We start from the raw sequence: 139,384 nt of genomic DNA, 5'->3' as shown, positions 1-139,384 counted from the left end.
GTTAAGTGCTCCCCTTTTTAATCGTAAAGTTTGGTCCTTCATCCCGCCGGATAGCCTGAATCCATTTCCGTCTAACTTCACTATCAACAGGGAGGGAATGAAACGACAGATATGGCTGCTTTTGTGAATAACTACAACCATAGATATCCATAGTTAGCCTTTATTGTGGAGGATATCTATGACTACAACAGTCCGGTACGCTACAATGACTCTTGCTGGTTGCTTGCGCCATTTGTTTACCTATTGCCCTGACCGGGGAGGAAGAGGATTTCCACGACGTGTGTGTGTGTGTGTGTGTGTGTGGTGGAGCTTCAGCAAGCCCATGATCTGCGACCCCTGCTGTCTAAGACACACACCAATGTAGCGTCAGTTACACAATAATACAACATATGCAGGGCTTGACTGGCCATCGGGCTTACCGGGCATTTGCCCGGTGGGCCGACGTGCTTTTTGGGCCGATACAGATCATTCTTTAAAAAAAATAAAAAAAATAAAATGTTTTTGTCTGAACGGCCCATAATACTCTTACATCGGCGGCCCATTTATTTAGTTTTGCTTAATTGGCGGTGCTGGAATCTTTGAGCCGGTGTAATGCATTGGACAAAAAAAGTCAGCGTAGGTGTTTTTTTTTTTTCAACAGACCGGCCCATGAAACACGTAGATCAGCGGCCCATTGGTTCTTTTCTTGATTGGCACTGGGCTGGTCCAATCACATATTTAAACTCCTCCCCCTGTGGGCTCTGAGCGCGCGTGCAGTGTCAGTGTATGGTATCTGTCAAAATAGTCAGAGATGGAGAAGAAACGCAAGGAATGTGCAGAGAAATAGCATGAAACAAAGAAACGGGCCCTTCAAGTGTCTGATGAGGATATTGAGGAGGATCAGGAGAATGAGTGAGTGTAGAGAACTGTGGTAAGCAGAACTAGGCAACTTTCAGAAGAACACTGAGGCGATGAGTGTAGGAACCCATTACCCAGTTACGCATTATTTACACATCTGCATAGTTGACGATTACGCATTTTACTAGAATTGTAATTTTCTTTTGTTTTACAATATATGGCTATTACTGTCATGGAAATAATATTACAACTATTATTATGTAGTAGTGTAATGCAGACAGACACTATATCACCGCTAAAAGAGTTTTGAGTTTTTCTTTGCACACTGATTGGGTTGGAGCTCTTAATTTTTAACTCTCAAAGTGCACCAGATTGATGAATTTAACATTAAAAAGCACACATTTTTCTTACAGGGGGCTTCCCCGAACCCCCCTAAAGGGACAGAGGTCCACCCACCACAGATTTACCAAACATCCTGTCAAACACTAGTATTGCTATGCCAATGCAGCTTATAGCTTGTTTTAGGATTCATCATTGTGGAGTAGTTAGATTGTATTTTACAATTAGTAGTTATTTCATCTATTAACTCTTACTCATTCCTACTCACTCATTAGGCTACATGGCATTAGTGGTTTTAATAGGAGTTAGTATACATATTCAGGGGCGTGAAAAGATTGGTTGTGTTTATGATTATATGTAGTGGGCCAGTCTGGGCTAAAATGCCCGGGCCGATTTTTAGTCCCAGTCCAGCCCTGAACATATGGAAATAGTTCAACCTGCTATATTTTACAGTTTTACCATGGGCTGTCTGAATACTCGATTCTGATTGGCTGGAAGGTGTGCAATAAAACCCTTTAATGCATAGGAAAATCCAAGTCAACTGAATAAACGTTCTATAGTATGGACAGACTGCGATGACTCGTTTTAACGTTTTAATCTCTCTCTATTTTTTTAACTCTTTTTGAAAGTTGTGAAAACACTATTGTGTAGTTTTCTTTTGCTAATTCAGCAAATGGGAACACAAAAAATATATTTAATGTATGTAGTCTCTCATTCACAGAAGTTTACCCAACTATGACGACATCTGCTAAGAAACCCGTAAATGTGAAAAGGGTCAATTAATGCACAGAAACTTATCAGCGCTGCCGTGACTTATTTATAAAGCAGATTAGTTACTGAATCGCTACATTATATTTATCAGCAACAGGGGAAACATCGCTGTTTTTAATTAAACTCATAGTATCGTTGTATACGCTGAACAGACGCAGGTACGAATCTCTTTCTCTCTCTTGATAATGAATTCAAATGAATGCTATATAATTCATTCATATGAATGTAATTTATCTGCACTACTTTATCTCTGTGTCTGATATAAAGCAGGCAGAATGCTGGATCTAACTGATGAAAATAACCCTCAAATATAGTGCTGTAAACATCAGTAACAGCTTAAAGTTGCCAATGCTGGTAAAAGACCGTGGTATAAGCAGGAGAATCCACGGCTAGCTGTGCAGTGAATTATCTGAATGAACGCCGCTTGCCATTCGTGCTGTATGCTTCGTCATGCATTAAAGGGCTCATCGGATGCTAAATTCACTTTTATATTCTGTTTGCATATAAATGTGTGTTTGCAGTGTGTGACCACAACTACCATACAATGAAAAATAATCCATTCACTCCTTTTTTTTATCCTCAATAAGCCTAAACACACTCAATAATCAGGTTGTTTGGATTTTGGATACAATGTCATATTGCTCATGCTCCGCCCACGACCGCTGACGGACTGTCCCGTATTAGCATATTTCCCATATTAGCATATTTCCTGTGTTAGCATATTTCCGGCCTCAGCCGTTGGTATACTGTCCGCGAAGGCATCACTTTACGTGTCTTGTGTCGACACACACCACAGAAGAGAGAGAGGGGGGTGGCAGTTGCTCATTATCATTTAAAGAGACATGCATCAAAACGGGTCGCTGTGAACAGAGCTGTTTTTGAGGAGGTAAAGAGAGTGTTGTTTTACACAACCATTGAGGAATTTTAACCAAAGTATGTTACAAACTTTACATGATACAACCGATGACCCCTTTAAACGTGTTTAATGCACAGCTAGCCATGGATTAACTCTTACTCTATTTCATAGCTGTCAACCCTCCCGTTTTTTCCCGGATTTCTCACGTATTTTAGCTCTTTTCCCGCTGTCTTCCCGTTTTAGTATTTTCCCGTAAAATATCCTGTATTTTTACGCTCTGATTGTGTTAAGAACACGCAACTATGTGTGTCTGTGAAGTGGCTTGCCCTTGGGTTGCTAGACCTCCAGTAAAGCAGGTGGCAGCATAGACATCATATAGATAGACGCCCTATCGACCGCTACTGCCTATTGGCACGGACGAGAATTGGAGCCGCCATCTTAAACCGGTCATCCGCTCCGCTCAGTGTAATCTGAATGGCAGGTGAAATGAGCTGTCAGCGCATTAAATTAATCATATCTCACAGAATACTGAACTGATTTTCACACGTTTTTTTTTGCTGCAAAGGTCATTCATGTAGCTATGATACAGGACACATGGTTCGGCGTATTTTAATATCCATAGTAGGCTTAACAGTAATATAATATTCTGATATAAGATATAAAGTGACCAGACACATTATGTGTGATGAAGGATATAAAGTATTTTATAAATCACACACTATAAATATAATAAAGAAGCAGAAACAGGTAGTTGCAGTAAAGTAAGATATTTTAATAAGTTGAAGAAACAATTTATGATTTGTGACACGCACATACACACGAACAGAAACAAACACGAACAGACACACACACTCTCACTCTCTCTCTCTTTCTCTCTCTCTCTCTCACACACACACACACACACACACACTTTCACACACAGAACGCAGCCACCGAATCCACCGAACGCAGGCACCTGTAATAAAAATTGAGAAGAAGCTTTTTAACGTGTTTGCATCAGTAATTTTTAAAAATTAAATTCGGACAACATTAAGCCTATACCTTTTTTATTGTATGTGGATGTGGGAGGGGAAAATGTCGAGACTAAAGCCCTATTCGGATTAACTTTACAAGGGTAGATGGAGTAAGTTAATAATGTAATTTTACCACAGGACTTCTGTAATATCAATAGCCAAATCACGTGTGATAAGATATACGTTAACGTAACACTAGAAGTTGGAGGGGTAACTCAATTTGCGCATCGCTGTCATGCGTGTATTACATTGCTTCCTGATATCATGTGCGCCAACACAAATAATCTATACAACAGGGCAGTTGAATGCTTATCTGATAACCTAGAAGCTCTTGTAATTATTACTTTAACAGTTAACGTTACCCCACCTCTCCATGCCGGGTGAACACCGGCTGATGCAGTAAGTTAAACAGCATTTCACAACGATTTCAGTACAGTAATAGCAAATATCCTTGCTCCTTCTCGATTATCTGGTAATATTCTATTCACAAAATACAACCAATAGTACAGTAATGTTAAGACTTACTTGTGAAAAGCCCTATTTTCGATGGTCCGGCGATTAGAACAGGAAAATGCTCCACAATGCTCTGGCATCTTATCTGCTGACACGCAAGGAAACTAGGAGTATGACCGGTTCAAGATGGCGGCCGTATTTCTCGGTGCTCAGCGGCCAATAGGGCATCTAGTCTCTATATGATATCTATGGGTGGCAGTATACAGACAGACAGTAGCTTAGGCTACTATCGAAGAAGAAGACAGTTGCAGCGGCGGGCGGGAGGAAGAGGGAAAAGAAGCGGGAAGTCTGAACTTCAAGGAGAGTAACGTTAGAGTAGATGAGTGTGATGTGCGATGATGGATCAGGAGGACGCCGACGGCCAAAAACACTGCAATAACCACCAACCAAAACCGAGGACATTATGTCGATATTTGATTGATTGGGAGACCACCTTCCACTACCTGACAAGCAGCCATGTAGGTCTAAATTATGCCTAATGCAAAATTTGTCGTTGTAATTTCAGTGTTGGTCATGGAGGGAAAAACGACGTTTCGCAGCGCGACAAATCACTGAAACACAAGGGCGCGAGTCAGTCAGATAGGCACACAACATCTTTATCATCATTCGTGGTGAACCGTGCCTCTTCTGAAGCTGACCAAATATTGAAAGCTGAGGTGAAAATGTTGATGCTAATTGCTAAAAATAACATCACGTTCAGTTGTAGCAAATGAAAATGTGTAAGTAATGTTTAGTTTGTTCATAAATATAGAACTTTAAACATATCCTTTGTCTGTCATTCTTTAATATATATTGTGTAGTTATAAACTCTTTAGACTGTTAATGATTAGTGCTTTTTTAAAAGTTTGTGGGTAAGAATCGTGTAAAAAAAAATCCCTTATTTTGGGGATGGATTCCGGGAAATCTCCCTTATTTTCAAGGTTCAATGTTGACAGCTATGCTCTATTTAATGCTATTGTTATAATATAGCGATGTCTATCCCTCACAGACCCCCCTGTCCCGGAGTTTGAGTTTAATATTCAACTATTATTCACCATTGAGACTGCTGGACTGGTGCTGGGAATCATCATAGCAGCAACTGGATTCATTTACTACAAGATCAAATCAGCTGGTCTGTAGAGGTGAGAGCGCGCCAGTGATTGAATTCAGTCCAGTTATCGAACAATAAACTACAAACATGGGATTTTATTTTTCAATTAATTACTCTTTTTATTTCGATAGAGAAGATCACAGCACCGCGTTAATGATGGTAAGTTTGACATTTCACTCAGTTAATTGAATAACAACTTATAGCATTTCTGTGTGATCAAACATTATCTCTACCAATCAAATTTAATGAAATACTGAATATTCAACCTCAGTAACATGAATATTAATCACACAAACTGCAGGTCCTCACTCTGACTGAAAGGAGCCTCATCATCTTCAACTATCACACAGTCGAACTCTTTCATAATAAACATGATGATGAAAACAGATAAGAGCATCATACCTGAGTCATTTTTCTGGCTAATATTTCAGCAATATTTCAGTAATGATGTCACTTCTGATTCCTCCTGTTGCTTCTTCCACTCGACCCATCTCTTCTCCTTCTACATCTTTCACTCCTTCTCTTTCTCCACCTCTTGTTCTTTCTGCACTCCCACTAAAGTTTGTTTGCTCTGGGAATTCACATCCCCTTTTATAGCAAATTTGTATAGCCATGTAAAATGCAATTTAGTACATTGCCTTTCCTGTTCTGTGTGCACTTCTGATCTAACTACCAGTTTAGTGGTAATTGAGAAGATTTCATGTGCAACTGAGAATGTGAAAAATTAAAGAGTATTGTTTTCTGTGTTTGGAGAAATGGTACATTTTTGTGTAAAACCAATAAAAAGCTGTAATTGTTTTTAGGAAGTGGGGTCACACTTTATATTAGGTGACAATAACTACCATGTACTTACATCAAAAAATGAGTGCAATGCAGTTATTGTGTCCATTTAGTGTTGCGACGCGTTTGTGACCTAATGGCCACCAATTAAGCGCTTTACATATTTGCCTCTCATTCACCCATACACTCACTCAATCATACACCGACAGCGGTGTCAGCCATGCAAGGCGCTGGGGTTAGATGTCTTGCTCATGGACACCTCGACACTGGTCAGGTGGAACCGGGGATCAAACCACCAACCTTTCGGTTTGTAGACAACCTACATGAACCACTGAGCCACTGCCGCCCCATAGTTAAGCCCCTAGTGGAGGGTCATAGGTACGGTTAGGGCAGGTTTGGTGGTTTAAGAGAGGGTTAAGAGGCATGGGAAGGTCAACAATAAATTTCTGTACTTACATCTATAATCACACAATGATATTAAAGTATATGCATGTATTTTATAAATATAAGTAGAATGTTAAAACATCTATGTACACAATAAGTGCATTGTAACAATTATTAATTTAAATGTTAGTATATAGGAGTTATAGACACAGCAGGAAGAGATCATGAAGGCCAGTTTATAGTTGTGGCCAAAACCAGATGACAATAAAACACCAGTGTTCTGTGTACTGGGAGAAAACCACTGGGACATTCTCAAATTACTGCAGATTCAGTCATACGTAACATTTTAGGTTATATATTCTGTTTTAAATCGTTGGATTAGCAATGAGTTAGCCAGTAAATAATCTAAAAAGGGGCGCCACAGTTTATCAAAGGTCCTTAACCCGCTGGGGTCTGAGGGGTTTTCTGGGTCCTGGAGGTGTTCTGACATGCTCTGACATTTGTGCTTTTTTCAGTTATTTATAAACATGTTAATGGCAAAGGTGTAAATTCACTCTATATAGCACAAATGGGGCTACCGTAATATGTGAGCAACATGTATGTACATGTTTGAATTTTTGAGAGAATATTGTTTATGCATGGTTATTGAAAAAACTAAAAACTTAAAGTGTCTGAAATAAGTCCACAAAACACATACTAAATATGTGTCCACAAGACTTTTGACTAATGGGCGTTGTTGCCTAGAATTTTTGCTTCAAAATGATCTGAAAATCATCCTGCCTAATCATTTACACAAATCAATACATTGATTTAAATTTTATAAGACACCTTTTGTTTGGAAACAATCAAAACCTTTTTGTTAGTTTTTTATGTTAAGTGCTCATGGAAGAGATGAGTTTTCAGTTGTCTTTCGCTGTCAGGGATTCTGCATTACGGACGAGGGTGGGGAGATCATTCCACCAGCATGGAACCGTGAATGAGAATGTTCTGGAGAGTGATTTAGTGCCTCGCTGTGATGGTACAAAGAGCCATTCATTGACCGATCGTAGGCTTCTGGTAGGGACGTAGACTTGTAGTAGGGATTAAAAGTAGGACGGAGCTGAGTCTGTGGTCGATCTTAAAGCAAGCGTCAAAGTCTTGAATTTGATGCGAGCAGCGAGTGATAGCCAATGCAGTGAGATGAACAGAGGAGTGACGTGGGCCCTTTTGGGCTCGTTGAAGACAAGGCGGGCTGCAGCATTCTGGATCATTTGTAGAGGTTTAGTCACACATGACGGAAGTCCAGCTAGAAGAGCATTGCAGTAATCAAGCCTAGAAATAACCAGGGCCTGGACGAGAAGTTGTGTTGCATGGTCAGTTAGGAAAGGCCTGATCTTCCTGATGTTATGCATAGCAAACCTGAATGTCCGAGCTGTCTTTGTAATGTGGTCTGTGAAGGACAGCCGGTAATCAAATATTACTCCAAGATTTCTGACCGACCTTGATGGGGTGATTGAGGATGACTCTAGCTGGCTAGTGAGGTCGTGCTGCAGAGACGGATTGGCAGGGAGAACGAGAAGCTCAGTCTTTGCCAGGTTGAGCTGCAGGTGATGTTCCTTCATCCATGCCGAGATGTCCGCCAGACAGCTTGAGATACGTGCCGCTACTGTGGGATCGTCTGGTTGAAATGAGAGGTAGAGCTGGGTGTCATCAGCATAGCAATGGTAAGAGAAACCATGTGTCTGTATGATGGGTCCCAGTGATGTGGTGTAAATGGAGAAGAGGAGTGGTCCAAGAACTGATCCCTGAGGAACCCCTGTGGTCAGTTGATGTGCTTTGGATACCTCGCCTCTCCATGCGACCCTGAAGGACCTACCTGTGAGATAGGACTCAAACCAGTGGAGGGAAGTTCCTTTGATGCCCAGTGATGAGAGGGTGGATAGAAGGATCTGATGATTAACAGTGTCGAAGGTGATGTCGCTTCCGCGACAGCACGCACACTAAGTAATTGGACAAAAAACTTCCACACGCAATAACCTAGAATACTGTTTAACACTTGATGGCTGCTCTGTCAAGTCTTCGTCGTCAGTTAGGAACCTGGGTGTGCTCTTTGATACCAATCTCTCATTTGAAAGTCACGTGTCTAGTATCTGTAAAAGCGCATTTTTCCATCTTAAAAATATATCTAAATTACGTCATATGCTCTCATTGACAAATGCGGAACAACTAGTTCATGCGTTCATGACCTCAAGGCTAGATTATTGTAATGCTCTACTGGGTGGTTGCCCTGTACGCTTAATAAACAAACTACAGCTAGTTCAAAATGCAGCCGCTTGAGTTCTTACCAGAACCAGGAAGTATGACCATATTAGCCCGGTTCTGTCAACACTGCATTGGCTCCCTATTAAACATCGTATACATTTTAAAATATTGCTGATTACTTACAAAGCACTAAATGGTTTAGCTCCCCAGTACTTGAGCGAGCTCTTAACGCATTATAGTCCTTCACGTCTATTGCGATCTCAAAATTCTGGCCAGTTGATAATACCTAGAATATCAAAATCAACTGCTGGCGGTAGATCCTTTTCCTATTTAGCACCAAAACTTTGGAACAATCTTCCTAACATTGTCCGGGAAGCAGACACAGTCTGTCAGTTCAAATCTAGACTAAAAACACATCCTTTCGGCTTAGCATTCACATAACACATTATACATTGCTATAATTCAATGTTAGGCTGCATAGTTTAGATCAGCCGGAACCGGGAACACTTCCCATAAATCCTGATGTACTTTGTAAATCATAAGAAGGATGGCGTCTACGCTAATATTAGTCTCTCTGTTTATCCCGAGGTTTACCGCAAACTGCCGGATCCAGGCCATATCTAGATCTGAGGAAGGACAATCACATGGACACGACGACAACGCATCCCTGAAGTGCCAGCCTCATCAACACTGTGAAGGCCTCATGGACACCTCAACAAACTCATCTCAATACCGGCGTGATGACTCCGACCCTTAACCAGATGAACTGGATAAATATTGTGAAAGTTCTGATCCAATTAGACTTCTGACCTATTATGCCGCCTAAATCATAATCATACACTGTTGGTTTGTTGGCCAAAGGAGGACTGGCCCCCGACTGAGCCTGGGTTCTCCCAAGGTTTTTTTCTCCATTCTGTCACCTGATGGAGTTTTGGTTCCTTGCCACTGTAGCCTTTTTTTTCGCCTTCATTCGCCATTGGCTTTTGGCTTGCTTAGTTGGGGACATTTAACATTTAATTTTGAATTTAACAATACTATTACAACTTTAGTTTCCTGTTATCTCTGTAAAGCTGCTTTGAAACAATTTGTATTGTAAAAGCCATATATAAATAAAGGTGACTTGACTTGACTACATAGAAATAGTGCGTTCTAATGCCTGAGTGAGGACAGCTGTTTCGGCCCAGCAATTAACACAGCAAACGCAAATTACCCGAATAATGGGAGAAATCGAAACTAGCTGTTGGCCAGCACTCACTTAAGTGCTACAAAATTTAAACTGGAATACTATTCAGAGCGGCTGTTATGTAAAGTGGGAATGCGTCTAATTAAAATACAGATTTGTGAGAAGGTAAAAAATGAAAATAACCAGAGAATCGAAAACAACCTTACCTTGTGGTAGATTCTAAACTGAAACAACAGGAGAACTGGATATTCTCTTGTCTTGCGCTCTTGTCTTGTCCACGGACTGACCGCTTGTCCTTGTTGTTACTGTAAAAGTTGTTACTGTAGCTATGGTAACAAGTCAGTAAGGCTATAAAGATTCACATTTGAAAGATGCTTGAAAGATGTGCTTGAAAGATGTGTATATTTGTTGTACTATGGCTGTTACTTGAAAGCGGAAATGAACAAAAGAATTTTGAACATTGGAATTTGTGTCCTGATATGTTACATGAGGTTAGCATAACATCCAGATTAATCTTATTATTATCTCCTCCAGTCAACATAGAAAACCTTTCTGGTCAGCAAGTAACACAATGTGTTACTTCAGCACAACTGTAGTGAAAAAGAAAACTGTTAACTTGAAACAGCTATCAGACATGGGCACAAAACGCTTATATGGGGCTTTGGGCCTCCCTCCATAAAGTCACCTCAGTGAGCCGTCATGTTGCCTCAAGTCGTTTTATACAGAAGCTAGCCTGGTCCCATGTCAGCGATACACTTAAAAATGCCAATCATCCTGCTATGTAGATTTGAATAGGTGATATATTTTTGCTCCATTTAAGTTCTATAAGTTCTTATGAAACAATCTTAATATAGTTTGTCTTTTAATGTAATTTGTATTTTGAGACGTAGACAAGGGAAATTAGGGACTTTGCTGTCTCTTAAGAAGAAGACTGCCAGAGGTGTGAGAAAGGTTCCAAGTCATCCTCCAACAGTACAGGACTGCTTTAGGTCCTGAGGCCTCTGTCCTTCTACACGTTGAAGAGGAAGATCAAAGTGGGCTCAGTAGTCCATACAGCAGTGAGGATGAAGAGGAAAACACAATTTAGGTCATTCATTTATTAATATGTATGTTTGTTTGTTTTTGGAATAACCCCGTTACTGTTATTCTTAATAATTTATTTGTGTATTTTATTAATGCTTTACACATCTTATTCATTCTAAAACAGCTGAAATTCACCCTCTTATCCTAATTCTTGCTTTTTTGTTTTTCTGTATTTCCCCAGATGGAAGCTGCACGAAGGACTGTGTTGAAGGAAATGGACTTGCCCTATATCTGTGTATTATTAGTATGCCGATTGATTAACCACATCAAAATCTGTGTGCATTCCATCTTGTTGAAAATTTAGTAAGCACATTGCACAGTTCATTGAAGAAGCACAAACCTCTCAGTATAGGTGCATCAATTTTAGCCAAAAATGTCAACTTTGCATGTATGATATTACCAGATGTAATTACTGGGCTCACATGATATTTGGGTAGTGTATTGATACTACTTTAAGAGAGACTCCCCTTGATTGTGGTGACCCTGTGACCTTTCCCCTTGCACCAACCTCAGGCCAAACTTTTGACTTGCATACAACAAATGTTATGAACCGATTTCTGTAATTTGCTGAGCAATGAATCATGTCATTTTTGTTGACATCATGACGTTCCCTGTAGCGCAATCATTAGACTAAAATGTAAAATTCGATATTGTCTAATTGGTCAGATTGCCATGAAATCTTGTAAGCACATGATGACTTTGGTGACCTCATGACCATTCCTCTATCATCACATTTAGGCCATAATGTAAAAACTCATTCTTGATTACTTGCATTTCTCCACATTCACTTATTCTGCGTGCAGCAGCAATGTCTAGGTCAGTCTATGTCATTTTGTTTTTCCCCAGAGTAGGCTGCCTATGGACCACTACTTGATTGAGTGTATTGTTGCATAGGTCTTCAACCCTGCTCCTGGAGGCCCACTGTATTGCAGAGTTTTACTCCAACCCTAATCAAACACACCTGAACCAGCTAATCAAGCTCTTCAGGATCGCTTGAAATCACAGACTGAAGCAGGTTTGATATAAACTCTGCAGGGCAGTGGGCCTCCAGGAGCAGGGTTGAAGACCTCTGTATTATAGGATATAACTGTTGTGTAACTTTATATTACTGCACAGATGCATTATAGTATGTAACAGAAAAATACACAGTTTTTTATGTGATGATTATACTTTATATTGTATATTATTACAGTTGACATATGACTTGATTCTCTGTTCTGCTGGAGCTTTTCAAGTGAACCCAAGTATAGTACATATTCTAACATTATTGTCTAACACTGAATAGAAATCAATGTTCCTTAAAATACAGGAGGAATAATTCAGTTCACCCCTATGTTAAATTCCCATAGAGGCAGGCAGGTTTTTATTTTTAAAGGCCAGTTATTTCATGGATCCAGGATACTATGCATCCTGATAAAGTTCCCTTGGCCTTTGGAATTAAAATAACCCCACATCATCACACACCCTCCACCATACCTAGAGATTGGTATCAATCTCAATGCAAATCAAACCAGCTATTAGGCTAAGTGAAATGTAGCTTTGCGTAAGTTCTGTCGGGAAGACTCAATCATTACGTTACTGTTTACCTTCCCTTTATCCAATCGTGCTCTAAATACTCATAGTATAAAAGATCGAAACTGTTGGAAACTTTTTCCTTCAGAGACCAGAAGACATTGGGATATCTTTCAAGCAGGTTCCTTTATTGAGAACACGAGCTGTTGGTAGCTGCAGTCATCAAGACTCACACCGCTGTAGTCTAATTCAGCCAAGTCTAACTAAGGCAGTATACATTGTAGTTTATATACCTTTCAAGAGGGAGGGATTTACATAGAGGTGAACAAAGCATGTAAATGTGAAGTACAGGAATCAGCACGTTACTGGAAATTCCACAGCCCTGATCCTCGTCAACATAAAAGTGTGATTCAGATGCAAATATTCTAATCCAAACAGCCGGACTATTCAACGACTGGGACAGGGGCTCCGAGAGCCATAAGAACAAAGGGTGAGAGTCTCAGTAATCTGACTCATTTAACTTGCAATAGAGAGAACAGGACTTGCAATGAATCTCTTGCTGATAACTCTGATATCTAAATTCAGTCTACTAAACTTTCTCAGTTTATATACTATTGTATTGGAACCTAAATTAAACATTTAATACATTTGTAATACAACAAAACTTACACATGTTTCAGTTCGCAGATGCTGATGCTTCCATTCAGTTCGCAGAAACCAAGGCCGGCGTTCATTCACTCGCGTTTCAATTGCAATCGTAACAACCCAAGTCATATCGTTGATTTTATCTCACCAACTCTAGTGGTGCGCGAGTGCGAGACTCGCATGTAGGAAACCAGCGCGTGGCGGCTTTTAATCTCATGAGAGACAATCTCTGCACACGGTTTTTCAAGTTCAACTTTCAAGGCTTTTACGTTGGTTTCCAAGTTTCGGTAGGCACTTGCACCAGCCATTGTTAACATGTCCCCTTTACTATATCAAACTTCATTCAGCTAAGTATATTAACTTGGCTACTCAGCTGCTCACTTCATCAGCAGTAGAGTTCAAATTGGTGACGTGGCAGTTTTTCTAAAACTGCTGACTCAGAGACTGCAACGCAATACCGTAACGCTTAAACAGTAGGACCGGATAGCTCGCTGAATGGTTGTAGCAAGTGTAAGCAGATTCATGTAACTGATATTCCACAGTGCAGTGGTAATTTATTTTCAGCGTTGTTGTTTCCATGCACATATGGGCGTTTTCAAATACTAACAACTGCGTTGCTGTACAGAATTAAAACAAGAGAGCAGATTAAATATTAAATTGGCTTGATATGCATCTTTACAGCTCGCGCTCCTCATCTGCTCACTTAACATTGTGAGAGTGCCTTCCATCTTAAGGACCAGTACATATCAGCTTAGTACCTATCCAAAAAAAAAAAAGGATTGTAAAATGTGAAAACCATACATGAAAATATATGACCATATCTTAAAAGAAAGCAGCTGAGCTTAAAGAGAGCAAGTTGGTCATTGGACGTTATGCATATCCTTTATTCTTTATGGATATGGTTATGAAGTGTATATATGTAGGGCTTAATGGGTATGTAGTAGGAGTATATAATTCAAAGGAAATAAATTATATATTTTCAAGTGCTGATAATTCTATATAACTGTTTTACATTTTATATATATGTGGCGAGGGGGGCGTGGTTCAGCGAAGTCTGTAGTGCGAGAGCAACGACGGAGCCGAGCGGTGAGTAAGTAGGTCAAGTGCAAAATGACGAACACCTGTCTCTGATTGCAGTAATTGGCGTGGGGAGACCGCATAAAAGCCGGCTGGCGCAAGAGAGCAGAGAGAGAAGGACTGGGTACTCGTGCACGAGACGTGAGCTGGACGCTGAAAGTGGAAAGAGTGTTACCTGATATAGTGGAAAGAGTGATATTTTAAATAGTGGAAAGAGTGTTCTCTGAACGGGAACGTGGTTTATGTTAGAGCGCGCACAGCGCATTTCTTCTGTTTCTCAACCAAATAAAAGTGTACGAGTCCCAGTCACGCCGACCCCTGTCTTCTTCCATCACACCAACACTGAACCTTCACTACTATATATTAAATCATATCATCAATATCTTTTAATGCTTAAGTTTAAGTTCTTCAATAACAGAAATACGGTATAATCGACGTAATACACATTTTCCTGGCGACTAATTTAACCCACTGATATGTATTATAGAAATATTTATTTACCAATATGTATTTGGTATTAAATGTACAGAGAAGGCAGACTAAGGATGCTCAGGTCAAAGGTCATATACTTAGCCAAAATTTTGCTTAACACAGTTGAACTAACAGGAGTTATATGTTATATTAGAACATCCAAACCAATCACCAGTACAAATCACAGTCAAGGAGACTCGAGTGACATATTTACTCATCTGTACGATTTAAATGTTATTTTTTTTTCTATTCAAGGGACTCACTCGGTTGTCATGGCCAGCGATTTCTTGGCCGTGAATAAAACTTTCTTCCAAAAAATATCAACTCGAGAGTACGTCAGGTATATGCTGCGCAGCTGAGAAATGGATTCTACGCTTAAAAGTCAACAACAGAATATCAAGTGTGATTGAGGTAGTATCTTATCGGTATGCCATCACCGTACTTCTATTGTACTAAGATTAAGATTTAGTGGTTTTACCAAGCCTGCTCAGGCTTCGTTCATCCGCGCCTCACAGAAATGACCCTATAGCGGTTGTTAACGTTATTTTGGTTTCGAAGAGATTGCAAAACGTATATGTTGTATGTGCTAACAAAGCTCGGTCTAACAAAGTCTTTAATTGCATGATTAAGGTCATGCACATTCCTGGTCACTGCAATACAACAGCTACATGCTTTCGTACTTTAGTCTTTAGTTTTCAGACGGCTTTACCCTTCAGCAACCCGTATCCATCACCCTGCCCTCTAACAGAGTTCATGTAAATTAATCACTCTGCTCAATCCAGCTAGACCGTATATCACCGAAGGCTTAGCTCCCTACTCCTAAAAAACGTATTTCTGCCTTATTTGTTTATAATGTTCGCTTTTCTTTTCAGATCCTCTATTCCCATTCTGATCACGGCCGGTTGTTCCTCTTCATCAACAATTACGAAACCGATGCGTGATGGGTCTCCGGTGCACCTAGGGCGTGTGAAAGGTTTGGCTTGGAATACCCCACGGATATTTTCATATAGTATGCTGGAATTGTCATTCGAGGGTGAGTAAAGCGCATAGTTGTTTGTCTGTCCCTTTGGATGTAGTCGGGCTGCTGCTCCCGGCACAGGGGGCGGAATTTCAACAGCTTGTTTGCAGTTTCGATTACCTCTCACAGACAAATTTCAAAACTTTTAGCTTTACGTTCAAACCGAAGTCAGATAAAGATGGAGAGACTCAAGAGGTGTCAACATGTAGACAACATTCCGGATGGTTAGTTGATGAATTATGTAGCTTATGCATAGCTATCTTCTAGTCACTGATTAGCTATTATGTCATGATATTCTATAAATAATTCTACATGAGCAGGATTCATGTAAAATTAGGGTTTGTGATGCACTAACCCAGCAGGAATGTTTTGTAGTTCCTCTCAGCGCTGTTGTGGTCCTTAAAAGCAAATACTAAATGGAAATTCTCCCATTGCTTGAACTTTGAGTGTTGTAACTTTGCATATGTTGGTTATGCTTAAACAGCAACATTACAAACCAAGTAAGTTAGAAAAGAAAAATCCATTCAACCACCTTTTTATTACCTCCCGTCCGCAATAGTCTCTTTTCCTATTGTTATATTCAGATTGTAACCGGGTTTTGTTACAGCGTTCATGGCTTATGCATCCAGGGGATGACTGGATGAGTGAAAAAATCACTTTTTCTGATTTACGTTTCTTACCTAATTTCTTTACTCTTTCTTAAGAACTCTAAGTATGACTCTCAAGGCTCTGGTATCACATTAACATTTTCTAAAATTGGTAATAAAATCTGTCCCTTCTCATCTATGATAAAATTCTAAAAACTCCCCTCTATTTATTCTAACTAATGGAACACCTCTATCTAAAGCCTGGTCCAGGACTCATCTAGTCTCTGTCCTCAAAAGCTGCAGCTATCTTCCTCCCAGTATACTGGTCATTCTTTCAGGATCGGGGCAGCCACTACAGCAGCTGAACGTGGCATTTCTACTCCAGCTGTCAAGATCCTGGGCAGATGGTCTTCTTCTGCATTTGAGTCATATATAAGACCCGATTCAAAAATAATTCTCGAAGCTCAGCAAGCTCTCCAGTAACGGTTCAGGTAAATACCTGTGCAACTACTGGTGGAGGTGTTTAGGCCAAGGTGGCCTTGCAAGAAAGATAAGACAGCCAATGGCCCTGCATGTAAGAAAACAAAAGATGGCTGTGGTCCATGTGTAACAATTCAAAAGATGGCCTGTGATCCATGTGTAACAATTCAAAAGATGGCCTGTGGCCCATGTGAATAAATTCAAAAGATGGCCTGTGGTCCATGTGAAAGAATTCAAAAGATGCCCTGTGGTCCATGTGTAAAAAAAAATGTATTTCCGATATCGTTCTAATATATTTTTCTCTCTATGTTTAGGAACTCCAGGATTCACGACTTGTGAGTATCGTCCTCTACCGGTCTTTGGGGGTGGGCCACGTCCCGGTGGATTTATTCCTCCACCTAATTTTGGGGGTCGGCTGCGCCCCTGCCTTCGTCTTCAGGCAGGATATGCAGATTCCTTACCCTCGGAATGCGAACATCAGACGGGGCCTACGCCAAAGAACTTTATATCATATTGTGCTTGCTGAGCTGTTAATAAATGTAAGGGAACCTAGGCTGTTCGTGGGAATTTTCCCATTCATTTAAGTTGCCACTCTCATCGCAGGCACTCCGAGGTCCGCGTGCACGAAATGGACGACACAAGCTGCTCATTCTGATGGTGAGTGGGACGTTTTCCAAAATTGCATAAGTGGGCAAAATGGCCACAGGCTGTCTATGGACGCCTCTAGGGGTGCCAGTGCACTGCGGGATAGTCCACCAAGTGCTTATGGAGCCCCCTAACCACCTATTCTTCACCATAGTCCTCTTCAGTTCCACAAAGTGCCTATTAGTCTAACCACCTAAAGTTAGACAATGTGCCACAAAGTGCCTATTGTGGCCCCTAACCACCTAAACTTCACCATAGTCTTCCTCAGTTCCACGAAGTGCCTATTAGTACCCCTAACCACCTAAAGTTTACAAATGTGCCACGAAGTGCCTATTACTACCCCTTACCACCTAAAGTTCACCAATGTGCCATGAAGTGCCTATTGTGCCCCCTAACCACCTAAACTTCACCATAGTCTCCCTCAGTTCCACGAAGTGCCTATTAGTACCCCTAACCACCTAATATTCACCAATGTGCCACGAAATGCCTATTGTGCCACCTAACCACCTATTATACACCATAGTCCTCCTCAGTCCCACTAAGTGCCTATTGTGCCCCCTAACCACCTAAACTTCACCACAGTCTTCCTCATTGTCAACGAAGTGCCTGTTCTGACCCCTAACCACCTGTCAGCTCCAAATTCGACATGCTGCTAAACCAGGGGCCCTCGGTTCTAGATCCTGTGTTTCGTGGTTCTAGATCGGTTCTAAGTTTGCGTTTCATCAAAACGGCCGGAAAGAAAGGCCCGATCGTCCCGAAACTGACACACGCATCTCGTCACGGGCCCCTGGGACGGCCCCCAGAGTTCTGTGTCCCTTTGACCTTTTTTCACGCTAATTGGCCAACAACAGCCTAGTAGAATAAGTTGCACGAGGGACGTCTAGAAAACAGGGGCTAAAAGGGGTCAAAAGGTCGCAGCGACTCCAAATTTGACACGCTACTAGTCCAGGGGCCCTCGGTTCTAGATCCAGTGTTTCGTGGTTCTAGATTGGTTCTAAGTATGCATTTCAGCAAAACGACTGGAAAGAAAGGCCCGATTGTCCGCCTGCAACTTTTTGTCAGGTTTGGGGCCCCTCGGGCCCCCGGGGGCCAAACGGGGGCCCTGACACATGCAACTTATACCATTCATTTTCACAGGTGCTTCGTGGACGGTGGACAGAAAGGTCCGTTCGGGCCGAAATTGACACGTGTCCGTCACGGGCCCCTGGTACGGCACGGCCACCGGCCCCGTGTCCACGTCTGGACAAAAAAGGCCCCCTTGACCTGGAAGCGCCTGTGAAGTTTGAATTGAATAAGTTGCACGTGGGTGGTCGGAAATACAGGGGACGAAAGGTCGCAGCGACTCCAAATTCGTTATCGTGGTAGTCCGGGGGCCCCCGGTTCTAGATCCTGGATCGCAGGGTTCTAGATCGGTTCCGAGTATGTCTCTTTGCAGTGCAAAATGAGAGTATGTCTGTCTATGAGTGCGAGAGGGGCCACCATTAATTTGACCATGTGCTTCACAAAGCTAATTGGATGCTAATTGGCCACCAACAGCCTAGTAGAATAAGTTGCAGGTGGGGTTCTTAGTATGCGTTTCAGAAAAACGGCTGGAAGGAAAGGCCCGATCGTTCCGAAACTGACACGCGCATCTCGTGACGGGCCCCCGGGACGGCTCCCAGAGTTCCGTGTCCCTTTGACCTTTTTTCACGCTAATTGGCCACGAACAGCCTAGTAGAATAAGTTGCAAGTGGGACATCTAGAAAACAGGGGTCAAAAGGTCGCAGGACCCCAAATTTCCGCACAGGCGACCGCCACGGGCCCCCGAATCGGGCCCCCGAGTTTCGGGGCCCTAGACGCTTCCTGAGCCTATAAGGCCCCCCTAACTCTAACTGCTGCATTAACCCTAGCGGACACATGTTCCCATAGAGATCAATGTAAGACAAAAAGATACATAAAAAATAACAAAAAATAAACTTGGCATCTCTCGACCTAGCCCGCTCGCTATGTTGCAGAGGGCCACGTGACGCAACTTTTTGTCAGGTTTGGGGCCCCTCGGGCCCCCGGGGGCCGAACGTGGGGCCCCTGACACGTGCAACTTACACCATTCATTTTAACAGGTGCTTCGTGGACAGTGGACAGAAAGGTCCGATCAGCCCGAAATTGACACACGTGTCCCGTCACGGGCCCCTGGGACGGGCCCCAGAGTTCCGCGTAAAGTACAGTAGTCTTTACCTAATAAAACCACTGTAAATATGAATTATGAACTATTAACCTATGGGGGCGATCTAGAACCACCTATGACCTATGGGGGCTCAGTGGTTCACGTAGGTTGTCTACCCGAAAGGTTGGTGGTTCGATCCCCGGTTCCACCTGACCAAGTGTCGAGGTGTCCATGAGCAAGACACCTAAACCCGGATGCTCCCGACGAGCTGGATGGCGCCTTGCATGGCTGACACCGCTGTCGGTGTATGAATGAGTGAGTGAATGGTTGAGTGAATGGGTGAATGTGTACATGTAAAGCGCTTTGGTGGCCATTGGGTCTGTGAAAGCGCTATATAAATGCAATCCATTTATTAATGCATTGACCACGGACAGCCTATTTGGACCCTGTCGAATAAGTTGCAGATGGGCCTTCACCACATTGTGTGAAATCCCCAAATCTTTACAGGATTTGACCCGCTGAAAATGTCTAAGTCAAAAACAGCATCCCACCTGTAACTTATTCAACAGGGATCAAGTAGGCTGTCCGTGGACAGTCCATTTTTAGGCTAATTATGTATAATTAATAGCTTTAATGTACATCAGTGTGTTGGATTGTGGCCCCTGTGTGGTGTACAGTAGTTTTTACCTTATAAAACCAATGTAAATATGAATTATGATCTATTAATGCATTGACCACGAACAACCTATTTGGACCCCGTCAAATAAGTTACAGGTGGGCCCTTACTTTGCCCACCTGTAACTTGTTCAACAGGGTCCAGGGCTATACTTTCACTTTCAGAATCACCGTCATCTTCTGAAGGCAAATATTCCCCTCCAAAATCAGGGTCCGCGAATAGAAAACCCAACACTTCATTGCGGGTAAGCTTTATTGATGCCATTAGATAATAATAAAAATAATAGTAATAATAATAATCTAATGCAAATACTTGCTGACGTTGACAATATTGCTCTGATAAAATGGCTCACTCGCACACTAGCTCCGCTTTTGTTCACACTGATTCAATGCGCTCTAGCTCAAAGATTTTGTATAGAAGCATGACGTTTTTTTGAGTCGGAGATGAAGTATGACATATCTGTCATCTAGTAGAGGGGAGGTCGAATGAAATTTGACACCCTATTTGACAAAATCAGCCGTTTTATTCAGTGCTGCATCTTGTCGAGTAAACTCGACCGTGGCGCCATAAGGGTTAAACATGTTTGAGTTTGCAGATGCTGACGCTTCCACTCACCCTCCACCTCCCTTATTCTCCCGAGTCTTTCTGGTAGAAATAAAACCATGCCAATCTCTAGGTATGGGAATTTAACATAGGGGTGACTTATGCCCCCTGTATTTTAAGGAAGAACATTTATTTAAGATACATGTACAATTTTCTTTTTCATTCACAAAGAAAATTGGTGTCCTTAAAGGTTGGATTTTTCCTATTTTTTTCAATTAAGGCATTAAGATATCCATCCATCCATCAATTTCCAAAAGATAATTTTTATTCCTCATTTTAGTCAACTTTAGCATGGGTGTATTCACTTATGCTAAGCACTGTATTTTGTGTACCTAGAGCAAAATAAATGTATTAAATGTATTAATGTATTCTTTAGATTTGGACCATGATTGGAAAATGTTTTACTTTCGTGATGATTTTTATGGTGTATTTCTATTCTCCAGAGCAAACAAAATAAAAATTACATGACGTAATGGTTAAATGATTATTGAACTTATATTCATTTTACGATTTTATAGTCTAGTCATGTTCAGAATTATGTAATCTTTTGAAATGATCTGACATGAGATGACATACAGAACAGAATGAAATGTTATAATTTCAAATTAATTAAATGAGCGAACTGCATTTAATAAATGTGAATGAAAACAATATCATTGATCATAAATACAATAGGAGATTAAATAAGGATGCATAATATAGTTCTGTAAAGTTCATACATAAATGGTTAACCTTTTAGATGCAGGTAATACATTAATGTTGTATGTTTTAGTGTATATGCAAACGTGGTTGAACATTTTACCTAAAATACACTCAAATACCTGACACCACATTGATTTGGCTTTTTGTTATTGAATAACTTATACTACAACTATAAAATAAATATATGATGTAAAAATTTCAGGGTTGATTGTTAACCTGTTAATAACCAACGCCCCTGGTACCGGGGGCAACGGGGCCACCTAGCTTCGATAAAAAATAATAATAATATTTTTCAAAAATATTACCTTGATCAACTTAAAATAGGTGTCATTTGAAAGCTTAGAGTCTGAAATTTACAATGAATGTAGCCAATTTTATAACTTCCTAAGTAGTGATGAGTTATTTGCTGATAAATAGAAAAAAAATGTTTTCATAATTTATGAAGTAGTATATACTACAATATGTCAAATACATCATACAGCTCAGATAGTCATGTGCCATATGTCATTTGAAAGGTCTCAATGAGTAGAATAGAACAAGCATAATTGTTTCGGGCTTTTTACTAAACTTGAGTGAGGTTTTGTACAAGAAGCCCCTCAAGAGACCATATGTAAATCATATAAGGATGCATAATTTAAGGCACATTTCCGTTCGTAACTTCATTAAACATACTCCGATTGTGGGAAATGACACATCATTATTTACAGCAGATTCTTACGATTAAAATGAGTCCAAATTTAACATAATCCATCACTCAGAACTAAAGATATTCCTCATGGATTTCTACCACAAAGAAAATCCACAGACGCACGTAGCCAAGCAAGGTAGCTTAGACTTGGCCTTTTCACTCGTATCTTCATGAAAGATACATCGATCATGAAAAATGACATATCGTTATTTACAGCAGGGGCTCACGATTAAAAAGAGCCCAAACTCAATATATTCCATAAATCAGATCTAAAAATATTCCTCATGGCGTTCCAACACAAAAAATACCACAGACGTACCTAGGCAAGTATATACTGGTGAAGCACTCGCGTTCGTTTTTCGCTTCAAACTTCATGAAACATGCACAGATCGTAGGATATTGCACAACATTATTTTCAGCAGACTCTCACGATTAAAAAGAGCCCAAACACAGCATAATCCATCACTCAGATCTTAAGATATTCCTAATGGAGTTGTAACACACGCACCCCCACAGGCGCACATAGAGCCTTGTATATAGATGGAGCACTAATGCCGCGATTTCACTCATAACTCAATGAAGCATGCATAAATCGTGTAAAATGGCACATCATTATTTACAGCAGATTGTTAAGATTAAAAAGAGCCCAAACTCACCATAATCCATCACTCAGATCTAAAGATATTCCTTATGGACTTCTAACACATGACGTTGCACTATGCGCACCAATGAAGTAGCAGTAGCAGTGATGCTATGTTGTTTTGATGTGACGTTTCAGCTCATAACTCCATGAAACATGCATGGATTGTGAAAGATCGAACATCTTTATTGACAGCAGATTCTCACGATTATAAAGAGCCCAAACACAACATGATCCATTTCGTTGATCACGAGATATACCTCACGAAGTGATGCATGCTTGGCTAAAAAACATGTCTCTCATCTTTCCGGGATGCAATGTGTTTTCCAATGTTTCCGGAGCCATCCGTGCTTTTTTCAAACGTGGGATAACACAAAATATGTATCATCTTAAAGCTTAGAATCTCAGCTTTTTAAAGCATCTAACAACTTCGATCAACTCTGAACGAGTGCTGAGTAGTCCCTCTAAATCTGAGGGCACCGCCCGCGGAGGCCACCTGGCTGCGAAAATATTAATTATCATATTTTTCAAAAATATTGCCTTGATTAACACAAAATGGGTGTCATTTGAAAGCTTAGAGTCTGAACTTAATAGTGAATGTAGCCAATTTGAACATCTCCTAAGTATTGCTTAGTTATTTGCTAATAAATAGAATTTATTTTTTTCATAATCTATAAAATAATTTTTTTTACTATGTACTGCAATGTGCCAAAAACATAATACAGCTCATGAAACATTCACAGATCGTTGAAAATGGCACATCATTTTTTACAGCATACTATTACAATTAAAATGAGCCCAAAATGAACATAATCTATTGCGTTTATGACAAGATATTCTCCATGGAGGAACAATTTTAAAAATGCCCATTAGGGGGCGTCAATGACTGAACAAAAAGCCTGTCTTGGTTCCAAATGCTGTAACTTTTGATTCCTTTATCCAATCACCACACAATTTTATCCAGATGCAGCTCACATGTAGAGGGAATTCACCAGAAAAGAATTTTCCACCTACCTTATTTCCTTCCTGAGTTATTATATGTCAAATAAGAAAGATATGCAAAATCATAATAAAAATTATATTTATTTTTTGTCTTTTCTCGGCAGGAAAATGTCCAAATGTAATGTAATTTATATTTTCAAAAAATTTGAAAAGTGTTCTATCAAACGATACCTACCTTTTGACTCTCCTTGCTATAGTTTTGGAGTTATGAGTCTTTAGTTTTGTGTGTCACTCAGAAAACAACAATTTGTTATTGCCTTTCAAATGTGTGAGGACCAGTGTTGGGAACGTTACTTTGAAAAAGTAATTAGTTATAGTTACTAGTTACTTCTCCCAAAAAGTAACTGAGTTACTAACTGAGTTACTCCACTATAAAAGTAACTAGTTACCAGTAAAAGTAACTATTGCGTTACTTTTTCGTTTCGTTTGTTAAATCCAACTCTAAACATGTATGCATTCCTCTCCCATCCACCCACCCAGCCCAGTCATGTCAACATTTTAGCTCTGAAACCAGTGGTTGTATCGCAAGAGAAGCAGCTTCTCAAACTTGTGGTCAGAGAGTCTGTTCCTTTTTGGTGTGAAAACCAGCTTCCCCAGGCTAAATAGTCTCTCCACCGGAGCACTGGAAGGAGTGGCAGCATTATACTTCAGGGAAATTCTCTTTATAAGGGGAAATCCATGAAGTGAGTCAATCCCTTGGGCTCCTGATTTCAAATAATCTGCCACTTGACTTTCCGCAGTAGCAGAAGTGTCGTCCTCTTCATCAAAGGAGAAGAATGCATCCTCAACAGTTGAGCTGGTACATGTGGGTGTGGTGGTGCTTGTACCTTTATGCTGGTCTTCACTTCTTACACTTGCACGACATACCGCCAGCAGCTCTGCTTTGGCCTTGTCCTTTCTTTCTTGGGTTCGCAACGTAACTTAAACCTGGGCAGAGTCACAGCAGCCAGGAGAGCGCTGTCACTGTCCAGCACCTCTGCAAATCTTGTTTTTATTGCCATATATGACATAAAGCAAAGAACACATTACTGACTGCCTCTATACCAGCGTTTCTCAAAGTGTGGGGCGCGCCCCACTGGTGGGGAATGGAAACATGACAAGTGGGGTTCGACAAACGGGAGAAAATGTGGTAATTTTTGTGCCCATCTCTATTAATTCCTTTATTTATTGAGCATAAACTCAAAACAAAACAACGACACATTTAAATGTAAGCCTTAACCTTTTCACACGTAAGTTTAAAAGTTTTTAGAGGCGCCCGTTATTTAGATCGTATCCCTTTATGGTTTCCATGGTGACGCGTCATTGCAGTCACACGGCAGCCACAAGCGCTGAAGGACTGATTATCTGCTTTTATTTCACAAATTTGTTGGCTATAGCAGGAAATATCTGATATTCCGATTGTCAAATATGAGCAAGTGGATGCGTTTTGTTGTTTAAACACCTTAGTTGAGCTATACGCGATGGGCGTTAGTTTATGCCGGATTTTAGAGAATCGGATCTGTTGGATTTAACAAATGTCAATTTATCCACTTCTCCCGAAATACATTAAAGTAAGTGGCCGGTGAACTGAGAGAAGCATAGAGTAAACTTGAAAGTTACTTACACGATGTGTATTTGATATGAATAATACGTGTCGTCTAATTACAATGGAAATAATTATTATTGCCGCTTCCATAGACATAAGTGTGTATTTGACAAACTCTAAATGTATTGCTTTTTTAGTACTTAATTTAAATGTCTGAAACCTAAAATAAACATTATGTGGTTGAAAACACTGAATAGTTGTGATGTCAAGCGGTGAGCGCTCTCCGTCTCTGGCTCAGAAAATATGTGTAGCCAACTACAAAACAGGCTCATTGCAGACACTAAATTAGTTAATCACTTAATGTTGAACTTTCAAAGTGCACCAGATTTATGAATTTATCTTTAAAACGTACAAACCTTTCCTCCGGGGGAGCATGCTCCCGGACCCCCCTAGGGGTGCAGAGGTCCACACCACACACAAAATACTGTGGGAAAAACAGTAGCTTATATGATAGTCTTCGAAAAATACAAAATACAATTATTATTATAAAAATACCTAAAATACGTACATTAGGATTTTACCACCTCCGCCTCGTTTTGAGCCAGGAAAAACCCTGAGATTATTATTATTCTTTTTCAATTTTGTTTGTTCTTTTTGCATGCAGTTTGCGAAGTGACAAAATAGTAAAGCAAAGCACAACTAGTCCACACTTTTATTTTCTCCGTTTCTGAATTTGATGTTATCAGAGGCAAAATACAAACACAAATGCATTATTATTTTTATCTACTGTCATGTTCATGTTTTTAAAATGTCATGGTAATAAAATACATTTTAACTTAAAGCCTAGTTTATTAACATTTTGTTGGGGCGATTGCATGAGGACAGGTGGGGCACGAACCCTTCCCTACCTTCAAAGTGGGGAATGAAAGAAAAAGTTTGAGAAACACTGCTCTATACAAATACAAACTCTCTCTCTCTCACTCACTCTCTCTCTCTCTCTCTCTCACACACACACACACACACACACACGCACACACACAATTTTAAATGGTTAATCGGTTAACCGGTTAACCATGGACACCCCTAAATTATACACATCTATACAATTATACACATTATACACAATTTAAAAAAATGAAAAACTACAGATATGTAGTTCTTACCTCCACAATTGCCTCTGGAAGGTCCACAAGTATTTGAAGCCCACTCTTCAGCTCAAGGGTTTTCATCATCAAGGTCTCCAGGGTAGGTAGCAGTGTGCCGAGGTAGCAGTTGTCCTCTCCCTGGAGGATATCTAGGGCGACTGTCAGTGGCTTCATTGCAATGCAATATTCCTTCAGGAGCTGATGCTCTTTTTCTGTGATTGCTTTCCAGCCAAACTTGGATGAGATGGTAATGAGGTCCACTATGGGAATCTTGCAAATCCTAGCTAGAGCATCATAGAAAGAATTCCATCTGGTACTGCAAGGCACTATCAGCTTCTTTGCAACCACATCCTCTACTGTCTCTGCGGCCACTGTGGAACGACTGGCCTTATTCCACAAGGCTGTGCATTTTGCAGTTGCACTTCTGTAAAGTGCCTTCTCTGGTCTGGAGAGAATCCACTTTTCAATGTCAGAACATGACACAAGGTTCAGTGTGTGTGATGCACACCTGTAGTGTGGTGGTAAATTAATCACATCATCATCCTCATCAACACGGGCTTGCAAGACATCATTTATGTCAACAAAAGTAACCTCGTCATCTTCCTCAGAGTCGTCCTCTTCAACTGACTGATATTTCTTAAACGCCTTAACGAAATTCGAGCCATTGTCAGTGACAGTTGCCGTTATTTTGTGCGAAATGCCTAAGACGAGTGGATGTTGTCAAGTTCTGTGGCAATACTATCGTGGGTATGACGGCCCTTGAACCGTCGGCATGCCAGGGAAGCTTTTTTTCGTTGCATGTTTACTGGATGCATCCAGTGTGCAGTTACGCCTAGGTAGCTTTTGTTATGTGCTGTCCATATATCTGCAGTTGTAGCCAAGTATTCCAGTTGCTCGAATTCTTTTTTTAGCTCAGCATTCATGTTAGCATATTCGGTATCAATGTAATTCGAAAACGTCTTTCTACAGGGCGGACCGACGCCTCCTTTTCTTGGGATTTTGCCTATCAACGCCCTGAAAGAGTCTGACTCCACTGTTGATATAGGAAGCATGTTTTCCACAACGTATCTCCCTATCAAGCCATAGAGCTCTGTCTGAGATAGTTTCTGGGGAGCAGAGGCACTAAAGTCAAGTTTTTGTTGCTTGCATGGGGAGGGTCCTTCCTTGTTAGCGGATCCTTTGTCAACACAAGCCCCCCTACTACCTGTGTATTCTTGGGCCACTAATTTGGTTGAAGCGTGAGCCAAAGACAGGTGCTTCGTTAAGTTGGAGTTGCTAACACAAGACGTGGACAAATGTTTCGTTCTGGAACATAATGTGCACTCGACGTGCACATTTTTACCTTTAACCTCAGTGAGTTTGAAATAGTGCCGATATTTCCATCTGGAAAAGGCTGTTTTGCTGCTGGAGTCCTCCTCACTCTCCATCTCTCTGTGTGTCCTCCTTTTGCACTAAACAGTAAACACCCGCCACTGTGAATGCGGAAACACCCACCTACCCAATTTCTCTGATTGGCTGAAGACGTAATCTTACTATACATCAGCCAATGAGTTATCTCATCCTCCCTTCTCTCATGACAACACGCGCACGAGTCCTATCATGAAGTTTAAAAAAAAAGTTCATTGTGCGACTAGAGTAACGTGCAGTAACGGGGTGTCGGCAATGATAATGGCGTTATAGTGACAGTCAAAGTAATTAGTTAGATTACTCGTTACTGAAAAAAGTAATGGCGTTAGTAACGCCGTTTATTTCAACGCCGTTATTCCCATCAGTGGTGAGGACTAAACAAAAAGGCTACGTTTGTTCAGAATGCTGTAACTTTTGAGTACTTTATGCAATCACCACAAAATTTTATCCAGATGCAGGTCACCTGTAGAGGGACTTCACCAAAAAAGAATTTTTGAGTTACCATATTTCCTTCCAGAGTTATTCTATGTCAAACAAGAAATATGCAAAATCATAATAAAAATTATATATATTTTTTTGTCTTTTATCAGCAGTTTCTCAGCAGGAGAATGTCCAAATGTAATGTAATTTATATTTTCAAAAAATTTGAAAAGTGTTCAATCAAACAATGCCTCCCTTTTGACTCTCCTTGTTACAGTTTTGGAGTTATGAGTCTGTACTTTTATGCGTGTCTCTCAGACAAAACAACTCAAAAATGGCTTCAGTGCTTAACAGGTTAATCTGTTTGTTTGTACATGCTTTAACATTATTTATGTCACAGAATAAACACAAAAACATGCAATGTTAATATGTCAGTTTATTTTTTAATACAATCTATATGGAAACTTTTCCCATCAGATGTTGCTTTGTATTTTGTTCAGGCTTCCACAAAATTATATAACATTTAGGTCCAAATATGCAGAACAGTAAACCAAAGCTTGAAGCTAAAATGGCAAATATCTCTACAGCTACAGTGAATTTCCCAGGAGGACTGACATAAGATGGGATAAATGTGATCCATACAGCACAGAATATGAGTATGCTGAATGTGATGAATTTAGCTTCATTAAATTTATCAGGCAGTTTGCGAGCCAGAAAAGCCAGAATGAAGCACAAGAAAGCCAGCAGGCCAATATAACCTAGAACAGCCCAAAAACCTATATTAGAACCCAGTCTGCACTCAAGAACGATCTTTTCATTATAATATTTCAAATTTTTGTAGGGAAATGGAGGAGATAATGTTAGCCAAAGCACACAGATTAGAACTTGTATAAGTGTAAAAGCAAGAACACTGAGTCTTTGTTGAGGAGGCCCAAACCATTTCATGATATTACTTCCTGGAAGTGAAGCCTTGAAGGCCATTAACACCACTATTGTTTTCCCCAGAACACAGGATATACAGAGGACAAAAGTGATACCAAATGCTGTGTGACGCAGCATACAGGACCACTCAGTGGGCCGACCAATGAAAGTAAGAGAACAGAGGAAACACAGAATCAATGAGAAGAGCAGCAGGAAGCTCAGCTCCGAGTTGTTGGCCTTTACTATGGGGGTGTCCTTCTTACTGTAAAAAAGAATTGCCATAAGCACAGTTAATCCTACTCCAAAGACTGAGAAAAAGACTAGAACTATACCCATAACTTCTGTGAATGACAGAAACTCTACTGCTTTTAACACACATTTATTTTTCTGAGCATTAGACCAGTATTCCCCTGGACACTGCTTGCAGTCATTTGAATCTGAAAAGAAAGTAATGATACTTATAGTTAGAAACAACTCCTTTGCTAAGAAACTGTATCCAGAAACTGCAATCCAAGAGTGGAAACACAAAAAGGAACGGTTTACTTTAAAATTGTGAAATGTGCTAAAGATGACCTGTCTCATTACTGATTTCTCCTTCTGCAAATGGAATACAGTCATAACAGCAGACAGGTCTTCCTTTCTGTGCAGCCTTCCTAGTGCCTGGAGGACATCTCTCACTGCACACAGACCTTGGCTTCTACATAGAAAAATACATTACTCTTAGTAATGTATACCGAATGATGAATGAAAGTAGATTTGCTATAATTTCTCTACTGTTGCATATTTCAATCTTAAATGATGCAAAGATATCGGAACAAAATCATTGAAAGCAGGCACGTGCAGAGGGGGGGGGGGGGGGGGGGGGGGTCTTTGGGTGCTCGAGCACCTGCCCTTTTGCCCCTTGGTGCCCAAAGTGCCCTTTTGTCAAGGCAAAATTTCCTCTCCTTTTTTTGTAATTAAAGGCCCTTTTGTGGATGCCTGCCCAATCCAACTATTAGTAAAATTAATGAATAATAATTTAGCCGTAAATAAAATGACCCACATGATGACCTTTCACCTGACGAACTCATCCGGAACGATTCCTCACGCTGCACGCGCATTTTTTAATTTCGCGCGGCTACGCGCACTGCCAGAGGATTTCTTCAACTCTGCGGCTGCTGGTAAGTGGTGTTTTATTCTCAGCGAAGTGATTTTGATGTTTGTTTACTTATTATTATTATTTTACAAGAACGACGTGAAGAGCATGCTGAGATGTTGATTATATTGCTGTGTGTAGGCTGTAGAAGTAACGTTAGCTTGCTGTTTGAGGGAGAAAAGTTTCACGGGCGTCGAGGGGTCTGGTCTTTTTATGTTATTTGACTAAAAACTATTATTTGACTTTAAACTATTATTATTATTATTATTACAGTATTTATTTAAAAAACGTATAGTGCCATAAAAATTATCATCACAAATCTGGTAAGAGTTTAGGCTTATTATCGCTTACCAATATCTTATGTTTTGTGTGCAGAAGCCTCTGTGAACATCTCCCCTAGTACTATTATATAGGCTACTATTATTATATTATTATATTATAGCAGCCTGGGCAGAATCTGCAGCTTTACAGCAGGTCAGTGAGCTAGTGAAGGTTCCAAACACTGTCAGCAGTCTTTACATCTTGTCATGGTCACATAAAAATGATTTAATCAGCTAATATATCTCTATATGTTTGTTTTAATGTCTCAGATCAGCTCCAGCAGTATCAGCAGCAGCAGCAGCAGTAACAACAACAGCAAAGGCAGCAAACTCACTTAAGGACTTTAGTAAGAATGTACCAGAACAGGTATCACATTAATGTTAAAAATCTTGTAAAGTATTAATTGCTGTTTCTGTTTGCTTTGTTTTTATTTTCATTGTATAAATGTAACTCTTGTATTTGTGTAAATCAGTTTATGCCGTGAAAATAGCCATAGATGCTGATATGGCATTAAATAAAACTATACTGTACTGTACGAAACATGGGCCACGTTGATTTTGTCCTACACAGTTTACTATAACAGCTGTTCTTTATTATTCTGTATAACAGAGAAGAAAAAGCCATCAGGTTGGGACAACTTAAGATACTTCAGTTTCTAATCCCAGAGTTATTAATAGTTGCACACTGCACATTAATTATTTTTTTTATCTTTTAAACGTAAAATTTGTCTTTTCTGTTCTGTTTCTTTTTCAAAACTGCATCAATGCATTTGCTACTGTATCGATACAGAATCATCCGTATTGATATATTACTGTATTGATATTTTGAGCACAGCCCTATTTAAAGCCTTGTTCCGCATGTGCTCCCTTTTATACTTTGAGCACCTGCCCCTCCAGAGGTCTCTGCACGGCCCTGCTTGAGACTTCTGTCTAATGTTTGCTTTATGCTACTTGAGGATTGCTACTGTAGGTATTTTAATATAATTTCATAAGTCTTAATGTAACGTCTTTAAATTACGTATGTTATTATTGTTATTATTTGTCTACCAGTACTTTGTTAGTACCTACTTAAAATGTCAGACAGAACGAGAATTTTAAGAGTTTAACTTTTTATAATGTGAACCATAAAATTGGATTATTGGATATATCCAAACCTGGCCATACTCTGGTCCACTGAATTTCCTGACGCAACAACACTAAGGGTCCGCTGTGGTCTCATTGCAGACTGCACCTTGTTTCCAGGGTTTGCCTGACCCTGTATCATCCTGCCTGCTGTGACCTGCTCTCTCTGAACCTGCCCTTCATCTGTTGAAACTTTATTCAAACTTTATTTACTTTATTTAAAACTGAATTCAAAAGCCTTTGTGTCTATACTACTCAAAGCAATATTATTATGGCCAATGGTAATCATTACATTCCAATGTAAGACAAGTGTACAATATTTAATTCAATGAAATGCCACACAACACAATTAACTTACCCATCCGTGAAGGTGAGCTTGACTCACTAGTTAGGGCACTGCGTAAAAGGGACACAACATGCCTGGCAGCATTCTGCAACTCGGCCTAATGTAAATGAATAGAGAAAGCGTTATTAGCCCCAACTTGAACAAAGTAGCAAGAAAACCACATGTATATTATATAGTCTAAAATAGTATTGTAATTATTCCACTGTTACACTGTTAATCTATTAAAAAAGTACTGGCAAAAATAAATTTCATGTTACTAGTCTATTTATTTGCTTTATGATAAAGAATCAATGCACTAAATTTGCAAATATTTCAGATACATTTTTTTTTTTACAACTACTACATTCATAAAGCATGGTAATATGTTTATGATTGTTGTGGTTAGCTGCAAGCTAGTTAACGTTAGTTAACTGGCTTCATAGAATACTGAAGAGAAATCGTGTCTTACATTTACTAATGTAAGACACGATTCAGCTAATCTGCACATTTGCAATGTTTTCAAATAGGTAAGTATACAAAACATAACGTGTCAAAATAAAATTTTAATTTGGCATTCACTACCTCTCTTTGATTATCCATCTTGCCGAATCTTGATCATTATTAACAGCTCTGGGTCGTGCCTTTGCCGCTCTTGATAGAAAATGACAGGCGTCCAATCACAATTGACTTCCGGGAAAAGGGATGTAACCAATGACATTTGAGGTTATTAAAACATTAAGCCCCGCCCCTCGACTGCCAAAAATGAAATTGTTCGAGCGAGCAAAAGCAGCAGGCGAGAGCAGATCGAGCGCGACAGCGTGGGGAATGATCATGCGCGCGCGCGAGGGCTTGTATTGCGCGCAGAGGAGATGTCTGCGCGCGCGCAGGGCTTGAATGAGCTCGCGAGTTCCCGTTTCCTCGCGTGTAGATATGTTATTCGCTCGCGAAAGTCATTTACCGCGCGCGCCAGCATCAGCTGTGCGCTCGTTTATTATTGGCATTGATTTGCCGCCATACATAATAGACACTACAAACTGGTCGTAAAGCAAGGTCCTTGTGACAGTACTCATTCAATGCATTTTAAAAGACGCATAGTATTGTATGGTAACCGTTATCCTACTGACAAAGCAGCCTATTGTTGGACTGTCAATTTTTAATATTTCTCAACCAATCCAATAATAATAATAACAGAGACGTCTGCAAAAAACTGCTAAAAAAAACCTTAGAGATGGAGGTCTCACATGTTGGGGATCTCAAATTTTTTGTTTTTATGGCAAGTTTGTTATGTTGTTAGGATATTCCTACAGAGTCTGTGACAGTTTCTCAGCGGAAGAACCGGGATCCAGGGTAAGAGATGTCTGCAAAAAACTGCGTTAAAATCCTTCGAGATGGAGGCCTCACATGTTGGGGATCTCGGTTGCTTTGTTTTCATGGCAAGTTGTGGTGTTGTTAGGATATTCCTACAGAGTCTGTGACAGTTTGTCAGTTTGCCAGGGTCAGTGACGTCTCCTCTCCTGGAGGAAAATACAAGTATTAGTGGTCTTGCTGCAAAATCTGGTAGAGGCCACACCCAGGCTTGAGGGCAAGTCGTTAGCAGACCATCCCTGGTGGTCTAGTGGTTAGGATTCGGCGCTCTCACCGCCGCGGCCCGGGTTCGATTCCCGGTCAAAGAATGAGCTTTTGCCCACCACCGGCGGTCGTGATTGTAAAATGGCGAACTACGAACTCAAGCGCTGACGCCCTCGTCGAGAAGCAGGGCCAAGGAAATGTTTATGTGTGAAAAAGAACTCCTTCGTGCCGGAGTTGAACCAGCGACCTAAGCTTTTGCCCACAACCGGCGGTGGTGATTGTAAAATGGCGAACTACGAACTCAAGCGCTGACGCCCTCGTCGAGAAGCAGGGCCAAGGAAATGTTTATGTGTGAAAAAGAACTCCTTCGAGCCGGAGTTGAACCAGCGACCTAAGCTTTTGCCCACCACCGGCGGTCGTGATTGTAAAATGGCGAACTACGAACTGAAGCGCTGATGCCCTCGTCGAGAAGCAGGGCCAAGGAAATGTTTGTGTGTGAAAAAGAAATCCTTCGAGCCGGAGTTGAACCAGCGACCTAAGGAATGGCAACTTGCCACCTACAGTCCTCCGCTCTTCCAGCTGAGCTATCGAAGGCACACTGATTGGGGACAGAACCTCAACATATCAGGTTGCTGAATCTCCGCCACTGGCTAAAACTGCTACAGACATACATGCTGGTTGTTTCGATTAAGTGATGCAAAGACAACCCGATCTTCCCATACCGGGAGTCAAACCCGGGCCGCCTGGGTGAAAACCAGGAATCCTGACCGCTAGACCATATGGGATCTTCCTTCTGCCTGGAGCAGACCCTTTTACTTTTAGTATGTGACCGTCCCCTTTAAGAACATGGGAATGATCCGAAGGGATTGTTTACTGAATTCAATTTCATCAGGCTCAACAGAGGGAGCTCTCATTTGCCTCACGAGGGGGTTCAGTTTCCTCCCATTCTTGCGATGGCATAATAGACACTACAAACTGGTCGTAAAGCAAGGTCCTTGTGACAGTACTCAAGCAATGCATTTTAAAAGACGCATAGTATTGTATGGTAACCGTTATCCTACTGACAAAGCAGCCTATTGTTGGACTGTCAATTTTTAATATTTCTCAACCAATCCAATAATAATAATAACAGAGAGTTCTGCAAAAAACTGCTAAAAAAAACCTTAGAGATGGAGGCCTCACATGTTGGGGATCTCACATTTTTTGTTTTTATGGCAAGTTTGTGGTGTTGTTAGGATATTCCTACAGAGTCTGTGACAGTTTCTCAGCGGAAGAACCGGGATCCAGGGTAAGAGACGTCTGCAAAAAACTGCTATAAAAACCTTCGAGATGGAGGCCTCACATGTTGGGGATCTCGGTTGATTTGTTTTCATGGCAAGTTGTGGTGTTGTTAGGATATTCCTACAGAGTCTGTGAAAGTTTGTCAGTTTGCCAGGGTCAGTGACGTCTCCTCTCCTGGAGGAAAATACAAGTATTAGTGGTCTTGCTGCAAAATCTGGTAAAGGCCACAGGCAGGCTTGAGGGCAAGTCGTCAGCAGATCTTCCCTGGTGGCCTAGTGGTTAGGATTCGGCGCTGTCACCGCTGCGGCCCGGGTTCGATTACCGGTCAGGGAATGAGTTTTTGCCCACCACCGGCGGCCGTGATTGTAAAATGGCGAACTACGAACTCAAGCGCTGACGCCCTCGTCGAGAAGCAGGGCCAAGGAAATGTTTATGTGTGAAAAAGAACTCCTTCGAGCCGGAGTTGAACCAGCGACCTAAGGATTGCCAAATTGCCACCTACAGTCCTCCGCTCTTCCAGCTGAGCTATCGAAGGCACACTGATTGGGGACAGAACCTCAACATATCAGGTTGCTGAATCTCCGCCACTGGCTAAAACTGCTACAGACACACATGCTGGTTGTTTCGATTGAGTGATGCAAAGACAACCCGATCTTCCCATACTGGGAGTTGAACCCGAGCCGCCTGGGTGAAAACCAGGAATCCTGACCGCTAGACCATATGGGATCTTCCTTCTGCCTGGAGCAGACCCTTTTACTTTTAGTGTGTGACCGTCCCCTTTAAGAACATGGGAATGATCCGAAGGGATTGTTTACTGAATTCAATTTCATCAGGCTCAACAGAGGGAGCTCTCATTTGCCTCACGAGGGGTTCAGTTTCCTCCCATTCTTGCGATGGTATAATAGACACTACAAACTGGTCGTAAAGCAAGGTCCTTGTGACAGTACTCATGCAATGCCTTTTAAAAGACGCATAGTATTGTATGGTAACCGTTATCCTACTGACAAAGCAGCCTATTGTTGGACTGTCAATTTTTAATATTTCTCAACCAATCCAATAATAACAAAAACTATGGGATAATAAAATGGCTAAGGGCTGAAAGCATAGCAAAAGAGGCAGAGCGAGCCAGCCAGGAGTCGAACCTAGAATCTTCTGATCCGTAGTCAGACGCGTTATCCATTGCGCCACTGGCCCACTGATCAGGTGTCCTTGAGCTTACACGGCAGCTGTTGGTGTTCGACTGGCCAGAGGCCTGTGATGACATCTACTTTTTCTCCTGCTATTAACAGACCTGGAGCCAACATCAGGAAGGGGTCAGATGAGGGGCCTGCTACAAAAACCTTCAAGATGGAGGCCTCACATGTTGGGGATCTCAATTCTCAATTCAAATCTTAAACGTCAATTTAAAAATCTTAATGTACAGGCTTTTTTGCATGATGTTTATAATAGTGATTTACAGTTGGTTTCAATTATACCTGATGTGGTTGATGCTTGGGATTATTTCAAATCTATCTTTCTAGAAATTTGTGATAAACATGCTCCTTTACGTAGATTTCTGGTGACAGGTAGAAATAATCCTTGGTTCAATGAATCCGTCTCTAATCTTATTAAGCAAAGAAACGTGGCTTGGTCTAAAGCAAAGAAAACAAATGGTGAGGAGGACTGGTCTCAATATAGATTATTACGAAATAAGTGTGCAAAATTAATAGAAAGTTCGAAGAGTTAGTATTATTTAAACCTGATTAATGATAACATGAATTGTCCTTCTAAATTTTTGAAATTAACGAAATCTTTTATAGGATCAAATACATCCACTAATCTTCCAAAAGTTTTAAAATTGAATCAAAGATTGATTACAGACAAGGCTGATATTGTTAATACGTTTAATAGTCATTTTATTTCAGCTGGTTTGATAACAGACAATTCGTTGGTCCTTGATGAACAGAGAAACTGATGAGTTGACTAATAGTGAATCAGATTTATTTTCTTTTGCCCTTTTATTGCCGTCCCAAGTTCATAAACTACTCCGAAATTTAGACTGTAAGAAATCAGGTGGGTCTGACCAAATTGAACCAATTTTTTAAAAATTGTCAGCAGATATTATTGCCGAACCTATTGCATCGATTTTTAATTTGAGTCTATCCACCAATGTAATTCCGCCATCTTGGAAATCGGCTATGGATATGCCTTTATTAAAAGGAGGCGATCCTTCCGATTTGAATAATTATCGTCCGATTTCTAAATTACCGGTTTTAGCAAAAGTTTTTGAATCTATTATAAATGATCAAATGAAAGAATATCTACTTAGTCATAATATTTTGAACGCATTTCAGTCAGGATTAAGAGCGGGCCATAGTACGATAACAGCTACTACATTAGTCACTAATGATTTAATTACTGCTCTCGATAATAGACAACATTGTGCGGCCTTATTTTTGGATTTGACAAAAGCGTTTGACTTAGTGGATCATGTTTTACTGTTACGGAGGCTTAAACGTGTTGGCCTCGATAATTCGGCTGTGAGTTGGTTTAAAAATAATTTATCGGATAGAACTCAATGTGTTGCTGTAGATAATTACACCTCATCCATGGTAATAGTCAGGAAGGGTGTCCCGCAAGGTTCTTTATTGGCACCACTTCTTTTTTCTATTTTTATTAATGAATTGGGGCAGGGAATACAATCGGCAAAGCTAAATTTTTATGCTGACGATACAATTATTTACTGCACTGCATCCTCTGTGTCTCAGGCTATTGAAATTCTTAAGGATTCTTTTTATACTTTTCAGCTTACCTTGTTGAAACAAAAATTAGTTTTAAATGTAAATAAAACGAAGTATATTCTTTTTACACGTAGCCGTTCTATGTCTACTGTGTTACTATTCTGACTATTGAGGGTTTACATATAGAAAGAGTACCAACTTATAAATATTTAGGAATATGGCTCGATGAGAAGTTAGCCTTTGATGTTCACATTAATTACTTGGTGAAAAAGCTTAAACGAAGACTGGGTTTTCTTTTTCGGGAAAAAAATGTTTTTCCTTTATAGCTAGAAAGAGAATAATACAGAGTACTATTTTACCTATTTTAGACTATGGTGATGTTGTTTACATGCATGCGTCTACATATTTATTGAAAAGGCTGGATGGCGTTTATCATGCTGCACTGCGTTTTATAACAAATTCTTGTTCACGTACTCATCATTGTTTGCTGCACAACTATTTGGGTTGGTCCTCTTTATATCAAAGAAGGAAATCCCATATGTTAAAATTTATTGTAAAGACATTGATGGGTAGACTTCCAAATTACATTACTAGTCTTCTATGTTTATGTAGAAAGAACTATAGCACTAGATCATCTAATGGGATTAAATTAGTAGTACCTAGGGTACATTCAGAGCATGGTAAATCATCTTTCTCCTACTATGCTCCATGGCTGTGGAATGAATTTCAAGCTACTGTCCCTCCTGAAACAATTCCTCCTTTGAATGTATTTAAAAGTTTACTGCAGTATACAATGATTGAATCATGCTGTTGTTTTACTTGATTTATGATGAATGTTGTGCTCTGACTTTCTGGAATGTTTTATATGTGTTGTGTGTTTGTGTGTGATTTGTAGTGTGGCCATCTTGGCCAGGACTCCCTGGAGGAAGAGATTTCCTATTAATCTCAATGGGACCTTCCTGGAAAAATAAAGGAAATAAAATAAAATAAATTTTAAGTTGTGGTGTTGTTAGGATATTACTACAGAGCCTGTGACAGTTTCTCAGTGGAAGAACTGGGATCCAGGCCCACAGACGTCTGCAAAAAACTGCTTTAAAAACCCTTTGAGATGCAGGCCTCACATGTTGGGGATCTTATTGTTTTTGTTTTCATGGCAAGCTGTGGTGTTGTTAGGATATTCCTCCAGAGCCTGTGACAGTTTCTCAGCGGAAGAACTGGGAACTGGGATCCAGGGCCAGAGACGTCTGCAAAAAACTGCTAAAAAAACCTTAGAGATGGTGGTCTCACATGTTGGGGATCTCAATTTTTTTGTTTTTATGGCAAGTTTATGGTGTTGTTAGGATATTCCTACAGAGTCTGTGACAGTTTGTCAGTTTGCCAGGGTCAGTGACGTCTCCTCTCCTGGAGGAAAATACAAGTATTAGTGGTCTTGCTGCAAAATCTGGTAGAGGCCACAGCCAGGCTTGAGGGCAAGTGGTCAGCAGACCTTCCTTGGTGGTCTAGTGGTTAGGATTCGGCGTTCTCACCGCCGCGGCCCGGGTTCGATTCCCGGTCAGGGAATGAGCTTTTGCCCACCACCGGCGGTCGTGATTGTAAAATGGCGAACTACGAACTCAAGCGCTGACGCCCTCGTCGAGAACCGGGGCCAAGGAAATGTTTATGTGTGAAAAAGAACTCCTTCGAGCCGGAGTTGAACCAGCGACCTAAGCTTTTGCCCACCACCGGCGGTCGTGATTGTAAAATGGCGAACTACGAACTCAAGCGCTGACGCCCTCGTCGAGAAGCAGGGCCAAGGAAATGTTTATGTGTGAAAAAGAACTCCTTCGAGCCGGAGTTGAACCAGCGACCTAAGCTTTTGCCCACCACCGGCGGTCGTGATTGTAAGATGGCGAACTACGAACTGAAGCGCTGATGCCCTCGTCGAGAAGCAGGGCCAAGGAAATGTTTGTGTGTGAAAAAGAACTCCTTCGAGCCGGAGTTGAACCAGCGACCTAAGGAATGGCAACTTGCCACCTACAGTCCTCCGCTCTTCCAGCTGAGCTATCGAAGGCACACTGATTGGGGACAGAACCTCAACATATCAGGTTGCTGAATCTCCGCCACTGGCTAAAACTGCTACAGACATACATGCTGGTTGTTTCGATTAAGTGATGCAAAGACAACCCGATCTTCCCACACCGGGAGTCAAACCCGGGCCGCCTGGGTGAAAACCAGGAATCCTGACCGCTAGACCATATGGGATCTTCCTTCTGCCTGGAGCAGACCCTTTTACTTTTAGTATGTGACCGTCCCCTTTAAGAACATGGGAATGATCCGAAGGGATTGTTTACTGAATTCAATTTTATCAGGCTCAACAGAGGGAGCTCTCATTTGCCTCACGAGGGGGTTCAGTTTCCTCCCATTCTTGCGATGGCATAATAGACACTACAAACTGGTCGTAAAGCAAGGTCCTTGTGACAGTACTCAAGCAATGCATTTTAAAAGACGCATAGTATTGTATGGTAACCGTTATCCTACTGACAAAGCAGCCTATTGTTGGACTGTCAATTTTTAATATTTCTCAACCAATCCAATAATAATAATAACAGAGAGTTCTGCAAAAAACTGCTAAAAAAAACCTTAGAGATGGAGGCCTCACATGTTGGGGATCTCACATTTTTTGTTTTTATGGCAAGTTTGTGGTGTTGTTAGGATATTCCTACAGAGTCTGTGACAGTTTCTCAGCGGAAGAACCGGGATCCAGGGTAAGAGACGTCTGCAAAAAACTGCTATAAAAACCTTCGAGATGGAGGCCTCACATGTTGGGGATCTCGGTTGATTTGTTTTCATGGCAAGTTGTGGTGTTGTTAGGATATTCCTACAGAGTCTGTGAAAGTTTGTCAGTTTGCCAGGGTCAGTGACGTCTCCTCTCCTGGAGGAAAATACAAGTATTAGTGGTCTTGCTGCAAAATCTGGTAAAGGCCACAGGCAGGCTTGAGGGCAAGTCGTCAGCAGATCTTCCCTGGTGGCCTAGTGGTTAGGATTCGGCGCTGTCACCGCTGCGGCCCGGGTTCGATTACCGGTCAGGGAATGAGTTTTTGCCCACCACCGGCGGCCGTGATTGTAAAATGGCGAACTACGAACTCAAGCGCTGACGCCCTCGTCGAGAAGCAGGGCCAAGGAAATGTTTATGTGTGAAAAAGAACTCCTTCGAGCCGGAGTTGAACCAGCGACCTAAGGATTGCCAAATTGCCACCTACAGTCCTCCGCTCTTCCAGCTGAGCTATCGAAGGCACACTGATTGGGGACAGAACCTCAACATATCAGGTTGCTGAATCTCCGCCACTGGCTAAAACTGCTACAGACACACATGCTGGTTGTTTCGATTAAGTGATGCAAAGACAACCCGATCTTCCCATACTGGGAGTTGAACCCGAGCCGCCTGGGTGAAAACCAGGAATCCTGACCGCTAGACCATATGGGATCTTCCTTCTGCCTGGAGCAGACCCTTTTACTTTTAGTGTGTGACCGTCCCCTTTAAGAACATGGGAATGATCCGAAGGGATTGTTTACTGAATTCAATTTCATCAGGCTCAACAGAGGGAGCTCTCATTTGCCTCACGAGGGGTTCAGTTTCCTCCCATTCTTGCGATGGTATAATAGACACTACAAACTGGTCGTAAAGCAAGGTCCTTGTGACAGTACTCATGCAATGCCTTTTAAAAGACGCATAGTATTGTATGGTAACCGTTATCCTACTGACAAAGCAGCCTATTGTTGGACTGTCAATTTTTAATATTTCTCAACCAATCCAATAATAACAAAAACTATGGGATAATAAAATGGCTAAGGGCTGAAAGCATAGCAAAAGAGGCAGAGCGAGCCAGCCAGGAGTCGAACCTAGAATCTTCTGATCCGTAGTCAGACGCGTTATCCATTGCGCCACTGGCCCACTGATCAGGTGTCCTTGAGCTTACACGGCAGCTGTTGGTGTTCGACTGGCCAGAGGCCTGTGATGACATCTACTTTTTCTCCTGCTATTAACAGACCTGGAGCCAACATCAGGAAGGGGTCAGATGAGGGGCCTGCTACAAAAACCTTCAAGATGGAGGCCTCACATGTTGGGGATCTCAATTCTCAATTCAAATCTTAAACGTCAATTTAAAAATCTTAATGTACAGGCTTTTTTGCATGATGTTTATAATAGTGATTTACAGTTGGTTTCAATTATACCTGATGTGGTTGATGCTTGGGATTATTTCAAATCTATCTTTCTAGAAATTTGTGATAAACATGCTCCTTTACGTAGATTTCTAGTGACAGATAGAAATAATCCTTGGTTCAATGAATCCGTCTCTAATCTTATTAAGCAAAGAAACGTGGCTTGGTCTAAAGCAAAGAAAACAAATGGTGAGGAGGACTGGTCTCAATATAGATTATTACGAAATAAGTGTGCAAAATTAATAGAAAGTTCGAAGAGTTAGTATTATTTAAACCTGATTAATGATAACATGAATTGTCCTTCTAAATTTTTGAAATTAACGAAATCTTTTATAGGATCAAATACATCCACTAATCTTCCAAAAGTTTTAAAATTGAATCAAAGATTGATTACAGACAAGGCTGATATTGTTAATACGTTTAATAGTCATTTTATTTCAGCTGGTTTGATAACAGACAATTCGTTGGTCCTTGATGAACAGAGAAACTGATGAGTTGACTAATAGTGAATCAGATTTATTTTCTTTTGCCCTTTTATTGCCGTCCCAAGTTCATAAACTACTCCGAAATTTAGACTGTAAGAAATCAGGTGGGTCTGACCAAATTGAACCAATTTTTTAAAAATTGTCAGCAGATATTATTGCCGAACCTATTGCATCGATTTTTAATTTGAGTCTATCCACCAATGTAATTCCGCCATCTTGGAAATCGGCTATGGTTATGCCTTTATTAAAAGGAGGCGATCCTTCCGATTTGAATAATTATCGTCCGATTTCTAAATTACCGGTTTTAGCAAAAGTTTTTGAATCTATTATAAATGATCAAATGAAAGAATATCTACTTAGTCATAATATTTTGAACGCATTTCAGTCAGGATTAAGAGCGGGCCATAGTACGATAACAGCTACTACATTAGTCACTAATGATTTAATTACTGCTCTCGATAATAGACAACATTGTGCGGCCTTATTTTTGGATTTGACAAAAGCGTTTGACTTAGTGGATCATGTTTTACTGTTACGGAGGCTTAAACGTGTTGGCCTCGATAATTCGGCTGTGAGTTGGTTTAAAAATAATTTATCGGATAGAACTCAATGTGTTGCTGTAGATAATTACACCTCATCCATGGTAATAGTCAGGAAGGGTGTCCCGCAAGGTTCTTTATTGGCACCACTTCTTTTTTCTATTTTTATTAATGAATTGGGGCAGGGAATACAATCGGCAAAGCTAAATTTTTATGCTGACGATACAATTATTTACTGCACTGCATCCTCTGTGTCTCAGGCTATTGAAATTCTTAAGGATTCTTTTTATACTTTTCAGCTTACCTTGTTGAAACAAAAATTAGTTTTAAATGTAAATAAAACGAAGTATATTCTTTTTACACGTAGCCGTTCTATGTCTACTGTGTTACTATTCTGACTATTGAGGGTTTACATATAGAAAGAGTACCAACTTATAAATATTTAGGAATATGGCTCGATGAGAAGTTAGCCTTTGATGTTCACATTAATTACTTGGTGAAAAAGCTTAAACGAAGACTGGGTTTTCTTTTTCGGGAAAAAAATGTTTTTCCTTTATAGCTAGAAAGAGAATAATACAGAGTACTATTTTACCTATTTTAGACTATGGTGATGTTGTTTACATGCATGCGTCTACATATTTATTGAAAAGGCTGGATGGCGTTTATCATGCTGCACTGCGTTTTATAACAAATTCTTGTTCACGTACTCATCATTGTTTGCTGCACAACTATTTGGGTTGGTCCTCTTTATATCAAAGAAGGAAATCCCATATGTTAAAATTTATTGTAAAGACATTGATGGGTAGACTTCCAAATTACATTACTAGTCTTCTATGTTTATGTAGAAAGAACTATAGCACTAGATCATCTAATGGGATTAAATTAGTAGTACCTAGGGTACATTCAGAGCATGGTAAATCATCTTTCTCCTACTATGCTCCATGGCTGTGGAATGAATTTCAAGCTACTGTCCCTCCTGAAACAATTCCTCCTTTGAATGTATTTAAAAGTTTACTGCAGTATACAATGATTGAATCATGCTGTTGTTTTACTTGATTTATGATGAATGTTGTGCTCTGACTTTCTGGAATGTTTTATATGTGTTGTGTGTTTGTGTGTGATTTGTAGTGTGGCCATCTTGGCCAGGACTCCCTGGAGGAAGAGATTTCTTTTAATCTCAATGGGACCTTCCTGGAAAAATAAAGGAAATAAAATAAAATAAATTTTAAGTTGTGGTGTTGTTAGGATATTACTACAGAGCCTGTGACAGTTTCTCAGTGGAAGAACTGGGATCCAGGCCCACAGACGTCTGCAAAAAACTGCTTTAAAAACCCTTTGAGATGCAGGCCTCACATGTTGGGGATCTTATTGTTTTTGTTTTCATGGCAAGCTGTGGTGTTGTTAGGATATTCCTCCAGAGCCTGTGACAGTTTCTCAGCGGAAGAACTGGGAACTGGGATCCAGGGCCAGAGACGTCTGCAAAAAACTGCTAAAAAAACCTTAGAGATGGTGGTCTCACATGTTGGGGATCTCAATTTTTTTGTTTTTATGGCAAGTTTATGGTGTTGTTAGGATATTCCTACAGAGTCTGTGACAGTTTGTCAGTTTGCCAGGCTCAGTGACGTCTCCTCTCCTGGAGGAAAATACAAGTATTAGTGCTCTTGCTGCAAAATCTGGTAGAGGCCACAGCCAGGCTTGAGGGCAAGTTGTCAGCAGACCTTCCTTGGTGGTCTAGTGGTTAGGATTCGGCGCTCTCACCGCCGCGGCCCGGGTTCGATTCCCGGTCAGGGAATGAGCTTTTGCCCACCACCGGCGGTCGTGATTGTAAAATGGCGAACTACGAACTCAAGCGCTGACGCCCTCGTCGAGAACCGGGGCCAAGGAAATGTTTATGTGTGAAAAAGAACTCCTTCGAGCCGGAGTTGAACCAGCGACCTAAGCTTTTGCCCACCACCGGCGGTCGTGATTGTAAAATGGCGAACTACGAACTCAAGCGCTGACGCCCTCGTCGAGAAGCAGGGCCAAGGAAATGTTTATGTGTGAAAAAGAACTCCTTCGAGCCGGAGTTGAACCAGCGACCTAAGCTTTTCCCCATCACCGGCGGTCGTGATTGTAAGATGGCGAACTACGAACTGAAGCGCTGATGCCCTCGTCGAGAAGCAGGGCCAAGGAAATGTTTGTGTGTGAAAAAGAATTCCTTCGAGCCGGAGTTGAACCAGCGACCTAAGGAATGGCAACTTGCCACCTACAGTCCTCCGCTCTTCCAGCTGAGCTATCGAAGGCACACTGATTGGGGACAGAACCTCAACATATCAGGTTGCTGAATCTCCGCCACTGGCTAAAACTGCTACAGACATACATGCTGGTTGTTTCGATTAAGTGATGCAAAGACAACCCGATCTTCCCACACCGGGAGTCAAACCCGGGCCGCCTGGGTGAAAACCAGGAATCCTGACCGCTAGACCATATGGGATCTTCCTTCTGCCTGGAGCAGACCCTTTTACTTTTAGTATGTGACCGTCCCCTTTAAGAACATGGGAATGATCCGAAGGGATTGTTTACTGAATTCAATTTTATCAGGCTCAACAGAGGGAGCTCTCATTTGCCTCACGAGGGGGTTCAGTTTCCTCCCATTCTTGCGATGGCATAATAGACACTACAAACTGGTCGTAAAGCAAGGTCCTTGTGACAGTACTCAAGCAATGCATTTTAAAAGACGCATAGTATTGTATGGTAACCGTTATCCTACTGACAAAGCAGCCTATTGTTGGACTGTCAATTTTTAATATTTCTCAACCAATCCAATAATAATAATAACAGAGAGTTCTGCAAAAAACTGCTAAAAAAAACCTTAGAGATGGAGGCCTCACATGTTGGGGATCTCAATTTTTTTGTTTTTATGGCAAGTTTGTGGTGTTGTTAGGATATTCCTACAGAGTCTGTGACAGTTTCTCAGCGGAAGAACCGGGATCCAGGGTAAGAGACGTCTGCAAAAAACTGCTATAAAAACCTTCGAGATGGAGGCCTCACATGTTGGGGATCTCGGTTGATTTGTTTTCATGGCAAGTTGTGGTGTTGTTAGGATATTCCTACAGAGTCTGTGAAAGTTTGTCAGTTTGCCAGGGTCAGTGACGTCTCCTCTCCTGGAGGAAAATACAAGTATTAGTGGTCTTGCTGCAAAATCTGGTAAAGGCCACAGGCAGGCTTGAGGGCAAGTCGTCAGCAGATCTTCCCTGGTGGCCTAGTGGTTAGGATTCGGCGCTGTCACCGCTGCGGCCCGGGTTCGATTACCGGTCAGGGAATGAGTTTTTGCCCACCACCGGCGGCCGTGATTGTAAAATGGCGAACTACGAACTCAAGCGCTGACGCCCTCGTCGAGAAGCAGGGCCAAGGAAATGTTTATGTGTGAAAAAGAACTCCTTCGAGCCGGAGTTGAACCAGCGACCTAAGGATTGCCAAATTGCCACCTACAGTCCTCCGCTCTTCCAGCTGAGCTATCGAAGGCACACTGATTGGGGACAGAACCTCAACATATCAGGTTGCTGAATCTCCGCCACTGGCTAAAACTGCTACAGACACACATGCTGGTTGTTTCGATTGAGTGATGCAAAGACAACCCGATCTTCCCATACTGGGAGTTGAACCCGAGCCGCCTGGGTGAAAACCAGGAATCCTGACCGCTAGACCATATGGGATCTTCCTTCTGCCTGGAGCAGACCCTTTTACTTTTAGTGTGTGACCGTCCCCTTTAAGAACATGGGAATGATCCGAAGGGATTGTTTACTGAATTCAATTTCATCAGGCTCAACAGAGGGAGCTCTCATTTGCCTCACGAGGGGTTCAGTTTCCTCCCATTCTTGCGATGGTATAATAGACACTACAAACTGGTCGTAAAGCAAGGTCCTTGTGACAGTACTCATGCAATGCCTTTTAAAAGACGCATAGTATTGTATGGTAACCGTTATCCTACTGACAAAGCAGCCTATTGTTGGACTGTCAATTTTTAATATTTCTCAACCAATCCAATAATAACAAAAACTATGGGATAATAAAATGGCTAAGGGCTGAAAGCATAGCAAAAGAGGCAGAGCGAGCCAGCCAGGAGTCGAACCTAGAATCTTCTGATCCGTAGTCAGACGCGTTATCCATTGCGCCACTGGCCCACTGATCAGGTGTCCTTGAGCTTACACGGCAGCTGTTGGTGTTCGACTGGCCAGAGGCCTGTGATGACATCTACTTTTTCTCCTGCTATTAACAGACCTGGAGCCAACATCAGGAAGGGGTCAGATGAGGGGCCTGCTACAAAAACCTTCAAGATGGAGGCCTCACATGTTGGGGATCTCAATTCTCAATTCAAATCTTAAACGTCAATTTAAAAATCTTAATGTACAGGCTTTTTTGCATGATGTTTATAATAGTGATTTACAGTTGGTTTCAATTATACCTGATGTGGTTGATGCTTGGGATTATTTCAAATCTATCTTTCTAGAAATTTGTGATAAACATGCTCCTTTACGTAGATTTCTGGTGACAGGTAGAAATAATCCTTGGTTCAATGAATCCGTCTCTAATCTTATTAAGCAAAGAAACGTGGCTTGGTCTAAAGCAAAGAAAACAAATGGTGAGGAGGACTGGTCTCAATATAGATTATTACGAAATAAGTGTGCAAAATTAATAGAAAGTTCGAAGAGTTAGTATTATTTAAACCTGATTAATGATAACATGAATTGTCCTTCTAAATTTTTGAAATTAACGAAATCTTTTATAGGATCAAATACATCCACTAATCTTCCAAAAGTTTTAAAATTGAATCAAAGATTGATTACAGACAAGGCTGATATTGTTAATACGTTTAATAGTCATTTTATTTCAGCTGGTTTGATAACAGACAATTCGTTGGTTCTTGATGAACAGAGAACTGATGAGTTGACTAATAGTGAATCAGATTTATTTTCTTTTGCCCTTTTATTGCCGTCCCAAGTTCATAAACTACTCCGAAATTTAGACTGTAAGAAATCAGGTGGGTCTGACCAAATTGAACCAATTTTTTAAAAATTGTCAGCAGATATTATTGCCGAACCTATTGCATCGATTTTTAATTTGAGTCTATCCACCAATGTAATTCCGCCATCTTGGAAATCGGCTATGGTTATGCCTTTATTAAAAGGAGGCGATCCTTCCGATTTGAATAATTATCGTCCGATTTCTAAATTACCGGTTTTAGCAAAAGTTTTTGAATCTATTATAAATGATCAAATGAAAGAATATCTACTTAGTCATAATATTTTGAACGCATTTCAGTCAGGATTAAGAGCGGGCCATAGTACGATAACAGCTACTACATTAGTCACTAATGATTTAATTACTGCTCTCGATAATAGACAACATTGTGCGGCCTTATTTTTGGATTTGACAAAAGCGTTTGACTTAGTGGATCATGTTTTACTGTTACGGAGGCTTAAACGTGTTGGCCTCGATAATTCGGCTGTGAGTTGGTTTAAAAATAATTTATCGGATAGAACTCAATGTGTTGCTGTAGATAATTACACCTCATCCATGGTAATAGTCAGGAAGGGTGTCCCGCAAGGTTCTTTATTGGCACCACTTCTTTTTTCTATTTTTATTAATGAATTGGGGCAGGGAATACAATCGGCAAAGCTAAATTTTTATGCTGACGATACAATTATTTACTGCACTGCATCCTCTGTGTCTCAGGCTATTGAAATTCTTAAGGATTCTTTTTATACTTTTCAGCTTACCTTGTTGAAACAAAAATTAGTTTTAAATGTAAATAAAACGAAGTATATTCTTTTTACACGTAGCCGTTCTATGTCTACTGTGTTACTATTCTGACTATTGAGGGTTTACATATAGAAAGAGTACCAACTTATAAATATTTAGGAATATGGCTCGATGAGAAGTTAGCCTTTGATGTTCACATTAATTACTTGGTGAAAAAGCTTAAACGAAGACTGGGTTTTCTTTTTCGGGAAAAAAATGTTTTTCCTTTATAGCTAGAAAGAGAATAATACAGAGTACTATTTTACCTATTTTAGACTATGGTGATGTTGTTTACATGCATGCGTCTACATATTTATTGAAAAGGCTGGATGGCGTTTATCATGCTGCACTGCGTTTTATAACAAATTCTTCTTCACGTACTCATCATTGTTTGCTGCACAACTATTTGGGTTGGTCCTCTTTATATCAAAGAAGGAAATCCCATATGTTAAAATTTATTGTAAAGACATTGATGGGTAGACTTCCAAATTACATTACTAGTCTTCTATGTTTATGTAGAAAGAACTATAGCACTAGATCATCTAATGGGATTAAATTAGTAGTACCTAGGGTACATTCAGAGCATGGTAAATCATCTTTCTCCTACTATGCTTCATGGCTGTGGAATGAATTTCAAGCTACTGTCCCTCCTGAAACAATTCCTCCTTTGAATGTATTTAAAAGTTTACTGCAGTATACAATGATTGAATCATGCTGTTGTTTTACTTGATTTATGATGAATGTTGTGCTCTGACTTTCTGGAATGTTTTATATGTGTTGTGTGTTTGTGTGTGATTTGTAGTGTGGCCATCTTGGCCAGGACTCCCTGGAGGAAGAGATTTCCTATTAATCTCAATGGGACCTTCCTGGAAAAATAAAGGAAATAAAATAAAATAAATTTTAAGTTGTGGTGTTGTTAGGATATTACTACAGAGCCTGTGACAGTTTCTCAGTGGAAGAACTGGGATCCAGGCCCACAGACGTCTGCAAAAAACTGCTTTAAAAACCCTTTGAGATGCAGGCCTCACATGTTGGGGATCTTATTGTTTTTGTTTTCATGGCAAGCTGTGGTGTTGTTAGGATATTCCTCCAGAGCCTGTGACAGTTTCTCAGCGGAAGAACTGGGAAGTGGGATCCAGGGCCAGAGACGTCTGCAAAAAACTGCTAAAAAAACCTTAGAGATGGTGGTCTCACATGTTGGGGATCTCAATTTTTTTGTTTTTATGGCAAGTTTATGGTGTTGTTAGGATATTCCTACAGAGTCTGTGACAGTTTGTCAGTTTGCCAGGGTCAGTGACGTCTCCTCTCCTGGAGGAAAATACAAGTATTAGTGGTCTTGCTGCAAAATCTGGTAAAGGCCACAGGCAGGCTTGAGGGCAAGTCGTCAGCAGATCTTCCCTGGTGGCCTAGTGGTTAGGATTCGGCGCTGTCACCGCTGCGGCCCGGGTTCCATTACCGGTCAGGGAATGAGTTTTTGCCCACCACCGGCGGCCGTGATTGTAAAATGGCGAACTACGAACTCAAGCGCTGACGCCCTCGTCGAGAAGCGGGGCCAAGGAAATGTTTATGTGTGAAAAAGAACTCCTTCGAGCCGGAGTTGAACCAGCGACCTAAGCTTTTGCCCACCACCGGCGGTCGTGATTGTAAAATGGCGAACTACGAACTCAAGCGCTGACGCCCTCGTCGAGAAGCGGTGCCAAGGAAATGTTTATGTGTGAAAAAGAACTCCTTCGAGCCGGAGTTGAACCAGCGACCTAAGCTTTTGCCCACCACCGGCGGTCGTGATTGTAAAATGGCGAACTACGAACTCAAGCGCTGACGCCCTCGTCGAGAAGCAGGGCCAAGGAAATGTTTATGTGTGAAAAAGAACTCCTTCGAGCCGGAGTTGAACCAGCGACCTAAGCTTTTGCCCACCACCGGCGGTCGTGATTGTAAAATGGCGAACTACGAACTGAAGCGCTGATGACCTCGTCGAGAAGCAGGGCCAAGGAAATGTTTGTGTGTGAAAAAGAAATCCTTCGAGCCGGAGTTGAACCAGCGACCTAAGGAATGGCAACTTGCCACCTACAGTCCTCCGCTCTTCCAGCTGAGCTATCGAAGGCACACTGATTGGGGACAGAACCTCAACATATCAGGTTGCTGAATCTCCGCCACTGGCTAAAACTGCTACAGACATACATGCTGGTTGTTTCTATTAAGTGATGCAAAGACAACCCGATCTTCCCACACCGGGAGTCAAACCCGGGCCGCCTGGGTGAAAACCAGGAATCCTGACCGCTAGACCATATGGGATCTTCCTTCTGCCTGGAGCAGACCCTTTTACTTTTAGTATGTGACCGTCCCCTTTAAGAACATGGGAATGATCCGAAGGGATTGTTTACTGAATTCAATTTCATCAGGCTCAACAGAGGGAGCTCTCATTTGCCTCACGAGGGGGTTCAGTTTCCTCCCATGCTTGCGATGGCATAATAGACACTACAAACTGGTCGTAAAGCAAGGTCCTTGTGACAGTACTCAAGCAATGCATTTTAAAAGACGCATAGTATTGTATGGTAACCGTTATCCTACTGACAAAGCAGCCTATTGTTGGACTGTCAATTTTTAATATTTCTCAACCAATCCAATAATAATAATAACAGAGAGTTCTGCAAAAAACTGCTAAAAAAAACCTTAGAGATGGAGGCCTCACATGTTGGGGATCTCACATTTTTTGTTTTTATGGCAAGTTTGTGGTGTTGTTAGGATATTCCTACAGAGTCTGTGACAGTTTCTCAGCGGAAGAACCGGGATCCAGGGTAAGAGACGTCTGCAAAAAACTGCTATAAAAACCTTCGAGATGGAGGCCTCACATGTTGGGGATCTCGGTTGATTTGTTTTCATGGCAAGTTGTGGTGTTGTTAGGATATTCCTACAGAGTCTGTGAAAGTTTGTCAGTTTGCCAGGGTCAGTGACGTCTCCTCTCCTGGAGGAAAATACAAGTATTAGTGGTCTTGCTGCAAAATCTGGTAAAGGCCACAGGCAGGCTTGAGGGCAAGTCGTCAGCAGATCTTCCCTGGTGGCCTAGCTGTAGGATTCGGCGCTGTCACAGCTGCGGCCCGGGTTCGATTACCGGTCAGGGAATGAGTTTTTGCCCACCACCGGCGGCCGTGATTGTAAAATGGCGAACTACGAACTCAAGCGCTGACGCCCTCGTCGAGAAGCAGGGCCAAGGAAATGTTTATGTGTGAAAAAGAACTCCTTCGAGCCGGAGTTGAACCAGCGACCTAAGGATTGCCAAATTGCCACCTACAGTCCTCCGCTCTTCCAGCTGAGCTATCGAAGGCACACTGATTGGGGCAGAACCTCAACATATCAGGTTGCTGAATCTCCGCCACTGGCTAAAACTGCTACAGACACACATGCTGGTTGTTTCGATTAAGTGATGCAAAGACAACCCCATCTTCCCATACCGGGAGTTGAACCCGAGCCGCCTGGGTGAAAACCAGGAATCCTGACCGCTAGACCATATGGGGTCTTCCTTCTGCCTGGAGCAGACCCTTTTACTTTTAGTGTGTGACCGTCCCCTTTAAGAACATGGGAAGGATCCGAAGGGATTGTTTACTGAATTCAATTTCATCAGGCTCAACAGAGGGAGCTCTCATTTGCCTCACGAGGGGTTCAGTTTCCTCCCATTCTTGCGATGGTATAATAGACACTACAAACTGGTCGTAAAGCAAGGTCCTTGTGACAGTACTCATGCAATGCCTTTTAAAAGACGCATAGTATTGTATGGTAACCGTTATCCTACTGACAAAGCAGCCTATTGTTGGACTGTCAATTTTTAATATTTCTCAACCAATCCAATAATAACAAAAACTATGGGATAATAAAATGGCTAAGGGCTGAAAGCATAGCGAGCCAGCCAGGAGTCGAACCTAGAATCTTCTGATCCGTAGTCAGTCGCGTTATCCATTGCGCCACTGGCCCACTGATCAGGGGTCCTTGAGCTTACACGGCAGCTGTTGGTGTTCGACTGGCCAGAGGCCTGTGATGACATCTACTTTTTCTCCTGCTATTAACAGACCTGGAGCCAACATCAGGAAGGGGTCAGATGAGGGGCCTGATACAAAAACCTTCAAGATGGAGGCCTCACATGTTGGGGATCTCAATTCTCAATTCAAATCTTAAACGTCAATTTAAAAATCTTAATGTACAGGCTTTTTTGCATGATGTTTATAATAGTGATTTACAGTTGGTTTCAATTATACCTGATGTGGTTGATGCTTGGGATTATTTCAAAACGTGGCTTGGTCTAAAGCAAAGAAAACAAATGGTGAGGAGGACTGGTCTCAATATAGATTATTACGAAATAAGTGTGCAAAATTAATAGAAAGTTCGAAGAGTTAGTATTATTTAAACCTGATTAATGATAACATGAATTGTCCTTCTAAATTTTTGAAATTAACGAAATCTTTTATAGGATCAAATACATCCACTAATCTTCCAAAAGTTTTAAAATTGAATCAAAGATTGATTACAGACAAGGCTGATATTGTTAATACGTTTAATAGTCATTTTATTTCAGCTGGTTTGATAACAGACAATTCGTTGGTCCTTGATGAACAGAGAAACTGATGAGTTGACTAATAGTGAATCAGATTTATTTTCTTTTGCCCTTTTATTGCCGTCCCAAGTTCATAAACTACTCCGAAATTTAGACTGTAAGAAATCAGGTGGGTCTGACCAAATTGAACCAATTTTTTAAAAATTGTCAGCAGATATTATTGCCGAACCTATTGCATCGATTTTTAATTTGAGTCTATCCACCAATGTAATTCCGCCATCTTGGAAATCGTCTATGGTTATGCCTTTATTAAAAGGAGGCGATCCTTCCGATTTGAATAATTATCGTCCGATTTCTAAATTACCGGTTTTAGCAAAAGTTTTTGAATCTATTATAAATGATCAAATGAAAGAATATCTACTTAGTCATAATATTTTGAACGCATTTCAGTCAGGATTAAGAGCGGGCCATAGTACGATAACAGCTACTACATTAGTCACTAATGATTTAATTACTGCTCTCGATAATAGACAACATTGTGCGGCCTTATTTTTGGATTTGACAAAAGCGTTTGACTTAGTGGATCATGTTTTACTGTTACGGAGGCTTAAACGTGTTGGCCTCGATAATTCGGCTGTGAGTTGGTTTAAAAATAATTTATCGGATAGAACTCAATGTGTTGCTGTAGATAATTACACCTCATCCATGGTAATAGTCAGGAAGGGTGTCCCGCAAGGTTCTTTATTGGCACCACTTCTTTTTTCTATTTTTATTAATGAATTGGGGCAGGGAATACAATCGGCAAAGCTAAATTTTTATGCTGACGATACAATTATTTACTGCACTGCATCCTCTGTGTCTCAGGCTATTGAAATTCTTAAGGATTATTTTTATACTTTTCAGCTTACCTTGTTGAAACAAAAATTAGTTTTAAATGTAAATAAAACGAAGTATATTCTTTTTACACGTAACCGTTCTATGTCTACTGTGTTACTATTCTGACTATTGAGGGTTTACATATAGAAAGAGTACCAACTTATAAATATTTAGGAATATGGCTCGATGAGAAGTTAGCCTTTGATGTTCACATTAATTACTTGGTGAAAAAGCTTAAACGAAGACTGGGTTTTCTTTTTCGGGAAAAAAATGTTTTTCCTTTATAGCTAGAAAGAGAATAATACAGAGTACTATTTTACCTATTTTAGACTATGGTGATGTTGTTTACATGCATGCGTCTACATATTTATTGAAAAGGCTGGATGGCGTTTATCATGCTGCACTGCGTTTTATAACAAATTCTTGTTCACGTACTCATCATTGTTTGCTGCACAACTATTTGGGTTGGTCCTCTTTATATCAAAGAAGGAAATCCCATATGTTAAAATTTATTGTAAAGACATTGATGGGTAGACTTCCAAATTACATTACTAGTCTTCTATGTTTATGTAGAAAGAACTATAGCACTAGATCATCTAATGGGATTAAATTAGTAGTACCTAGGGTACATTCAGAGCATGGTAAATCATCTTTCTCCTACTATGCTCCATGGCTGTGGAATGAATTTCAAGCTACTGTCCCTCCTGAAACAATTCCTCCTTTGAATGTATTTAAAAGTTTACTGCAGTATACAATGATTGAATCATGCTGTTGTTTTACTTGATTTATGATGAATGTTGTGCTCTGACTTTCTGGAATGTTTTATATGTGTTGTGTGTTTGTGTGTGATTTGTAGTGTGGCCATCTTGGCCAGGACTCCCTGGAGGAAGAGATTTCCTATTAATCTCAATGGGACCTTCCTGGAAAAATAAAGGAAATAAAATAAAATAAATTTTAAGTTGTGGTGTTGTTAGGATATTACTACAGAGCCTGTGACAGTTTCTCAGTGGAAGAACTGGGATCCAGGCCCACAGACGTCTGCAAAAAACTGCTTTAAAAACCCTTTGAGATGCAGGCCTCACATGTTGGGGATCTTATTGTTTTTGTTTTCATGGCAAGCTGTGGTGTTGTTAGGATATTCCTCCAGAGCCTGTGACAGTTTCTCAGCGGAAGAACTGGGAAGTGGGATCCAGGGCCAGAGACGTCTGCAAAAAACTGCTAAAAAAACCTTAGAGATGGTGGTCTCACATGTTGGGGATCTCAATTTTTTTGTTTTTATGGCAAGTTTATGGTGTTGTTAGGATATTCCTACAGAGTCTGTGACAGTTTGTCAGTTTGCCAGGGTCAGTGACGTCTCCTCTCCTGGAGGAAAATACAAGTATTAGTGCTCTTGCTGCAAAATCTGGTAGAGGCCACAGCCAGGCTTGAGGGCAAGTGGTCAGCAGACCTTCCTTGGTGGTCTAGTGGTTAGGATTCGGCGTTCTCACCGCCGCGGCCCGGGTTCGATTCCCGGTCAGGGAATGAGCTTTTGCCCACCACCGGCGGTCGTGATTGTAATATGGCGAACTACGAACTCAAGCGCTGACGCCCTCGTCGAGAAGCGGGGCCAAGGAAATGTTTATGTGTGAAAAAGAACTCCTTCGAGCCGGAGTTGAACCAGCGACCTAAGCTTTTGCCCACCACCGGCGGTCGTGATTGTAAAATGGCGAACTACGAACTCAAGCGCTGACGCCCTCGTCGAGAAGCAGGGCCAAGGAAATGTTTATGTGTGAAAAAGAACTCCTTCGAGCCGGAGTTGAACCAGCGACCTAAGCTTTTGCCCACCACCGGCGGTCGTGATTGTAAAATGGCGAACTACGAACTGAAGCGCTGATGCCCTCGTCGAGAAGCAGGGCCAAGGAAATGTTTGTGTGTGAAAAAGAAATCCTTCGAGCTGGAGTTGAACCAGCGACCTAAGGAATATTCCTACAGAGTCTGTGAAAGTTTGTCAGTTTGCCAGGGTCAGTGACGTCTCCTCTCCTGGAGGAAAATACAAGTATTAGTGGTCTTGCTGCAAAATCTGGTAAAGGCCACAGGCAGGCTTGAGGGCAAGTCGTCAGCAGATCTTCCCTGGTGGCCTAGTGGTTAGGATTCGGCGCTGTCACCGCTGCGGCCCGGGTTCGATTACCGGTCAGGGAATGAGTTTTTGCCCACCACCGGCGGCCGTGATTGTAAAATGGTGAACTACGAACTCAAGCGCTGACGCCCTCGTCGAGAAGCAGGGCCAAGGAAATGTTTATGTGTGAAAAAGAACTCCTTCGAGCCGGAGTTGAACCAGCGACCTAAGGATTGCCAAATTGCCACCTACAGTCCTCCGCTCTTCCAGCTGAGCTATCGAAGGCACACTGATTGGGGACAGAACCTCAACATATCAGGTTGCTGAATCTCCGCCACTGGCTAAAACTGCTACAGACACACATGCTGGTTGTTTCGATTAAGTGATGCAAATACCCCTTTTCCACCAAAAAAGAACGGGTTCGGAACTGGTGCTGGTTCAAAGTTGGTTCGGAGTTGGTTCAACTTGCGAACCTCCTCAGAACCTGTTTGTTTTTCCACTTCTAGAGCGCCCAGCGAACGACGTCGTTACGTCACTGTGTACGTCGCTTTACGTCTCAGCTAGAAACGCTTGCAAGTACAACATTACTTTGGGATTATCTCTAACTCGTGAACCAAGAAGGCTTTAAAAACAATTGAAATATGTAAGTCTTTTAATCTTTTCCTTTGATATGTAATCTTTTCTGATTAGTTATGTACACCTGTCTTGTCTTTTTTTTCTCTCCGTTTATTTGTTCTATTTTGTGACTGTTTTCTTCTTTGCTTACATAATGTTTTCAATAAAATTTTTTTAAAAAAAGCTAGAAACGCTTGCGCCAACTTCAAGCATAACAATTACAATGGCGGACTACATCATGTTTCTGCAAATGTTTCTCCTGGCTTTGCGGTCAGAAAAGATGTTTAGGACACATATAAACCCGCCCCCAGCCCCCGACGTAAGCCTGACGTGGTAAAAGAACGGTTCTCTGGTTCTAGTCCAGCAAAGAGTTGGTGCCGCTTTGGAACCAGTTTTCCTGGCCGAGAACCGGTTCTTTGGCTGTCGAAACACAAAGAACTGGTTCGCGCGCAGGCACCGGCTCCGAACCGGCTCTCAAAACGCTTTGGTGGAAAAGGGGTAAAAGACAACCCGATCTTCCCATACCGGGAATTGAACCCGAGCCGCCTGGGTGAAAACCAGGAATCCTGACCGCTAGACCATATGGGATCTTCCTTCTGCCTGGAGCAGACCCTTTTACTTTTAGTGTGTGACCGTCCCCTTTAAGAACATGGGAATGATCCGAAGGGATTGTTTACTGAATTCAATTTCATCAGGCTCAACAGAGGGAGCTCTCATTTGCCTCACGAGGGGGTTCAGTTTCCTCCCATTCTTGCGATGGTATAATAGACACTACAAACTGGTCGTAAAGCAAGGTCCTTGTGACAGTACTCATGCAATGCCTTTTAAAAGACGCATAGTATTGTATGGTAACCGTTATCCTACTGACAAAGCAGCCTATTGTTGGACTGTCAATTTTTTAATATTTCTCAACCAATCCAATAATAACAAAAACTATGGGATAATAAAATGGCTAAGGGCTGAAAGCATAGCAAAAGAGGCAGAGCGAGCCAGCCAGGAGTCGAACCTAGAATCTTCTGATCCGTAGTCAGACGCGTTATCCATTGCGCCACTGGCCCACTGATCAGGTGTCCTTGAGCTTACACGGCAGCTGTTGGTGTTCGACTGGCCAGAGGCCTGTGATGACATCTACTTTTTCTCCTGCTATTAACAGACCTGGAGCCAACATCAGGAAGGGGTCAGATGAGGGGCCTGCTACAAAAACCTTCAAGATGGAGGCCTCACATGTTGGGGATCTCAATTCTCAATTCAAACCTTAAACGTCAATTTAAAATCTTAATGTACAGGCTTTTTTGCATGATGTTTATAATAGTGATTTACAGTTGGTTTCAATTATACCTGATGTGGTTGATGCTTGGGATTATTTCAAATCTATCTTTCTAGAAATTTGTGATAAACATGCTCCTTTACGTAGATTTCTGGTGACAGGTAGAAATAATCCTTGGTTCAATGAATCCGTCTCTAATCTTATTAAGCAAAGAAACGTGGCTTGGTCTAAAGCAAAGAAAACAAATGGTGAGGAGGACTGGTCTCAATATAGATTATTACGAAATAAGTGTGCAAAATTAATAGAAAGTTCGAAGAGTTAGTATTATTTAAACCTGATTAATGATAACATGAATTGTCCTTCTAAATTTTTGAAATTAACGAAATCTTTTATAGGATCAAATACATCCACTAATCTTCCAAAAGTTTTAAAATTGAATCAAAGATTGATTACAGACAAGGCTGATATTGTTAATACGTTTAATAGTCATTTTATTTCAGCTGGTTTGATAACAGACAATTCGTTGGTCCTTGATGAACAGAGAAACTGATGAGTTGACTAATAGTGAATCAGATTTATTTTCTTTTGCCCTTTTATTGCCGTCCCAAGTTCATAAACTACTCCGAAATTTAGACTGTAAGAAATCAGGTGGGTCTGACCAAATTGAACCAATTTTTTAAAAATTGTCAGCAGATATTATTGCCGAACCTATTGCATCGATTTTTAATTTGAGTCTATCCACCAATGTAATTCCGCCATCTTGGAAATCGGCTATGGTTATGCCTTTATTAAAAGGAGGCGATCCTTCCGATTTGAATAATTATCGTCCGATTTCTAAATTACCGGTTTTAGCAAAAGTTTTTGAATCTATTATAAATGATCAAATGAAAGAATATCTACTTAGTCATAATATTTTGAACGCATTTCAGTCAGGATTAAGAGCGGGCCATAGTACGATAACAGCTACTACATTAGTCACTAATGATTTAATTACTGCTCTCGATAATAGACAACATTGTGCGGCCTTATTTTTTGATTTGACAAAAGCGTTTGACTTAGTGGATCATGTTTTAGCGTTAGGGAGGCTTAAAAAGGTTTAAAAATTATTTATCGGATAGAACTCAATGTGTTGCTGTAGATAATTACACCTCATCCATGGTAATAGTCAGGAAGGGTGTCCCGCAAGGTTCTTTATTGGCACCACTTCTTTTTTCTATTTTTATTAATGAATTGGGGCAGGGAATACAATCGGCAAAGCTACATTTTTATGCTGACGATACAATTATTTACTGCACTGCATCCTCTGTGTCTCAGGCTATTGAAATTCTTAAGGATTCTTTATACTTTTCAGCTTACTTTGTTGAAACTAAAATTAGTTTTAAATGTAAATAAAACGAAGTATATTCTTTTTACACGTAGCCGTTCTATGTCTACTGTTATGCCTATTCTGACTATTGAGGGTTTACATATAGAAAGAGTACCAACTTATAAATATTTAGGAATATGGCTCGATGAGAAGTTAGCCTTTGATGTTCACATTAATTACTTGGTGGAAAGGCTTAAACCAAGACTGGGTTTTCTTTTTCGGGAAAAAAAATGTTTTTCCTTTATAGCTACAAAGAGAATAATACAGAGTACTATTTTACCTATTTAAGACTATGGTGATGTTGTTTACATGCATGCGTATACATATTTATTGAAAAGGCTGGATGGCGTTTATCATGCTGCACTGCGTTTTATAACAAATTCTTGTTCACGTACTCATCATTGTTTGCTGCACAACTATTTGGGTTGGTCCTCTTTATATCAAAGAAGGAAATCCCATATGTTAAAATTTATTGTAAAGACATTGATGGGTAGACTTCCAAATTACATTACTAGTCTTCTATGTTTATGTAGAAAGAACTATAGCACTAGATCATCTAATGGGATTAAATTAGTAGTACCTAGGGTACATTCAGAGCATGGTAAATCATCTTTCTCCTACTATGCTCCATGGCTGTGGAATGAATTTCAAGCTACTGTCCCTCCTGAAACAATTCCTCCTTTGAATGTATTTAAAAGTTTACTGCAGTATACAATGATTGAATCATGCTGTTGTTTTACTTGATTTATGATGAATGTTGTGCTCTGACTTTCTGGAATGTTTTATATGTGTTGTGTGTTTGTGTGTGATTTGTAGTGTGGCCATCTTGGCCAGGACTCCCTGGAGGAAGAGATTTCTTTTAATCTCAATGGGACCTTCCTGGAAAAAAAAAGGAAATAAAATAAAATAAATGTTAAGTTGTGGTGTTGTTAGGATATTACTACAGAGCCTGTGACAGTTTCTCAGTGGAAGAACTGGGATCCAGGCCCACAGACGTCTGCAAAAAACTGCTTTAAAAACCTTTGAGATGCAGGCCTCGCATGTTGGGGATCTTATTGTTTTTGTTTCATGGCAAGTTGTGGTGTTGGTAGGATATTCCTCCAGAGCCTGTGACAGTTTCTCAGCGGAAGAAATGGGAACTAGGATCCAGGGCCAGAGACGTCTGCAAAAAAACTGCTAAAAAAAACCTTAGAGATGGAGGTCTCACATGTTGGGGATCTCACATTTTTTGTTTTTATGGCAAGTTTGTGGTGTTGTTAGGATATTCCTACAGAGTCTGTGACAGTTTCTCAGGGGAAGAACCGGGATCCAGGGTAAGAGACGTCTGTAAAAAACTGCGTTAAAATCCTTCGAGATGGAGGCCTCCCATGTTGGGGATCTCGGTTGCTTTGTTTTCATGGCAAGTTGTGGTGTTGTTAGGATATTCCTACAGAGTCTGTGACAGTTTGTCAGTTTGTCAGGGTCAGTGACGTCTCCTCTCCTGGAGGAAAATACAAGTATTAGTGGTCTTGCTGCAAAATCTGGTACAGGCCACAGACAGGCTTGAGGGCAAGTCATCAGCAAACCTTCCCTGGTGGTCTAGTGGTTAGGATTCGGTGCTCTCACCGCCGCGGCCCGGGTTCGATTCCCGGTCAGGGAATGAACTTTTACCCACCACCGGCGGTCGTGATTGTAAAATGGCGAACTACGAACTCAAGCGCTGACGCCCTCGTCGAGAAGCAGGGCCAAGGAAATGTTTATGTGTGAAAAAGAACTCCTTCGAGCCGGAGTTGAACCAGCGACCTAAGCTTTTGCCCACCACCGGCGGTCGTGATTGTAAAATGGCGAACTACGAACTGAAGCGCTGATGCCATCGTCGAGAAGCAGGGCCAAGGAAATGTTTATGTGTGAAAAAGAACTCCTTCGAGCCAGAGTTGACCCAGCGACCTAAGGATTGCCAACTTGCCACCTACAGTCCTCCGCTCTTCCAGCTGAGCTATCGAAGGCACACTGATTGGGGACAGAACCTCAACATATCAGGTTGCTGAATCTCCTCCACTGGCTAAAACTGCTACAGACATACATGCTGGATGTTTCGATTAAGTGATGCAAAGACAACCCGATCTTCCCATACCGGGAGTTGAACCCGGGCCACCTGGGTGAAAACCAGGAATCCTGACCGCTAGACCATATGGGATCTTCCTTCTGCCTGGAGCAGACCGTTTTACTTTTAGTGTGTGACCGTCCCCTTTAAGAACATGGGAATGATCCGAAGGGATTGTTTACTGAATTCAATTTCATCAGGCTCAACAGAGGGAGCTCTCATTTGCCTCACGAGGGGGTTCAGTTTCCTCCCATTCTTGCGATGGTATAATAGACACTACAAACTGGTCGTAAAGCAAGGTCCTTGTGACAGTACTCATGCAATGCATTTTAAAAGACACATAGTATTGTATAGTAACCGTTATCCTACTGACAAAGCAGCCTATTGTTGGACTGTCAATTTTTAATATTTCTCAACCAATCCAATAATAACAAAAACTATGGGATAATAAAATGGCTAAGGGCTGAAAGCATAGCAAAAGAGGCAGAGCGAGCCAGCCAGGAGTCGAACCTAGAATCTTCTGATCCGTAGTCAGACGCGTTATCCATTGCGCCACTGGCCCACTGATCAGGTGTCCTTGAGCTTACACGGCATCTGTTGGTGTTCGACTGGCCAGAGGCCTGTGATGACATCTACTTTTTCTCCTGCTATTAACAGACCTGGAGCCAACATCAGGAAGGGGTCAGATGAGGGGCCTGCTACAAAAACCTTCAAGATGGAGGCCTCACATGTTGGGGATCTCAATTCTCAATTCAAACCTTAAACGTCAATTTAAAATCTTAATGTACAGGCTTTTTTGCATGATGTTTATAATAGTGATTTACAGTTGGTTTCAATTATACCTGATGTGGTTGATGCTTGGGATTATTTCAAATCTATCTTTCTAGAAATTTGTGATAAACATGCTCCTTTACGTAGATTTCTGGTGACAGGTAGAAATAATCCTTGGTTCAATGAATCCGTCTCTAATCTTATTAAGCAAAGAAACGTGGCTTGGTCTAAAGCAAAGAAAACAAATGGTGAGGAGGACTGGTCTCAATATAGATTATTACGAAATAAGTGTGCAAAATTAATAGAAAGTTCGAAGAGTTAGTATTATTTAAACCTGATTAATGATAACATGAATTGTCCTTCTAAATTTTTGAAATTAACGAAATCTTTTATAGGATCAAATACATCCACTAATCTTCCAAAAGTTTTAAAATTGAATCAAAGATTGATTACAGACAAGGCTGATATTGTTAATACGTTTAATAGTCATTTTTTTTCAGCTGGTTTGATAACAGACAATTCGTTGGTCCTTGATGAACAGAGAACTGATGAGTTGACTAATAGTGAATCAGATTTATTTTCTTTTGCCCTTTTATTGCCGTCCCAAGTTCATAAACTACTCCGAAATTTAGACTGTAAGAAATCAGGTGGGTCTGACCAAATTGAACCAATTTTTTAAAAATTGTCAGCAGATATTATTGCCGAACCTATTGCATCGATTTTTAATTTGAGTCTATCCACCAATGTAATTCCGCCATCTTGGAAATCGGCTATGGTTATGCCTTTATTAAAAGGAGGCGATCCTTCCGATTTGAATAATTATCGTCCGATTTCTAAATTACCGGTTTTAGCAAAAGTTTTTGAATCTATTATAAATGATCAAATGAAAGAATATCTACTTAGTCATAATATTTTGAACGCATTTCAGTCAGGATTAAGAGCGGGCCATAGTACGATAACAGCTACTACATTAGTCACTAATGATTTAATTACTGCTCTCGATAATAGACAACATTGTGCGGCCTTATTTTTGGATTTGACAAAAGCGTTTGACTTAGTGGATCATGTTTTACTGTTACGGAGGCTTAAACGTGTTGGCCTCGATAATTCGGCTGTGAGTTGGTTTAAAAATAATTTATCGGATAGAACTCAATGTGTTGCTGTAGATAATTACACCTCATCCATGGTAATAGTCAGGAAGGGTGTCCCGCAAGGTTCTTTATTGGCACCACTTCTTTTTTCTATTTTTATTAATGAATTGGGGCAGGGAATACAATCGGCAAAGCTAAATTTTTATGCTGACGATACAATTATTTACTGCACTGCATCCTCTGTGTCTCAGGCTATTGAAATTCTTAAGGATTCTTTATACTTTTCAGCTTACTTTGTTGAAACTAAAATTAGTTTTAAATGTAAATAAAACGAAGTATATTCTTTTTACACGTAGCCGTTCTATGTCTACTGTTATGCCTATTCTGACTATTGAGGGTTTACATATAGAAAGAGTACCAACTTATAAATATTTAGGAATATGGCTCGATGAGAAGTTAGCCTTTGATGTTCACATTAATTACTTGGTGGAAAGGCTTAAACCAAGACTGGGTTTTCTTTTTCGGGAAAAAAAATGTTTTTCCTTTATAGCTACAAAGAGAATAATACAGAGTACTATTTTACCTATTTAAGACTATGGTGATGTTGTTTACATGCATGCGTATACATATTTATTGAAAAGGCTGGATGGCGTTTATCATGCTGCACTGCGTTTTATAACAAATTCTTGTTCACGTACTCATCATTGTTTGCTGCACAACTATTTGGGTTGGTCCTCTTTATATCAAAGAAGGAAATCCCATATGTTAAAATTTATTGTAAAGACATTGATGGGTAGACTTCCAAATTACATTACTAGTCTTCTATGTTTATGTAGAAAGAACTATAGCACTAGATCATCTAATGGGATTAAATTAGTAGTACCTAGGGTACATTCAGAGCATGGTAAATCATCTTTCTCCTACTATGCTCCATGGCTGTGGAATGAATTTCAAGCTACTGTCCCTCCTGAAACAATTCCTCCTTTGAATGTATTTAAAAGTTTACTGCAGTATACAATGATTGAATCATGCTGTTGTTTTACTTGATTTATGATGAATGTTGTGCTCTGACTTTCTGGAATGTTTTATATGTGTTGTGTGTTTGTGTGTGATTTGTAGTGTGGCCATCTTGGCCAGGACTCCCTGGAGGAAGAGATTTCTTTTAATCTCAATGGGACCTTCCTGGAAAAAAAAAGGAAATAAAATAAAATAAATGTTAAGTTGTGGTGTTGTTAGGATATTACTACAGAGCCTGTGACAGTTTCTCAGTGGAAGAACTGGGATCCAGGCCCACAGACGTCTGCAAAAAACTGCTTTAAAAACCTTTGAGATGCAGGCCTCGCATGTTGGGGATCTTATTGTTTTTGTTTCATGGCAAGTTGTGGTGTTGGTAGGATATTCCTCCAGAGCCTGTGACAGTTTCTCAGCGGAAGAAATGGGAACTAGGATCCAGGGCCAGAGACGTCTGCAAAAAAACTGCTAAAAAAAACCTTAGAGATGGAGGTCTCACATGTTGGGGATCTCACATTTTTTGTTTTTATGGCAAGTTTGTGGTGTTGTTAGGATATTCCTACAGAGTCTGTGACAGTTTCTCAGGGGAAGAACCGGGATCCAGGGTAAGAGACGTCTGTAAAAAACTGCGTTAAAATCCTTCGAGATGGAGGCCTCCCATGTTGGGGATCTCGGTTGCTTTGTTTTCATGGCAAGTTGTGGTGTTGTTAGGATATTCCTACAGAGTCTGTGACAGTTTGTCAGTTTGTCAGGGTCAGTGACGTCTCCTCTCCTGGAGGAAAATACAAGTATTAGTGGTCTTGCTGCAAAATCTGGTACAGGCCACAGACAGGCTTGAGGGCAAGTCATCAGCAAACCTTCCCTGGTGGTCTAGTGGTTAGGATTCGGTGCTCTCACCGCCGCGGCCCGGGTTCGATTCCCGGTCAGGGAATGAACTTTTACCCACCACCGGCGGTCGTGATTGTAAAATGGCGAACTACGAACTCAAGCGCTGACGCCCTCGTCGAGAAGCAGGGCCAAGGAAATGTTTATGTGTGAAAAAGAACTCCTTCGAGCCGGAGTTGAACCAGCGACCTAAGCTTTTGCCCACCACCGGCGGTCGTGATTGTAAAATGGCGAACTACGAACTGAAGCGCTGATGCCATCGTCGAGAAGCAGGGCCAAGGAAATGTTTATGTGTGAAAAAGAACTCCTTCGAGCCAGAGTTGACCCAGCGACCTAAGGATTGCCAACTTGCCACCTACAGTCCTCCGCTCTTCCAGCTGAGCTATCGAAGGCACACTGATTGGGGACAGAACCTCAACATATCAGGTTGCTGAATCTCCTCCACTGGCTAAAACTGCTACAGACATACATGCTGGATGTTTCGATTAAGTGATGCAAAGACAACCCGATCTTCCCATACCGGGAGTTGAACCCGGGCCACCTGGGTGAAAACCAGGAATCCTGACCGCTAGACCATATGGGATCTTCCTTCTGCCTGGAGCAGACCGTTTTACTTTTAGTGTGTGACCGTCCCCTTTAAGAACATGGGAATGATCCGAAGGGATTGTTTACTGAATTCAATTTCATCAGGCTCAACAGAGGGAGCTCTCATTTGCCTCACGAGGGGGTTCAGTTTCCTCCCATTCTTGCGATGGTATAATAGACACTACAAACTGGTCGTAAAGCAAGGTCCTTGTGACAGTACTCATGCAATGCATTTTAAAAGACGCATAGTATTGTATAGTAACCGTTATCCTACTGACAAAGCAGCCTATTGTTGGACTGTCAATTTTTAATATTTCTCAACCAATCCAATAATAACAAAAACTATGGGATAATAAAATGGCTAAGGGCTGAAAGCATAGCAAAAGAGGCAGAGCGAGCCAGCCAGGAGTCGAACCTAGAATCTTCTGATCCGTAGTCAGACGCGTTATCCATTGCGCCACTGGCCCACTGATCAGGTGTCCTTGAGCTTACACGGAATCTGTTGGTGTTCGACTGGCCAGAGGCCTGTGATGACATCTACTTTTTCTCCTGCTATTAACAGACCTGGAGCCAACATCAGGAAGGGGTCAGATGAGGGGCCTGCTACAAAAACCTTCAAGATGGAGGCCTCACATGTTGGGGATCTCAATTCTCAATTCAAACCTTAAACGTCAATTTAAAATCTTAATGTACAGGCTTTTTTGCATGATGTTTATAATAGTGATTTACAGTTGGTTTCAATTATACCTGATGTGGTTGATGCTTGGGATTATTTCAAATCTATCTTTCTAGAAATTTGTGATAAACATGCTCCTTTACGTAGATTTCTGGTGACAGGTAGAAATAATCCTTGGTTCAATGAATCCGTCTCTAATCTTATTAAGCAAAGAAACGTGGCTTGGTCTAAAGCAAAGAAAACAAATGGTGAGGAGGACTGGTCTCAATATAGATTATTACGAAATAAGTGTGCAAAATTAATAGAAAGTTCGAAGAGTTAGTATTATTTAAACCTGATTAATGATAACATGAATTGTCCTTCTAAATTTTTGAAATTAACGAAATCTTTTATAGGATCAAATACATCCACTAATCTTCCAAAAGTTTTAAAATTGAATCAAAGATTGATTACAGACAAGGCTGATATTGTTAATACGTTTAATAGTCATTTTTTTTCAGCTGGTTTGATAACAGACAATTCGTTGGTCCTTGATGAACAGAGAACTGATGAGTTGACTAATAGTGAATCAGATTTATTTTCTTTTGCCCTTTTATTGCCGTCCCAAGTTCATAAACTACTCCGAAATTTAGACTGTAAGAAATCAGGTGGGTCTGACCAAATTGAACCAATTTTTTAAAAATTGTCAGCAGATATTATTGCCGAACCTATTGCATCGATTTTTAATTTGAGTCTATCCACCAATGTAATTCCGCCATCTTGGAAATCGGCTATGGTAATGCCTTTATTAAAAGGAGGCGATCCTTCCGATTTGAATAATTATCGTCCGATTTCTAAATTACCGGTTTTAGCAAAAGTTTTTGAATCTATTATAAATGATCAAATGAAAGAATATCTACTTAGTCATAATATTTTGAACGTATTTCAGTCAGGATTAAGAGCGGGCCAGAGTACGATAACAGCTACTACATTAGTCACTAATGATTTAATTACTGCTCTCGATAATAGACAACATTGTGCGGCCTTATTTTTTGATTTGACAAAAGCGTTTGACTTAGTGGATCATGTTTTAGCGTTAGGGAGGCTTAAAAAGGTTTAAAAATTATTTATCGGATAGAACTCAATGTGTTGCTGTAGATAATTACACCTCATCCATGGTAATAGTCAGGAAGGGTGTCCCGCAAGGTTCTTTATTGGCACCACTTCTTTTTTCTATTTTTATTAATGAATTGGGGCAGGGAATACAATCGGCAAAGCTACATTTTTATGCTGACGATACAATTATTTACTGCACTGCATCCTCTGTGTCTCAGGCTATTGAAATTCTTAAGGATTCTTTATACTTTTCAGCTTACTTTGTTGAAACTAAAATTAGTTTTAAATGTAAATAAAACGAAGTATATTCTTTTTACACGTAGCCGTTCTATGTCTACTGTTATGCCTATTCTGACTATTGAGGGTTTACATATAGAAAGAGTACCAACTTATAAATATTTAGGAATATGGCTCGATGAGAAGTTAGCCTTTGATGTTCACATTAATTACTTGGTGGAAAGGCTTAAACCAAGACTGGGTTTTCTTTTTCGGGAAAAAAAATGTTTTTCCTTTATAGCTACAAAGAGAATAATACAGAGTACTATTTTACCTATTTTAGACTATGGTGATGTTGTTTACATGCATGCGTATACATATTTATTGAAAAGGCTGGATGGCGTTTATCATGCTGCACTGCGTTTTATAACAAATTCTTGTTCACGTACTCATCATTGTTTGCTGCACAACTATTTGGGTTGGTCCTCTTTATATCAAAGAAGGAAATCCCATATGTTAGAATTTATTGTAAAGACATTGATGGGTAGACTTCCAAATTACATTGCTAGTCTTCTATGTTTATGTAGAAAGAACTATAGCACTAGATCATCTAATGGGATTAAATTAGTAGTACCTAGGGTACATTCAGAGCATGGTAAATCATCTTTCTCCTACTATGCTCCATTGCTGTGGAATGAATTTCAAGCTACTGTCCCTCCTGAAACAATTCCTCCTTTGAATGTATTTAAAAGTTTACTGCAGTATACAATGATTGAATCATGCTGTTGTTTTACTTGATTTATGATGAATGTTGTGCTCTGACTTTCTGGAATGTTTTATATGTGTTGTGTGTTTGTGTGTGATTTGTAGTGTGGCCATCTTGGCCAGGACTCCCTGGAGGAAGAGATTTCTTTTAATCTCAATGGGACCTTCCTGGAAAAAAAAAGGAAATAAAATAAAATAAATGTTAAGTTGTGGTGTTGTTAGGATATTACTACAGAGCCTGTGACAGTTTCTCAGTGGAAGAACTGGGATCCAGGCCCACAGACGTCTGCAAAAAACTGCTTTAAAAACCTTTGAGATGCAGGCCTCGCATGTTGGGGATCTTATTGTTTTTGTTTCATGGCAAGTTGTGGTGTTGGTAGGATATTCCTCCAGAGCCTGTGACAGTTTCTCAGCGGAAGAAATGGGAACTAGGATCCAGGGCCAGAGACGTCTGCAAAAAAACTGCTAAAAAAAACCTTAGAGATGGAGGTCTCACATGTTGGGGATCTCACATTTTTTGTTTTTATGGCAAGTTTGTGGTGTTGTTAGGATATTCCTACAGAGTCTGTGACAGTTTCTCAGGGGAAGAACCGGGATCCAGGGTAAGAGACGTCTGTAAAAAACTGCGTTAAAATCCTTCGAGATGGAGGCCTCCCATGTTGGGGATCTCGGTTGCTTTGTTTTCATGGCAAGTTGTGGTGTTGTTAGGATATTCCTACAGAGTCTGTGACAGTTTGTCAGTTTGTCAGGGTCAGTGACGTCTCCTCTCCTGGAGGAAAATATAAGTATTAGTGGTCTTGCTGCAAAATCTGGTACAGGCCACAGACAGGCTTGAGGGCAAGTCATCAGCAAACCTTCCCTGGTGGTCTAGTGGTTAGGATTCGGCGCTCTCACCGCCGTGGCCCGGGTTCGATTCCCGGTCAGGGAATGAACTTTTACCCACCACCGGCGGTCGTGATTGTAAAATGGCGAACTACGAACTCAAGCGCTGACGCCCTCGTCGAGAAGCAGGGCCAAGGAAATGTTTATGTGTGAAAAAGAACTCCTTCGAGCCGGAGTTGAACCAGCGACCTAAGCTTTTGCCCACCACCGGCGGTCGTGATTGTAAAATGGCGAACTACGAACTGAAGCGCTGATGCCATCGTCGAGAAGCAGGGCCAAGGAAATGTTTATGTGTGAAAAAGAACTCCTTCGAGCCGGAGTTGACCCAGCGACCTAAGGATTGCCAACTTGCCACCTACAGTCCTCCGCTCTTCCAGCTGAGCTATCGAAGGCACACTGATTGGGGACAGAACCTCAACATATCAGGTTGCTGAATCTCCTCCACTGGCTAAAACTGCTACAGACATACATGCTGGATGTTTCGATTAAGTGATGCAAAGACAACCCGATCTTCCCATACCGGGAGTTGAACCCGGGCCACCTGGGTGAAAACCAGGAATCCTGACCGCTAGACCATATGGGATCTTCCTTCTGCCTGGAGCAGACCGTTTTACTTTTAGTGTGTGACCGTCCCCTTTAAGAACATGGGAATGATCCGAAGGGATTGTTTACTGAATTCAATTTCATCAGGCTCAACAGAGGGAGCTCTCATTTGCCTCACGAGGGGGTTCAGTTTCCTCCCATTCTTGCGATGGTATAATAGACACTACAAACTGGTCGTAAAGCAAGGTCCTTGTGACAGTACGCATGCAATGCATTTTAAAAGACGCATAGTATTGTATGGTAACCGTTATCCTACTGACAAAGCAGCCTATCGTTGGACTGTCAATTTTTAATATTTCTCAACCAATCCAATAATAATAATAACAGAGAGTTCTGCAAAAAACTGCTAAAAAAAACCTTAGAGATGGAGGCCTCACATGTTGGGGATCTCACATTTTTTGTTTTTATGGCAAGTTTGTGGTGTTGTTAGGATATTCCTACAGAGTCTGTGACAGTTTCTCAGCGGAAGAACCGGGATCCAGGGTAAGAGACCTCTGCAAAAAACTGCTATAAAAACCTTCGAGATGGAGGCCTCACATGTTGGGGATCTCGGTTGCTTTGTTTTCATGGCAAGTTGTGGTGTTGTTAGGATATTCCTACAGAGTCTGTGACAGTTTGTCAGTTTGCCAGGGTCAGTGACGTCTCCTCTCCTGGAGGAAAATACAAGTATTAGTGGTCTTGCTGCAAAATCTGGTAAAGGCCACAGCCAGGCTTGAGGGCAAGTCGTCAGCAGATCTTCCCTGGTGGTCTAGTGGTTAGGATCCGGTGCTCTCACCGCCGCGGCCCGGGTTTAATTCCCGGTCAGGGAATGAGTTTTTGCCCCCCACCGGCGGCCGTGATTGTAAAATGACGAACTACGAGCTCAAGCGCTGACGCCCTCGTCGAGAAGCAGGGCCAAGGAAATGTTTATGTGTTTATGTTTCGAGCCGGAGTTGAACCAGCGACCTAAGGATTGCCAACTTGCCACCTACAGTCCTCCGCTCTTCCAGCTGAGCTATCGAAGGCACACTGATTGGGGACAGAACCTCAACATATCAGGTTGCTGAATCTCCGCCACTGGCTAAAACTGCTACAGACATACATGCTGGTTGTTTCGATTAAGTGATGCAAAGACAACCCGACCTTCCCATACCGGGAGTCGAACCCGGAACGCCTGGGTGAAAACCAGGAATCCTGACCGCTAGACCATATGGGATCTTCCTTTTGCCTGGAGCAGACCATTTTACTTTTAGTCTGTGACCGTCCCCTTTAAGAACATGGGAATGATCCGAAGGGATTGTTTACTGAATTGAATTTCATCAGGCTCAACAGAGGGAGCTCTCATTTGCCTCACGAGGGGGTTCAGTTTCCTCCCATTCTTGCGATGGTATAATAGACACTACAAACTGGTCGTAAAGCAAGGTCCTTGTGACAGTACTCATGCAATGTATTTTAAAAGACGCATAGTATTGTATGGTAACCGTTATCCTACTGACAAAGCAGCCTATTGTTGGACTGCCAATTTTTAATATTTCTCAACCAATCCAATAATAATAATAACAAAAACTATGGGATAATAAAACGGCTAAGGGCTGACAGCATAGTAAAAGAGGCAGAGCGAGCCAGACAGGAGTCGAACCTAGAATCTTCTGATCCGTAGTCAGACGCATTATCCATTGCACCACTGGCCCACTGATCAGGTGTCCTTGAGCTTACACGGCACCTGTTGGTGTTCGACTGGCCAGAGGCCTGTGATGACATCTACTTTTTCTCATGCTATTAACAGGCCTGGAGCCAACATCAGGAAGGGGTCAGATGAGGGGCCTGCTACAAAAACCTTCAAGATGGAGGCCTCACATGTTGGGAATCTCGTTTTTTTCATGTTAAGTTGTGGTGTTGTTAGGATATTCCTACAGAGTCTGTGACAGTTTGTCAGCAGACATTCCGCTGACGCCCTTTGTCGAGAAGCAGGGCCAAGGAAATGTTTATGTGTGAAAAAGAACTCCTTCGAGCCAGAGTTGAACCAGCGACCTAAGCTTTTGCCCACCACCGGCGGTCGTGATTGTAAAATGGCGAACTACGAACTCAAGTGCTGACGCCCTCGTCGAGAAGCAGGGCCAAGGAAATGTTTATGTTCGAAAAAGAACTCCTTCGAGCCGGAGTTGAACCAGCCACCTAAGACTGCTACAGACATACATGCTGGTTGTTTCGATTAAGTGATGCAAAGACAAAGTACTCATGCAATGCATTTTAAAAGACGCATAGTATTGTATGGTAACCGTTATCCTACTGACAAAGCAGCCTATTGTTGGACTGTCAATTTTTAATATTTCTCAACCAATCCAATAATAATAATAACAAAAACTATGGGATATTAAAACGGCTAAGGGCTGACAGCATAGTAAAAGAGGCTGAGCGAGCCAGCAGTCGAACCTAGAATCTTCTGATCCGTAGTCAGACGGGTTATCCATTGCGCCACTGGCCCACTGATCAGGTGTCCGTGAGCTTACACGGGACCTGTTGGTGTTCGACTGGGCAGAGGCCTGTGATGACATCTACTTTTTCTCAAGCTATTAACAGACCTGGAGCCAACATCAGGAAGGGGTCAGATGAGGGGCCTGCTACAAAAACCTTCAAGATGGAGGCCTCACATGTTGGGAATCTCGTTTTTTTTTCATGTTAAGTTGTGGTGTTGTTAGGATATTCCTACAGAGCCTGTGACAGTTTCTCAGTGGAAGAACTGGGATCCAGTGCCACAGACGTCTGCAAAAAACTGCTTTAAAAACCTTTGAGATGCAGGCCTCACATGTTGGGGATCTTATTGTTTTTGTTTTCATGGCAAGTTGTGGTGTTGTTAGGATATTCCTACAGAGCCTGTGACAGTTTCTCAGCGGAAGAACTTAGAACTGGGATCCAGGGCCAGAGACGTCTGCAAAAAAATGCTAAAAAAAAACCTTAGAGATGGAGGTCTCACATGTTGGGGATCTCAAATTGTTTGTTTTTATGGCAAATTTGTGGTGTTGTTAGGATATTCCTACAGAGTCTGTGACAGTTTCTCAGCGGAAGAACCGGGATCCAGGGTAAGAGACGTCTGCAAAAAACTGCTATAAAAACCTTCGAGATGGAGGCCTCACATGTTGGGGATCTCGGTTGCTTTGTTTTCATGGCAAGTTGGGATATTCCTACAGAGTCTGTGTCAGTTTGTCAGTTTGCCAGGGTCAGTGACGTCTCCTCTCCTAGAGGAAAATACAAGTATTAGTGGTCTTGCTGCAAAATCTGGTAAAGGCCACAGCGAGGCTTGAGGGCAAATCATCAGCAGACCTTCCCTTGTGGTCTAGTGGTTAGGATTCGGCGCTCTCACTGCCGCGGCCGGGGTTCGATTCCCAGTCAGGGAATGAGCTTTTGCCCACCAACGGCGGTCGTGATTGTAAAATGGCGAACTTCGAACTCAAGCGCTGACGCCTCTCGTCGAGAAGCAGGGCCAAGGAAATGTTTATGTGTGAAAAAGAAGTCCTTCGAGGCGGAGTTGAACCAGCAACCTAAGGATTGCCAACTTGCCACCTACAGTCCTCCGCTCTTCCAGCTCCGCTAAAGCTGGGGAACAATAGTCTGGAGAGGGGGGGGGGGACAATAGTCTGGAGAGGGGGGGGGGGGAACAATAGTCTGGAGAGGGGGGGGGGGGAACAATAGTCTGGAGAGGGGGGGGGGGGGAACAATAGTCTGGAGAGGGGGGGGGGGAACAATAGTCTGGAGAGGGGGGGGGGAACAATAGTCTGGAGAGGGGGGGGGGGAACAATAGTCTGGAGAGGGGGGGGGGGAACAATAGTCTGGAGAGGGGGGGGGGGAACAATAGTCTGGAGAGGGGGGGGGAACAATAGTCTGGAGAGGGGGGGGGGAACAATAGTCTGGAGAGGGGGGGGGAACAATAGTCTGGAGAGGGGGGGGGGAACAATAGTCTGGAGAGGGGGGGGGGGAACAATAGTCTGGAGAGGGGGGGGGGGAACAATAGTCTGGAGAGGGGGGGGGACAATAGTCTGGAGGGGGGGGGGGACAATAGTCTGGAGAGGGGGGGGGAACAATAGTCTGGAGAGGGGGGGGGAACAATAGTCTGGAGAGGGGGGGGAACAATAGTCTGGAGAGGGGGGGGAACAATAGTCTGGAGAGGGGGGGGACAATAGTCTGGAGAGGGGGGGGGGGACAATAGTCTGGAGAGGGGGGGGGGAACAATAGTCTGGAGAGGGGGGGGGGGGAACAATAGTCTGGAGAGGGGGGGGAACAATAGTCTGGAGAGGGGGGGGAACAATAGTCTGGAGAGGGGGGGGGGGGGACAATAGTCTGGAGAGGGGGGGGGGACAATAGTCTGGAGAGGGGGGGGGAACAATAGTCTGGAGAGGGGGGGGAACAATAGTCTGGAGAGGGGGGGGAACAATAGTCTGGAGAGGGGGGGGGAACAATAGTCTGGAGAGGGGGGGGGGAACAATAGTCTGGAGAGGGGGGGGAACAATAGTCTGGAGAGGGGGGGGGAACAATAGTCTGGAGAGGGGGGGGGGACAATAGTCTGGAGAGGGGGGGGGGACAATAGTCTGGAGAGGGGGGGGAACAATAGTCTGGAGAGGGGGGGGGAACAATAGTCTGGAGAGGGGGGGGGGAACAATAGTCTGGAGAGGGGGGGGGGAACAATAGTCTGGAGAGGGGGGGGAACAATAGTCTGGAGAGGGGGGGGGAACAATAGTCTGGAGAGGGGGGGGGAACAATAGTCTGGAGAGGGGGGGGGGAACAATAGTCTGGAGAGGGGGGGGGGAACAATAGTCTGGAGAGGGGGGGGGGGACAATAGTCTGGAGAGGGGGGGGGGAACAATAGTCTGGAGAGGGGGGGGGACAATAGTCTGGAGAGGGGGGGGGGCAATAGTCTGGAGAGGGGGGGGGGAAGAAGGAGGAAAGAAGGGGAAGGAGAAGAGAAAAAAAGAGGGGAAAAAGGCGAAAATCGTCGGTTCGAATCCCGATTGGAACATGCATCAACTATTGCAAACTCTTACAAAGGTCTATGAATCTATCAAATATAGCTTAAAAACTGATACATATAGAACTGGTAATTGTTGCAATAACAATAATAAAAATAAGAATATGATACTACTACTACTGCTTATAATAATAATAATAATAAACCTTTATATCATTCTGACAATCACTTCTCACATCCTGTGGACCTGTCCATACAATTCTGTCCCTTTCTTGTAAGTTTAATGCTTTGTTGCAATACAAATACTTAAAATAAGAATATGATACCACTACTGCTTATAATAAATAATAATAAACCTTTATATCAAAGAAATGTTTCTGACATTCACTTCAGTTCTCACACACTGTGGATTTGTCTTCAATACCATTCTGTCCCTTTCTTGTAATTTTAATGCTTTGTTGCAATAAGAATAATAAAAATAAGAATGTGATACTACTACTACTACTGCTTATAATAATAATAAACCTATATATCAAAGAAATGTTTCTGACAATCACTTCTCAGATCCTGTGGACCTGTCTGTTATACAATTCTGTCCCTTTCTTGTAATTGTAATGCTTTGTTGCAATACAAATAATTAAAAAAAGAATATGATACTACTACTACATATAATAAATAATAATAAACCTTTATATCAAAGAAATGTTTCTGACATTCACTTCTCACACCCTGTTTGATCTGTCTGGAATACCATTATGTCCCTTTCTTGTAATTTTAATATCTGTGTGAGTTTGTAAAAAGTTTTCCAGATAGGTTTGATAGAAAAAAGCCAAAGGATACTGTTGTAGAAATAAAGTTATTTTTATTTTTTATTTACAATTCACCTTCTCCTTCTCTCTCACATAAACACACCCTCACGAGCATACACACACGCATGCACACATGCACGCACGCACACACACACACACACTCACACGCACGCGCACGCACACACACACACACACACACACACACACACACACACACACACACACACACACACACACACACACAGTATATAACAGGTTGTGGACTATTTACAAACAAAAAAGCTTTACGTAAGGTTACATAGTCTCATATGGGGTAAATGAACAAATTTAAAAAGCAAATGAACAAATTAGCTTCATGGAGGGTGAACAAATGACCCTAACGGATGCGCACACACACACATGTAGCATTTTGAAATAAACAAAAATGTTTTTTATCTGCCCTCTTCTTCTTCATCTCCTCCATCCACTGGTCAAGTGGCATAACAGCAGTCTGGGGACAGTAAATGTGGCCATAATACTGGCTGGGGAAAGTATCTTTGTTGCGGGGCTGGTGGCACAGACTGCACTTGTTTTTGTCCACAGTGCGGACGTAGGGCCTCCGAGCAGGTGGTGGGGAGGGAATGGGGCCAGCAGGAGCAATCTGCCTGACGGCAGGAACTGGAGCTGGACACAAAAACACAAACGGGCCAAAGGCAGGACTGGGGTTGGGGATGACAGGTGAAGGTGCAGAAACAGGTGTTTGGACAATGGGGGCAAATGCAGGACTGGGGTTGGGGACAACAGGTAAAGGGGCAGAATCAGCAGGGAACAACTGCCTTGGCCGGAAAACCTTTGGAGGAGGGGGGTGCGGAGCTGGAACTGCAGACTTTCGCTTGTCCACTGCCTTTCCCACTGTGCTTTCAGGCAAGTGGTAGCGGTGTTGGGGACCAGGCTGTAGGGGTGCTGCAGTGGGGCGAATCTGTCCAGGGGGGAGAGGCCTAGCAGCAATAGGAATTGGGGCTGGCAAGTTCACACCCTGAAGCAGGATGGCACACCCTGAAGCAGGCTTTGCCATAGGGCAATGATGGTACTGGCCTGCTGGTGGCTCAGAGTTTGCCCAGTTTCCACCCTAAGCCCCACCAAGTAGCCTGCCAGGTTGTCCACTCTCTCTATCCCTGGTACACTGCGCTCATCCACAGCCTGGTAAAATATAAGAGTAAATCAATGTTAAAAAGATACAATATCACAAGCAGAAGAACAACACAACCATCACAATGTACTTGTCACAAAAAGTCTTACCAGCAGTTGCTCAGGCAGCCACCCACCAAATCGCTGCTTGAGCTTGGTCTGCCCAGTGCCCTCCCGACAGCAGTCGCAGTCCACATAGAGGAGCTGAGGCGGAGCCACACCCGCATCGGTGTACCTCCGAATGAGGTCAGTTGCCATTCAGTCCAGGGCTGGACCCTCCTGAGCTGTCAGAACACTAATGAGGATCTGGCCCACCTCATTGCTGACAGATGTTAGGCACATAGCTGTCCCCTTTGCAAACCCCGACAGCTTCTTTGTGATCTGTAATCACACAGAAAAGACAGTGAGTGATGCTAAATTATTTATATATGGAACATTACATACATACTTCTGTACTACTACTAATGGTGTATTTTCAATTCTTTTGATTGAAATGTAAAAATAGTTACCTTTTTGGTTGAGTCCATCTTCAGAATGCAGCCATATGTGGACGTTATGCTGGCTTTAATGTGGTCAATCCTGCACAAGATATCTCGCCCATAAACAGCCAGCATCCACCTGTGGGAGGGGATAGTTTCGGGCTCAGGTGGCTCCTGAAACCTCACAGGGAGCAGGCTTGGCTGGGAGATGAAGTCTATGCAGGCACCAAGGTATCGGCAAAGACGCTTCAGCCACTCCTCGCTGTGGTTCTCCCGCAGCTGCCTCACTAAGCGAGAGGGGCTGTTGCCCAGGGCCCTCTCCCTCAGGAACCTTATGACCCGCATGTCACAGGCATACCTGAATAAAACAAAGGGAAAAGGAGACAGAAAGACACAAACATTAAAACCAGCTAATCTCAATTGTGTTTTAAATGACAAACATTTGTTACACAAGCTAAGTAATCTCAGTATACTCCCTTTCGAGATCGGATCAGCCTAAATTCCAGTCTGTGGGCTAAGTCCAGCTGGTCCAAGATGGCCTTGCTGGTGGAAATTAAGGCCGTTTTGCACCCACTGCACCAGAGAGTCTCCGTGATCATAAGGTAGTACTGGTCCACATCCAGAACCTGACGGGCTCTCTTGTGTGCCCCATAGCCTGTGAGCTGTCTCCCACACACAGGACAGGACAGCCTGACCTTCCAGAGGTGGTATGGCATCCACAGTAGAAGCCGGTGTGTAAAGAAGCGCTCTGGAGCGGGGCCTTGGTGATAGATCAGAGCTGGCTCTGGTGGATCATACCACAGCTTCAGGTCAGTACGAAGCCGATGTTGCTTCCACAAAGCTGCTGAAATCCATTTCCGATCCTGTGGTGGTATGGTTTTCATCAACTTTGCGGGAAGCCATCCAGACTCTGAACCTGGAGCGATCACCCTATCCTCGGCAGGTTGAACAGAGGATCCAGCCACAGATGGAGCAGCAGAGGGAACACAGGTGGAGCTGATCACAGGGGTGAGAGGAGCAGAGGACGTCCCAGAGGAGGTAGCGGCTGACACTTCCTAATGTATTAAAAAAGGCAAACACATACAGTAGATATGATTACAAGCCACTTATGAGGAATGTTTGTTCAAATTGTAGCATATTTATGTGATCCAACAATATTAGTGTGAAGAAAGCGATTAAATGAAAGAGTTTCTCACAACTCTAGAAGCAGCTCCTGGAGCACAGGAAGCAGGAGTGGCTTCAGACACAGAAGAAGGAGGAAGAGACAGGGGGGAGACGGTCTGAATATACAGCCTGGGACTGCGAGCAGGAGATTGTGTCCTAGATGCAGGGCTGGACAATGCGGAAGTGCTAATAGGCTGCAAGATTAAGAGAACAGTTTACAATATTGAATGAAATAATATATCATTATCAGGTATTGCAGTAACAATGATTAGATAAACTCAGCATATCTTTATGGAATGAAATTTCATTTTTTTGACTATATACCTTGGTTGCATGCGTCCTTGCCACACCTAGGTTTGGCTTTAAAGCTGCACCATGGGGCCCACCATACCGTGGCTTCGTAAACTGACAAAAAGAAATTAGTAACATTATGTGAAGCATTTTAAAATGCTATAACATATGATAACATAAATATCTGCAAAGACATGCATTTACCGATGCCAAAGTTAAAGTAGGCTTTAAAGGTGCCTTTCCAGATGTTGTTCCTGACTGCCCAGTTGTTACAGGTGGTGACGTGGATGGTGTGGATGACACAGGGGCCACAGGGGCCAAACTGGAAGGCTACAGTTTCAAAGAAAAGGAAATTAAATTCAAAAATACACAAAACACCATCAACATATTACAGTTTTATGAAACACTTATACCTTTTGTGTATGGAAACCACAGTCACATGTCTGTGTCCCCCCAAACAGAGACATTTGCCCCCTGTGTTGCAGTGGACACTTCTCAATCTGTAACATATGACAGTGAATCATAACTATCTGCTCCCTCTATATATGACATAGCTTCCCTGTGTTTATATACATGCCCAAGTTTACCTTCTGATCCAGGTCATGCCATTTCTTCTGGCGTGGTGCCGGTCTGTTTCCTTCCTCAGAAGGCCAGACCTCCTGTGTGGCAAATCTGCGCAGGCGGGTCATCCATTCACCCTCACTCATAGCCCTGTGCTTCTTGTGCTTGGAAGCCATCTTCCAATAAAAGATAGCGTGTGGCAAAATACAAAGTTTATGACTATTCAGTAGAGTAGTTAATCAATTTCATACATTTATTTCACATAGCACATATTTCATCTCAGTGTTTTTGGACAAGGTTATAGTTTGATATTTTGGGAGGAAGGGATATTGTGGTGTGTGGGTATATGCCATAACATAACTCGGTAACACTTTACTTACTCTGGATGAGCTTAAGGCCGCTATCGAAGCATCCTGGGCCTCCATAACACCTCAGCAGTTCCACAGGCTGATTGCCTCCATGCCACGCCGCATTGAAGCAGTCATTTCTGCAAAAGGATTCCCGACCAAGTATTGAGTGCATAATTGAACATAATTATTTGAAGGTTGACTTTTTTTTAAAATTAAAAACACTTCTTTTATTGGTCGGATGAAATATGCTAATTTTTTGAGATAGGAATTTTGGGTTTTCATGAGCTGTATGCCAAAATCATCAGTTTAAAACAATAAAAGACCTGAAATATTTCAGTTGGTGTGCAATGAATCTAAAATATATGAAAGATTAATTTTTATCATTACATTATGTCATGGCGGGGAACAGAACACAGGAAGCAATAGCAAGTAACTCAATTTATTAATGACCAAAACAATGACACGGGCGTGGAATGGTAGCGCAGGGACTTCGATGGCCAGAAGTGATGACAGGAACCGTGAAGTGGTGAAACACAGAAGACGGAATCCACACAACCCAAACGATAATCCACAACGAAACGACAATCCACGAAGAACACGAACACCGGACGAGCGGGATGACAGGACTGGAACACCGACACAGGAGACATCAAACAACGATCTGACAAAGAGGACAAAAACCGGTGAGTATAAATAGGGTGAGGAAATGGACTGCAGCTGGTGGTGATATGATGATCAGCTGGAGCGGATCAGGTAATGACATCACACTCACGCCCACAACGCACGTGCATTCATACCACAACATAAACACGAGACGAGAAGGAACCAGAGAATAGTATACCGTGACAGTACCCCTCCTCCTAAGAACGCCTCCTGGCGTTCTCAGACTCCCTTACCTGTCGATTGTAATCATCGATAAGGGAGTGATCCAGGATGTCTCTAGCAGGTACCCAACTTCTCTCCTCCGGACCGTAACCTTCCCAGTCCACCAAGTACTGGAATCCGCGTCCCCTCCGCCTAGAGTCCAGAATACGGTTGACCGAATAAGTGGTTTCCCCATCTACGAGTCGCGGCGGGGGGGGAACCGGGACTGGCGGATTAATGTGCGAATGAAACACGGGCTTAATTTTGGATACGTGGAAGACGGGATGAATCCTCCTGTACGCCGGAGGTAAATTGAGGCGGACTGCCACCGGACTAATGATCTTGGTGACAGTGAACGGGCCAATGAATTTGGGAGCAAGCTTATTGGAGACGGAGCGGAGAGGAATGTTTCTGGTAGAAAGCCACACTTTTTGACCGACGATGTATACGGGAGGCCTTGACCGGTGGCGATCGGCCTTGGCCTTGGTGCGCGCCCCCACCTGGAGTAGAGTCTCACGGGCTCTAGTCCAGGTACGGTGACACCTCTGGACGAAGGCGTGAGCAGAGGGGACCGCGACCTCGGATTCCAGACTGGGAAAAATAGGTGGCTGGTAACCTAAACTACACTCAAACGGAGAAAGGCCCGTGGACGACACCGGTAACGTGTTGTGGGCGTACTCCACCATGGATAGTTGTTGGCTCCATGAGGAAGGATTCTTGGAGACCAAGCACCGCAACATCCTTTCCAGATCTTGGTTGGCTCTCTCAGTTTGGCCATTGCTCTGGGGATGGAACCCTGAGGACAGACTAACCGTCGCACCCAGTAATCTACAAAATTCTCGCCAAAATTTGGACACAAACTGGGGTCCCCTGTCGGAGACCACGTCCATCGGGAGGCCATGTAACCGAAAGACGTGATCTACGACAGTCAACGCTGTCTCCTTAGCTGAGGGTAATTTGGGTAAGGGGATAAAGTGAGCCGCCTTCGAGAACCGGTCCACCACGGTCAAAACGACTGTGTTACCCTGGGAGGGCGGGAGGGCGGTAATAAAATCTAGCGCGATGTGGGACCAGGGTCTCGAAGGGACTGGCAGCGGTTGGAGTAACCCATCTGGAGGTCGATTAGAAGTCTTACCAGTGGCACAAACTGAGCAAGCCAAGACAAAACTGTGAATGTCACGAGCCATAAGTGGCCACCAAAATCGTTGCTTAACCAAGAAACTGGTTCGGTTGACTCCTGGATGACAAGCCACGTTGGAGCAATGACCCCACTGAATGACGTCGGACCGTAATTCCTCCGGCACAAATAAACGATTCGGTGGGCAACCGGGCGGAGGCGTTACCCCTTCTAAGGCCGACTTGACCTTCGATTCGACCTCCCATGTGAGTGTGGAAACAAATAGGGTTTCGGGTAAAATGCACTCGGGAGTAGACGGGCGTTCGGAAGGCTCAAAAATACGAGATAATGAATCGGGTTTGATGTTTTTAGAACCCGGGCGGTACGAGAGAGTAAAATCAAAACGGCCGAAAAAAAGTGCCCACCGAGCCTGCCTGGAGTTCAATCTTTTAGCCGTTCTAATGTATTCTAGATTCTTATGATCAGTCCAGACGATAAAAGGTACCCCTGACCCTTCTAACCAGTGACGCCACTCCTCCAACGCTACTTTGACTGCCAACAACTCCCTGTTACCGATGTCGTAATTACGTTCGGCTGGGGACAAGCGATGAGATAAAAACGCGCAGGGATGCATCTTGTCGTCTGTAGAAGAGCGTTGGGATAGCACTGCACCTACCCCCACCTCTGACGCATCAACCTCCACCACGAACTGACGTGAAGAATCAGGGGCAATAAGGATGGGGGCTGAAACAAAGCGGCCTTTCAGTTTGGCAAACACAGCTTCCGCTGTGTCTGTCCACCTGAACGCCGTTCTGGGGGAGGTCAAGGCAGTCAGAGGTGCGGCTAGTTGGCTGAAGTTGCGAATAAAACGCCGGTAGAAATTGGCGAAGCCCAGAAACCTCTGTAGGGCCTTACGGGAATCTGGGCTTGGCCACTCGACCACAGCCTTAACCTTTTCAGGATCCATACGCACTCCTTCAGACGAAATGATGTGCCCTAGGAAAGGAACAGACTGTGCATGAAATTCGCATTTCTCCGCCTTGACAAAAAGCCCATTCTCTAGCAACCTCTGAAGCACTCGTCGGACGTGCTGCACATGTTCCTGGAGAGAAGATGAAAAAATCAATATGTCATCCAGGTAGACATAAATGAACTGATCTATCATATCTCGCAGCACATCATTGACGAGTGCCTGGAAGACCGCAGGGGAGTTGGACAGCCCGAACGGCATGACCAAGTATTCAAAGTGCCCCCTGGGGGTGTTAAACGCAGTCTTCCACTCATCCCCCTTCCTAATGCGAACCAAATGATATGCGTTACGTAAGTCCAATTTCGTGAAGACGGAAGCTCCCTGTAACCTCTCGAAAGCTGAAGACATCAACGGCAAAGGATAAGTATTCTTTACCGTGATGTTGTTCAACCCCCGGTAATCGATACAAGGTCGCAGAGAACCATCCTTCTTCCCCACAAAAAAGAACCCCGCCCCCGCTGGAGAAGAGGAAGGGCGAATGAACTTGGTTGCTAGAGAATCAGAAATATATTTCTCCATGGCCTCCCTCTCAGGAACAGACAGTGAGTATAACTTGCCCTTGGGCGGAGACTTACCTGGCAGTAAATCTATGGCACAGTCATAGGGACGATGCGGAGGGAGAGAAGCAGCACGAGACTTACTAAACACTTCCTTCAGGTCCAGGTACTCCCTGGGCACGCTAGACAAATCCCCTGCTTCCTCCTGAAACATAAAAACAGGCACAGACGAACAAGCAGACACAAGACAGGACTTATGACATTCCTTGCTCCACTCCAGCACAGTTCTTTGCTGCCAGTCTATACGGGGGTTGTGGTGGATGAGCCAGGGGTGTCCAAGAACGATGGGTGCGAGGGGTGAATCCAGTATGTAAAAAAAAATAGTCTCAGTGTGGTTGCCAGATGTGATGAGGGTAATATCTTCAGTCGTGAGTGAAATAGTGGGAAGTTCTTGACCATTAAGTGCGTGTACTGCAATCCTGTGAGTGAGGGGCTTGAGGGGAATCTGAAACTTGAGTGCAAATGATTTGTCCATAAAATTACCTTCAGCCCCGGAGTCCAAAAGTGCTCTACAGTCGTGCTGGTGGACTGACCATCTTAGTCTTACCGGGAGGAGGGTAGATGTGGATGAGGTCTTCTTGGCGGAGATCCCACCCGATAGTAGCCTCATACTTACTATCGGGCTTGACCTTTTACCGGGCAGTTGTATGCGAAATGTCCCGTACCCCCGCAGTAGAGGCAAAGGCCCTGGGACCTCCGCCTTTCCCTCTCCTCCCGGGAAAGCCGAGCTCGCCCCACCTGCATGGGTTCGTGATCGTAGACGGGACTGACCGCGTCCCTGCCGCTGGACCTAGGACCCTCGGCTCCTTCCGGTGTGCGGGTGAACGACCCTCTTCGCTCGACTCGTGAGAGTCGAGCGTCCACCCGCAGTGCCAGCTCGATTAGTCCATTTAAAGATGTGGGGAGGTCCAGGGCGTAGATCTCCCTCTGGACGCGGTCAGCCAACCCATGCAGGAACATGTCCCACTGCGCCTCCTCGTTCCATCGACATTCGGCCGCCAGGGTCCGGAACTCGATGGAAAAGTCCGCAACCGACCTCTCTCCCTGATGCAGGTCGGCCAACACCCTGGCGGCCTCTCTCCCCGCGACGGCGCGGTCGAAAACTCGTCTGATTTCGGAGGAGAGTGTCTGGAACGAGGCGCAGCATGGGTCTTGGTTCTCCCACACCGCCGTTCCCCATAGCGCCGCCTTTCCCGTCAGAAGGGTCAGGACGAACGCTACCTTGGCCTGTTCAGTCTGAAAAGTTCTTGGTTGTAGCGCAAAATGCATCGAGCATCGTGTCAGAAAGGCTCTACAGTACCTGGACTCCCCGGAATAAGCCTCCGGAACCGGTAGGCGGGGCTCAGACTGGTGGTGGAATTCTGGTGGTGTGGGGGGAACGGCTGGTGCGGGTGGCGCAGTGGGAGCTCGCATTTGTTGGATCTGCTGGGTAAGCTCGGACACCTGCGCCACCAAAGATTGTACCGCACGACCCGTGTCATTCAAATTTCTCTCTTGGGAATCCATCCTACGTATGCTGTGCCGAATGAAGTCCTCCAACGAAGACGATGGTGCACTCGCTGCTTCCATGGTTTGGTCAGATCGTTCTGTCATGGCGGGGAACAGAACACAGGAAGCAATAGCAAGTAACTCAATTTATTAATGACCAAAACAATGACACGGGCGTGGAATGGTAGCGCAGGGACTTCGATGGCCAGAAGTGATGACAGGAACCGTGAAGTGGTGAAACACAGAAGACGGAATCCACACAACCCAAACGATAATCCACAACGAAACGACAATCCACGAAGAACACGAACACCGGACGAGCGGGATGACAGGACTGGAACACCGACACAGGAGACATCAAACAACGATCTGACAAAGAGGACAAAAACCGGTGAGTATAAATAGGGTGAGGAAATGGACTGCAGCTGGTGGTGATATGATGATCAGCTGGAGCGGATCAGGTAATGACATCACACTCACGCCCACAACGCACGTGCATTCATACCACAACATAAACACGAGACGAGAAGGAACCAGAGAATAGTATACCGTGACACATTATGGACAATAATAAACTTTATCACAATATGCTAATTTTTTTAGAAGGACCTATATATATATATATATATATATAAGAATGAAGACAGACTTCACTGCCAGTTCACTTCACTGTTCACACACACACACAGATCTATTGCAGGCTAAAGCCCCCTCTTAGATAGGTAGACATCGGTCAGTCGCAGGTCCCATCTTGGCATGTTAAAAAAAAACGCATATTTGAGGACTACCTATTGTCACAGTCACCACGCTATGATCATTGTCACTGTCACTGTCATCGATGCTGTCACTGTCATGTGTTAGTCCCCGTCTGCACTACAGTTCCCACCATCCTCCTTGGCCCACACCTGCACCTCCTTCACCATTACTCGCCCCTGCCAGCAATCATCATCATCACTCACCGTCTTCAGCTGTTGTCTTCATTGTCCACACTTGTATTTAGTTCCTTTCTGTTCAGTCAGTCTCTGTCCGTTCTACTTCGTCAGTTGTAGTAAGTGTGTGTGTTCATCCTGCCTGTCTGTACCCGTTGAAGTTTATTATTAGAAAAAGTATTTGTATTGGAGCCTTTTGCCTCTTCGTCTTCTTCTGCCTATACCACACCATGACACCTATCATATTTGAAGTATATATATATATATATATATATATATAAAATCTATTGCAGGCTATAGGAGTCCAATGATGGATAGGTAGACAGAGTTGCAGATCCCCTCTTTGCATGTTATTTAAAAAACAAATAAAAGTTATATGAAAAAAATATGAATATATATGTTTGGGGATGTTTGAAAAGACTTGAAAGTTCCTTAATAAATGTGTACGGCTGTGAGCTAATTTGGACGATGATCTTGCGTTGGAGAGCTGGATCTGTGGAAGAAACAACGTGGTCACAAAGGTACTTTTATTCCGTAACGTAGCCTATTTAGTAAATGATAATGATTATAACAATTATCATAATGTTATATTGTTATACATGACTATCTATGGGTTAATGTATTGACGACCATAAATTATTTGGTCTAACATACTTGATTTATGTATACAACTATTTAAAAAATAAAGATTCTAAAAGAGAAAATTCATATAACAATATTTATTATTAGTGTCTTGAAACTTGTGAAGCCTGCAATAGTTGTAGTGAAATTTTTATTATGTCATAGCAAATATTTTATTTATTTATTTATTTGAGGGGGTTCTAGACGCAATACGTAACAAAAACGTATTCGTTTGACGTCACAGCTCAGGTTAAATGGGGCGTTAAAATGTCATGTCATTAGTAGTTGCGTGATAGACGGGTTTCAAAAACAATTGTGTAGGTACATGTTGAAGTCCATAATATAAGAGAATGTCGCAGACAGCTTTTGGGTTATATATATATATATACAGGGTTTCCCGCAGCACTTTGTAACTAAGGCGGCCGCCTAAGCAACACACGCCGGCCGCCTTAACTACGTCGTCAAAAAAAATTATATGAGCGATATCCTCCGAGTTACTCTGTCCTGTTTTGTGTGATAAGCCTTCGTGTTCGCTTCAGTCTTGTTATCAGTGCGTTCTTCCGCAGCTTCTGCAGTTCGTCCTCAAACAGAAGACAGGAGGTGTGTTGGACATCGGCTGCGGCTGGATGTAACCGGTCGGCGAGAGTTGCCGCGTGCAGGCGGGGAGGAGCTGCAAACAGAGACATTAAGTCCGACACTTTCTGCTTCCCGTAGTGAATGTTACGTGATGTTTGCATACTTTACCACAGTTGAAGTGAAATAAATGCAATATTTGCAAAATATGCAGATGTTTCAGAGACATTTCCATTCAATACTTTATACTGCTTTAAACAGCGTCTGTTTGAACAAGAATAAAGTTACTACTATCAATGAAGTGGAATCAATGTTTTTTAATCAGTTTTATTTTGATAAACATGAAACAATATAACATCGTGCCTACATGAAAATAGTTATAAAAAATGATTTGTGAGCTTTTGTGGAATTAAAGGTGTGAAAATAATCCCGAAAAACGTGATCGTTGTCATGCGGTGAATCTGGCCAATCGTGGAACAGTTGTGTCGTCATCAGAGCTCATGCAGCCGCTCTGGAGAATCTGCACCGGCTGCGTTCTGCGCCTGCTCTCGAATCGCTCTCGCGCTACTTTAATGGCATACGTCACAGTCATGTGGCGTCGGCGCGGCATCAAGTCAGACAAAATTTCTAACCGGCATGCACTGCTTCAAGTCAGCCACCGATCGGTCTGCGCAGAGCTGCATGAAGTTGAACGAGCCTAGGGTGTGTGTGTGTGTGTTCATCTGAGCCTCATTGGTCACTGCTCGTCAATGTCAGAATATTTGAGATGACCAATCAAATCAAAGTAGGAGGGCTTTATGTTCACAGCGTGAATTTTAGCAGAGCGACTCACTCGACGCTCTTCAGTTTACGGCCGGTCAAGTGCGAGATAAGATGTAAGTTACTAAACTAAATATTTCCTATTTGACAGTTTTTTTAGGTCATAAATGTTAAACGAATCACAAAAATAATCAGGCAAACTAATAAACTTTTGTCTGTTTTCGCCATTTTGAGCTGAAAATAGACCACTATGTGACGTGACTCATGTAATGTAGCCTAATAATTAGTTTACTGTCATTGTGAGGGGACAAGACACATTAACCAGGGTACCTGCGGGATCTTAAAAGTATTGAAAAATAATCTCAAATTAAGGCCTTAAAAGCCTTGAATTTGGTATACAAAGTCTTGGATTTCGTTACAAAGGTATTATATATTTTTGCTTTTACTAGGATTTACTAGGATTAAGTTCACTTCATACCATAACTAAATTAACTGTTACTAAAAATTCATGCAACGTTAAGTGCACCTCGCACTCCACTTCATAGCAGAAAGCGCGAAAGCGTGCGCACCGTTACTATGGTTACAGAACAAGATAGTAACGTTAGCCAAGCGTAGTTTGTCGTCTGAAATAGGAAAGTTTCAGTTTAATCCGCTGTGGCCACAAATGCCAGAATTCAATAATTTAATCCCCAAATCAGAGCTTTTCTGTTAAAAGAACTTGTTTTCTACCCGGTCTTTTCAATAATAGCTGGCAACCTTCGCAGGCGCTCTCTACACTGCTCAAGAAGCGCGGATGATCTGAAAACACAGACAAGCTGGAGTTCAGAAATCTTCATTTGAGATTTTCATCTTAAACTGAAGTGTCATTCAGTCGGTCTGTGTTCTGTCACGAGCCGCTTGTGCTGTTTGTGCAAACAAAATGTAGGCTGATATCCAGCAGTGTTTTTAATGTTGATGCAATGTTTCCCGAATATCCACACGATTTCAAATGTGACATTGATTTTATACAACAGTTAAAAACAAAACAAAAGGGTAACATTAAGTGATTTACTACATTTAAAACAGTATAGTCAGGCTTATTGCTCTATTTTGCAACGAAATCTGTGGCTTTGAACGAATTGTGAGATTCAATGAATGACTCGATGACTCACACATAACGTTAGACAATGAGTTACCGCCACCTAATGGCGATTTTAATATAATATTTTTATTAATATTAAAAGATTTTTAACATTGCCTATTTATTGAACATTGTTTTATTTAATGAATTATTTATTTTTTAAAGGTTTTACAAAGGTAAAAAAAAATGAAATGGAAAAATTGATTGAAGGGGGCAAATATTGTCCCTTAATGGAAAAAGGGGGGACTGCGGAAGAGAGGGGTACGGCACTCTAGAAAATCGGAGAACCACGGAACTAAGGAAAAGGGATATGTAGAATTGCACAATACTGCTAAAGAGTGCAATGTCAATAATTTACCATAATCTTAATTGAATTGGCCTAGAGAGAATAATTATTATGATTATTAAAAATATATAAGACTCAAGTTTCAGTATTTGTCTTAAGTTGTGTCAGGAGTTATGCAATCCCCCCATCCCCCATCCCCATCCCCACCACCTTAACTAACACATTTATATATATATATATATATATATATATATATATATATATATATATATATATATATATATATATATATATATATATGTATATATGCTGTCTTTTTAGATAGCATTTATTTGTTTCATACACTAGACATACTATTTCTTATCTTGCTCTTTTTTTCTTTGCAGGAATGCCAGCACCAAAAAGACGTGCCCAAGTTGTAAGGCCATTATCAATGTGGCCTTCAAAACTTGTCCTGCATGCAAGACTTGCCAACCATACAAGGCAAAACTGCAGAAGAAAAGGGAAAGATTTGAATTAATGAAATCTGATTGGGCTGCTTCCATACAAAAAATCTGCAACAGGACTGTAGTTGTTAACAGCAGTTATTGTTTAATTTAGTTTAATAGAATTTTTCTAAAATATATATTTTTATTATGTTAAATATGTGATGTTACATGTCAGTAAAATGTTAAATGTTATAATAAGTAACATTTTGTAATAGAGACAGTGGATCTTGCTCATGAAACAGAAGAAGGGGGATTTCTGATTAAATAATTAATTAAACCATTTCATTGCATGTAAAAGTTTACATTGAAAGAAAATAGTTCATGGATAATGACCAGTGTCCATTGTCTTTAGATTGATGTATCCACTTTAAGCAAACTTATTTATTATTGAATTGGTAACACTTTAAAATAGGTTCATTGTTAGTTAACATTAGTTAACTTTTTATTAACTAACGTTAACAAAGATGACCAATACATTTGTTACTGTATTTATTCATCTTTGTTAACGTTAGTTAATAAAAAATACAGCTGTTCATTGTTTTTTCATGTTAGTTCACAGTGCGTTAACTAATGTTAACAAGATTTTAAAGCATTAGTAAATGTTGAAATTAACATTAATGAAAAACTGCACCTATACAGCATTTATTAATCTTTGTTAGTTAATGTTAACTAATGTAGTTAACTAATGTTAACATACCGTAGTTTAAATGTTAATGTTAACTAAGTTTAATGTTAAATGATTTTAACGAACCTTATTGTAAAGTGTTACCATTGAATTTTGTGTATAAAGTAGTTAAAATCATTTTATTTATTTATTTTCAGCTTGACAAGTTGGCTGCCCTTGACCTCCATCCCATAGTGCTACTTGGGAAGAACACTGACTACACAATTGTGGTTGATGCCATTTTAGGTGGTGATCATGTTTTGGATGATGATCTTCTCCAGAGGTTGAAGACTGTCTATGAAGCAATGTTAAAAAGTTTGTTTTCTTATATTTTCCTGCTATTTCTTGCAGTACATTTTAAAAGCTGTATAATACCTACAGTATTTATAACTGTATAAAACTCCATTTATTGTAGAGTTTTTTGTTTATTTGTAAGTGTGCACTAGGTTGGGCAATGTATCAGTTTTCTTTTTACAGAGGATCCAGTCATTATTTCTAGTGGTCGACCGATATATCGGCCGATATTTGGCTTTTTTAAATAAGTTATTCTAAGTGCCCAGCGTGTTTGAAGCGGGACTTTTATTTTGACGGCGCTGCAGACTTTTATTTTGACGGGCGGCGCTGAGAACAACAGCACCTGAGAAGAGAACGGCAGCGCCTGAATCTGATCACACAGCCAGTGTTGCCAACTTAGCGACTTTGTCGCTATATTTAGCGAGTATTTAGAACCCTCTAGCGACACATTTTCAAAAAAGCGACTAGCGACAAATCTATCGACTTTTTCTGGTGTTATTGGAGACTTTTGGAGACTCTCTGACGTGAAAGCACATATTGTTCTTACTCTTCTCAACGAGCAGCGGGTGCTGCCGTGGGACCCACCCCCATCCCAAAGCACTCACAGGCGGCCCAGTCCTCGCGCAGCAGCCCCTCCCAGCTGCAGTCAGAGCACCCCTCCGCGTACTGACTGCAAAAGAATCGCGCAAATGAGTCGCTATTTTTAGCGACTTTTCAAACGTCACTCACTCTAGCTACGTCTACCCTGTTCAGTAAATGGCTGAGAGGAGCAGCAGCACATTCATCTGTTGAGCGCACGGCCGCTGAGAGACGTGAATGAGCAGTGTTTTTCCACGGATTTATTATCTGCTTTTATTTTAATTAAATAATTTAGTTTCCTTCCTTTTCTTGTGCTTACGGTATTACTTGTAATACTCACTATCACAAAGCTTTTGTTCATCCGGCTCCCGAACTATCTCAATTGAGATAATTTTCCACATTGGTCTATAAAAAAAGTTAGTCATTCACTAGGCCTATATCATAGCTTCTCGTTCTATTGTCTGACAAAACATATATAGGAAATGAGAACAGCTTTATTTTACATGCGGCTATATTATATTATAATATATTAAATACAGTATGTGAGCTGAGCATTAATTTATAGAGAAAACACATTAGACAAGCAGAACGCAAGTACGACGCGATGACGTCACGAATATGCTAATTGACGTATGACGTCATCTGGCGACATTTAGCGACTTTTAGGTAAGGCGTTAGCTACTTTACTTTGAAAGTAGTTGGCAACACTGCACACAGCGCTCACTCACATTCTCCGTCTCTCCTTCAGTCATATCTAATAGTTTGTTAGACAGAACCGGTGGCTACAGAACTGGTAATCAAAGAGAGTAAATGGTATGCAAAAAAGTAATGCGTTTGCTTTTATATTATTTGTAACCGAAAAGGCAAACATCAGGCTTAAATACTTGCGCATTTGCGGTATGTTGACGGTAAATGAGAATCTACATCATTTAAACAAATCTCTGAATATCTAATAAACATTTAATTTCACAAACCTTGCAGATTTAATCGAATCCAGCTGTGATATCTTGTGAAGTGTGCATTTGTAACCTGCATAAACGTGTTCCTGCGAGTGACGGTCCGTGCGAAGCGAGTAAATGTGAACAGAAGATCAGCTTCACAAGAGACGTGATCGAAAAACTTTAAAATCCTTCATTGTAAAATATGCTGTGCTATATCCAGTGTCCCACTGTGTCATATTCATGTCGTTTTCACTGTGTGCTGTATGTAAAATTAGCATTACCTTGTCAAAAGTCAAAGTAAAAAAAATATGATTATCAGTGCGCATGAAATGACCAGATTACTGAGTGCCCTGTTACAGTGTTTACTTCCTTTTTATTCACATATTCATATATTTTTAAACAATTACTTTATTTGTGAAAAATACTGTAATAGAATTGCAGATTCAAGAAGTTGCTATCTAAAGTATAGGGCCTAAGCATGTTTATTTGAAATATTTTGAAATATTTATTAAATTGATCTAATTTATTAAATATTGATTTTTATAAATATAAAGTGTGTGTATATATATATATATATACACACCTTTCATTTACATTTTTATTCATTTAGCTGACGCTTTTATCCAAAGCGACTTACAATTGCTATATGTCAGAGGTCGCACGAGCAACTAGGGGTTAAGTGTCTTGCTCAGGGACACATTGGTGTCTCACAGTGGATTCGAACCCGGATCGCTCACACCAAAGGCATGTGTCTTATCCACTGCGCCACCACCAAATTGTTCTATAGTTTTAAACAAAAAATTGTGTTCAACTGTGTCGAACGCCTTAAAAAAATACAAAAAAAGAATGATAGCACCATCTTCTACACTATCCGCATAGTCCAAAAGGTCAAGCGACGAGCTTTTAGAAAGCCTGTTTGATATTCACTGATTATTTTATTTAACCCTTTCTGTAATCTTTTAGCAAATACAGAAGTCATTCATTTATAATCAACTGTAAGAAGGGAGATCGGTCTCCAATTTTCTAAAAGATGTGGGTCTTTATCAGGTTTGGCAATTAACGAAACAACTCTTTTTCGTGGTAGCAGACATTTCGCCACTATTAATACATTCACTTGACATATTATAAAGAGGGTTTTCAATTTGTTCCCAAAAATGTAAATAAAATTCTACTGTCAGCCCATCTATACCAGGTGCTTTCCTTTTTTTCATTCTAAAAAGGGCATCTTTAACCTCAAGACGAGTTATGTTTGAATCACATAAATCATGAAGTTCTTTATCAATAGTAGCAATGTTCTGATGAATTATATTAATTATTTTTTTACAATTAAGCAGATAAAATTTAGAGTTATATAAATTACTATAAAAAGAAAAAACTGAATCAGATATTTGTTTAGGGTCTGTACGAGAGCTTCCATTAATATTTAGAGCTGATAAAGTATTTCTTTTAAGATTTCTTTTCTCTAGAACGAAAAAATAGCTGTTATTTTTTTCACTCTCTTCTAGCCATTTTGCCTTGAACGAATAAAGGCACCTTTAGCTAGATCAAGGTAAATCAGATCTAGTTGAGATTGAATTTTAGCTAATTTTCTTCTGTTCCAATATACCTAAATTATCAAGTAATTCTATTTCCTTTTGTTTGCTTATTTATTAACTCTTTACTGCGTTTAACTGCAATCTTTCTGACATTATATTTAAAAAACTCCCATTTATTTTTTAAATCCTTCGTTTAATCCTCCAAAACTATCTTTGGCAATATTTTTAACACGCGCATTATCATCTTTAAGAAGATTATTATTAAATTTCCAGTACCCTCTAAGGCTATAAATCCTTTCTGAGCCTGTAAGAGTTAAAGAGATAAGTTTATCGTCGGTTAATGGGGCATAACTATGAACAATTTCCTTAACATGATGTAAAGCTGAATTAGTAATTAGGAACAAGTCGATTCTAGATGGCAAAGATTTGTTTTTGTTAGACCATGTATATTCTAACTTTCCAGGGTTATAGAAACGCCAAGCATCAGCAAGTAATAAGTTGGCACAAAGAGATGCCACACTGGACTGAACAGCACCTTGAGAGGAACGAGGAGGATTTCTATCAATCAAATCATCCATGAATTCATTGAAATCACCTGAACATATAATGTATGGAGCCTGGAAATTACTAAGTTTAGACTGAACAACATCAGAAACTTTGGCAAACAGGGTCTTATTTAACACTCTGGAATTATGACCATAAACATTACAAAGTATAAATGTTGTGTTGTCCAATTTAACAGTCAAGACTATCCATCTTTCATTTTCATCTGCAACAAAATTAAGTACGTCTCCTTTAAATCGGTGCAACAAAACCATAATTCCTGCTGAATGTGAAGTTCCATGACCGAAATAGATTGAGTTTCCCCATTGAGATTTCCAAAATTTCACATCCAAGTCTGTAGAATGTGTCTCCTGACAGAAAATAATGTCAGCATCACTCCATTTAAAGTAAAGAAATAAAGCCTAACGCTTCGTGTTTTCGCGAATACCCCTTACATTCAAAGATGCTATGCTCAAAGAATAAAACCTAAAATCCATTAAAAAAACAAAGTAAATAAATCAGCAAGAAAAAAACACCGATGAAACTTACTTTACAAAGCACCACTCCAAGACCTATTGTCTTGAAGTTGCAAAAAACTTAGATCTTTCGTGAAACAGTCAGGGATATTTAGTCATTCGATGCATCATCTTTTAATTTAGGCTATTATTCAGAAATGTTTCATTGGAGTCGATTCTTTTCCCTTCAATGTAAGCAAACGGACCGTGGAACATGGCTCTTTTACCTTCCTCCTGAGCCGCCTTCACCCTTGGCCAGAGTTTCTCTCTTGCTGCTTTATCTTCAGGTGACAGTGATTCGGAGATGCGAAGGTTGTTATCCAGTAAGAACTTGGAGTTTCTGGCAGCCCTCCAGACCTTGTCACGGTAGATGTGCATCGAGAAGACAATGACGATGGCCCGCTTAGAATTCACATTTGACGGAGAAGATTTGCGACCAAGGCTATGAACTACATCCACCACCCGATCAAGTTGGTCTTGTATTTTCGGAGCAACTTTTGCAAGAGCATCGATAGTTATCAGTCTAACGTCTTCGCCATCAGTCTCTTTCAAACCATGCATTTTGAGTGACCATCTTCGACTGTAACGTTGCGCCTCGGCTATATTTGCCCTCAGAGACATATTTTCAGACTTCAAAGCTCGCATTTCCTTCTCCATCGCGGATAGTCGTTCATCGTGAGTTTTAACATCAGCGATGAGTTGTTGCACCGAAGTTGCTAAACTGTCCGCCTTTCCCGAAGTAAGCTCCATAGTCTTCTCGATCGTTGAAATCTTTGAAAGTGTACAATCAAGTTTCAAGCTAAGCGCCTGAATGGCTTCAAGCATGTATTCTCAGGCTCCATTTTCGATCCAACTTTGTTCCTTTTTTTAGCAGGAGAGTCACTTTTGTGAGCCTCAGACAGACATGGAAAATCATTCGGGCATCGCAATTCTAAGGCGGGCTTGCAAGAAAGATCCATCTCGTCTGCTTCAGTATTGAGAAGAGCGAATTGTTGTTTCCTATTTCTTTTTTTGCCCATTCAAAGCTTACAGTATATCTCCGATCAAGTTAAGATGTAAGAGTTAAAGAGATGTTTAAAAAAAAATGGACTAGCTGTTAGCTGCAAATTAGGGGTCGACCGATATGTGATTTTCAGGGCCGATGCCGATACCGATTATTACAGATCAAGTAGACGGATAACCGATATTTTAAAACCGATATATAGCCTATGTCTGGTGTAAAAATGTAAGTTAATGTCAAAATTAAGAATAAATAAGAGTTTTGACAAATACTTTCTTTAAATTATTTTAAACATATGTGACCGATCAGGGAAAGTAGAGACACATGTCGGTTCTGGGGCATTTTGAGTGTTATGGCAAAAATTCTGTTAAACATCATCACTGCGTAAAAGACACTTAGTCTTCGAGTCAAATTAACAAAAAGATAAGTATTTATTCTTGCAAGAATAGGTTCAGTCTAGTACACAGAAGTTACGCTGTGCAAGAGAGTGACACACAACAGGAAGACATGAGACAGCCTTTATACTGTTTTCAAGGTTCCTCCTCACCCGCTGTACCTTTCACCCACCCAGATAAGGTCCTTACTGCTGTTCAGTTTCTACTTAAAGACACAAACTGGTACTGAAATAAACTGGCCAAAACTGACCGTCCCTAAGGTCAGAGGTCCTGTCCCATATGTTCCTGAAACGTCACGCACAAACACGTACACACATATACTTTTATACATTGAATAGGTTCTTTCTCTTATGATACCTGTTTCGGATCAATGACTATTAAAATTTCCACTACAATTCCCCCCTTTTTATCATTCAGATTACCCAATCATAATAATAAAAATAATAGAACAAATTTTAAGTCATTTCATCACACTTATACTCTTCATCTCTGGTTTTCACATAACTGACCACTCTCCTAAACATTTGTGAAATAACATTTGGAAAAGTAAAAAGCCTAGGCTGTTTTTGTGGGGATAGTCCCTTAAGTATTAGCAAGCAAGTAAAGACTTTATCTGCGGTCGGGCTGAATGAATAAGCACTGTTATTGCACTCCCGACCTAGGTCGGACCCTCAGTCACCTCAGTATAAACAAGAAATAGTGTATAGTTTAAGTAGGAAACACATCAATTTAACACCCTGGTTATCATTACACATCTTGAAACCCACATGGCATTTCAACAGGCTAAGAAATACGAAGAAATAAAAGTAGAATAAAATCCCTCATTTCGACCCCTCTCCTTGTACGTCATCACATAGCGGATAACCACAGCTTTTAACCTTCTGTTCATATCAAAAACATTCATAGAAAGAAAGAAAAAGAAAAGGAAACATACACTTTAACACGTCACAGTAGCTCCCACTACTTGTATCATCATATTTCGTTCATCCAATTGAACAGACTCCCAGCTTTAACCAGTCTATGTACTGAGCTGGAGACATATTATAATGCATGGTAAACATAACAATATTGATAATCCTGTCGCTGAAATTGGTAGTACAGTACCCCCAACCCCCCAAAGATTAACCAATCTTATCCATTTACCATCAGTCCACGCCCATTTCCATACATCGCCTCCATTTTCCTAACCATGTTTTCTTAACTTTTAACTCGATTCAGCCAATAGTTTTACTTAGTAAGCTCTATTTAACACCATATTTAATAAAATCTATCCAGAAAAGGTTTTATATTTTTTTATCCATTCTTTTAACCAATGTAGTTGTTCAAAATTAACTCAAATATTTCCATTACGGACCATCTTTTAGCTTATTACCATACATATTCTCCCATGATCGGCCTTTCTTACCCTTAATGGAAAGCCTAATCATCAAGTTTCTTCAATAATAATCCCTATAATTTACCTGAAATATTTTCTAATGAATCCTTAACCAATCAAATCATTTGATCTAAGCCCTATTTTGATTCAATCAAATAAAATCATCAAAATCATCACAAAAACAGATTCTTTTGCTAAACTCAAACCATTAGTTGGTGCATCTTCCTCCAGGTGTGTTGGTCATCTCGTTTGCCCCATGGACATTCCGTCTTCACCAGGGTGACACTTTGCGTGCCGTAGCCATGGTCTTCCATCGCTGGTTCGGGAGGTACGTTACTAGCACGTCCTTGAATCCCTCACTTTGTGCTCTATTGGATGGTTGAGGCCTGTTGGTGTTGTCTAAGGTGAGAGGCTTGGACCCAGGTGTCACACTCTCCAACCATTTTCTGATCCTTATAAGGTTTTCCCTTAAATCACGACCACACCCCCACTGGAGTGAACCATTTCTTGCCTGCTTTCACCTGTGAATGGAGACCTTAAGTATTTTGTTAGTGACCGCTTGTCTTGCCGCTCGTCCCCTTTGGTGTGACCTGTGGAATCAACAACCTGAAACATTATCTCCGGATAATTTCTTGCTCACTTAATAGCACTCGGGGTCCTTTTACCCTGAAAAACACTCAACCCACTTTGCTCATGTCCACAACACAATATTTATACATTTGGAACAGAATTAGTTCTGTTTTCTGCAATCCTTCCTGACATTCTGCAAAAGGAAAATCTTAAGTTATGCGCTGTGCAGGTGTGGCCTTGTTTCTTTCTGCCACAATAACAATCCAGGCCAGGATAGTAAGTCAAATTCATCCATAACCATTATTTTATTGGTCACATTCTGCCCTGCATCAAAAGTCTGCATGCTCTGTAAAGAAGAACAAATGTCGAGGTTATTTTCAGATAGTAAAGTACACGTAGTTTCTTTTGTCTGCTGTGCTGCCACGACCTTCGCTGCTGCATCTGCCCTGGCGTCTCCTGTTGAAACAGTCCTGCAATTTTGTTATCAGCGTGTGCGGCACACTTACAGACAGCAATTTTGTTAGGGAGAAGAATGGATTCTTGCCAGGCTTTTACCCTATTAAGCCCCTTGTCCTCCCAACATATACCGTCCCTTAATAAACCAAATTTTGTCAATTGTTATCAAAATTGTTACCATCCCCCCTTTTGATGCATGAATCATCTCGTGCATCAATCTAACATAATGGTGTTTGGATAAAGTTTGCCATCAACACTAACCCAAATGTTGTCCCAAAGCCAAAATTCCTCCAGACATCTTTCTCTGCCTCTGAAACAAAAATATTACTTAAAGCCACAAACACATCTTCTTATCAGAGTATTTGGAGGGCAACGGCCCTCAGTCTTACAGTGTATCCTGCTTTTCAGGCCTGTTGTTTGGTCTCTTAATCCCGTCATCTACAAACATTGTTTCTGAAAATTCTGTTTCAATTGTTTCTGTCAGGTCAGGTCAGGTCGTGCTGTACAGACTTGGTCGATGTCAGTCAAACAACATTTTCCCCCTTTTGTTCACAATATTCATAAATGTGAAGGACTCTCTGGATAATTTGATATTGACTTAGCCAATATGTCACTTTGTTATTGCCTTCAAATCTATAACATTTTAGTTTATCTCAACCCATTATGGACGACGATCTACCACTTCACAAATCCAATTTACATAAATGCTTTTAATCCATAGATTGATTCATAATTACCAGTAGCAGACAGAGCTGGATAACTAATCCATTTAAAGCTCGTCCCATTTTCTGCATCATCTTTTCATCAAATGGACTCAACAGAATTAACAGCTTCTTTAAAATTTGTCATTTGCCTTACCAGATTTTAGTGGCTAATGACACAATTTACACACTATTCAGACGCAGTATTCGTACCCCAAACTAACACATACAAGACATAGAGTGCAGTCACCATCACACACACTCATATTAGACACATATTTTAACTGTTCATTTTTAATGTTCGCTTTTCATTATATCATCTCTAAAAAGATTTAAATTTTAAGTAAGATTTTAAACTTCACATTTTACTGTAGCTTTTACCTAATTTTACATGGTCTCTTAACCAGTTACAAAGCATGTCTGTTCATTATTCATTTCATCTTAGAAAAGTCAGCTGGATTTTGGTTCATTATCACTATTTTGCTTCAGCTTGCTCTAGCAGGCCGATAACAGAAAGACAGACACAGTTACCATCCCTGCCTCCACTCAGACAGTCTTTCTCTCTCTAAACAAATAATCTTTTCAACAGCCTCCTAAGACTATAATTTAGACAAAGTGTAATATTAAAGTCATTACATTAACCTTTTACCATTCAGCTTTATTATCCAGACTCTTCTCAAATCTACAAAGCTGTCTTCAGCTTTAGCCACCACCATGCCTAACGACCTTCAGGAGTTAAAACTATGTTATAGACATATTAGCTCAACATTAACTCTTCTATACATTTTACTTGCCCATATGGCAACCAACATCATGTCCCTCATATAATTAAGTTTTGTTACTGTCTCCGCAGCAAATAATGGCAATCACCTCATGGAATCAGCTGGCTTTTGAAAGTCCATTCCCGTTAATCATTTATCTTTAATTTTCTTCTCTTCAGGGTGTCGTCCCCTGGCATAGTTGCAGACACTTGTCACAATGAAAAACAAGCCATACAATCAATGCGGTTTCTGGTGAGTGGTATAGAGGAACTCACATTTCTGGGTCAGACTGCCGTAACATTAATTTTCACCTCACAGCGCATCTCACCTCTCAATGCTCTGCTGACCCCGGTGGCCTCCAGTAATCAGCGCTCAACTCTCATACCTTTCTCACAAATAACACCTGCATCCGGAGGTGCCCAATGTTCGTGACCCCCTGCGTTGGGCTGTCCCCTGGCCAGGAAGATCATCCCATCATTGAGTAGCCACTCGTACACACGTACACACTGGTGACCGCTCTTTCCCAATGCAATCAGTTTTCTTCAACAGAACTCAGCTGTTTTCTGGAGCTTAGGAAAGGCACGTTCAAGAGTCACCAGAGCCATTCCGATTGCCTAATAGTGTTCACAGGGAGACAGGTTAATAACAACAGTATTTAATCACTTAAATCCATTAACTATCTTAAAAGCAGCAACCTAGCTACTTAGACTATACTCAGTGAATTTAGATCACAACCGTACATTCAGTGTACTTCATCTGTAGCCGGAGCCATCGGTCCTGAATGGTGGAGACTAAATGAGACAAAGTTGTTACTGGTCCTAAAATACGCTAATCAAAATGTCACCTCTATCGTTTAAGGTCTGTATTATTATTTTAAAGACTTCTTTAAAGTCATTCAGTTTTACATTTAAAACATTTACAAATACAAATTTCCCTCTGAACGGCAATTGTTTCTTTAAACATCTCTGTGTCTATGATTCTCAACTGAAACACTGTGCTTTACTTATTATCACAGATAACAGCTTTTAGCTGACTCATTGAATGAGAGAGACTCTGAGACATTCGGACTGGTACACTGCTCTCTCATATACTTCTAACATCAAACTTTTATCTACCATCTTTTAACTCTATCCCAGCTTAAGGCATCTTTGCCAGAAATTACATGTGTTTTCAAATACACATAGTTTTACAGTTGTCCTTTGCCCACGTCAGGGAATCTAGACATTACAAATTTCCACTCAGATTGAGTCTCTGTCGCACTGGCTGTTTCAGCCACAGCACACATCAGATTTAGATAAGCGAACTGTTTCATTACAGCCAATAGCAGACTTATCTTTTGAAAGCAAAACATCAGCTTCTAGCTCTTTCATGGTCAACTTTTCAAGCTGTTTGTTTAATCAGATGCCTTTCTACACATTTTACATTTTAGCAACCGTACTACTGTACTCGATTTTAGTTGTCAATTTCTCAATTATCATAGTTTAATACTTAATTATTAAACTATGACTTAGTTACTGACTTAATTATTTTTTTCTAGGAGTTTATCAATCTTCAATTAGGATTCACAATAACTTTTACGAGGCTATCACGCCCTGCTTTTGATACATTTTGATACACATACATCTTTTGCAGTTATCATTTTAAATCATCCTTTTAGTTACTTTTACAATTTGCAACTCATTTTTTTAATCATTATCTGTCATTTTACATTAACCTGTATTCATCAGTTCACTTATAAAAAATTACTATTATAGATCTTTTCTTCAAAAGGATTCACTTTAAGACTTCAATCTTTTGACCTTGTTTTTATCTCTTACTCTTTCTCAGACGAAAACTTTAATATCTTTATATAAACACTGATCTACTTTCAAACCCACATTATTTCCAGAAATGTGCCACTATCACATTTTAAAACACCTTCTAAGTGGGCATTTAAAGTTACATGTTAGATGGTCCTGCTGACCACAATTAAAACACTCTCTGTCGGCTCCAACTTACTGCACACTCTTGAAGCAGTGTGTCCCATTCAGGAATGTAAACAGAGCTGATAAGCAGTTCTCTGTATTCTTTTACAGTCCACCAGTGGCGGATTTAATCACAATAGCCAAATCATAATCTTCATCATTATCATTGGCCGCACATTAATTTTAATAAGCTGCATCGAAATGCTCAAAATATTCTAAGTTGTTTTCACAAAGTTTTCGTTTAACTTTAGTCATACTTGTCCAGGGAAATTATCCTGACCCATAATTTCATTTATAAAACAGACAATATCTTTTGCTTCAATTACTTAATATCAACAAGTATCCAACATTATACATTATTGATTTTCAGAATTTTTTGGTCAAAGTTGTCTTTACATTTTACTAATTTGGTATTATCATCAAAAACCCTAATTACAGAACAAGTACTTTTATCTAACATCCGGAAACCGGGCTGAATAATCAAACCCTGTTTCTGTACCCCCAGCATAGCTGGACCCTAGGTTCAAAACACAATGGTTGTCAAACTAAAACTAAACCTAATTTCAATCATTATTTTACCATTAAAATATAGAATTTTGCTTAATGAAACATTACTTATCTTTATATCACATTAGTCCCCGTTAATCATACTCAATGCCTTATTTTTATTCTGAAACTCATTTTTCATACCATTTAAACAGTTAATTTGACTTCCATAAATTCTGTCAGACATTTTATTTTCATCACATATAGTTTTCTACTATATTCCTTCTCAATCTTTCCCTACATGTCCAGTTCCTTCTGTATCCTCTCCTTTTTTTTACCCTACATGCCAGTTCCTTCATTATCTAACCAGTACATGATTGTTTGCACAATCCCCACACAAACATATCTCACACACCAACCTTCTTGTTTTTTTTTTTTTTTTTTTTCACTTCCTTCTTCCATCAAGTCTCTCACCCGTCATAGTGACACTTGAATTTCCAATCTTTCCCTTGTTTTGATAACAATCCCCTATTTCACACAGACAGCCTTATAGCTGCTTGCAACTTCAATCCGTATCATATAAATTTAAGTTCTCTAGACATCTAATGTCATGCATCCATTTACTGGATGAAGAAGTAAAAGCTTTATTTCTCTCGACAGTTCTTTTTAGCTGCCCCTTTAAGACAACAATCCATTGTTTGTCCACATTGCTTACACATGTTGAACACAGCCATAACAACCTTTTTTGTTTCTCACTGCCCTGTTCAACTGATTCTCGCACTACTTTCAGTCTAGTTGTGCTCAGTGTTCCCTACCTGGGGAAATCATGGTATTTTCTCAGTTTTTTCAATATCTAAAACATAAATTTTCCCCCATAATTTTCGCATTTGATAGAAAAAACGGTGTATCAAATTTTGCATGCTTACCTTGAGACTTCCCCATATTGGCTGCTTCTCTGTTCTCTGTGGATTTCTCTTCAACGCGCGTTTTCCTGATCTGTTAGGCGTCCCCAACAGACCCGATTTTTCCTTTTAACCCAAATCGGTCGGGTTGCACTATTAGTGCCCTCCTAATTAAGGTTTACCAAAAACTGTTCTGGTTCCCCCTAATTAGCCTCAGTACCTAAAAACAATTTGCTCCGTCGTGGAACAACTAATTTTCAGGTTACCTATCTGTTTGAAATCTCTTGATCTGTTACAGACCTCAATTAATCTCAGATAATTTTCTCTCGTATCTGTTTGAAACCTCTTGATCTATATATAGATCTCAATTAATCTCAGATTACGTACCACAGAAACAGCCCTCAGCCAATATGGTTCACTCACATTTCTTACCCGAAACAAAATACTTTTCCCCAAAAGAAAATATTTTAGACGTCTCTTACCAGAGATATGTTGGTTGCCACGGGTTCGCTTTCTTTTGATTCCAGTGGAGCCCCTCCCGGACCCGATAGCGGTCGGCCTCTCTCTCTCAAGCTTACGAGGTAGAGCTGGAACTGCTCAGTCCAGGTGGCCAAACACCGTCCGCTCTCAGGTCCAGAAGGCACTTCCAAGGAACCCCACTCTGACACCAAATTGTTGTGGCAAAAATTCGGTTAAACATCATCACTGCGTAAGAGACACTCAGAGTCAAATTAATAAAAAGAAAAGTATTTATTCTTGCAAGAATAGGTCCAGTCTAGTACACAGAAGTTACGCTGTGCAAGAGAGTGACACCCAACAGGAAGATATGAGACAGCCTTTATACTGTTTTCAAGGTTCCTCCTCACCCGCTGTACCTTTCACCCACCCAGATAAGGTCCTTACTGCTGTTCAGTTTCTACTTAAAGACACAAACTGGTACTGAAATAAACTGACCGTCCCTAAGGTCAGAGGTCCTGTCCCATATGTTCCTGAAACGTCACGCACAAGCACGTACACACATATACTTTTATACATTGAATAGGTTCTTTCTCTTATGATACCTGTTTGGGATCAATGACTATTAAAATTTCCACTACACCTCATTGGTCCAGTCTATTTTTGTGACAGCTAGCTCAAAATAGATGTCTGTACCCATTGCTAGTGTCGTGAAATCTATTTACACAGCACCGCTATTTCTTCTGACCGCCGGAGAACACCGCGCGGAACCAACGCTAGCATAGTGCTCTATCTGGCGCTAGCTAGCTAGCGCTACCCACTGCAGTGACCGCGGCGGGCCAGAATTACACAAAAGACATGGTTTACCTTTACTTTATTCAATGCAGAACTATCTTGAGTTGTAACGTTAACTGGAAATGCAGATTAGACCATCTCGTAATAGCCTACAAATCCAAAACATGAATAATCCTCGAGCAGTGCTGCGATGTGCGATACAGTTTTGTAACTCCATTGTGTTTGTTTACAGAAATGATAACAGTCGTTTTATACTAGTGCTTATGCGACATCACGATTTTTGATGATCTTCTGCACCTTTTTCTGAGCGCGAGGAGGCGCGCGCACATGCGCCTGACAACCAGGCACATAGGCCTACTTCATTTTGAAGCAATTAAAATGCCTCGTTCATTTTAAAGACCTTATTATTAGCCTGTTTTTGCCGTGAGAATTATGCATATTCCTCCATGCACCCAGTATTTAAGCAGAAATTAATGTGCAATTTAGTCAACCAGAAAAATATTTTGTCTATCGTAACTCTAATCAATACATTTACTATTTAATTAGTTATACGTATCCAGTTATTTATATTTAATTTGTTGAGTTAACAATTAGTTCTTATTTAATAAAATAATAAACATGATTTTTTTTAGAGTCACTTGGCCTCATAAATTGTCCTTATGAAAATATGTCACTGCAAGCTAATCCTTTTTGCCTCCCTTTAATTCGAATACATCCGTGAACATATTGGGCAGTTTTGAAAAGTGCTTTGAATGTAGTCCGTCTTATACAGCCTCAACAAAAATGTGTTTCTACCCAGAAATATAAAAGGCCCAGAAATATAAAATTTACATGATATGGCAAGATGAGAGAGGGGGTAAAATCTTTGCGTGGCAGGTGGAGCTGCCACTCGACCAGTCACGGATATATGTTCCATTCAGACGTTATAGCACGTGACAGAAGATTACGTGACGTGACGTGATATAGGTATCTTGTACTTAAATATAGTGAACGGAGTCCATTATTCATGAATAAAAATTGTTCAGTCTTTAGAAAAACCTTTGCAAGCCCAGTTTAAAATAAATTTTTGTTATTATCTGCTTTGTGGGGAAATAATCAGGGCAGTGGATGATTCTGAATTAAATTACTGTTTACTGACACAGTGATTTACTTTTTGTCCTTTTTTTTGATCATTAATGCACATCGTTTTTCAAGTAAGCAAGTAAGCCAATGCTTGACGACAGCTTGATTGAACAAATCATTGACTAAATTACAGGAGCATACTTTTACTTGTATTCTAGATGCCTTGACTCAACGTCTTACAACGGCAAACACCTATGACTTCGCTCAAGCTGTACAGAAGTGGCTGCGCTACGCCCCAGACCGAGCGGGAGGAGCTGGAAGACGGAGGCAGCAGGAGTTAGCACTAGAGTTAGTTTCTATTTTCTATATTTTGCTAGCCCATCCTGGCTGTCGATATAGCCTAATAATAATGTTTTTAATATTATATTAAAATTACAGACCTTCAGATTAAACCTGTGGTATATTAAAACACCATTGAAGTTTTGTTGATATGCTGGGATTTCAACATTGTTTCAATATCCATTGTAATCGAAATACCATTGAAATTCTGTTGATCTCTAGGAAAGATTTAAACGTTGTTTCAATGATAATAGAGGGTGCAACATGATGAAGAATCAACATCAGAGTTCGACGTTGATTCAATGAATTTATCGTTGACAGCGGGATGTTGATTTAACATCGTTTCAATTACTATTTGCTATCTGGGCCTGATCCTTTTTAATGTGAGATAGAAGAAATATACCAATGTGAATACAGGGAACACCAACAGTTCCTTTAATCTGTATTTACTCTTTTATAAAATAGTGCATATGAGGTAGACATGTGAATAGACAATGATATAGCTGTCCAAAACTGAAGTATATAATTTATATATGTATTTTGTCTGTTTTGCCAAGGTTCTGGGTAGCAAAATGTATCATGGATCTATCATGAGAATTTTTATGAATATTTGTAATAAGGACTGTATATAATATATTTATATACTCAGGGGTTAAAGTGGGCCGGAACGGTCCGGAACTGCGTTCCGGCACCTCAGATAAATTATTAAATAAATATCAATAATCTCAACGAATCTCGCTGGTCCCGAGATGGACAAACTGACCGACCAACCTCCCTTCCTCTTAAGTCTTAAATTGCACATATGTAGGTCCAGTGGCGTAACTTTGCTTTGAAAAGTGGTGGGGACACCGCACAACTCGTTTTGCTATTTGTTTATTTAATAACCAAATTTACTTGGGGACTGAGTTCATAGTTGGAAATACACTTAATTTTCACTTTGATGTAGGCCTACACACATGCATGTATCACATTTACAAATATGTCTATAAGCATCCGAATAAGCAAAACGTAACATTCACACGTTCATGTAACATGGTGCTGCCAATAAAATATCTAAAAGCTGCCACAAAGAACCAGCAAAAGTAATGATTATGAATATGTCAAATATAGCAAGGAGACATTTTACGTTTGTTAATAAACAAGTGTTTTCTGTGTCAGTGTGTCGGCTGCAAAGATGAAGTTGAAGATGCTGACTCGCGATCTTCACAGTAGTGAACGCGCCAGAGAGAAATGCACATTTCATGGATTACATAAGCAGAGAGCAGTCTGTTTTCTTTCCTTTTGAATTGTTCTGTTTACAAGTAGGCCTAGATATTTCAAGCTTTCTATATATTTCTCAGGTCTGTGAGAGGCAAGTACATTATACGCTGAGTTTCGGTTCATTTATGGACGAGAGTCCAGTTCAAGCGCCGGCTTCTCCGTGATATTTTATTTAACCTTTATTTAAGGAGAGTCCCATTGAGATTAAGAACCTCTTTTGCAAGGGTGACCTGGCCAAGACAGGCAGCAGTACAAACACATCGGTACAGACAAATAACGCAGAAGCGCTAACATGTCATATAATCATTTAAAATAATGTTTACAGTCTAAGAGCATTTAGCCTACATATTAAGGCATCTGCGTCTAAATCTTTCATTTTGGATTTAAAAGCATTTAGCAAGATTAACTCAATGAGTTTCAAGTCCTTTTGCAAAGTATTTCATGCTGAAGGTGCAGAACACAGAAATGCCTTCTTTCCCGTTTCCATGCGGGCCTTGATGATCTATTTTCTACTATAGGCCTATTCACTTCTTATTTATTAAATCCAAGCAATTGGTTGATGAAACATTGATTAAAATTAAGATACAATTAATAAAAAACGAAATTCACTTTAAAGAAAGGCTTTGTGCTTTCTGTTTGAGGTCTCTGTGAAAGTTTTAAGGTCGCTTTCAGAGCAGTCATGTCCGTAATGGAGAACTGTCACGTCCGTAACATTTTTTTCCTCATAAACGCGAACACGAAAAATAAAATAAAAATAATATTTTATGTTCTATGGAGGCCGACCATTCTTCATCCGGTTAGTATTAGGCTACTTTTGTTTTGCGTAGTGTAATTCATAGAATTACTAAAAAATATTTTGTCATGTCTCGTGTATTTCCCTCATATTAAATATAAAGTGCATGTGTAGACTGATATTTTTCTAATGTCTGGACTCCTTTATTAAGGGAGTATGGATATATAAACAGACGTTTCAGTATTAAACGCATTTTGTGAGAATTTATATTTCAAGATCAACAAAAGGGTTCCCCCACCTACCAAATCCCACTTTAACCACTGTATATACTGTATGTATTTGCTTATTTATATCGTATACTGTTATGGCAAAAATCTCTATCAAACCATCATCCCTGCGTAAGAGACACTCTGAATTAAATTGTCTTTTAAAAGGTATTTCTTCTTGCAAGAAGGCCCAGTCACCACACAGAAGTTACGCTGTAGAGTGAGTGAGACGACACCAGGAAGAGCTGGGCTGCCTTTATACACGAATCCGACGAGCGTTCTGTGTAGGCTGCCATCTTGTGGCGACGCCATTACTGAGCTGTTACCGGTATATAAACAAAGCTCCGTGATAACGCACCCTCGATGACAGCTACAGCCAGGCAGAATGACTTGTTGGGTTGATGATGTTAGACAGTGGCCTCCAGTCACAGATGAAGGTACAAACGATCTTACAGATTATTTATGAAAATAGCTTGGCAAGCTAGCTACGCTAATGTTAGCTAACGAGGAAACTATAAAAAGATCTGTCCATTTGGCAACAATAAATAAATGAATGACATCAAATAAACGAATTCATGTTTTTCATTTGTGTCCATTATTTATCTCATTTTCACATTGTAAAAGGCAAGGGTAAGGTACAGCTAGAAAGTATACATAATAGCGACCAATTAGTGTTTTTAAACCATGTAAAGACTTCAATATAACAGCAGGAGAACAATTATGTCACATAACGTTACATTTAGCTCAGGAAAGCCATTTAATGACCATAGCATGTTAATTGAATAGAAAAAATAGCTAGAGAGGAGATTTTGCTAAGCACTATATTACCTATTTATTATATTTTTTTACTTATGTCATTAAATAATTGTTATTATAACAAAAACTGCATCATATTTAATTTCATTTGTTATTTGAAAATAATTCTGTCACAGTCAAGCAAATCAAACATTAACAACAGACATAACAGTAATGTTACTAACGTTATTGCCCCAATGCGCCCCTTCTGTTGTTTTAAAGGTATTCAAGAGTATTTTCTCCTTCGCCTGGCATCCGATGATCAACAAAATGCCAACTACAGGTCACTGATAGAGGGTGAAAATGATCCGAGCTCCGGATGGGTTGGTCAAATAATGCACACTCTACATGTAAATCGCGGGCTGTTTATTCCAGTGGACGCAAGTTGCAACTAAAACAATAGGAGGCAATGGCTCAACGCTACCCAGCAACAGCTCAGTTATGGCGCCCGCTTACTTCCGGTAGTTTCGCCGGATTCGTCTATACTGCCAGTATGTCACGTAAAGTTCTTTAGTGCACTCGGATAATTGCAGTGTGAAACCAAACCAAAACTTTCTGAAAGTATAAAATGTATCAAAACGTGAACTTTGGTGCGGACCTTGGTGCGGACTTTCAGGTGTGAAAACGCCCTAAAATATCTTCTGTAACTATCCCTTTAAAAGCTGTTTATACCTGTAAACTGCGGGTGCACTGGACATGCAATGTTCTTAATGAAATGGTTTTAATAGTGTAATTGATGAATACAAAACATTTTTGACAAGAATATTGTTTGGATTGTCTTTTGATTTGCAGTTATTCTGAAGTTGCATTATAATATTATTACCTGTAGATTTATATACTGTAATAACTATCTCAGTGGATATTACAAACCTAGTAGTAATGTGTGAACGAGATATATGTGTGTATCTGTGAACGTGCAGGAGTGCGACACCTAGGAACAGCTGGGAAGGGGCCTTTGGTCCTAGAGGTCAGGATACATCTAAATTAGATGGTCCTAGTGTCAGCTAGCGGCGAAGAGAAGAATGTGCAACGGTGTATTCCTTATTTAGCAATATGCCCTGAAAAAGAAACCTGCTGCATAAGACCTTGAAACCAGTATAAAGGCAGCCCAGCTCTTCCTGGTGTCGGCTCACTCACTCTACAGCGTAACTTCTGCGTGGTGACTGGCCCTTCTTGCAAGAAGAAATACCTTTTAAAAGACAATTCAATTCAGAGTGTCTCTTACGTGTCTCAGAGTCCCATACGGGAAAAAAATATATTTTAAAATATATTTTAAAATATATTTCAAAATATACAAAAAATGGCCAAAAAATATATTTGCTAAAATATATTTCAGAATATATTTACATAAATATATTTCCTACAAATACATTTTTTTAATATACCTTGTATTTTTTAAAAACATTTATTTTGCCCTGCATATATTTCAGTCCAAGAAAATACATTCACAATGTAACATTTGAATAAAATCTTTATTTGCAGTCCAAAATGTGAACATATCACACATCTGAATAAATTAGCTTTTTTTTTTTTCAAGCAGTCTCAGTTCCCCCAGCTTGGAATTCACTGCAATACCCAAAGCTCCTCTGGATACATTGGGAAATCTCTTCTTGACTGCCACTGTAAGAGACAAAAATCACAGATATATATTTAGTTCATGCACCCAAAAATGAAAATTCTGTCAATAACTACTCACACTCATTACTTCTAACCCTGTTGAGACTCTCGTTCATCTTCTAAACACAACTGAAGATATTTTAATAACATTTGAGAGATTTCTGTCCCTCCATTGCTGCGTATTTTGCCACTGCCTATGTTAATGACGGCCGGGTGTCCACTGGCACTGGCGCGCTTCACGCGGAGCAGAGCGAGCACTTTCAATTCATTTATATGGAAGTTGAAGAAGCTCAACTTCCATATGAATGAATTGAAAGTGCTCGCTCTCCTCCGCGTGAAGCGCGCCAGTGCCAGTGGACACCCGGCCGTCATTAACATAGGCAGTGGCTCACTTCACTTTTGGATTTTTGTTTCAGAAAACTTTTTTTCTGTTTTCTTGGTTTTTATTTATATTGTATAAATGTAACACTTGAATTTTTTTAATTCCATTTTTTGCCACACAGATGCATTAAATAAAACTACTGACATCCGCTCAATTCATATGGATTAGTTTTACGATCTCTTTAGGAACTTTTTGAAGCGTCATAGTGGTAGTTGCGCAGCTGTCAAAGGAGGGACAGAAATATCTCAGATTTTATATCAAAAAGATATTAATTTCTGTTTCGAAGATGAACGAAAGTCTTACAGAAATGATTACAATTTTTGGGCGAACTAACCCTTTAACTGAAATTTTCTAGTAAATTTTCCTTTCACCAACTCTGCGTCCGAAATCAAATACTTCTCTACTATATAGTATATGAAAAACAATACGCCAACAGAGAAGTATGTCCGAATTCATAGTATTTTTAAAATAGTAGGCAAAAAGTATCCTCATGACCTACTACTTATGCAGAGATTCTGAAGTGTGCATACGATGGACACTTTACTATCCCATGAGGCTAGGGGAGGGGATTTATGACTGGCAGTGAAGCTACGTAAATTACACTGGTAAGTCACGTGACAGCAACAACATGGTTGATTTAGTAGTGTCCGAAATTCATTCATATAGAACATACTTTTTTAATGGTTGCGATGTAAATTCAAATACAAATGTATCTACTCAAACAGTATGTGATTTTGGACGCACTGCAAGTCTTGATTTACCAAATATGGCTCCCATGGTTTCCTTGTCAAGGGCACTTCTTCTCTCTGTACTACCGTCAGTTTTACTCTTTCCCCCTACAAAAGACAATACATGATACATGAACATTTGAATAGGATACAGAGGGCATGCACAATTGTCTTCTGACTAGTTTTAGATCTCCAAATATTTTTGTTCACCTCAACAGTGGAAGTAAAGAAAAATAACTACAGGTATGCTGAATTTGAAAGATATTTTTATGGGCAAGTTAGATGTAGATGCCTTTTTTAAACTACTCAGATTAATATCTAAGAATTTGACTTGGCCTTTGAAACGGTCTACCTTTCAAATTGCTCTGGATCAGAACCTCTAGTGGGAAGGCGGCCATTAAAAGAACACGGACCATTGAAGTGGCTGTTTGGGCCTGCAGAGCAGAAGTCCATTGATGCTGTAGGATTGTTATGCCCGTGCCATGTGCTAACTCCACCTGTGGTTGTGATCACATAAACAAGTTTTAAAAGATTTAATTTGAAAATAATGTATATTGTAAATCTCTTTTTAAGTTTTTATTTAGCCATTTCACCCATTGGAGAAATGCTTAACAAATCTTTATGTACACACCTAAATCCTCAGCAAAAAGTACTTACATAATTAGCATCACTGGAACACTAAAAAAATAAAATTGAAATAAAACCAAAATGAAAGTCAACAATGTTATTACAGACAGACTGTTGCTGGTAAACTATAAAGAAAAGAAGGAAGTGCTTAACTACAAACCTTTACACACTTTATTAAGAATTAACAAAGCAATTACTCGTAACTGCACCATGTATTTTGGCAAGGCAAAAACAAAGTACTTACTTTACTAGCAGACAGAGAAGCATTGGATGTAGAACATATTTTGCTGTTATGCTGAGGAAAATAAGTCACACAAACATGAGAAAACACAAAGGTGAGTAAATGATGAGATATATCAATTTTAGGTGAACTATTGTTTATCTACCACAGTCATGTTCAAATAACGATGCTATGATTAATGTTCCTGACTTGACAAGTATATTTGAAATGTAAAAAATAAGATAAAAACAATAGTTAAAATGCATAACTTACATCAAGGACATCTGCATTTGATTGCACAGGCTAAAATGAATATGGTAAATGGATATGTTAGCAATAGTACTGGACAATTGTTTACAATATACGTTTATCTAATGATCTATGTAACTGGCACTTCTAGCAGGATAATTATACCACAAAATGCCGAGATTTAATATACAGTATAGTAGTTTGCATGTAGCCGTGGTATGAAGTACAACTTGTTCTGTTGTAATTTCTTTATAATTATTTTAATTTCATGGTTTATTATAAATGTTTAAAAAATCGATTAGAAATGTCATTATTTCAATAGTTATGCTTAGTATGTGACATAATAGCATGTGGCACAGACATTACATAAAAAGTAGCTAATACTTACTTTAGGAGCATGTGAGAGGGGAACATGAGATGGAGTCTTTGAAATCTGTAAAAGAGAAATTCATGTATTAGAAACAAGTCAACACTGTAAATCAGAAAAACATTTACATAGCAGACTGTTTCTTGTTCAGATTCAGTGTACAAGTACAATCAGGACCGTCCCAAGCGTAGCGTGGGGTGGTGTCGGGCAGTGCAAGTTAGTATTAGCACCACTCTCAATCCCCCACCCCGTTCGTTCGTGATCACGGCCCTGAGTACAATGTACAAGTACATAATTTTTAAAAAAAATATATATATATATATATATATATCATATGTTAATAGATATGAAAATGTGTAAAATGTACATCATGAACATCTGCAACAGATTCCACAAGCTATTGTAAACTGCACCAAAAACAACAACAACAATAATGATAATGACAAACAAATTAATTAATTAGATTTAAATCTTACGTCAGGGACATCTGCAATTGATTTCATGGGCTGAAATAAGAAGGCAGAAATATTACTAATGAGCAACTCTAAAGGTCTTAAAAAGTTTTAAAAGGCAAGAAAATGTGGAGCATTGTAAAATAAATTAAGGCATAACTGTGCTTTACATTATGTAAACAATTCTTCTAACCTCTTGGAGTAAGTGCTTCGTAGCCAGAAGGAGAGGTGGGATTTCTGTGAACGTAAAATTAAATGTGAATATATTTTGAAAAATACTGTAGAAAGACCAAACTGTAAGCACACACACACACACACACACACACACACACACACACACACACACACACACACACACACACACACACACACACACACACACACATATATAGTGTACTGGTCAGAAATTTGGAAACATTACTATTTTTAATGTTACTTTTTCTAATGATATCTATTTTTTTTTCAGGATTCATTGATTAAAAAGAACAAAGTTAAAAAGAACAGCATTTATTTAAAATAGAAATATTTTCTAACAAAATTTAACACTTTTTATCAATTTAATTTATCCTTAAATTGATAAAAAGTGTAACTGTTAAATTGATACAAAGTGATAGTAAAGATTTATATTGTTAGAAACGTTTTCTATTTTGAATAAATGCTGTTCTTTTCAACTTTATATCCATCAATGAATCCTGAAAAAGTATCACAGATTATAAGAAATATTATGCAGCTCAACAGGTTTTCAGCATTGATAATAATCATAAATGTTTGTTGAGCATCAAATCATATAAGAATGATTTCTGAAGGATCATGTGACACTGAAGACTTAAGGATTAATGATGCTGAAAATTCAGCTATGTTTACAGGAATAAATTATGTTTTAAGTATATTTAAATAGAAAACCATTATTTCAAATTGTAATAATATTTCACAATATTACAGTTTTTTTCTGTATTTTGATCAAAATGCCGGATTGATAATATATTACACACACACACACACACACACACACACACACATATATATATATTTATACAGTACAGTACTTACTTTCAAGTATTTCATTTTTCAGCCTCTCATTTTCTTTTTTTTAGACTCATGTTCTCTTCTCTCAGCTGATTTATCACACGCTGTAGATGTTCAATTTTTTTTCCATTCCACACCTTTAGATCATTTGGTAGTAGGTCTGTGAGCTGTCCATTAAAAATACATAATTTACTGTAAACAAGTACATTTATATGTATTTATAATTATGTTATATATATATACACATACAGTTCTAGCAAACACTCACCTTTTTCTTAGCTGCTGGTTCCTCTCTCACCTGTGCGGCCTCTAGGAGTTTCATTGTGGGTCTAGTCTTTCTCTTGAGAATGACTGGCTTGGGTAGCTGTTCTTCAAGCTCCTTGAGCTGTATTTGCAACGTTCTCTCCCTTTCTGAGGAGATAGAATAATGCTGAGATAAAGGCTAACGTTAATGATTGTAGCACGTCACACGGTCCTGATGATGTTAATTACATAAAAAAACAAAAAAACAAATTGAATAATTTACTGACGTCTTGTTAAGCGTATCCAGAATAATAAAGCATGATATAAGAGTATAGGATAATAAAAATAGGAAACTTTACCTGCTATCTTGACGATGGAGGCCTCATAAACCGCCCACCCACCTTTCGGCTCTTTGACGCCTTGGCGCCACTCCACCAAGTAAACTTCCTTTTCTTCCATACCCGCTGAGTATTCATCCTCATCAAATCCTCTTATTTGTTCAGTAGGCAGAATAGAGAATTTTCCATCCTCCACCCACTTAATTAACGCAAACATAATCGGCTCGTTTCTTACCGTCTCCAATTTTCGGGTGCAGCGGTGACACGGTCATATTATTCGCGCCTCAGGCTGGCAACGGTTTTTTTTTTAATGACGTCATAAAGCTGCTTTTTTAAATTATCTAAATTGTTGAATTTTTTTGTATTTGCACTTACATAACAATGTTTTAGGATTCTTTTAAATGTTGTTTTTTACCTTTAAAATCTAATTATGCAGTTTTATTATAACATCACTAAGGCATTGCGCTGCGTATGCATTGCGCATGCGCAGACAGTAAGCGCATTGACGGACGGATTCCAGACGATCCATTTTTTTACTTCCCTGGAAAACTATTTGGTAAGCATAGATGTCACAATAAATAACATTCTAACTTTATTACAAATGTTTAACGTTAACCCTTTGGATTGTATGATTAATCCTCAATGTTGTTCTTTATTTTGTCATCTTAATTTCATCAGTAGGTCACATATGATTTGCCGTGACGTACACAGACACAATGAGCGAGCCTCGACAAAGGATTTCGTATAAACGTTATCTTACTGATGCTGAAGAGGAAATTCCTCCAAGAACCATACGAAGATGGGCACAAAAAAAAAGGTGTGTTGAAAACAGTATCTCCCACTGCTAGGTCGATTAACTGCAACCAAACCAAATGCCCTTAAATTTCCCCAATCAGCCGTTCTGGCGGGTGTACTTTTGTTTCTGCCTATGGTGCGAACGGCTCCCAAATTAATCACTCGAAGTTGGCTCTTTTGATCAGGGGATTTAGGCCCTGTCCTAAATGTACCCTAAGCACTCGTGGTCTTCCTACGAGTTCGCACTTTCGTGACTTATAGCGCGAGAATGTCCGATTTCTCTGCATATTCTTGATTCAGTATAATATAGGTGTATGGTGTGAAATGTATTAGATCACTTTTTTAAATTTATTTACTGTATATATATTTTTATTTTTCAGAATGAAGGCAGCAGAAGACCTTGAGAATGTTATCAATGAATGTCATAAGGTATGGTTCTGGTAATTTGCACAGTTTACATTTGATACATCCCTTTAATTAATTAAAGGTATGGTTCACCCAAAAATGCAAATGTACTGTTGTTCCAAACGTGTAGTTTCTTTGTTCTGTTGAACACAAAATAAGCTATTTTGAAGAATGTCAGTAACCAAACAGTTTCTGTTCTCTGTTGACATACACAGTATTTTTGTTTTATACTATGGAAGTCAATGGGGTCCATCTACTGTTTGGTTACCTGCATTCTTCAAAATAGCTTCTTTTGTGTTCAACAGGAAAGAAAATCTTACAGGTTTAGAACAACTTGAGGGTGAGTAAAGGATTACAGAACTTTCACTATCCTTTTTAACTAATTGCTCCTTTATCGCAAGTAACAAATACTATCTTATTTGTCTGTTTTCAAGGTTTGTGTCAAAATACACAAAACAATACACTCCCTTGATTGTGAATAATTCTAAAAAGATGTGATGCTGAGCAGTAAAAAAGAAAGTTTTTACTAAGAAAAAAAAATTGCCACTTTTTATTTATTGCAGAAACGATAATGGAGAGAAGACAGGAAATTACAGGGCAGAAGAGTATAAATGTGGATTGGGAAAGGACCGATCTGAAACTTAAACTTAAACTCCAGGCTACATCTCTTCGAAGAGTATTAATGTGATGTTAACAGGACCCATAATTCTCTCTTCTTTTTTTTTTAGCCGTTCCCAGACACCACCCCAGAAGACATCCAGCTAACTACTCCTGAAGAGGAGTGCACTTCCAGTCCTGTTCAGATAGAGGATCCAGTGGATTCAGTCAAACTAAAGAGCAAACCCAACTACTTCTTTTGGCACTTAAGCTTAAACACAATTTGACCAATGACTGTCTTGAGGATGTCATGAAAATTCTAAATGTTGTTGGTGGTAATGATTCGGTATGCAGGACAAAATATTCATTTTACAAAGCTTTCGATTATACCAAAGACATTATGAAAATCTGTTATGTGTGTGACCAGTGCAATAAAATAATGTCAGCTGAACTGGACCATGTTCATTGTGTTCAATGCAACATTACTTATGACAAAGCCAGCAGGTTCACCAATAATTTTTTCATATACCTCTCCTTGGAAGATCAAATAAAACATCTTTTGAAAATTCCAGGAATTACAGACGAATTGGTACAAAGGCAAACAGAAACATCAACATCTGTCAGTGATATTTGTGATGGTTTTTTGTATCAGAAAGCTTTAAGTGGTTCAGATACGCCCCTTCAAACCCTTACCTTGACATTTAGCTGTGATGGTGTGCCAGTTTTTAAAAAGTCCCCTTGTAGTATTTGGCCCCTTTTATGCACCATTAATGAGTTGCCGTTGAAAATGAGACAGGATAATGTACTCCTTTGTGGACTGTGGTTTGGGGATGAGAAGCCTAATATGAGAACATTCTTAAATCCTTTTGTAGAGGAATGTGTAAAACTAGAGGACAACGGTTTCACATGGGAAAAGGACAAAGGTGTTTCTATCACTACAAAAGTAATCCCTCTAGTTCTGATGAGTGACTCAGTTGCCAGACCTCTAATAAAGAATGTCAAACAGTTTAATGGTGAATATGGCTGCTCCTATTGCCTTCACAAAGGAAAATGGGTTGAAAAGGGCAGAGGATCTACTCGTGCATATCCTTTTCAGAAAGACCTCCAGCTTCGCAATCAGGAACAGACTAATGAATTTGTAGAAGCTGCGTTAGAGTCAGGACAGCCTGTTATGGGTGTCAAAGGACCAAGTGCATTGTGTCGGCTTCCCAGTTTTGATGTAATTGAAGGGTCTGTGCCAGACTACATGCATTCAGTACTTCTGGGTGTTGCACGAACTGTAACAGGGCTGTGGTTAAACAGTGAAAACCATGAAAAACACTGGTATATAGGTAGGTCTACAAAAGTGATAGACGAGTTGCTTTTAAAGATTAAACCACCATGTAATGTACCTCGTGTGCCAAGATCAGTCACATTGAGGAAATTCTGGAAAGTCCACGAGTGGTACATGTGGCTCTTTTAATATAGCTTACCTGTACTAAAAGGTGTCTTGCCAGAACCACTACTGAATCACTGGTCAAAACTAGTTAAGGGTGTATCACTTCTGTTGGGTGAAAATATAATCAGAGACCAGATTACGGAGTCTGAGGCACTTCTAACAGATTTTGTGAAAGACATGGAGGTATAATATGGGGAAGCCAATATGTCTTATAATGTCCATCTTTGCCTCCATTTACCAAGAAGTGTAGTTAACTGGGGGCCTTTGTGGGCTCACTCTGCCTTTGTATTTGAGTCTTATAATGCTAAACTACTCGACATGATCAAAAGCACTCAAGGGGTTGCACTGCAGATTGTCAAAACTTTTTGGTTACAAAAGGCTTTACCTTTTTATGGTCAGACTATCCTAAAAGATGCCTCAAATGAATGCAAGGAGATCTTTGAAACTCTGACAAGACCAAAACGGTTGAAACATGTAACTCGCACACATGATGTCACTGCACTCGGTCGTCCTAAAGTGCGATTACTTAGGAGAGATGACTATATGGCACTGAGTCGTTATGGGGTACAAAAAGGCAGGGTAAAGTACTTTCAACGAATCATTACAAATGACGAGGTGGTTCACTCAGAAGATTACAGCTGTGTATCTAAACGCAATTCATTCACTGTTGTGTTGAATGACGAAGATCAAAACTTTTTTAGAATTAAAAGATTCTTGATTTGTCAAAATGAAAATGAGGAGAGGTGTTATGCCATTGGCAGATTCTATGAACAAGCAAAGCATAGTCTCTGTGCCTCAAATCCAAGTTACTTTGAACCAGTGTCAAAAAATCTTGGACATCTTACAGCTATTCCTGCTTCAGCTATCAAATGCAAATGTCTGATCATTCACACTGAAAAACTCAAAGTTGATTACATTTTTAGAAATATTAATCAGTCTGAATTCCTTAAATGAGACGTCAAATGAAGCTAAGAAGAGTGGCCTAAGTTGTTTTATTCAATTTGATCTTTAGTGTCAGTGTACAATGTTTTTTATAATGTAATAAGTGTATATTTATCTTTTAAAATTTGACGATGAATTAATGGCAAAAAGCTATGTGTACATTACTAAAGCAATGCAAAATATTATGCTATGTGGTATATTTTGCAAAATGATTTAAAAACAATTTATGTAAATAATTGTAACTTTTTCAGTTTATTTTGTAATGCTTATGTTGATATAACACAGACATCTTACCGCTATTCCTGCTTAAGCTATCAAGCAAATGTCTGATCATTCACACTGAAAAGCTCAAAAGTTGATTACATTTTTATAAATATTAAAAATGATTTAAAAACAATTTATGTAAATAATTGTAACTTTTTCAGTTTATTTTGTTATGCTTATGTTTAAATAACACTTACATGTCATTATCATTAAAAAACACGTAATTAATTGAATATTTAATGGCAAGAAGTCAAATGTACATTTCAAAGCAGTGTTTTATATTGTGCATTGTTTTTGCTCTGTTTATAGGCTACTGATGATTTTAATACTGTCACGGCTTGGCAGATGAAACAGACTGACGACGTAAGTTTCAGACGATAAGATTTAATGTAACAGCGTGTTAACAGAAACATCACGTTCACAAAAACAATAACCGACCCGGGAGAGAACTGAACGGGAGAATATATACACAGGGTACTATATACACAGGTAAACGAGAGAATATATATACAGGTAAACGAGGGAACTAACTAGACACAGGTGGATGAAGGTTAACTAATCAGGGATAGAACAAGAACAGGTGCAGACAAGACAGAGCATAGTGACATGCCCGGATATAATGGATACTTTTGCTATCCATCCACATTCTACTGTAAGGTTGGAAATGTATTTTCTTGACCCTGAAATACATTTTGAAATATATTTTGGTAAATGAAGGATGAAAATAAATATATTTTAGATTTCAAAAATATATTTTTTTGAATTTCACAGTTACAACATATATTTAGCATATATTTAAAATATATTTTGGCCAGAAAAAATATTTTTTTTTACCGTATGGGGTGTCTCTCACATTAAAAAGGATCAGGATTTCTCTTGGTTTGAAACAACATTCCACACGACGATCGATGGACGTGACGTCATCCGATATCGTCCCCACCAGATACACGTTTTAATTTTTAAACTACATTCAGAAGCAAAAATAAAATCGTTTTCACTCAGATAACACTCCAATAGGATCTTGACTACACATTCAGGCCGATTATATACATTTATACCAAAAGGGTAAATTTTAAATCACCATTTTCCCTCGTGAGGAACTTCCATCGGAAAACAGCTTTCCACACGACGAACGATGATCGTGACGTCATCCGATGTCGTCGCCATGAGGATAGTACATATTAAATTCAAAACAGCACTTAAAAGTAAAATATACACTCTTTTCCGCACAAATATTGTTTAACACAGTCATAAGTACATATGTAGATCATTATGTCACAGACATAACCAATAATCGATTTTATATTACAATTTTCCCTCTTGTGATCGTCTCTCCACTCGTCGCTCTACCAGTGCACGAGGAGAGAGTGACCTACTTACACAAAAGCTCATGCAACTTCAATAATACATTTATTTCCACAAAAAATATTTATACATCTGTCACTGATCACATTTACTCACAATTCGCTGATTTACATTTTTGGATTGGACTGTTTTAGGCTCATTTGCAGACTTAAAGAAAAAAGTTTTTTTTTCCCAACACGGTGTACTTAAGGGGGCGCGCACAACGCGCGCGCTCAATCACACTTCACTTCGGAGAACGCGCTGACACGAAAATCGCTCTGCTGCTTTACAACCAGGGGCGGATCTAGAAAAAAAATCACGGGGTGGCAAGCAGGGTCAGGGATAATTTCTGGGGTGGCGATTGTTTATAGCAGGGGTACGCAAGTTTTGCTTGATTGCAAGGCAATTTTTCCGTTTAGATGCAGGCTGAGCCTCCCAAAATTATATAGAAATAGTAGCATTGTCCATATTATAAGTAGGGGGTTTCTAACTCAGATAAAATGTAAACTTTTGTTAAAAATAATAATAATTTTTTTTAAATCATCATCTTGGGAGCCACAGGAGTTGGTACCTGGCTCCTTATTTAGCTATAAAGTTATTATAATTCTTTGTCCTGTAAAAAGTGCTAACTGAGAGTGAGCCTCTGTAAGCACCCAATTAGCTTCTAGAGCAGATGTGAGACATCACATTTGTTATACAGACCAAAAAAAGATTAAATGAATCAGGCTTTGAAGATCTGGATTGCAACTAGTCCTTGAAACAATGCATTTATAAAGTGCCAGGTTGATGACTACACTAGAATTTAGACAGTTCCAGACAAGGACAAAACCTGGAAGACTTTTCCAAACCAGGACTAAAAATGGAATGCACGAGATTGTACATCTGTTCATGTCTGCAACGCTGTAATTTTCTCTTTTATACTTTTTAAATGGATAAAAAAAAACACAATTTTGGTCAGAGTAATGCTTTGATAGCATGACATTTAGCTTAATTGCGGACATAAATATACCGGTAAAAATACATTTCATTACGCTGTTTAAACACTTTCCAAACTCCGACATGTAGATTCACACATGACTAGAAGCACCTTTTAACTTGAGGTCCCTAGGTAATTCTAATCCCCTGTGAATAGGTCTATAACCACACGGTTTGCCTTTTTCCTGTGTATTGTAACTGTTAAACCACTTTGACAATGTAAGGTTATATGCTGCTGGTGCACTGTATTTATGTGTTTAACATTGTTTCACATGTTTTTCCTTAAAAAAACAACAACAACAAAAATATCTTTTATCCTTTGTTTTATTTTATCCAGTGTGAACAGCACAATATCCTTCATAAAGTAGATACAAAAAAATCATTGTGCAATTAGTGCAAATCTGGTTTTCAGACTATATTTTACATCTGTAAAATAATGTTTGTTGAACATACTGAACAACAGCAGTGCAAAAATGTATGTATACTGTATAGTCACAATAAAAAACAATACAGCAGGTAATGCCATCACTCCAGTACAAAATAATATCTTGCAAATAATTTCATTTGCAAGTGGAAGTGCATTTAAGTGCAAGAAACAAATATCTGGTTGTCTGATCATAAATGGCACCACCCACCAACAAAACAAAAGTCTGACTTTAATTTTATATTGCCTCTTGTAAAATATTCAAGTTAGGAGCAAAGAGCAAATGTCTTAGAATAACATTTTGATAACCTTTTACAAATAAACGCAGAAGACTAACTAACTGAAACTTGACTCTGCTACTCAGTTTTATCAAACAAAGCAGATGAATTAAACAGCTCACAGGAGCTGAAGGCGTCTGTTGCCATGTTGTTCAGCAAATCGCCTTACAAATCTATCAAGATCTAAAGCTTTAGTACGTTTATTTTCAATGCTTAGTAATGCTAAGTTTGACAACCTACTCTCGGTCATAGTGGAGCGTAAATAGTTCATTATTATTCTCAGAGTTGAAAAACTCCGCTCGCAACTTGCACTACTTACAGGGATCACAACAGCTATTTTGCATAATCTGTACAACTCATAGAACACATCCTTGTATTGTTCCATAAATTGTGTGTAATCCATTAAGGTAGCTGGTGAGTCTTTTTCTTCATTTTTAAGTCTTTCAAGTACTCTTTTGCACTGATGAATTTCATGTTTTAGGTCATCAGCGTTTGATCCATATGCCTTTGCCAACAGCATAACATCATCACCCAAGAAGGAACGACTGGAAGGATTCAGAGCCTGGAGTCCATTCATTATGTCACAATTTGTTTTTGAAAAACGCCGCTCCACTTCTCCCTTCATGTGATCTATGACGGGATAGAACACTTTGTCCCGAAAACTTGTCTTTCCGACTGGTGAAATGTGTTGTCCCAATGTTGAGGCGATGATGGAGTCCTGAAGCGCTTTTGTTGTTTGTCTGACCCTTTTGGATTTGTTCTGTGTTGTGGAGATATTGCTCTGGTGACATGTGTCAACAATGTTATTCCACAGTTCACCAAAAGTGTCCTCACTGCGATAACCATCCAGAGTATCTTTAAAAGCTTTGATCAGATTAACTGCCTTGCTTAAGTCAATGTTTTTTGATTGAAGGTGATCTGAGAGATTTTTTGACTCACTTAAGATCGTTTTAAAAACCACAAGGCACCCAACAAAATTCAGATCAAGTTGTCCAAGTATCCCTCAAGCTTCAACAGCTCTTTGTGGGTGCATTTCAGAAGCTATCTCCTCCAAGACGCGTATAATAGCAGGCAACCGGTCTAAAACATTGCGACACGCTACCTGCCGACAAGCCCACCGGGTGTCACTAAGACGCTGGAGCTCTCTAGGGGTACCATCAAACATTTCCTGCTGCACTTTCAGCCATTTGTTGTGTACATATGATCCTGAAAGAAATACATACAAGTGCTCTAATAATGAAAAGAAAGTTCCTGCATCTGTGACATTTTTGACACTGTCCACAATGACCAAGTTTAAGCAGTGAGCACTGCAGTGAACATAAAATGCATGCTTTGCAACCTCTCTCACTTTGGCCTGTACCCCTGCACGTACTCCACTCATGACAGCGGCACCATCGTAACCCTGACCAACCAGATTTTTTTTGTACTCCAACCCATGTTTTTCAAAAAAACAAATGATCTTTTCAGAGAGAGCACCTGCATCTAGTTGATCTGCCTCAGAAAATTCAATAAAGCTTTCGTGAACAGCACCCTCATAAAAGTATCTCAGAACAAATGAAATCTGTTCCTTTTTCTGAATATCTTTTGTCTCATCAACAATTATGGAGAATTGTTGACTTTCTTTAACCTCTTTGATAATATTGTCTTTTACCATTCCTGCTAAGCATTGAAGCATTTCATTTTGTATCGTTTTACTTGTGTACATTGCATTTTTTGGCTGGTTTTGTAATCTCTTTCTGATCATTGGGTCATGTTTGGCAAGTAATTCCAACATTGACAGGAACACCCCTTTTCTCTCAGAGTCTGTAGTTTCCCTATGGCCACGCTGAGCAGTGTTTTCAGTTGCAGTCACGATTAAAATTTCAGCTAATGCTTTCTCAAAGTTTTGGTTTTCAGTCAGTTGTTTCTTATTTTTTTCGTCCATTATTGCAACAAGTGAAGTGTTACTGTCTTGTCTGTTTTTGTTCTCTGCCCATGCAAATATTGCATTTTGGTGGTTCTCAGATTTGGCATGTGAGCTAAAGCCACTGTCTTTAAAGCTCGCCTTTTCCAGTTTCTGTAACCCTCCGTGGACGTGAACACACTTTTAGCAGCATCTGGTAAAGAAAAATGTCTACAAGCAAAGCAGTAAGCTGCATCTTTTCTTGCAGAGTACTCAAGCCATGTGAAAGTCTTGTACCATTCAGCGTGAAAGCTTCTTTTTGCTCCTCCGTGTGTAGTCTTGGGGAAATTATTTAACTCTCTTGCTTTGGTCCTTCTTGCCAGGATTTTGATATATCTAAAAGGACAGAAAATATAAATTCCTTATTAATACAGTAGGCATCAGTTACAACTAATATTTCAGCATTGATACTGCAGCTATTCCTTATTTGACACAGAAATTCATAAATCATACCAAGTTGTTCTTGAGACGATAGCCTAACATCACCCAGCTCCCTTTCAGTTTCTTTATTGTTGCTGTCACTCATCTCTTCTTCCACTGCAACTTCACAGTCCTCATCTGTCCCTTTGTGAACTTCTACGTCTTCCTCACTCAGTCTGTCTGTCTGTTCCTTCACATGTTCACTCTCCTGTTCTTTAAGCGTCTTCTTTGGTTGAAAAAACTGGTCTATGCTTTTCCGCTTCATTTTTAGGCTACAAGGGATTCATGTAATAAAATACTCAATTAAAATAAATATTTCATATTATCCAATGTCTCAAAAATACTTTACTTACTGCCACAATGGGAGATCAGGACCAACCCTCTCCTCTCCCATTCATTAGGTCATCATCATCTATATAAAAAGAAAAAAGAAAGAGAAACACTTAGTCTTTGCCATTAAACAGTATTGTGGGGTCAAGTAAACAATGTTTGACATACTGGACATTTTTTATGCATGCATTTGATTTAAGATCTGTTTCGTTTTGATACATGAACACATCTTAAGTGTCAATAATTCAGTTTTCCTTTTTTTTAATGATTGAACGATATACATGTTATTTATATGACAGTAAAGTACCACACTGAGATTGAAATAATGGCTTACTAAACGTACTGCAAATAGGGCTGTCACTTTTGTGAAAAAATCCTGTTCGATTTGTGAGACATAAGTGTTCAATGAATCGATTGTAAAATCGATTTTCCATGTCTAAAGAAGACGTTTCCATTTTCAACTCCAAATATAGGCAAATCCACGAACAACTAACATGCGTTAGGACGAGCGTAGAGGGCGCTTGAGACGCACACAAGTCAGCAATATTTCTGTTTCGTGCACAATGACAAACAGGAGAGCAACATTCAGGGATTGAAATTAACACCCGCCAATCGCGCTGTCAATCGCGTGTTTCTATGTTTACTCACTTTGCTGGGGAAGTTCGTGTAGCCAAATCTGCGCAGATTTAGCGCAAATACGCAACTCGTGAGTCATCATGATATATTAAATACAGCGTATTGCGCGGAATCTGCGCATTTCTGGCTTACTTGAACACACACGTCACTGCGCAACAAATAACGGCGCGCTTGTTCACTTGCATTGAAGCACTAGCGAATAATAAAAAGCATTTGGTTAACAGAAAATACATTTTTATTTTCCAACATCCTACATGTTCTGTGTACTGTGTTGATCTGTCCACCTTTGCAATTAAAAGGAAAATAAAATGATGACGCCGTTATGATATTCTCATTACTTTGCAGGCAAGCAGGGTCAAATGACTCCGCCATTTGGATTCACCGCGTTCGCATTAAAAACAAGAATACTTTTTTTGGTTCAATATTAGCGAGGCGGGCTGTCCCATTGTAACATTATCGACCCTTCTGATAGAGTTGCATGTAAGACATTTTTGAAAATATGATGTATAAAAGCGTGTTCTCTTCTTACCGTGTTTCGTCGTGTGTGTCCACGTGAGCCTCACTTGAAACTTGTCGCTGCTTGGCTGGACTGCGCATGTCAGAGGGAGAGGGAGAGGGAGAGAGGGAGGCGCCGGCGGGAGAGGCTCTACACATGATGCGTTTAGGGGCGCCCAGGAAACAAAGATTTTTACCGTAAATGTCTCTTATTTTCAGCCGGCCTGGCTGACATCAATGGGGTGGCAGCTGGGGTGGCAAGACCTTTACTAGGGGTGGCAGCTGCCACCCCTTGCCACCCCAGTAGATCCGCCCCTGTTTACAACCCAAAAACCATTATGTAAATCATAATATTCATAGAAAAATGTTATATATATATATATATATATATATATTATCTTATGATAAAAAAATATGTGTTATGAATATAGCTAAAGATAAATCTCTTTTTCTTTTTTATTGAAGCCTCCCTGAAGAAGCTTGTACTGAAACGTCGCGCTAGGCTTGTTTGACCATTTCATTTCATCATTTTTTTGATGAAAGGATGGATGTCTTTAGAGATCGTGGGAGACAAAAAAATACCATGTTTTTTACAAGAACTGGAGTAGGCTATGTCAGAAAAGTAAATGACTCAAAAATAATTATAGAAAAATTTACCCATTTAAACTTGTTTTTATTATTTCCCAATCGTTTCCTGCACTTACTCCACTTGCCCGAGCTTAGCGCTTGTTTATCCCGGCTGGACATGTGGCAGAGAGAGAAGAACTGTCTGTGAAATAAAACTTGCCATTGATGTACAAGTGATTGCAAAAGACCTGTGTGTGTGTGTGTGTGTGTGTTTTGAGAAATATTTTATACTGCAAGGCTATAGTTATTTTTATGTTATTTATTATTTTATTGCCATTTCCTGTTTTCATACAGAAGTTTTGTTTGCTAAATATATATAATTTTTTTAGTTGGATATTGGATGTGAAAGAAGGAAATGGTTCTTCCATAACACTGCACTTTAGATGTGTGTGAATTTCCCACACCAGATGTAATTTATATAGTTATATTTTATAGCGATTACTGTTCAAAAAATGTTCTACGTAAAATGTTCTATTAAAGAGAAGATGGAAAATAAATATTTGTGTGTGCTGTAAAGTAGTAAGAAAAAATGAAACCGGAATCTGCTAAAATCGGCATCGACAGCTCAAACTCATTGAAAAATCAGAAATCTGAATCAGCCTAGAAAATTGTAATCAGTGCATCTCTAAAACTTGCCACTCGTTTCTTTGTTCAAAGCCCACATTAGCACAACACATGGCAATTTAGCCGTTTATTAATTTTCTGAGATCCCTGAGAACCCTAACCCTCTCTGGACATTATTTGGGTCCATTCAGGTGTGTGTGTTCGGGGAGCGGCCAGTTAGAGCGATGGACAGCATAACCTGAATTTGTCTTCGGACAGTTTATGGCTGTTCTTCACCGAACCCGAACGATGATCGTGACGTCATCCGGTGTCGTCGCCACGAGGATAATACATATAAAATTCAAAACCGCACTTAAAGTTAAAAAATACACTCTTTTCTGCACAAATATTGCTTAACAGGATCCTAGGTCCATGTTTATGTCACTCTTGTACAGTTGTAACTAGGCCAGCATGATAAATCGTTATAAAATCGCGATCTCGATTCACGATTTAATTTTTAAATTGCTTTAATAAAAAAAAAAAATATTCAGCCTTTATTTAGAAAGGACAGCTCTAACAAAGTTCAGGGATTCACCCTCAGCCAATGACAAAGCACCTTTTAGTCACGCGTTTCACTCGTCGAGCGGGCGCGATTTAGTTCGGAAATAAACTAAATGGATATTGATGAAAACCCAGGTCCTAGTGACGAGAATCAGCCAAGCACTTAGGGCTGGGCGGTTATATATCGAGTATATATATATATATATATAAATATATCGAGTTTGTACAATATATCGTTATATTTTTTTTAACGATACGGAATGAGGCAATACCGTTTATATCGATACAGTAGTTTGATACCGAAATTCGTTTATGTACTTGCTCACTTCTTATATCTTACTGTTTACTCAGCTCTTACTGTGAGTTTCTGAAGTAAAACTGACGCTTCATCTTTTGTGTTATGTACAATAAACTTTATTAAACTCATCAGTATGTTTGATCATCATTCGGACCTGGTCCGAAACAGCAGACTTGTAGGCTATTAATAGTGGATACTTTTCACAAGATGTAAAATAACTCTCTGATGTCCCCAGAGTGTGTATGTGAAGTTTTATCTCAAAATACCCAACAGATAATTTTTTACAGCATGTTCAAATTGTCACTTTTTGGGGCTCAGAAAAACACACAGTTTTAGTGTGTATCCCTTTAAATGCAAATGAGCAGCTGCTGCCGGCCCAGAGGGCGGAGCCTCACAAGCTCGCAGGACGTGTGTCAGGAAAATGGTTGCGTTCCAAACCGCATACTCAATGAGTAGGTACTTAATTTCAATGAGTACTTACTCAACGAGCGCGAAAAGAGTAGGTACTTCATAGCCAAATCTCGTTGAGTATGAATGCGATCCGGACACCATACGCCATGTTGACGTTATCATGTGACCTATGACGTTATCACAAGCGCAACAATTTAAAAGTTATGAGCAACAGGTGCACCGACATCTCACTGCATCAGTACAACCTGACTAGAACTGTTTTCATCAGCGTCTGAAATGGTTGGCATGTCTGCAATAGCTAGACGAATGTGTGCACAAAGGAGACGTCGGGCTGATGCTCGGAGATCTCGCCTTTGGAGAAGACTGATGATTTTATACTCAAACAAAGCAAGTATTACTACTTAAAAAATTAAGATTACCCCAGAATGAATTGCATTACTAGCCCACCCCAACACTTATGCACAATAATGACAAATAAATTGTGAATGAATGAATAAAAGATATCATATCACTATAAAGAAATACATATACAAGTCAATACCATATGAAACATTGCTTAATTCAAGCTTTTTGTTCTAACAAACTATGATGTATTTACAGGCTCTGAACCCCACATCATACTGCCATCTCAATAGAGCGGTTCCCATTCTGCGGCTTTATCTTGATGAAGCAGCTGACCACCGTGCCCACCTTCGCCTGTCTCTGCCGTCCATCAGGTCCCTGATTGCTGCAGTCAGACTGGAATCGGACCATGGATGGGACAATGGGGACATCGTTGAGCCAGAGGATGAGGAAGACCATGATGACGGCCCCCCTGATCCCCACAACCTTGAAGCAAGAGTGGGAGAACAAGTGCGGGACAATCTGGCTGCTGCTGTGTCTGCTCCAAACACCCCTGTGCCGGCTCTCCATGAGCATGACTACCTTTAAAACATTAAGAAAGATAAAAATGTTTTCATGTAGTCAGCATTCAGTTTCTTGACAAATGTCATTTTATAGGTTTACAATTACATGCAAATATTTGTTAGAGCTTTAAAACCTTTTGTAGTGTAGAGGGATAAACCAATGAACTGGTTAGAAGAAGATTGCTGGTCAATCAGCAAGGCTCTTTACTCCAGGTTTGTCCAGGGTCATTGTCCCTGTAAATAAATGGAGTTAATCACTTTCGATAAAAAATATGTCAAATGCATAAATGTGATTGATATTTGTAAAGCATTTTTTGAACCAGTCATGGGCATAAACGGTCAAAGCTGCTTAGTTTGTCAAGGAATTACTATAATGCAAAATGCATACATAAATTTACTACAATTTATATTTGGTGGGTTAAAGGGTTAGTTCACCTCAACATATAAATACAGCAATTGTTTACGGTTTACTATTTACTTATTTAATGTTTTTTATTGTTTAAATACAAAAGGGAATTTTTGTCAAGTTTGTTCTGCTGGTTTCATACAATATCAGTCAATGGAGCCCAACTTTCAGAAGCTTCCTGGCATTATTTAATGACGCTTCTGAAAGTCCATTGACTGATATTGTATTAAACCCAGCAGTACAAACCTGACCAAAATCACCTTTTGTGTTCAGGAAAACAAAAAACAGAGGGATCAAACAACATCAAGGCGAGTAAATAATGACTATTGAATTATTACTATTATGATTTATTTGCTTGGGTTAAGTAACCCTTTAGTCACTATTTTACTGTGTGTAATTTGTGTAAACAGTCTCAAGTTCAGCTTTGGACATTATCCAGCAGAGTTTTTCCAACCCTAATTATACACCCCTGAATCAATTTAAACCAATTAATAACTGACTACTTGAAATTTACTGACAGGTGTGCTGGAACTTAACCCTCCATGACCTGCCTTTAAGATCCTTGCATGAACTCTGTAAACCTTTAAAAGTCATATAATACACTCCAGTAAAACCAGTGTTTTAAAGTGTTTTTTCTTCTTACATTACACCATACATTCACTAATTATTAATCAACGTTTCATAAATATTTCATTTATGAATTTGATTACAATCTTAAAGTATCACTAAATTTCTAGAAGTCTATAATGTACTGTGAATGCTAGAAATAGTTTGTTTTATATACATATTATTGTACAAAATTCTTAGGCCACCATTTGTAGTTGTTGCACAGTACAGTGTGTATATATATATATCAGTACCGTATCTATATATAGATTCCCATTTTTATTCACAAATTTAATTCACATCAACCCAAATGTGCAAAAGATCAGAAGATGTTTTTTGTCAAATAATTTATTTTTTGGCGAGCATCTGAAGAACAGAAAGGAACCTTTCATCCCTTTCGTTGGTTTCTCTTTCTCTCCTTTCCTCTCTCTCGACTGCCTCCCGGTGCCATCTCTCTTCTCTTTCTCTTACGTCTCTTTCTTGTCTTTCCTCTCTCTCTCGTCTCTCCCGTTCTCTTCTGTCCTCCTTCTCCTCCATTTCTCTCCACAGCCTCTCCTCCCTCTCAGCTGCCTTCCGCTCTCTCTCCTCTTCTCGCTCCTCCATGTCCCGGATCAGCTCCTCCACATCCATAGCCCTTTTCCTAGCTCTTGCTGGCTCTGGCCTCACTGAGGATGAAGAGACCACAGCAGCATCCTGCCCACATGAGGCAACGAGGGCAGGAGGAGAGATGGAGGGTCTTCCCCCAATTGCCTCATCCATGGCAGTGTACCACTTCCAGGATGCTGCTGTGGGCTCTCCATCCTCAGTGCTCACCCCCGTCTGCGGACATTTCAGATCCTGCAAAAATGGATGGAGGTCCTCACGTCCGTGAAGTTAGGAGTTCCCGGCAGGTCCAGCCCATGCTTCCTGAAAGTATTGATTGAGGTTTTTGCATGAGCTGGGCTTGGATGTGAAGAAGAAGTAGTGGGCGTTGCTACCGCCCACTGACTCCTTCCTCATGGCCAGGAACTCCGTAAACCAGGCGTACTCCTCCTCGCTCAAGGCCAGCTGAGCAGCCCCGAAGGCCTGGTTGGTCTTGTGGGAAGAAATCTGTGGAAACAGCAACATACAAGTGGTGTAAGAGAAGGAGAGAGACAGAGAGAGAGAGAGAGAGAGATAAAACAACTCACATTAATTACATAGCAACCATCGATGGCGCCCTGTCGCGCTGCCTCCACCTCCCCAATGGTCATGTTCTGGACCACCCCACCGCGATGCCCATAGATACAGACCAGGTAGGCGTTGAGGTGCCCATAGAATGACCATTGGTCCTTCCTGTCGCCAGTCACCTTGAGACGGGCTGTGAGGGGAAAAAAGACAAGCGTTAAGGGGTGTATATGTGTGTGTGTGTGTGTGTGGTACGCCAAGGTTTGAGAGGTAAGAGGAGGCAAAAACTTACCCAGGATTTCAGGAATGGCGGCCTTGGTGGAGGCAACGCAACGGCGGAGAGCGGCCTTGGGGATCAGATGGCCCTTCTTGGCCTGTTTGACCGCCACCTCGTGGATCACCACTCTCCGCCGAACCGAGCGAATCATGCTTTTGATTTTGCGGTTCAGGCTGACCATCACGGCGCGGGAGAGCCGGCAGTTGGGCGGCGGGGTCTCTGTCACGTATGCCAAGAACTGCGAGACGTTTTTTAAATACATTTGAATGGTCGGCTCCGCGATCTTGGCCTGGTTGAGGGAGTTGTGCCAAGACCGCATCCTTGCCGTCTGATTTCAAAACGCCATGCTGGCAAGGTCGCTGTGCCCCGCCGCCATGTACGCCACAAAGTTCCTGATCCGAAACACCTTGGACCCCACATTGTTCACCAGCCTCGGAGTGGGGTCGGCGCCCTCCTGGTGGAGGAGGAGGTCTGCGAAAAGAGAGAAAACACGCAAGAGCAAATGGGGTCAGAACAAAAACACTGGGGTCGGAACATTGGCTGCATGCGAGAGGGAGAAGAGACAAAGTACTCACTTAGAGTCGGCACGTGGTCTGGGAACGGGTACTTCTCCTGCTGCTGCTGCTGAAGTGGCTGGGCGGGGGCGACAGGCAGCTCCGGCTCTCCTGAAGGCCCGGCACTGGGCTCTCCTTCCTCCTCCTCCACGGCCTCTCCCTTCTCGGGGGAGCGGAGAGCGGTAGGACAGTGGCCCTCCAGGACCGAAGTTGCCCATCCCTGACTTAAAGGGATAGTTCACCCAAAAATGAAAATTCTGTCAGTATTTACTCACCCTCAAGTTGTTCTAAACCTCTATGTGTTTATATGTTTTGCTGAGAATGTTTTAATCAAACAGATCTCAATCCCCATTGGGACATTCTTCCAAATATCTTCCTTTGTGTTCAGCAGAACAAATAAACACATAGAGGTTTGGAACAACTTGAGGGTGAGTAAACGATGACAGAATTTTCATTTTTGGGTGAACTATCCCTTTAAATGGTGCAGCTCAGAAGGAACATAGCTTGAAATAGTGATACAACATTTATACAGCTACACTGCTGACTTCACTTTTTACTCAGACATAATGGGTGTTGCAACTGCAGTTCAGAAGATGCCCTGATGGTCACTCTAACAAGCATAGATCTTTGTATGATATCCTGATGTACTTTATCCTTCACACTCTGCTTATCTCACATGTATCAGTGAAGTCTCCTATGTCCACATAGTTACTAAGTCAGTAATAACATACCTGCTCAACTTCCTCTCCAACAGTGTTCCCTGCTCCATCCTGATTCCTGCCACCCCATCTCACCTGTAACAGTGATTTATCATTACCTTTGTTGTGGTTTTTAATCTTTCTGAAAAATAACTTCGCAGAGATCTTTGATGCCAGAAATAATTAGACTTTATTTTCGAACGCCGTCCCGTTCCATAGAACGGCGCTCTAACGCTCTCTGGCCCTCTGGCCTTCCAGTGCGCTCCCGAGTACATTTTGGTTCAGAGTTATATACATACTTCTTCTTCCAAAGAAGGTAACACACCCTATAGATAGTTTTGGGTAAAGGTCTTTTACCATGTGACTTCTCAGAATAGAATTTTCTGCAGCAAACAACATTCCATTCAAGGTCTTTCACATACACAGAGGAAATCCAAAGTCACAGACAGAAGAAATAATTGTGTCCAAATATATAGCAAAATTACTTGTTTTCTAAATAATAAAATCTTCAACATTCCCTCCTCTGAGGCTTATCTAAGCCTCACTTTCACTAGTTTTTTTCCAGAGTGTAATTTCAAAATCCAGCTCCCTAATGCTACCTAGTGACCCAACTGAGTCACCCATTCTCCTTTTCAATTACTGGATTAAGCCACCACACTCCGGAGGAGCACTCGAGCCAAACATCTTCTTCCATACATTTTATTTCTTTTAGTTGTTCTTTCTTTTTTGTTTAATGGAAAAAGTAAAAGAATCGAGGTCTCCTAGTCAGACAAACTGAAACATTGTTATAAGTGTGTGTATACCTTTGTTCTTGCATTGCATGTTATTGTCACAGTTATGTAGAGTATATCAAACATAAAAGTCTCTTATACTATTGAAAGTTTTCTTGCGGTGTAGATATCCTCTAGGGTCTGGCTCATCAATCATCTTCTTCGTCCTCAATTCCTCATTTAATCAACATCCAGGGTTTGTAAATATCAATTTGGTTGCCCTCTCAAATTAGTTTTCATTATCTTTTTTCCGCATTTTCATTCGTTTAACCGTGGTTTTCCAACTAATGATCTTAATATACAAAGTACACAACAGAATAATAACCCACTTTCAATATCCCTAATTGAGCAAACCTTAATTTTCAAAACTTTTCATTAAGTTTTCCTTAACTTCTGCTCTTAAGTTTTTCTTGACTCAATCGTAATCGCTAAATTTTCCTCCCTGCACAATATTATTTAGTAAAAGTGTAACACTGATCACCAAAAATAAGTCAGTTTACTTTTTTCACATAATTGTTTTTCTCCTAATGCAGACAAAGCATTATAATAAATATCTGTTTATTATAGTAGTCTAATTGATTTATTATGCATTTTTGTTCTACTTGATCCATATGGCTATTAATTCAGAATATGGCTGGGTAAACATAACTCTCTCATTTTTATCACTTCTTATGAGAGAATATCATTTCTTAAATTCGAAGAATCCATCTTTTAGTCAGTCAATTTTAGTGAACAGAACACTTTACACCTATCTAATAAATTGCAATACATTTCACTAACTGTCTATTATATTACCAAATTTAAACAATAAATTCCATTTTGACCTTTTTAATCTCGCGTGTTGCTTCCTATTCTCATTGTAGCTCCTCAGTTCAAGACTAAACTGAATACATTTTCTTTTTTCATTTCTACTAATTTCTAAATAAACTATCATGAATAAACTAATTATGTCTCATGTAATCACTCTAACTAAGAAAGCTTCAGAGCAATGTTACACTTATCTCATAATAGTCATTCAATAAACTCATTAGACAATTAGAAAAATAACTCTAGCAAATAACTTTTTGCACTCTTACATATTCCTTATGTACATTTCTTTTTCTTTATATCTAACAATCCAAAAGTTTTTCTATCAACCTTTTAAACCATTAGCATTATAACTTAATTATTATTAAAACTTCCTTGTATTCGTATGCAATTTATTTTTAATCTTCAATACTTCTGTTTAGTTGACATATAATCTGATCTTATTTCTGATAGACTTCCAATCTAAGGATTACTTCTGTTAGAGATTTAATTTCTGTTCCTGTCCCTCCTCTGTTGATTTCATTGCTTTTACCCATCTATATCATGTCCACATAATCCATTACCAAGTGTTTTAATAGTTCTTCTGGTATACTGACATATGGCCTATTTTTGTCGCTGTTCTTTTCTTAACTTTGTTTTTGCACAAATTTCACAAAACTTTGCAAAAATGCATTTAATTTTAACTTCATTTTAATTTTTAATTCCTTTCCTTACTCCCCCCTTTGCGCACTGGTTTAAAACCATTGCGCATCTGGACTGAGAATATTCAAAAGTATTCATTGGTTCAACAATCTGTCCTTCATGTGAATGCCAAATATCTATTTTTGACCCCCCTCTGGTGCCATTTAGATTGTTCACAAGGGCCTGTTAGTTACTGAATTTCAATAACTTCCTCTAAGTCTATAAACTTTCTATAAGTACTACTTAATATTAGTCAATTGCATATTGAATCAAATCTTATAAATTCAATTTTGACATTGAATATTTGTTAATACCCAGTGTTAATACTTGCTTTAATTTCAACTGTAGCCTTAAATTAATTAAGTATACCCTTGTATTGACAAGTTACATCTGAGTACCCCTTAAAATGTATTTTAAAGTTATTTTTAGTTCTAATTTTTTCCTTCATGAATTGTCTTAATTCCCATTATGCTATATCAATTTCTTAAATTAATTGTTAACATTATTTAAGTTTCTTTTCTTAATTAGTCATTATCATTGTTTTCTATGTTGCGTAATATATTTTTCGCCGCAATAATTTTTTGTTTTGATGGGGTTATTATTAAGTTGCTACTGAATCTATTCAAGGGCTGAGCATTCATTCATAGGAAAGTTGGTTGATGTTTACTATTGTTTGAGCTTGTACTCATCTCTGTTGAGTCTCTCTTTTGCACAGTTCCTCTCATTACTGTTTTTCTGGTCAAGTTTGTCTTTTCTTCCATTCATGATTTGATCATTCTGTTAACCTTGTCATCAATCATTACATCTTTCACCAGGGTGTCTCCAGTGAGTCGTTCGTTGCAATGGACTCTTTCTCTCATTGTCAGCATGTCCTTGATCCCTCACTTCAGTTGTGGGGGGTTGCTGAAGTTAGTTGGTTTATTTTAAGTTGAGAGGCATGGACTCAAATGTCACTCTGTTGATCACTTCTTCTGAAATTACAAAGCATAGTTACTGGTTCTTTTTGTCAGACTCGTCCCAGAATCCTTCCTGGAATTGAGCTGCTGCTATCTGTAAATTAAAGCTTAATTATTTTTGTTAGTGAAAACATCATGTGATTTCAATCATCTGCTCATCTGTCCCATTGTACTTCTCGCTGTTACCTGTAGAAAGGTCATGGGCTGAGTGGTGTCCTTTCTTCCTTCATTAACAGCAGGACTTTAATCCATATATTCCTATTTGTTTTTCATAAATTTGACTTTTCATCATTATTTGCAACTTTTTGCATTTTTCTTACAATAAATTTCAATGTACTCTTATAATTAGTCAATTCAACTCAGTTATCTCTTTGTCTTGAGTTCCACTATAAGCACATTATTTATTAGGCATCTTGGACAATACTCAACCCACTTTGACAAAAGTTACAAGACAATATTTCATACTTTTGACAAAGATCAACTCCATCATGATATGCTGAAAAGAAAGGCAGACGTGTTATGCTGAAAAGAAAGTCAGATATGTTATGCGCTGCGCAAATGTGGCACTGTTTTTTCTCTTTTTATTTTTCTCTTTTCATTCTTTGTTTTTTCATATTGTTACTTCAGTTCCTGACCAGGAAATTTAACCAAATCCATTCATGGTCATTATTTTACTGGGCAGAATTTGCCCTGTGGGCCCACATGTTAAATTTTAAATACAGCTGTATTGGCAAAATAATTGATTTGCCTTAGTGTCTCTTCAGACACAATCTCTCACTCATTCACACTCAGTGTCTCTCTCACACACGCTGGCCAGCATACATTCTTGCAGGTTGTGCTCTAAATGTGGCATCCTATAATTTTAGCCATAAGGTCTGATCAGGTCAACACAGCTATGTCAAACACTACTGAGAAGTGTCAATGATCATAAGGTTTAGTTTAACACCGTTGTTATAATCCTTTTTTTTTTTTTTTTTTTTACAAATTCTAATAGACTAAGTATTTTAGAATAATAAGCCTGCCATTGTAATTTTTCAAATACATTTTGTCATTTGTTTTTCTGATTTTTCCTATTCTATTTTTCTCATGAGCTGCTTTAAGAAATTGGAGATCTCTGCATAATCTTGGATCCATGGCCAATAACATTTCCATCTCATTATCCCAGTTCTGACAGCATTTTTTTTTTTTTTTTTTTTTTTTTTGCGATTTCATAATTTTGGACTTTTGGAGTAATTTTTTCTCCAATCTATATCTCTAAAAACTTAGCAAAACAAAATGGAGTGACCAGTATCATTGTTTTGCAAACAATAATAATAATTCTTTGACATTTTGCGTCTATCTTTTTCTTTGCTACAGAATAATTTTTCATGCTTTTAGCCCTATAATTGTTTCATATAATAGCCCTCACTATACCAAATCCAGCCTCAGTTTGAACTATTTGGTGAGTTGAGCACCCACTTCTCTCTTTCAGTGTATTCTCTTTCTTTTTTATATGGCTGGACTTGAACCTACTGGAAAAGCAGAGAGGGTTAGTTTAGCAGAGAATATAAAGAATTGCTTATGAGACCAGTGAATAATCAGAATGAATAAAGTTAATATAATAACTAAATTTGAAGCAGTCTCTAGAGTGATCATTGAAGTTGCCACACCTGTGTTGCCCGTATGGGAAGGGTTTCGGTCAGTTCTTCTGTTTTTAGATTATCAGTCTGTTAAAGCTTCTTGGCTGTCGCTCTGCATGTGTCGTCAGCCTAGCTGCCACTCAAGGCTTGGTGTAAACTGGAATATTGGCTCTGTTTTTTCTCTGCCTCTGCTGAGTTTGGGCTTTTGATAGATTTTGCCACAGCTTTGCATCTCAGGATTTTCCTCTTGTCCTCAGGAAAAAGTCTCCAGTGAAATAGTGAAAGTTTCACCTTTTCCAGCATTAAATCAGTCTTTCTCCATGCCAGTTTTCCAGAGAGTGGTCATCTTCAGAAGGGGAGCTGAAAGCCCCTCACCCTCTCTTCTTCTTCTCTCTGCAGTCGTGTCTTTGACCTTTCACCTCTTCCATTCGACACTGAAGCCATCTGAAACTTGAACACTCAGAGAGCTGCATAGATCAAATTAGTCTTTATAAATATTTGTTCTTGAGCTATTAGCTTTTTATCTAAATTCCACTTTTAACCATCTTTTTCCTAGTTCTTGTATACTATATAATAATCACTGGTTGACAACAGCAGTTCTCCCATTCTGTTTTTAGTAAAGCAAGTTCTTCGTTGCAGGAAAAAGCAAGCTATTTCTTCATTGCAATATGAGCAATAATCTAACTTTGATTTTCTGAGTATAATAC

The 139,384-nt window shown here is 40.3% G+C and overlaps 2 protein-coding genes, 3 long non-coding RNA genes and 38 other non-coding genes across 43 annotated transcripts in view; 9 read left to right on the top strand and 34 right to left on the bottom strand.

The window, feature by feature from the left end:
- The window catches only part of LOC143724329 (rano class II histocompatibility antigen, A beta chain-like), a 12,221-nt gene extending 6,004 nt beyond the window's left edge, over positions 1-6,217 (top strand). Inside the window, exons 4-6 of the mRNA XM_077217330.1 lie at positions 5,318-5,450; positions 5,551-5,578; positions 5,721-6,217. Of these exons, the coding sequence (XP_077073445.1) occupies positions 5,318-5,448 (131 nt within the window). The 3' untranslated portion in view covers positions 5,449-5,450; positions 5,551-5,578; positions 5,721-6,217. The remainder of the gene's footprint in view (positions 1-5,317; positions 5,451-5,550; positions 5,579-5,720) is intronic.
- On the bottom strand, positions 3,555-4,510 carry LOC143724330 (uncharacterized). The gene is made up of 2 exons (XR_013197353.1): positions 4,342-4,510; positions 3,555-3,758 (listed from the first exon to the last, which is right to left on the bottom strand). It is a non-coding gene; the product is annotated as an uncharacterized LOC143724330 (long non-coding RNA).
- Positions 6,218-33,900: 27,683 nt separating the features above from the next.
- Positions 33,901-33,972, top strand: trnae-cuc (transfer RNA glutamic acid (anticodon CUC)). Its single transcript has one exon. It is a non-coding gene; the product is annotated as a tRNA-Glu (tRNA).
- Positions 33,973-34,375: 403 nt separating this feature from the next.
- Positions 34,376-34,462, bottom strand: trnay-gua (transfer RNA tyrosine (anticodon GUA)). The gene is given in 2 exon segments: positions 34,376-34,411; positions 34,426-34,462. It is a non-coding gene; the product is annotated as a tRNA-Tyr (tRNA).
- Positions 34,463-34,581: 119 nt separating this feature from the next.
- On the bottom strand, positions 34,582-34,653 carry trnae-uuc (transfer RNA glutamic acid (anticodon UUC)). The gene has a single exon. It is a non-coding gene; the product is annotated as a tRNA-Glu (tRNA).
- Positions 34,654-35,597: 944 nt separating this feature from the next.
- trnay-gua (transfer RNA tyrosine (anticodon GUA)) lies at positions 35,598-35,684 on the bottom strand. The gene is given in 2 exon segments: positions 35,598-35,633; positions 35,648-35,684. It is a non-coding gene; the product is annotated as a tRNA-Tyr (tRNA).
- A 119-nt stretch (positions 35,685-35,803) lies between these two features.
- Positions 35,804-35,875, bottom strand: trnae-uuc (transfer RNA glutamic acid (anticodon UUC)). Its single transcript has one exon. It is a non-coding gene; the product is annotated as a tRNA-Glu (tRNA).
- Positions 35,876-36,270: 395 nt separating this feature from the next.
- On the bottom strand, positions 36,271-36,343 carry trnar-acg (transfer RNA arginine (anticodon ACG)). The gene has a single exon. It is a non-coding gene; the product is annotated as a tRNA-Arg (tRNA).
- Positions 36,344-39,357: 3,014 nt separating this feature from the next.
- trnae-cuc (transfer RNA glutamic acid (anticodon CUC)) lies at positions 39,358-39,429 on the top strand. Its single transcript has one exon. It is a non-coding gene; the product is annotated as a tRNA-Glu (tRNA).
- Positions 39,430-39,832: 403 nt separating this feature from the next.
- trnay-gua (transfer RNA tyrosine (anticodon GUA)) lies at positions 39,833-39,919 on the bottom strand. Its single transcript is given in 2 exon segments — positions 39,833-39,868; positions 39,883-39,919. It is a non-coding gene; the product is annotated as a tRNA-Tyr (tRNA).
- A 119-nt stretch (positions 39,920-40,038) lies between these two features.
- On the bottom strand, positions 40,039-40,110 carry trnae-uuc (transfer RNA glutamic acid (anticodon UUC)). Its single transcript has one exon. It is a non-coding gene; the product is annotated as a tRNA-Glu (tRNA).
- Positions 40,111-41,054: 944 nt separating this feature from the next.
- trnay-gua (transfer RNA tyrosine (anticodon GUA)) lies at positions 41,055-41,141 on the bottom strand. Its single transcript is given in 2 exon segments — positions 41,055-41,090; positions 41,105-41,141. It is a non-coding gene; the product is annotated as a tRNA-Tyr (tRNA).
- A 119-nt stretch (positions 41,142-41,260) lies between these two features.
- On the bottom strand, positions 41,261-41,332 carry trnae-uuc (transfer RNA glutamic acid (anticodon UUC)). The gene has a single exon. It is a non-coding gene; the product is annotated as a tRNA-Glu (tRNA).
- Positions 41,333-41,727: 395 nt separating this feature from the next.
- trnar-acg (transfer RNA arginine (anticodon ACG)) lies at positions 41,728-41,800 on the bottom strand. The gene has a single exon. It is a non-coding gene; the product is annotated as a tRNA-Arg (tRNA).
- Positions 41,801-44,813: 3,013 nt separating this feature from the next.
- Positions 44,814-44,885, top strand: trnae-cuc (transfer RNA glutamic acid (anticodon CUC)). Its single transcript has one exon. It is a non-coding gene; the product is annotated as a tRNA-Glu (tRNA).
- A 403-nt stretch (positions 44,886-45,288) lies between these two features.
- Positions 45,289-45,375, bottom strand: trnay-gua (transfer RNA tyrosine (anticodon GUA)). Its single transcript is given in 2 exon segments — positions 45,289-45,324; positions 45,339-45,375. It is a non-coding gene; the product is annotated as a tRNA-Tyr (tRNA).
- Positions 45,376-45,494: 119 nt separating this feature from the next.
- On the bottom strand, positions 45,495-45,566 carry trnae-uuc (transfer RNA glutamic acid (anticodon UUC)). The gene has a single exon. It is a non-coding gene; the product is annotated as a tRNA-Glu (tRNA).
- A 944-nt stretch (positions 45,567-46,510) lies between these two features.
- trnay-gua (transfer RNA tyrosine (anticodon GUA)) lies at positions 46,511-46,597 on the bottom strand. The gene is given in 2 exon segments: positions 46,511-46,546; positions 46,561-46,597. It is a non-coding gene; the product is annotated as a tRNA-Tyr (tRNA).
- A 119-nt stretch (positions 46,598-46,716) lies between these two features.
- Positions 46,717-46,788, bottom strand: trnae-uuc (transfer RNA glutamic acid (anticodon UUC)). Its single transcript has one exon. It is a non-coding gene; the product is annotated as a tRNA-Glu (tRNA).
- Positions 46,789-47,183: 395 nt separating this feature from the next.
- trnar-acg (transfer RNA arginine (anticodon ACG)) lies at positions 47,184-47,256 on the bottom strand. The gene has a single exon. It is a non-coding gene; the product is annotated as a tRNA-Arg (tRNA).
- Positions 47,257-50,888: 3,632 nt separating this feature from the next.
- trnay-gua (transfer RNA tyrosine (anticodon GUA)) lies at positions 50,889-50,975 on the bottom strand. The gene is given in 2 exon segments: positions 50,889-50,924; positions 50,939-50,975. It is a non-coding gene; the product is annotated as a tRNA-Tyr (tRNA).
- A 119-nt stretch (positions 50,976-51,094) lies between these two features.
- trnae-uuc (transfer RNA glutamic acid (anticodon UUC)) lies at positions 51,095-51,166 on the bottom strand. The gene has a single exon. It is a non-coding gene; the product is annotated as a tRNA-Glu (tRNA).
- A 943-nt stretch (positions 51,167-52,109) lies between these two features.
- Positions 52,110-52,196, bottom strand: trnay-gua (transfer RNA tyrosine (anticodon GUA)). The gene is given in 2 exon segments: positions 52,110-52,145; positions 52,160-52,196. It is a non-coding gene; the product is annotated as a tRNA-Tyr (tRNA).
- Positions 52,197-52,314: 118 nt separating this feature from the next.
- On the bottom strand, positions 52,315-52,386 carry trnae-uuc (transfer RNA glutamic acid (anticodon UUC)). The gene has a single exon. It is a non-coding gene; the product is annotated as a tRNA-Glu (tRNA).
- Positions 52,387-55,742: 3,356 nt separating this feature from the next.
- trnae-cuc (transfer RNA glutamic acid (anticodon CUC)) lies at positions 55,743-55,814 on the top strand. Its single transcript has one exon. It is a non-coding gene; the product is annotated as a tRNA-Glu (tRNA).
- A 772-nt stretch (positions 55,815-56,586) lies between these two features.
- On the bottom strand, positions 56,587-56,673 carry trnay-gua (transfer RNA tyrosine (anticodon GUA)). Its single transcript is given in 2 exon segments — positions 56,587-56,622; positions 56,637-56,673. It is a non-coding gene; the product is annotated as a tRNA-Tyr (tRNA).
- An 846-nt stretch (positions 56,674-57,519) lies between these two features.
- On the bottom strand, positions 57,520-57,591 carry trnae-uuc (transfer RNA glutamic acid (anticodon UUC)). The gene has a single exon. It is a non-coding gene; the product is annotated as a tRNA-Glu (tRNA).
- A 397-nt stretch (positions 57,592-57,988) lies between these two features.
- Positions 57,989-58,061, bottom strand: trnar-acg (transfer RNA arginine (anticodon ACG)). Its single transcript has one exon. It is a non-coding gene; the product is annotated as a tRNA-Arg (tRNA).
- Positions 58,062-61,203: 3,142 nt separating this feature from the next.
- Positions 61,204-61,275, top strand: trnae-cuc (transfer RNA glutamic acid (anticodon CUC)). The gene has a single exon. It is a non-coding gene; the product is annotated as a tRNA-Glu (tRNA).
- Positions 61,276-61,740: 465 nt separating this feature from the next.
- trnae-uuc (transfer RNA glutamic acid (anticodon UUC)) lies at positions 61,741-61,812 on the bottom strand. Its single transcript has one exon. It is a non-coding gene; the product is annotated as a tRNA-Glu (tRNA).
- Positions 61,813-62,208: 396 nt separating this feature from the next.
- On the bottom strand, positions 62,209-62,281 carry trnar-acg (transfer RNA arginine (anticodon ACG)). The gene has a single exon. It is a non-coding gene; the product is annotated as a tRNA-Arg (tRNA).
- Positions 62,282-65,451: 3,170 nt separating this feature from the next.
- On the top strand, positions 65,452-65,523 carry trnae-cuc (transfer RNA glutamic acid (anticodon CUC)). The gene has a single exon. It is a non-coding gene; the product is annotated as a tRNA-Glu (tRNA).
- A 465-nt stretch (positions 65,524-65,988) lies between these two features.
- trnae-uuc (transfer RNA glutamic acid (anticodon UUC)) lies at positions 65,989-66,060 on the bottom strand. The gene has a single exon. It is a non-coding gene; the product is annotated as a tRNA-Glu (tRNA).
- A 396-nt stretch (positions 66,061-66,456) lies between these two features.
- On the bottom strand, positions 66,457-66,529 carry trnar-acg (transfer RNA arginine (anticodon ACG)). The gene has a single exon. It is a non-coding gene; the product is annotated as a tRNA-Arg (tRNA).
- Positions 66,530-69,670: 3,141 nt separating this feature from the next.
- Positions 69,671-69,742, top strand: trnae-cuc (transfer RNA glutamic acid (anticodon CUC)). Its single transcript has one exon. It is a non-coding gene; the product is annotated as a tRNA-Glu (tRNA).
- Positions 69,743-70,001: 259 nt separating this feature from the next.
- Positions 70,002-70,088, bottom strand: trnay-gua (transfer RNA tyrosine (anticodon GUA)). The gene is given in 2 exon segments: positions 70,002-70,037; positions 70,052-70,088. It is a non-coding gene; the product is annotated as a tRNA-Tyr (tRNA).
- Positions 70,089-70,207: 119 nt separating this feature from the next.
- Positions 70,208-70,279, bottom strand: trnae-uuc (transfer RNA glutamic acid (anticodon UUC)). Its single transcript has one exon. It is a non-coding gene; the product is annotated as a tRNA-Glu (tRNA).
- A 757-nt stretch (positions 70,280-71,036) lies between these two features.
- Positions 71,037-71,108, top strand: trnae-cuc (transfer RNA glutamic acid (anticodon CUC)). The gene has a single exon. It is a non-coding gene; the product is annotated as a tRNA-Glu (tRNA).
- A 108-nt stretch (positions 71,109-71,216) lies between these two features.
- On the bottom strand, positions 71,217-71,304 carry trnay-gua (transfer RNA tyrosine (anticodon GUA)). Its single transcript is given in 2 exon segments — positions 71,217-71,252; positions 71,267-71,304. It is a non-coding gene; the product is annotated as a tRNA-Tyr (tRNA).
- A 118-nt stretch (positions 71,305-71,422) lies between these two features.
- trnae-uuc (transfer RNA glutamic acid (anticodon UUC)) lies at positions 71,423-71,494 on the bottom strand. Its single transcript has one exon. It is a non-coding gene; the product is annotated as a tRNA-Glu (tRNA).
- Positions 71,495-110,794: 39,300 nt separating this feature from the next.
- LOC143724336 (uncharacterized) lies at positions 110,795-115,000 on the bottom strand. Its single transcript, XM_077217339.1, has 10 exons — positions 114,971-115,000; positions 114,114-114,157; positions 113,945-113,974; positions 113,490-113,534; positions 113,126-113,155; positions 112,877-112,927; positions 112,663-112,683; positions 112,358-112,502; positions 112,039-112,113; positions 110,795-110,898 (listed from the first exon to the last, which is right to left on the bottom strand). The coding sequence occupies exons 3-10, from the start codon at positions 113,969-113,971 to the stop codon at positions 110,795-110,797; spliced, it is 498 nt and encodes a 165-aa protein (XP_077073454.1). The 5' UTR covers positions 113,972-113,974; positions 114,114-114,157; positions 114,971-115,000.
- A 6-nt stretch (positions 115,001-115,006) lies between these two features.
- Positions 115,007-115,749, bottom strand: LOC143724337 (uncharacterized). The gene is made up of 3 exons (XR_013197359.1): positions 115,549-115,749; positions 115,215-115,357; positions 115,007-115,113 (listed from the first exon to the last, which is right to left on the bottom strand). It is a non-coding gene; the product is annotated as an uncharacterized LOC143724337 (long non-coding RNA).
- Positions 115,750-130,017: 14,268 nt separating this feature from the next.
- Positions 130,018-131,828, bottom strand: LOC143724282 (uncharacterized). Its single transcript, XR_013197309.1, has 3 exons — positions 131,555-131,828; positions 130,292-130,391; positions 130,018-130,176 (listed from the first exon to the last, which is right to left on the bottom strand). It is a non-coding gene; the product is annotated as an uncharacterized LOC143724282 (long non-coding RNA).
- Between the last annotated feature and the right edge of the window lie 7,556 nt (positions 131,829-139,384).

This window comes from Siphateles boraxobius, unplaced genomic scaffold (assembly GCF_051911475.1).
Source record: "Siphateles boraxobius isolate OS27281-9 unplaced genomic scaffold, OSU_SipBor_1 72, whole genome shotgun sequence".
Taxonomy (NCBI): domain Eukaryota; kingdom Metazoa; phylum Chordata; class Actinopteri; order Cypriniformes; family Leuciscidae; genus Siphateles; species Siphateles boraxobius.
Note: the sequence above shows the minus strand (reverse complement) of the source record. Positions and strands in the feature narration are given on the sequence as shown.

What these genes read in the sequence shown, in the direction of transcription:
- LOC143724336 (XM_077217339.1), bottom strand. Translation starts at nt 113,971, where the DNA reads ATGAAATCAATTGCAGATGTCCCTGAC. An exon ending in CAAATGCAGATGTCCTTGAT is followed by an intron (nt 112,928 to 113,125) that starts GTAAGTTATGCA and finishes TATTTTCCTCAG; the next exon opens with CATAACAGCAAAATATGTTC. An exon ending in CTTCTCTGTCTGCTAGTAAA is followed by an intron (nt 112,684 to 112,876) that starts GTAAGTACTTTG and finishes TTATTTTTTTAG; the next exon opens with TGTTCCAGTGATGCTAATTA.